Source organism: Chaetodon trifascialis, chromosome 13 (assembly GCF_039877785.1).
Source record: "Chaetodon trifascialis isolate fChaTrf1 chromosome 13, fChaTrf1.hap1, whole genome shotgun sequence".
In the NCBI taxonomy this organism is placed as follows: Eukaryota; Metazoa; Chordata; class Actinopteri; order Chaetodontiformes; family Chaetodontidae; genus Chaetodon; species Chaetodon trifascialis.
This window is the reverse complement of record NC_092068.1, coordinates 18877501-19004460: the sequence shown is the minus strand read 5'-3', so window position 1 is coordinate 19004460 and position 126960 is coordinate 18877501. Positions and strand designations below refer to the sequence as shown.

General features: G+C 43.7%; 6 protein-coding genes across 8 annotated transcripts in view; 3 read left to right on the top strand and 3 right to left on the bottom strand.

Annotated features, from left to right (window-relative positions):
- Positions 1-506: 506 nt before the first annotated feature.
- Positions 507-3539, top strand: LOC139341031 (ubiquitin-conjugating enzyme E2 D4-like). The gene is made up of 7 exons (XM_070977273.1): positions 507-672; positions 1190-1253; positions 1451-1482; positions 1821-1898; positions 2163-2268; positions 3178-3271; positions 3361-3539. Exons 1-7 carry the CDS (start codon positions 649-651, stop codon positions 3404-3406), a joined length of 444 nt encoding a protein of 147 aa, XP_070833374.1. The 5' UTR covers positions 507-648; the 3' UTR covers positions 3407-3539.
- Positions 3540-5372: 1833 nt separating this feature from the next.
- LOC139341030 (protein bicaudal C homolog 1-like) lies at positions 5373-63494 on the top strand. Its single transcript, XM_070977272.1, has 21 exons — positions 5373-5651; positions 23970-24016; positions 32859-32928; positions 36768-36847; positions 37835-37993; positions 39417-39470; positions 43864-44046; positions 46649-46900; positions 48437-48568; positions 50573-50777; positions 52559-52720; positions 53265-53452; positions 53652-53793; positions 55569-55722; positions 56227-56386; positions 56466-56505; positions 57068-57222; positions 57436-57598; positions 58082-58245; positions 59056-59155; positions 60499-63494. The coding sequence occupies exons 1-21, from the start codon at positions 5459-5461 to the stop codon at positions 60624-60626; spliced, it is 2931 nt and encodes a 976-aa protein (XP_070833373.1). The 5' UTR covers positions 5373-5458; the 3' UTR covers positions 60627-63494.
- A 6523-nt stretch (positions 63495-70017) lies between these two features.
- Positions 70018-89092, top strand: LOC139341731 (phytanoyl-CoA hydroxylase-interacting protein-like). Its single transcript, XM_070978388.1, has 5 exons — positions 70018-71508; positions 80244-80440; positions 82024-82198; positions 84032-84149; positions 86224-89092. The coding sequence occupies exons 1-5, from the start codon at positions 71403-71405 to the stop codon at positions 86765-86767; spliced, it is 1140 nt and encodes a 379-aa protein (XP_070834489.1). The 5' UTR covers positions 70018-71402; the 3' UTR covers positions 86768-89092.
- LOC139341729 (protein FAM13A-like) overlaps positions 87710-126960 on the bottom strand; it is a 49942-nt gene continuing 10691 nt past the window's right edge. Inside the window, exons 2-22 of the mRNA XM_070978385.1 lie at positions 108023-108262; positions 107398-107599; positions 107012-107221; positions 105862-106042; positions 103930-104086; positions 101418-101539; positions 97037-97261; positions 96678-96801; positions 96373-96470; positions 95536-95590; positions 94888-94962; positions 93266-93479; positions 92099-92348; positions 91721-91853; positions 91319-91400; positions 90839-91080; positions 90624-90707; positions 90393-90500; positions 89856-90070; positions 89139-89240; positions 87710-88688 (exon numbers count right to left, since the gene is read on the bottom strand). Coding sequence (XP_070834486.1) covers positions 88562-88688; positions 89139-89240; positions 89856-90070; positions 90393-90500; positions 90624-90707; positions 90839-91080; positions 91319-91400; positions 91721-91853; positions 92099-92348; positions 93266-93479; positions 94888-94962; positions 95536-95590; positions 96373-96470; positions 96678-96801; positions 97037-97261; positions 101418-101539; positions 103930-104086; positions 105862-106042; positions 107012-107221; positions 107398-107599; positions 108023-108052 — 3036 coding nt within the window. The 5' untranslated portion in view covers positions 108053-108262 and the 3' untranslated portion in view covers positions 87710-88561. The remainder of the gene's footprint in view (positions 88689-89138; positions 89241-89855; positions 90071-90392; positions 90501-90623; positions 90708-90838; positions 91081-91318; positions 91401-91720; positions 91854-92098; positions 92349-93265; positions 93480-94887; positions 94963-95535; positions 95591-96372; positions 96471-96677; positions 96802-97036; positions 97262-101417; positions 101540-103929; positions 104087-105861; positions 106043-107011; positions 107222-107397; positions 107600-108022; positions 108263-126960) is intronic.
- LOC139341724 (monocarboxylate transporter 9-like) lies at positions 108648-117359 on the bottom strand. 3 transcript variants are annotated; one of them, XM_070978377.1, is made up of 6 exons: positions 117104-117359; positions 115552-115810; positions 113403-113546; positions 112429-112524; positions 110456-111331; positions 108648-110211 (listed from the first exon to the last, which is right to left on the bottom strand). In XM_070978377.1, the coding sequence occupies exons 2-6, from the start codon at positions 115748-115750 to the stop codon at positions 110027-110029; spliced, it is 1500 nt and encodes a 499-aa protein (XP_070834478.1). In that variant the 5' UTR covers positions 115751-115810; positions 117104-117359; the 3' UTR covers positions 108648-110026. The 3 variants fall into 3 exon arrangements, with proteins under 3 accessions (XP_070834478.1, XP_070834476.1, XP_070834477.1); XM_070978375.1 differs by lacking the exon at positions 117104-117359 and adding an exon at positions 116579-117035; XM_070978376.1 differs by lacking the exon at positions 117104-117359 and adding an exon at positions 115914-116022.
- LOC139341730 (coiled-coil domain-containing protein 6-like) overlaps positions 121835-126960 on the bottom strand; it is a 16465-nt gene continuing 11339 nt past the window's right edge. Inside the window, exons 8-9 of the mRNA XM_070978386.1 lie at positions 126403-126524; positions 121835-123448 (exon numbers count right to left, since the gene is read on the bottom strand). Of these exons, the coding sequence (XP_070834487.1) occupies positions 123251-123448; positions 126403-126524 (320 nt within the window). The 3' untranslated portion in view covers positions 121835-123250. The remainder of the gene's footprint in view (positions 123449-126402; positions 126525-126960) is intronic.

Below are 126960 nucleotides of genomic sequence, written 5' to 3'. Positions count from 1 at the left end.
GCCTTGCATGTGTGCATGTGTGTCTATGTGCCTGCTTGTTCACACATGTATAAATACATGACAGAGAGCAAGAAGGCTCCCCCATACTATATGAAAAATATGAAAAAGTTTGTTAGAAAGCTGTTAGAAAGTGTTTGGACTGGTTTCTAGTTTGAATGAGGTTTCTGTGCGAGTGTGTGAATGACTTTAAAGAGGTTGAAAGTGAGTTAGTTTGAAGGATTTCCTTTTTCACTGTAACTAAACTTCAAAGTGGAATATTTTCAAAAAGTATAAATGTAATTCAATAGTTGAATAAACCTCATCCTACATGAAAGATCTGGAATATTTTAAGGTTTGAGTGGGAAACTTAAAGTGTGAAAGGGTGCACAAGGTGAGTTATGAGTTTGAATTATGGCCGGGAGCTAAACTGCATAGCTGATTTAAAGCCAATGTTTCGTTGAACGGCCCCTTTAAGGGGATTGGCTGAAAACTCGCATTCCCATAATGCACCGGTCTGTTCTTCGTCGTCGAACAAAAACGCGGAAACAAAAGAAATAATCAGTTTGTCAAAACAAATAACACCGAGTCGGCAGAAAGTGAGCGCAGTTGTAGCTGACAGCTGTAAAAGTTAACACAGTAGCTTGTCTAACCCCTTCTGAAACATTTGCCATGGCTTTGAAAAGAATACAGAAGGTAAGAGTATTCGCCCTTTCGTAATTTATTTAATGTACAGAAAAGGTTCGTGCGATACGGAAGCGTCGCTATAACGTTAGCTAGTCAGTCATCTAATAGCACTTATTTGATAGCCCAGCGTGGTTGATCACTGTACCAGCGTTTTGCTAATATGTTAACGCTATGAAATTTATTCGCAAGACAGCTGTGACTGCTAGCAAGTCCGTAATTCATACCAGTGGCGATGACACTACACAGAAGCCAGTTAGCTTAGCTAAGCATATAAACTTAAATGCGCTAACTTCGCTGGCAGCTAAAGTTGGCCTAGCAGGCGAGTAATGTGAAAGCACTTCGAGGTGTGTTTCTGGCTTCTTGTCAACGTATTTTCAGTTCCTGGAATTTCAGTCTGTCGTCCACAGACGTTAATTTACGGATTATTAAACTGTAAACTTAGGTAGCATTGTAAAGTACTGTAAGTAACGCTATGTTAAGGCGGAAGCTGTCAAGCGCTTAAATTGTTGTTTGTCGATTTGTACAGGAGTTAAATGAGTTAAGGAGGGACCCTCCAGCTTCATGTTCAGCCGGACCTGTAGGGGACGACTGTAAGTGTGAGAACACCTGACGTGTATATAAACCTGTCACATTCTTACTTTCTATCACTGTATTCCGTCACCCTGTCAGTATGTTAGCAATACCGTTGTGCTTTGGGGACTGTGATGCAGTGTATTTGATTGTGGGTGTAAAACCTTGATATTAAACAATGTTCTCAGAGATTATGTCTTTATCTTTGTTTCCTTAGTGTTTCAGTGGCAGGCAAGCATCATGGGACCGGTGAGCTTTTCTGGATTGGTTTTCCTGTATTTTTTTTTTTAAATCAAGCTGCTTCTGGATCTCTTGACAATAGTGTTTTATGTTGACTTTACAGCCCTTTCTATTATGTATGGAGAGCACGGACTAGCACACTCTATACCAATGTTCCTCTGAAGCCCATAGCCTAGCTGAGACAATAGGAGAAGGGGGAATACCACAATGTCTTAATTTAAGCAAAGGGAATCTTTAATGAAAGAAAGGCAAATAATAATCTAAATGTTTGGTTGCTCTCTCGCATTTTATTGCATATGGATACAGTATTAGGCACAGTTTAACAACCCTTTACCCCTCTGTTTCAGACTGACAGCCCGTATAATGGAGGAGTGTTCTTCCTTTCTGTCCATTTCCCCACTGACTACCCTTTTAAACCACCAAAGGTAAGATTATACATCTTAGCGATGAGTTACCTCAAAAGTGCATCACCTTGTTATAAAAGGCATGTTTCACTATGTTCCTACATTTTATAAAGAACTTTAATGGATAATGAATGGTTGTTTGCCGCCCTGCTCAGAATGAATGGTATATGATTTTATATATATTTTATGAGTGTATTCTTTCACAGAGACCCCCAACCACCTTCAGAATCCACCTTGGAAAACAAGTTATTTGATTTATCGCTGCTTTGTTTGTCATTTTCATAGGTTGCCTTTACAACGAAAATCTATCACCCAAACATAAACAGCAATGGTAGCATCTGCCTTGACATCTTGAGGTCACAGTGGTCACCTGCTCTTACAGTGTCAAAAGGTAACATCTACATTTTACCTGTACAGTGCATTATAGTACATTAAAGCAGCACTCCATAGCATCTGATTTGAACCTAAGATTTAATTTGAAGTCAAAGGGAAATACAGATTTGTTTAAATTACCAAAATGTAGGTTTTCGGAGGGTCTGTTGGCAGAGAATGGAAGGAATTGAATATTCATAATTGTGTTTTCATTAAGTAATAATGATAATAATATAATCGCCTTTAAAAAAGAATTGTGTTTTCATTACCTTAGAAGAGCTCTTTATATCTACAGAGAGCGGGTCTTCTTCTATGGAGTCCTCCATGTTTCTACAGTAGCCCAGAATGGGCAAACCAAGCAATGGATCTAGAAAGTGGATGGGTTGAGGTGTGGGGTATCCAGTTGGTTGCAGTCTACATCCTCACAGTTAGTTGCCACTAAATCCTACACAGTGGTCCTTTCATGTAATTTGATGTACTTGAGGTTAAATTAGGATGTTGAAGCATAAGATAACACAAGGAGGGAATGGCAAAGATGGGTTTGTTAACATCAGTGAAGCTCATTGGGTGACATAATCTGGATTCTTACACATGAATGCTTTTCAGCCTCCATGAACACTGTTAACAGGATTTTCAGGCCTGATTATCCAAAGACGAACCTCTGCACCCTGCGTACTTTTGTCACTTTGAAAATTGTGAAATTTCAGGGCTTGTACTGCATAATTGGAAGAGCAAATGAGGGAATGTTCAAGTATCTGTGATGAAAGTAGTGGCTAATGGAATTTTGATATGAAGGTGTATAAAATCAAAGCTTGTCCATTTGTATTTAAATTGGTATATGGAGAAGAAGCTGAGAAGTTGAAAAGGTCATTTCTTTTTTAATTGAAACCTGTGTGCATACTGATTTTTTGTCTCCTTTTCCCCCCAGTTTTATTATCCATATGCTCTTTGCTATGTGACCCAAATCCAGATGATCCACTCGTGCCGGACATTGCACACATCTACAAATCAGACAGACAACAGTGAGTACAAAAAGCCAAAAAATTTGGAATGTGGAAGAACTTGAATCGGTCTACTACTCTTTAGAAACTTCTTCTTCTTTTCTCTTCAGGTACAACAAAGTAGCCAGAGAATGGACCCAGAAGTTTGCAATGTGAAGAGAGTAAGGCTTCCCTGAACACCTCAAAATATGACAATACTGGTTCAACTGCTCATCCACACTGGTTCTAGTTGAGGTGTTTTGTTCGCTTGAGGCACTTTCTCTACTCGGACTTTACTTGACTTAACTGTTTTTACTGTTTATTTTATTTTTCTCTTAAATTGGCATTATTATTATTATTATTATTATTATTATTATTATTGCTATTATTATTATTATTACTATAACTATTATTACTATTATTAATTTTGAGGTGGCCTGATGGTCTATTTTTCATTTAATAGATTGTAAAAGACTATACTGGATTTATTTTTCATCATTTTTCATTAAAAACATTAATCAAAAAGTGAATTGTAAATTGTTTCTTGGCAATGCACACAAGTAAACTGAAGTTCTGATCTACCTTGCTGTGGCATAACATACTTCCTTGTGTATATTTGTATAACTAGCAAATCAGTTTGCCCCTGATTCTATTATTGACATGGCCACTAGGTGGTAGCCTTTACTTTTTACCGCCCAGCCCTTTTACATCAGGCAGTTTCTCTCCTGGAGGACTTTCTCATGTTTGTGTTACATTTAATTCAGGCCCATTTAGTAAATGGTTATTTGTATGAATAGTGGCTGTTACAGTGTCTTGCTTTAGCAGTGAAATGAAAATGAGAAGAAATGATCTGTCCATTGAAATTAAACCACCCATTATTCTCACCTCTGCTGATTGCAGCACAGTTGCTGGTGAAGCTCGTGTACACACATTTAATTGAGCGGGTCACACATATTTCATCTCTGCAATGCTGTGCTGATGTGAGCTAAGCAGGCTACTGTGTTCAGTGAGGACTAGTCACACACAAAATGTTGGCCCTTTTGACCGGCCAGAAGAAAAACAATGGCTGAAATTAAACATTTTAAGTAATTGGGCAACTGAATGCAGTTTTTCTCAAGATTAAAACCAAATTGTCAGATGCACACTAATCACCTTTAACCACAATGGGAGTTTTCATTCCACATAAGAAATGGACAGTGAGAGCGCCGCAGTACTGCAGCACCACGGTTAACTGGCTCTGTGACAAAAGCTCCAGCTGTCAGATGAAGGTTGTCGGCATGAGGTTATCTGAAGTCCGACATGGCCGGCAAGTGAGACTCTCACATGAGTTCATTTAAATATGAGGAATAACAATAATGGTCCAACATCATTGGCTTGGCAGGTTCCTGTTGTGGAGGGCAGATCGCAAAATACAAAATATTAATAGAAACCATAAAAATGTAGATTTAACATATGGAAAACATCATCAATCATTTCCTGGCCACTAGAATAACCCCAGGACCATATTTTTATAACAGCTTTCAAACTTTCTATTGTGTACATTACTGAGTTACCTGACCTTTATCGTACCTCCTGGCTCTGTATTACTTTATTCAATATCAGCACATAAACAGCATCTTTGTTCTCTGGGTTGTGGCTCCTTTTTCACTCTGTTTGACTTAATGTCAGCTCGCTCTTCATTTGTTTTGCCTTCTCCTTCCTGTATTGCTTCCCTTCACCCACTCTCAGGATGTGTAGTGTTTCCTCTATAAACCAATAAATTGGTTGCATGGGGTGTTATTATAAACTGCTAGCCTGGCTGAAAAGTGGCGATGAAATACTCAAGTCAAGCCTGCCTTTGTGTTCAATCCTTTATAGCGGCTTTATTTTCATATCTAGTTGTGTTAAATTGACTCTGTAATATGATTTTCAGCTCATAATGACTATGATTTTGTTGGCTATAATTGGCTCTAATCCCTCTGCAGTTTCCCATAATAAAAGTCCAGGTCCCACAAAAACACAAATTGAATCCAGTGAACGTCTCACAAACCGTCACTTGTGGAAGCCCTCGCGGCAGCCCAGGGGGAGGTGGATGCTCGGTGTTTGTGGGAGGAGTTCCGCGTTTTTTCCTCCTCGGGATGACACGTGAAACTTTCCCGAGGACTTGGTTGGTACGCCCGCTGTGTGCTGTGCGGCGCTCCGTTAACTCGGCAGACAACCTGGCCACTGGAGAAGTTTGTGCGCAGCGCAATGGCTGCCCAGTGCGACACTTTAAGCGGATACTTGCAGCAGTCGGACCATGGCTCCAACAGCGAGCGCAGCACCGACTCTCCTCTCCCGGGATCGGAGGAGGATTTGAGCGGACCCCATCCGCTGCCAGATCCGGAGTGGACTGAGGAGAGGTTTCGGGTGGACCGTAAGAAGTTGGAAATCATGTTATTAGGTAAAAAAGAAAAGAGGAAAATTTAGTTGGTAACTTAGGAGGAAGTTGGTGCTATGTTGAATTGTTTTCACGTTTTCAGCTTCTGTGCTGTCCACGTTTCATCTCCTCTAACCTTAATTGTAGCCTGTCGTCGATTCCGAGAAGCTGCACGGGGCTGCAGCTCTCCGGCTGCCCTTTGTTTATTTTTGGCGCATAAAATGACACTTTGAGTACATAATTACTACTTCCGGTAACTTAAAAATTTAGCGCTCCTCGTTAGCATTGTTAGGAAACTTTGAGATATCATGCGCGAGATCCGGAACGAATCAATTAGGGCAATTAGCGCGAGTCAGTAAGCTTTGGGCTTTCAGTCAGCGCCACCACGTCACGAACAACTGGATGAGATGCTGAACACTGAAAGAAGTTAAGTTCACAGTCATATAAGCGCCTGAAACTACAGCTTGAACAGCTCAGAAGACGTGAAGGGGCCATGAGTGATGTGGTGCTGTGCTGAAGGATGCAGTGGCACGGCCCGACCACAAGATGTCGTTGCACAAACTCCCATGGTGTGCATTTGTTTTTAGACTAAACTGAAATTGACCTGAACATGCAGTTTTGTGACTTCTCAAAGTGAAAGTCTGCACAAAGAGGCAGCTGATACAAAAGCTTTGGCTGACATTAACAAAAGGGAACTGAAAGTTGTAATTGCAGGAAGAGGCTGTGTACAATACTAACACTTACACGACGGCTGCCGCAATGCCAGACTCCTTAAAAAAAAAAAAAGCTTAATTTAATCAGCAACTATTTTGAGAATCAGTCTGAGTAAAATTTCAGCTTCTTAAATGCAAATGTTTTGTGCTTTCTCCACCCCTCTTTCACAGTAAGCTGAATATATTTGGGTTGCGGACAAAACATTTGACGACGTCATCCTGGGCTTTGGGAACCACTGATGGACGTTTTGCACCATTTTCTGGCATTTTACAACCAGCCGGTGAATCCAGAAAGTAATCGACAGTGAAAATAACCGTTAGTGGCAGACTTGTATTACGGTGTGTTCTGTTGCGATGATTAAATTTATTCCCTGTGTGATCCCGCCTCTAATGACGCGCAAGTGACAGTGAACATTTAAACAAGCGATGACAGGCTCATAAAGACCGGGCCGGCCAGTCTCTGTTGAGAGGTCCCTGGAAGCGCACGGGCTGGGGTTATTTATCACACATTTCAAAACACAACTGTGTGCAGCCTTAGGTGAGAGGGCTGGATTCCCTATAGAAAGCCAGAGCTGAGAAGCAGCCAGACGGGACCTCACGAGGAGGGACGTTATCACTCACAATCAGACTCGGTTTTAAGCGCGTCCACATTGAGCGTTTAAATTTGGAGAAACCCTCAGCGAGCAGCTTGTCTTGATATATTCATCCCACACACTCAGACGTATGCACGCACACACGTCGTCCCCCTTGAGAGTGTCCTGGTTGCTGCCTCGCTGCTCGGTACATTCCTCAAAGCTCCATGTCATCCCCAACTCTTCCAGGAAAACAACTTAACCGGAGGCCGGCCCTAAATCCGAGCGTCCCGGACATACCACGCGCCACGTCTCGCGCGCGCCGTGCCCAAATGCGTCTGCGTGTGCGTCTGTATGTGTTACGTATAATCTATCCAGTCCGCTGGGACTTTACAGTTTGTTAGTTTGGTCTCGTATCACTGCCAACATCTTGTTTCCCAACTGCTGCATCATGACATCATGGCGCACATTGCTCATGTTGACGTTGCAGCTGGTTTGTAGAGCAGAAACGGCTGCTGTGTTCGACTGTCTGTAGGTGCAGGATTAAATGTCCCACTATCTCAACTGTGAAACTGCTTTAACCTTTGACCTCCGGCCCTCTGGAAGAATCCAGGATGCCTGGTTGCGTCATGTGTGGCTTTGCTATCGCTTGGTAGATATCACACAGTCCTGGCATGTGTTGAGTTTTGCACATGATGCATTAATTAGTCCACAAAGCTCCAGTCATGGTTTAGATTTGTTGCAACTCGCTGGATCAGAGGTCCTCGTCTCCTTTTTCTTGTGTCTTAGGTGTAAATTCAAGCCTGAATAAATCTTTCAGTCTCATCCAGTTGGGTGAGAGCTTCAAAACATCTGGCTGTGTTTTCATTGGATAAGATGAGGTGGTACATCGTGTTCTGAGGGCCAGAGGTTGGTCTATCATGAAATAATTTTATGGGAACTCCAGTATATTTTTACTCAGTGTTTTATTGTCTGTGACGGTATCTCTGGCTTCTCTGTCCTGGAAAATTAAGTGCGCTGGACCTTCGGCAAAGCGCCACGGGTCGAATCATGCTGCGATCTCTTCCCAAACACGAGCAGCATCGAGTGTTTTTTGACGGATCCAGGTGATGCGTCTGCGCTCGTTTGCATTCAGTGACCATCTGTTTCAGAATTGCTAAATATCGGAGGTGTTATGACTCCAGATTATATTTCAGAGATGCATAGAAATCACTCTGTTGTGGAAACAGTATTCACAGCCACCTCGTTTAGGCATTGTTATGTCACTGGCTAATTTTTAATTAAGCTGCTGTGATGTACACTTGCTCGAATACAGTGTGGCTAAACATTACTTCGCTGTCAGGCCGTTGCTCTTCAGATACAAGACGGGTTTTGAGTGAATGACGGTGACATTATTTTATATTATAGTATGTTATACTATTTCACAACAGTCAGATTTAAAATTGGGATGCAGCTGACAGTTATTTCCTTGATTATTTGATAAGCTGCTTCATGTTTCAAAGGTCACAAAATAATGAAAAATCAAGAATTTCCAGAGCCCAAGAGGACCTCTGTGAATGTCTTGTTTTGTTTGACAGCAGTTAAAATCCCAAGATATTTCATTTATTGTAATATAAAACAGAAAAACCTGAAACTTCTCACAATGGAGAAGCTGAACCACAGAATATTGGGCATTTTTTCAGCTAATCGATCAATGAACTAAGAGTTGTTACAGCATGAAGATGTTAAATGCATTTTGTCTTGGATGAAGGGATTAAATCTAGTTGCTGCAGTTCAGTTTCATTTGCATCCAATAAATGATAATCAGGCTGTATTGATTAAATCCCTTTATGTGTTGTACGCTGTGCATGATTGGTCGATCAATGCCTGAACACTTGGATCAATTACTTTAGCTTTGCTGCCTATTCATTAGTGTTATGGTGTGATGCAGGGTAACATTAGCTGCAGTGTAATGAGCCCGACACTCTGTCGGATTACATGCTTTTGTCATGTCTTGGCCTTGTTCAGTCAGTTTAAGTGACATTGCTTTGAAATCTAATAGCAGATGACAAAAACCAGAAATGAAAATTTGAGTTATGGATACATTTTAAAAGTACATATAAATGCTATCTGTGCATGTGTATGAAATATTTTCCTGTTTGAAAAAGTTGGAAAGGAAGGAGTAACTTATCGTATACATGTGCATTAATGTTCATTTCATTTCATTTTCCTAAAGATTTTACTAGTTTATTTGTTTTTATCTGTTATTTATTGACTGACTCACACAGCAGACAGACTGCCATAGTTTTTAAGGTGGTCAGAAAAATTTGATCTCCACAATGTGGCTGACCTCCACAATAGGGTTGGGTGATATGTTACAGCTTTTCCAGCATCCTGTGATTGCTGATATAGTTGCACAGGTGTGTGTTTTCTTATTATATAGAGAAGTGCAATTGTGTCATGATTGGGTGTGAAAGTGGCATCCTGGAAAGGCTCAGTCGTTCACATGTGAGGGTGGAGCGAGGTTCACCCCTTTGTGAACACATGTATAAAGGATGTTACTCCATGGGCTCAGGGCACTTTGGTAAATAATTGCGTTCTGTTTCTATTTACGCAGTGTCCCAACTTTTTGGGAATTGGAGTTGTAAGACTGGCTTAATTGCCTTGTTAACTCGTAAAACAGTCTTCATTCAAAGTTGACAGAAACAAAGCAAAACTCACCCAAACAGCCTTGGCTAATGTTTCCACTGCTCCAACAATCATCAGCTCAGCTCAGGTTGAAATAAACCCTTAATTCACAGCGTTAGATGTGAAAATATTCTGCCTCTTTGTGCCACCGGGTTAGCTCCCTGTCAAAGACAGCAGAGGCAGACCGTTAACTTAGCAAAATAAAATGATAAATATCGCCCCAAGAAACAGCATCCATGGGTTCAACCATTAACGGATATATCTGCCTCGTTCTTAACGGTAATAATTATTAGCTTTTAAACAGGTATTTGGGAATGTTTTCCTGATGGTAAATCTTACCCTAACCCACTCCCAGGATACAGGGAAGGGGTCAGAGTGGGACATCAGACTGGAGAAGAGCCATGAAGGCAGGGGTTGCATAAATTCTGGAGGATAAAAATGACCCAGAAGCACTCGGTGCCCATTAAAATACGTGCCAGTGACTCACCAGCATGTCTCCACGCTGAAGCAAAATCCCAGCGTACACACTTAAACTGCCCTTTATTTAGATCAGCTGCATTTTACTCCCCTGTTCTGGCACTGTTTGCATCAGGAGAAAATGGAAATTGTTGCTCAGCAATTACAAATTTACTGTCTCACGCATTGGCAGGGACGGGGTTCCTGGGCTCAGATCAGTAAATAGGGTGTAAAGTGACAACAAAATCTCACCCTGACAGCCATCTGGGTTTAACTGTTGTGCTGTTGGCACCCGAGAATAGAACTCCTGAGTTAATGGCTTGGAGACCTTGACTCAGGCATGAAGGCTTGAAAGATAGTTTTATGTGCACAGGGAGCAGTGTAAGAGGACTTTTTCTTTTTTTCTGCATTCATTATGATGTTAAGAGACTCAGGGCAAGTGTGGGAAAGAGGTAACATTTTCTCCAACCCAGATTATCCAAATTAAGTGTCTGCATGCGTAACAAGGTTTTCCATGAGTGTTGTAAGCGGACGTCGGCGGCGGCGCTCTGTGCCGTGTGTGGGTCAGGTTGAAGAGCTGTGAGTTTCCCTGCTCAGACCAGCCGCGATGAGAGTTTGGTGGTGTCTGTGACTGAGCGTAGCCTCCTGGTGGGCCAGTGTGCGCACACATCGTAACAACATGTTTGCCGAGTAGCTGCAACAACAACCTGCAATTAGGCTAAGTGAATCATTTTCTTCATTGAACTAATTTGTTTTCCTGCTCCTAAACCACAGACTGTTATTGGGTCGCTTTGTGTCTGAGCGGAAAAACAGCTGCACATGGCGACGAGAACGTACACGGTTTTCAGGTATTTTCGGGATGTAGTCATCGTGTCATGTTAGACAGTAGGTGCAGCCATTTTGCTTTATATCCTACGTAGAGGATGCTAATGCTAGGAGCTGTTCTGATCACGTGTTGAAATGTTTCTCACGCGGCTTCATTTGGACACCAGTGGCCCTCTGGTGAGAGCATGATCATTATATTTTAAATATTTTCCCCCTCTATTGTTTCGAGAATATGAATTCGTTTGCTTTTATACCCACATAATGAGGGTGTGTGTGTGTGTGTGAGGGCCTCATCCTCCTCTTCCTCCTGGGTGCTGAGTAAGACTCGCAGACAGGAAGTGAGTGTCTTGTGGGGAATGTGCTGCAGGCTTTCTCTCCTCTCGCTCTTGTTCTCCCCCTCTGTTGCTCCCTTTTGAGCATTCAGACACTGTTCTGTTGTTCCAGCTTCCATCAGATCCACTGTGGAGTTGTTGGACTTTCCCTGGTCTTTATCCTCACACTGCAACACAATCCCCACTCGAAACCCCCCCACCCAAAAAAAAAAACACCCGCTCAGTTTTGAAGTTGATAAGTGGGGCTGCACAATTAATTGTATACAATCATACATCATGAAGTTGTTTTGGCTGCCCCATTACAGTCCATTTAAGTGGTCTAAAGTGAAAGTAAAGATGGAGGAGCTGGGAACTTGGAGACAAACCTAACACAGACCACCACCCTTTGGAAAAAATGCAGCGAAGAGTGGAAAGCGAAGGCTCGAGCCAGCGCCAGAGAGGAAAATCCTTCTCTTGTGTGTAGATGTGAAGATTGTTTATTCCCTCAGATGAGATTGTCATCTGTCATTTGAAGATATTGTGATGTAAAAACCAGATTCTGACCTGGATTCTGTGCAGAGTGTGTGTTTGGACTGCGAATGAGCCAGAGCGGCAACTGTTCTTATTTTGAGGCTGTGCTCCACCATAAGCGCAGCTGCCACTGTCAGAACAAAGAAAAAAAAAATACCGGAGTAGTGATGCATTTGCGTCTGTCGGGAGCAGAGGGTAGAGATCAGTCTGATTGAACTTTGACCTGTGAAATATTGGGACTCTGCAGTTGTCAATTGGTAGTTTTGAGCTGAAGAGTAGGCTTGACCTGTGGTTCAGGAAGTATTGATTGTATATACTGTCATGATGAATGAACACAGGCAGGAGAGACGGAGAGGCATGCAGGGAAAAAAGTGTTGGATTAAAGCGGTGGATCGTTTTCCACTTGAGGAACTCTAAAGTTAGCATGCTAGCCCTGCTCGCACCAGCAGCTTCTGCTTAACAACCCCTCTCATATCGCTTCCAATCCTCTCAATCCGACAAGAACAAGACGGTAACGATTGCTAGGTATAGACAGGATTTCTTACATGTTCCTGCCCAATGAAAACCATTTATTTCCAAAATGCCTGCGTTGCATTCAGCAAGAAGTGTTACAGGAAGTAAAACGTGTCGACAAGACAAATCATGAACACCTACGTTGATCACATGTAGCGCTGTTGTAATTAATCCCAGCTCTGTGGAACACAAACACACATCAGATCCTTCAGTTTGCAGTTGCAGCAGTTCAGTTTAGTCAGTTTTGCTCATTTGCCTCTTCTCCTCTCTTCTCTTCTCTCTCTCGTTCTTGCAGATTTTTCCTGAAACATGCTGATACAATTAAACAATTCTATTCGACTTTGCTTACGCGTTGAATTCCTTCATCCTGGGCATGATGAAGCTTTCAGGAGCTGTAATATAATTGAGCTTCAGCCGGTGGAAAAACCTGTAATTCATTACTCAAGAAAATAAAACCAGGAGTCTTATTTCAACAGTCCAAGTGGAGCTGGAGTGCTGTGACCCATTTCTGTGCTCCTGGAACTGTAAATGGGCTGAAATGAATACCTGTTTTTCTACGTCCCTCAAAGCTCTTTTTCTTCAACCCTTTTCAAAGTGCAGATTTACATTCTGTCTGGTTTGCGGTTGCTATTTTAGAAATGTTTCAGGGGAAGGGGGGGGAGGGAGGGGGGTTCCTGACTTATCCCGCATGCGTGTGCTCTCACCACACACACATAAATGTAGAAACACACATGCACACCACCCAGCCCGTAACCCCCCCCCCAAGAGCTTTCAGTGTTTATCTTTGGAGAACCTCGGGTTTTGGTTTGTTGTTCTCTCTCCACATTCAACATCCAGTACAATCTGCCTTTTCTCCACTTGTCTTGATTGGAGGGAAAGCGTTTTTATACCTTTTTCATGTAGTGCTGGCCGTTTCTGGAATATTCTCCACTTGAGAAGGGGGGTGGGATGTGGGGGGGGGGGGGGGAAGAAAAGGAAAACTCACCCTCTTTAAGTTAGTCCAAGAGCAGGAATTTCTGGATCATATTCATTTCCTTCCAGCTATTCTGTTACGAATCAGCTTCTCTGATTGGACAGAGGTTCAGCAAACGAGGAAGTGACTCCCATCACTAAAATCCTGCACGGATTGGTAAAGTGTTGGTGGATGTCAGTGTCAGCCATTTCCCAATAGTACAATGTAATGTTTACAGTGCACCTCTGGGCCTGAGCGAGACTGACTCCCTATGCTCCGTGGGGGATCGCTCGCAGCAGATACCAGGCACCAGGAATGTACAGCGTTGTGTAATCACTTGGCAGCGTTCACGCAAGGGGAGATAAAAGAGGAGACGATAACCCAAACATGTTACCAACAACAGCTTGATGCTACATGTCCTGTTTCCTGGGCTGGATGATCCCGCTGCAGAGAGGCCTGTGTGTAAATAAATCTGTTAACATGAGGTCAGAACGGACTTGGCGTGCATGGACGTAAGATGAAGCTGTAGTGACATTCTGTGGCATAAATAGTTTTTCAGTGTTTGTAATTATTTGTAGACTTTCCCATCCGCGCGACCTCGGGGTCACTGAGTCTAGTGTCTCCGTCGGGCTCTCATCTTCCTCTGCCAGAAAGCAATGTGTGGCACTTACTGCATGTATTTGAAAGCAGTTAAAGTGTTTCTCAGTTGCTTGGCAACCCTGCAGGAGTTGAGAGGAGAGAGGAGCGCTTTTGAGCGCAGAGGGTGAATTCTGCTCGGCACAGAAACGCGATGACAGGTGTTCAGTTTTGCGGGTATTAACGTTATTTGCTGAAGCTGGAGAAGTGATAGCGGTTAAACTGAAATGGAAGGAATCTCTGTGTTTCTTTTGATTTTCTCAACAACCGTTCATCTGATCGGCTTCACACTTGGCGGGTGTATTTCTGAGGACCCAAGTAAGTGCGGTGTCGAGTGTGAAGTAGTTTGAGTGAGCGGTTCTCGAGAAAGCTGAAACGCATTGCCCTGCAGGGCCCCTGCAGTTCCAGACGCAGCACTTCCAGAGTTCAAGACGTAAGCACACACGAGTTTCAACCGTTAGTGACTACGTCATACACAGAAGGATAGGATTAACCTCTCTCAGCTAATATGAGTTTGAATGTTCATGTGTTCATAACCCCGCACAGTTGACTTATTGTTATTAAGCTAACGTTAGCTAGCTGCTGGCAGTGAATATTGTCAGCCTATCCTTCGTAACGCCCGGGGAAGCAGCTGAAACGTGGGGCAGCTGGCGAGCTTCAGCGTGAACTTTATCAATAGTGACGATGGAGCAGTAAAGATTTCATTCATTCACTGTTCACGTCTGCGTGAAAAACTTCTTCAGGTCAGAGTTTGAGTGACAGGGCTTTTCTTTCAGCATCATTTTAAGTACATAAAACAACTGTGCTTTTTGCTTTTCACAGTGCAGTGTGTCTTTGGCCTACAGTGAGTCAATTCAGTGTCACTAAACAAAGAAGCAGAAATAATTGTTATTATGAAAAATTCAGACACATTGGTACATCTGAAACTGTGGGTCTAGAACTGAGGGGTCTCTCCGGCTCTGCAGGGCATTGATATTGAGAAACCAGCCAGCAGCCAAGCCGTCACCACTGCACTAGTTCCTAAATATTTCAGTTCTGGTTGAGGTGGTGACGCCCGTGGCTGCTACTAATGCTACAGCAAACACTCACTGAGCAGCTGCTTTGTCAGAAATGCAACAGAGGAGTTTTATCAAAGAAGTCAGTCATAAATAATTGCAATTGTGATCTGATGCCCTCCGGATTCATGCACACTGAAAGGTGTTCACAGACAAGTATCAATGAGGTAAAATGAAAAATCACTCGATGCACATGATGCTTGGATGGTGAAAGAGTTTTATCCCAAAAGCAGGATTAATAGAAGGAGGTGTATCTGTCACCAATTATTATAATAATAATAATAATAATTATAATAATAATCTCCCAGTTTTCTTTTCACAGAGGCAAAGAAGTCAGTGCTGAAAGCTGAGGATGCTTCTCTGGCACTGTTGATAGGAAGGATCACATAAAGCAGGCAGCCCGTTCTGCTTTATGTGTATACTTCCCCAAACCTTACTTGGTGATTAGATACCGCCGTTGTCTTGGAAAAGCAGTTAAAGCGTTTCTCAGGCGCTGGGGTCTTTTGTTTAGGCGCCAACTTGTGCAAGGCAGTTCACAGGGGAGCGAGAGTGCTGGCACTGGTCTGTATTCATTTAGATGTCAGCCTAATTACTGGCAGCTCCCTGTCAGCTGCAAGGTGATACACTCGTAGAAACATCCTGTCTTTAAGGTGAAGCGTTTAGGCTTGATTGATGAGAACAGCTTGACTGAATGCTATTGATTGTACTGAATGTTTCCTTATTAGTCTAAAGTAGACAGGAGTAGTTGTAGGTCATATAAAGATACAGCGAGACATGAATTTGTCAGCCGTCAGAGATTGTGCTGCAGCATTTACACAGCTGTAGCTTCCTTTTAATAAGTCTGGTTGTTTCAGGCTTTGTCCAGTAATTTTGTGAGTGAATCATTGAGCCAGTCTGCTTGATGGCAATGCTGGATTTACACAGTTGTTGCAATGCGATTAATTACCTTGATTTGTCATCACCTGATTAGCAAAAATTGGGCATTCCCTATCAGACATTGTTTTTAGCAAAAATTCCAGGAAATGTAGAACCGCGAGTCCAAACAAGTTGTGACGCTTTGCAGAAGAGCAGTTTTACAAAGTGTCTCCATTCATGTGTTCACAAAGCGGTGAATCTCGCTCCATCCTCGCTTGTGAGTGACTGGCCTTTCCAGGACACCTCTTTCATACCCAATCATGATGCTGTTACCAATGAAGCTGTTTACCTGTGGACTGATCCAAACAGGTGTTTTTGGAGCGTTCCACAACGTTCCCACTCTTTAGTTGCTCCTGTCCCAACTTGGTTTAAGCAAATTCAGAATAAGGAGATATTTACAAAAATCAATGAAGCTGATCAGGTCCAACACTAAAGCTATTGTCTTTGTGCTGTTTTCAGTTGAGTTTATGTCCAAAAGGATTAGCAGATTATCCACTTCACATACATTTATCAAAAATCAGATCGCAGATTAATTTGGACACATTTTCCCCGTTTACATTGAAATGAACTCTTGAAACTAATCATAGCAGGAGACTGGACGTTCTTTAGTCTGCCGTCTGTACAATGCACTTAAAATGCATGTGTTAATGTTCTCACCCAGTGAGTTTGTCACTGCGTGTGTGTGTTTGGCTGCAGCTGCCTGAGGCCCTCTCATTAGCTCCATGTTGAATCAGCTGAGAGCGGCTGCACACTGGAGAGGAGGGACACCGGAGAGCTGGTGCGAAAACATCACGCTCTCTTGCTCTTTTCATGAAACATGGGAAATGTAGTTCTTTTATCCGGAGTCGTCGTCCTCCCAGTCGGGGGGGCTCGTGAGTCTGGCTTTAATATTAATCCGTCTCACTTCAGCAAAGGCGTGCGAGCAGACGGTGGACTGAGATCTCAAACTTTCCCCAGATTAAAGCTGTCATTTCTTCTGAAATCCCATCCACAGGAAACCAACGTTGTATAACCTTTTCTCATTTTAATGCTTGCGCAGACTTTTCTGTGAATGTCCCAAGTTTCACCTTAAGCCCTCTTGTGATTATTGCCAGTGCAGAGGATTTTGTCTAAGCAGCTCTGCAGTTTAGAGATTTAGCCGGTGCCTTTAGGGGCTCCCTTTGCTTTTTGTAATCTAAAAAGCTCCTGTCTTCATAGGAATCCTTTGACTTGAGGGATTTTTGCTTGATAATTCTGGCACTGCACAAATATTGAGGTAACCAAGTGTATAAACTCCCCTTTATTATTTGATGGCTATTGAGCGACTGATATAGCATGATCAAAATAAATGGATTTTGGCGTCCAGTTGCACTAAGAGGTATTTGCCCTCTTGTTTTTGGGAGCCATTGTTGATTTGTCCGCTCTCATTTGGCTTTTGTTGAACCGCCTCTCAGCCTTTTCTATCAGGCCTGAGTCGTGTAGGATGTGAGCTATCTCACAGTGAAAATATCCACGTCAGAATGTCTTGATCTGGTTTATTAGGGCTTATGTCGCTATTGTTTTCTTGATTGTTGTGTGTGGATCGAAGCCATAACTGTAGAAATCAACACTGTTTACATTCCTTCAGTGTCCAAACAGCGGAATCTCCCAGAAAGTTAGCTTCTCCACAGAATAATGGATAGCAGACCTCGCTCCATCTGCCAGCGTCGAGTCCTTTTTGCCGTTCACAGCAACTCCTCTCACTCCTTTACATGCGGTGACAGTGATTAGATACATTAAATAATTAGATGGAGAGAATTACAGAGTGGGTATCTGAACTGTAACCACCATGTTTACTTTGTCAAATTAATGGACAGCAGAGATAACTGCCTTAAATTAGTGCCACATTATTAGCTCCACATTTTCAGAAAAACACCAGAGGACAGAATTGATTGCAACATGTGATCTGTGCTCTGGGGTCCTGTGTCGTTTTTCAGCTGTGATGCTTTTCCAGTCTGCTGTGCTGGAAGGGAGGAGCACTGCATTGTCCTCACATAACCTGGACCAACAAAAAACACTATTAGACCATTGGAGCGCTTGAGAAACGAATGAAACAAAACATCTTGGTCATAAATCAGAGCTACTGAATGCTGAAAAATATATGTTAAACTGGGGATGTGCTGTGAAAGTCTTGTCCAACCATTCAGTTGATTTTTGTCTTAAGAAAGGCCTATAATTTAAAATTGGGTTTTTCAGATGGCAGACAAAATAATAGGTTTCTTGGTTATCTAAGTAATGAGGCATAAGCTATGCATTTTTGTGGTAATATCCCTGTCAGTTCTTTGGAAAAATGGGCAAAGACGAAAAAAGATCTGTGCTTCTTCCCTTCTAATCTTGTGTTGCTGGCAAATCAAATATAAAAAGATGGCAAACTTGAATGTTGTGAAGAATGTGAAGTTGTGAACCACCATATTTGAATTTGCATCGAAAAGGTTGCCAGTCAGCAGCTGAAATCTCAGAGCTTGGTGCACCCTTGAATAAATGGTCAGTAGCAATCAAAAAACAGATGCAGCTTGTAGCCAATCATGGCTCTTTTTGAAATGATGTCATAACATTAGTCATATTGTTTTTGCTGAATTATTCCATGTCATCCTGTTCATGTGAGCAGGTTTCTGTTTGGGATGGGTTGTATTTTATGTGAAAACCTGGTGCCTGCATTACCCATAATGCAACTCAACCCCCAGCAGTTCAGTAGGCTATTCAGTGCTAATAGTGTCTAATATGTCTTTGAGCTGCATGCTTCAGAAATCGATGAGTAGCGGTCTACAGAGATCTGGTTTCTTCTCTTTTCATACTTGTAGTCTTCAGTCCCAACCATCACTGCCTCAAGTGACATCACTTGAGGCAATTAGTCAGACTTTATGCAGCTGCCTCTGGAGCCACAAATACAGCTGTACTCCCCAAAACATGTAAACAGACTTTGATATGTTTAGTCGGTGAATTTCCCCTTTTCATGTTTATCATGTCAATCAAAGAAAAACGCTGATTTATTTCTGTAACTGCTCTTACAACGACCCGTGTAGCTGCACTGATCCCATTCATGCATGTCACCGTTGTTCTGGCTCTGGCACAGGATGAGACCTTCCTGTTCTTAATCCCAGCCACAAAGCTCTCATTGGTGCAGTTGTTTTTCCAAGCAGGGACACGGTCATCAGTGAACAGGAAGCTTAACCTTACATTCAGAGGTCTCGAACAGACTTGTGCTCATAGGGTAATGAGAGTTTGTCAGCTCCCCAAATAGCTACAAATGCCTCAATTAGCTATTGCTTGATAACAAATTGCTTTAAGTCGAATTCAAGCCAGAAATTGTCACGCATTTGTTTTTAGAATGCTGAGCCATCACTTTAAAACCTCTAACACAGCACAGATTTGGAATAAGTGGTGCATAGGATGAAATATAGGATCAGCCTCCATATCCTAACATGTTCCAGAGCTCATTGGACGTCCTGCTGTGCTCCTGCTGTCTCTGCTCTGGGTTCTCCCACGGCCGCTTTACACGCCACACATGTGTCACCAGGATGTTTTTGCCTCTGCACATGGCTCATGTTTTCACTCGTGTTTCCATATCGGATTTCTTTCAGCTCCTTGCGCTCAAATGCCGAAGCTGCTGTTGCTGTGTTTGTCTTTGGTTGTTGTGAGGTTAAAAAGCAAGCTGTTCTTGTGAATTTGTGTTTTTTCTTGACTTAGACATCAGAGTTTTGACTTAAATGTTAATAATTGAAAATGTAATACTGCTGACATCGTGCAACAGCAAACATGGTTTAATGGTCTGTGTGTTGTTTTAATTCATCTGTTGGCCTCATAGGCTGATAAAGAGGAAACGACTGCCATTTGTACACGTGTATGCCTCTCCACGAGAGGTTTGCCTCATATGAGACAGAGCTATCAACTCTTTACACTCCATTATTTCCACCTTCAGTCTGACATTCCCTCAATCCAGCTGATTTCTAGCAGAATCTAACGTCACTATAAACGATGATAGCAGCGGTCTGTCTGGTCTGTAGCAGTCGCCATTATTGTTGCTGCTCCTCGTTGGTTGCTCCTTGGAAAATGTTCCCCTTGTGTTAGAGCTGTGCTTCCTGTAGTGCCACCACCGCAGGTGGGTTAGGTGTAGCAGTAAGGAAACTTTGGAATCAGGGTAATGGGAAGTGTGGTTGTGTGTGGTTCTTCTGTATAGGCAGTGCAGATGGCGGTCAGCACACCTCCAGCTTGCAGAAGCAGACATAAGCACTGACACAGAAGCTAAGCAGTGTCACTTTAGGTGCATGCCATATTATGACCATTAAAGGCTGATGCTAAATCTGTATTTATGTGCATGTGTCAATAGCAAATCTAAGCAAATTTTCATGGATAAATGCTGGTAAATTTCAAATCAAATTCCTTCAGGCAGAAATTTGAATTCCCTCGTATTAAAATGCAGTTATCATGCTAATGCTACCTGCACAGGCGTACCCAGCTGGTGGTGTTAGTCATGTGATTACTGGGTGTAATTGCGGTACTTAGTGGCGGAGCAGTAGGTCACATCTGACACTTTGCATGACAGCATCCGCACAGCTCAGGCAGACATACAGCAGAGAGGTTATTTGTCTGTTTCCTTCTCAGCACGTTTCCTCTGTGAAGAATAGGAGACCTCTGTTCCACATCCAGTGAGTTTACAAATCAGCGACATTCAAGTGAAACCTATAATAAGATTAAAAGAATCCAGTTCAGCATCATTATATCATTCCATTATTGTCCTCGTGCCAATGTTTCTAAATTGGCATTTTAAATGGTTGACCATGTAGCCTGTTTTACATCTCATTCATTTTCCACTGACAGAAAATTACCTTCAGGATTTACTTTTGTTTGGATGATTAAAAAAAATGCTGAGACCACAGAGAAAAGGAGCGACTGGCCTGCTCGATCACAGCTGGAAAAAAACAGTCTGTTGGTTGTTGTTGTGCTCCTCTTTGTTTGTCTTAGTTCTTACAGGAAACGCTTGCAGTCACCAGTAACGGGGTCTTTCATAATCTTGGATAACTTCAGGCCACCAAAGAACTGAGCTCTTCACTCTGAGCTGTTTTCTGTCACTGTACCTCAAAGCTGCATGTTCTCTAAACACTTCTGCTTACGATCATCAAATGATCCTAATGTGTTTGCTGTGTGTGTGAATGAGGCACAAATCCCTTCAACAACTCAAATGTTTGCAAAATAAGCTGTTTATATAATTAATTATCAATATTAATCACTTCTCTCTGAACTTGAATCGTCATAGTTCCGACTCTCTAATATAAATGTGGCTTGTGTTACAGTCAGTCCACATCAGTGTTTACGGCTCGCTGCGTTTCCGTTGTATTTACTGTTTCTGCACAGCATTTGGCTGACTGCATCGCAGTGAGCAGCAGCGACTCAGTGAAATTACTGTAACGTTAGCTCCTCTTGAAGCAGCTGAAGAGGCGTCCCGCATTGATTTAGCAACGCTGTTATTTCCCCATCTGTGACCCTTTCCATCTGTTAATGTTACTCCTCCAGTAGACGGCTGGAATTTTCTCGGCCGTGTTTCCAAAGTAGGTCATGTGATTAAAACGCTGGCGTAATTGAATGTGTCGTGGCTCATTGGATTGGCAGCCTGTTTATTTACTTTACTTTGCGGTTGAAGTATTGAACTGGACATTGTCTTGTTTACGTTGAGGTTACGCAGCAGATTAAGGAGGATAAGGGGGGTGGAAGGGTGATAGTTGGTGGGAATATTTCTTTCACTTCTGTGATCGTTTTATGAAAATTGACTCTGAAATGCAGTTAAACTATTGTTACCCTACATTGACAATCAGTTTCTAATCTGCATCCTTCTTAGATTTCCTTTTGTTATGCTTTGTTTTGAACGCTGAGCCAACGAGTAGCCAGACTCCACCGGTTCAGTCACTGTAATGGGGTGATGAGTGCTTGATGTACACAGGTTTTATGTGAAATTGACTTAGCCGTTGAGCCAAGGCACACCAGTCTCCATGTCTTCATAAACTGTGGCCTGGACTTGTTTACTGGGCAGACTGTGTAAGTACAAACACTTGTTAAATGCTTATGATGTTGGCATTACTGCATCGCTGAGGGCCATGATGGCGCGCCTAGATGAAAATGAACCTTGTGTTTTGTAAGGGTTTCAGTTTCTGTGTTTGTGCCTTGAAATGTGGTGCTGATAGAGAAAGTCATAACAATGCCTTTCACACCCAGGTTTCACATGGATGGTGATCACCATATAGTGCTTTTCAGGGGAACAGGTTTTCCTATTGTGGCTCTCGTGCTCTTCACAGTTTCATTGCAGCTGAAATGACGCAGTGTGTGTTGTGCTTACAGCCATTAAACATTTCCAGTCTGGAGGATGTTATCATTTCTTGATACTAAAGTACTGATAAGGAGACTCCCAACTCTCTCCTGTCTCTCCTTTTTCCTGATAATATATAATAATAATCATCATTTTGGAGTAGAGATGTGATACAATGCGACACTTTTCTAATCTTTTTTGACTTATGCTAAATTGAACATTGAAAAATCAGTGCAGAGACAATATATTTAATGTTTGCCCTCATCAGCTTCGTTGATTTTTGTAAACAAATGCTTATTCTGAGTTTGATGTCAGCAATATGTTTCAAACAAGTTGGGACAGGAGCAGCTAAAGACTGGGAAAGATGTGGAACGCTCCAAAAACACCTGTTTGGATCATTCCACAGGTAAACAGGTTGATTGGTAACAGGTGATAGTATCATGATTGGGTATGAAAGGGGCGTCCTGGAAAGGCTCAGTCATTCACAAGTGAGGATGGAGTGAGGTTCACCACTTTGTGAACACATGATTGATTACTACATGAGCTCAGGAACACTTTGTAAGACGCTTGTCAGTACGGTTCACTTGCAGATGATTTATGTTTTACAGAGTTCCAACTTTTTTTGAATTGGGGTTGTATTTTTTTTTTTTTAGTTTAGCAACAAAGTACTGTTTTCATTATCAGTCAATCTACCAATTTACATAATTTCTTTTTAAATTATTTGGTCAATCAGAAATGAGGGACAAATGCCTGTCACAGATTCCTGAAGCCCAAAGAGACGTCTTCAGATTACTTACCGACAGTCCAGAATATGAAGATATTGAGTTTCCTGTCATGAAGACAAAGAAAATCAGCACAGCTGCGAAGCTGGAACAAGGATTCAGAAATTTAAACTCCCCAGTCACTTTGATATTTGAAGTAATTCAGCTATTTATTCTCAAATCGAAGCTTTGTCATCTGCAGATGAAACACAGCAGAACTTCGGTTTTCTTTTAATTGCGGTGTAATTCTTGTCAGTGCACCAGGGTCAGCATTTATGACCGAACTGTATAACCCACATCAACTGTGCTGCTGCTCCTGACCCAGATTTGTACAGACAGCAGCAGATCCATCCCGAGAACGCTGGCTGTAATGCATCATTAAACATTCCCTGTATTCCCAAATGACAGAGGAACATGAGAATTCTCCTTGGAGAGCAGATATGTATTTTGCATCAACAGAGCTGCCACAGTTTGAAGGACTTGCAGATGTGTTGGAGCGACCGCAGGCCTGACTTGCTTCGGTGGTTGGCTCTTCGTCTCTGTCCAGCTTTACTGTACGAGCTGGGGGACTTTCTTGGCATTTTTACCTGCTTGGGAAAACTACTTTAAAACACCAGGGCTTTCCTAAGTGCTTCTTTTGTTTACAGGTGATTTTGGGCTGTTCATTTTTGCAGCTCTTTCATTCAAAGCTGGAAGTGTACAGTATGCTGACAGACGAATTTCTAAAGTGTGAAAGCTTCTTTTAAGAAGTGTGAAAAGGGACACCAAATGTGGTCTGAAATGCTCCATTAACGGCCACTGTAAGATGCCCAAATATTTTCAACGTATCCGTCAATTTGTTACACGGAAGCTGTGTCCAATCTCCAGGATTATAGAAAATGACTTGGAACATTTTCGTCTGTTCCTGCAAATGTGCAGCATCAGTGGCCGTGCCAAACACAATATCCAAAGAAATGGCGATCCACCATAAACACTGCTGTGAGTGAAGGTACCGTAACATTTCACGGAGACCGGATAATCTGCGTGTGATTTGGCCGTGTTAAGGTTACATTGTGTATGTAAAACTGATGGCTCTGTGTGGTTTTAGGAATTTATTTTTCTCTCTCTGTCTCACTGTAGCTGCCTCTGAGGGGAGAGTCAACGGCGGGGAGGATTTCTTTCAGAAGGTGAGTTTGTAGTCTGAACTTGGACCGTGTTTGCTTTGTCTTTGGGTTGCGTTCAAGCCCACTGAGCCAGCGATTCTCTGCTGGTAAAGGAGCAGATGTCAGGTGCTTCCTCAGTCACTTGTAATTACACATCAAAACAAACAAAAACAAGGGAACAACACTGACGTGGAGTCGCTCCAGGGCTCCGATCCTATAACACAGCTGACACAACACTGTGGGCCTTTCTCACTTACATAATATATCAGATCATCTGCAGTCTAACACGAGAGAGAGGCTGAACACAGGCCTGCTCCAGCCAGCTCTGCCTCATTGATTTTTCTTTGTCACTGATTTAATTAATTAATGCTCTGAAACTTCATTACGTGCAATAAAGCAAAGATTTGCCTCAGTGATCTTTAATAGTCTTGAATATTTTTTTTTTTTGTCACAACTCGTTACGCTAGTGCACATTAGTCAGTCAAGTGTGTGACCCTGTCTGGGTTTATTGTCATTTTTAAGTAGTTCTTTCTGTTAATTAATGATTGTCCAACAAATTTTAACTACGAGGATTAGTCTTGTACTGCTAAAGCCTCCGTGTCTCGAACAATGAAATCATTTCCGAACGTTCATTAATGAAGTTACAGTGACTTCCCTCAGGTCTTATGTCTGCAACTCGGACTGAGAGATATAAATGATATAAAGTAAGTGAGTAAAGTTTATTTAGTTTGACACCTTTCACAGAGCAAAGTTACAAAGTGCTTCACAAAATAAAAACCCAAAACACAAAAACAAGAACGGACCTGAAACACACACAGAATTACACTTCAGACAGCGTAAGGTTAGTTTGTATAAATTAGCCTTTAGCTGCCTTTTAAAGGCATCAATAAAAAACTATAGGTAGAGCACTCCACAGTATTGGAGCCACCACCTAAAAACCACAATCACCTTAGTTGATCTAAGTGACCTGCTGGTGATAGGACAGCAGGTCAGGGATGTACACTGATGTCTGTCCATGCAGGTCTATACATGTTAGCGCAAGAACCTTAAAATCAATCCTGAACTTGATGAGAAGCCAATGTAAGGAAGATAAGATGGGTGTGATATGAGTATTCCTCCTGGACCTGGTCAAAAGCCTTGCAGCAGCATTCTGGACTATTTGTAAACACTTCAGAGACGACAGTAGTCAGGATGATAGAAAAGCATGATTTATCGTCTCTAGCTCGGGCTGTGATACAGCAGAGCTGGGTTTGGCATCTTAAATGGAAGAAATGTGTGCAGGTCAACAGTTTGCCTGTTGCCTGATCAAATGTAACACAGAGATTTGTAAGATTTGAATGTACAGCTGAAAAAAGAGGAATCCTGGAGACTATGTTATCCGAGGCAATGAGACCTCAGACTTATCTTCATTTAACTGTAAAAAGATGTTGGTTATCCAGTCCTTAAAGGCAATCAGATCATTTCAGTTTGTTGGTCTCATCAGGCTTAAAAGAGATTACAGTTGGATGCTGTCAGTGATACGTGATACCACTTGAATTTGCTAATAATGTGGCCTAAGGGAAGCAAATACAAGGCGAATAATATAGGACCCAAGACAGAGCCCTGAGGCACACCACAGGAAAGAGCAGCGGTTTCAGACTTGTCAGGACCAAGCAACACAGAAAGGAGGAGAATCAGTCAGGATGCTCTGATCTGCAGTAATGAAAGCTGTGCCAACCAGCAGCACCAAGACAGCATTGACCCACATCAGAAGGCGTCATTGTGTCACTGGAGACTCTGAGAAGAGCTGTGTCAGTGGAACACGTCTAACGAGAACCAGATTGGAATTTATCTAAAATGTTGTGCGCAGTCGAGACAGCAGTGACCTGTTTGGCAACAATGTTCACTAATGTTTTTGACATATAAGTAGAGCTGTGACAAGTCATTGATAAGTTGTCAGCTATTAAATTGGCCGCCAGCTATTTTGATAATCACTTAGTTTGGATAAATTTTTTGAGAAAGAAGAGTTAAAATTTTCTGATCCCAGCTTCTTAAAAATGAATATTTTCTGGTTTCTTCACTCCTTTGTGACCATAAACTGAATATCTTTGGGTTGTGGGCAAAACAAGACATTTGAGGACATCATCTTGGGCTTTGGGACACACTGCTGAACTTCTTTCACCATTTTCTGATGTTTTTATAGACCAAACAACTCATCAATTAATTGAGAGAATAATCAACAATGAAAGGGAAAGCAACCATAAATGTTTGTTGAGACAGTGAACATGTTCATGAACTGACAAAAAGACGATCTGCGATTTGTATAATTTATAAAATGCAAAATCAATATATCAAAAAAAATAAAAACCCCAAGAATGAACGTAGACAGACTTTTCACATGGCACCGAAAATGAAAGCAATCACATCTTCAGCAATCAAAGTTAACCTTTGACACTAATTGAATCTTGACAGCAGTTATTATAAAGGTATCTCTTTAATTGTGTGGTTCTCTGTAAGCATCTCGAGTTGATTCGTTCCTGTTTAAAATCCAGTTTCCTGAATATGTTGAACTCCCTCTATAGTATGTTAATGGGCTGTAATGAAATAAATGATGGGCAGCGGTTTGCTTTAGCATTCCTCTTTTGTCTATTTTCCGTATTTGGTTTTGGAGGTTCGGAAGCTGAGTTAAATGTCAAAGAAGGAGGCAATTTAACCGTCCCTGAAGCAGTTTTCAAAAAACCAAGTAATGCAAACCAGGCGCCTTAAGATTCCCCTCCTTGGAATTTTAACAAGGACTCTAGATATGCTGTAGTTCTGCCTCCACCTCTTTTGGTTTGGATATAACTCTAATGTTTAAGATATGCAGTGGAGGTGTCTGCCTCGCTCTACGGCTGCTGCTGTTTTGACTTCGCCAGCTTTTAAAGTCTCTGGCATGAATATTGTCACAGCTCGTTCAAAGACGTGGTGGTTACCAGAGGTTAAATTGTCGATTAGAAATTAGTGTGCAGCTGTTTGGGTTGGCAGGCTGGCGAAGAGCAGTAAAGGAGGAGAGCGAAAGTCCTGTTTTTATTGTAGGATTTCCATTTGGATACGTCTGTATAGTTCCCCTCTGATAGCGTGATCACCATACATGCTCAATTAAAGCCAGGAAAATAAACACTGAGTGCGACTGTGGAACACTGTTGTTGAAAGAAAATGGATGAGGTGTGTGAAATACCTTGAAGTTGATGAAAATGGAAACTCTTAGTTGGACCGTTTCCTGCCCGTCCACCACCCATCTACCACACACACACACACACACACACACTCAGTGAGAGGGCATAGCAGCTCTCTCCCTCTCGTAAGGCAGCATATGGTCATTTCTGACGCTCATGCTTTTACTCACTCGGCTTTGGGAATGAGATTTCGTAGTTGCCTCAGCAGTGAGACTTAAGTTTGGAGTCGCTGACGAGAGCAGCATAAAATGGTCCACCCCCGCACTTTCTCCCCAGGCCCGCTTGCTGCGGTTGATCAAACCCTCTTACTCACTGTCTGCTGGACTTCCTTTGAGTCCAGAGCAACATTTTGTGACAGAGAGCAAACAGTCCACCCTCTTTGTGCAGTCAATGAAAAAGTAAAAAGGATGGCAGACCACAGGAGGGTGCCACAGCTGGGAAATTAGCCGTGTGCTGTGTGTCCCTGCTGCTCACATGAGGGAATCTCAACAGCTACATGTCCCTCTTTCTTCTTTGTCTTTGTTATGGTCTCTGCCTCGTGTTGTCCCTCCTGCTCATCCCCCGTTCCTCTTCTTCCCGCCTGCTGTTTCAACTCGATTTCATCTTTGCATTTTATGAAACCGCTGCTGTGTCATTGTGAACAGGCTTGTGCAACAAAGGGGATTTTTTTGCAAATGAAGTGCTTGATGGTTTAGCAGAAAGCGCGTGTCGGTGAACAGTCCAGCACGCTGTTGGGCAGTGAAAGTTTTGGACTGTAAACTGTTGGAGTGTCAAATCGTTGGCACAGACCACAAAGCCGTTTGGAGAGCTGTGCAGGCGTTGAGCCGTGGGACAGCAGAGAGCCGAGAAGCTCGCCTGGTCGAGCCGATAGCTGTGTGCCACAGAAGAGCTTGGAGTGGATTTGGGTTGAGAGATGCCTTTGAACCCCTGGCGAGTTCATCTCTGATCCCCCTTCCATCTCCATCCCAGGAGTTGTGGCTCTGTAAATAATGCCAGGCGTGATGTCGAAGTGCCAGTGTGCTCAGATCTCCGGCCAGGCGTAATTCATTTCATTCGCTTTATAGCACTGAGCCATCTTGTATTTCACTGCGCTGACACGGCAAATAGGAAAACTTAAACCTGCGGTGCGGGACTTTTATATATAAATGAACATCCATTACATTCAAGCTCTTGCCAAACGAGTTCACACAATCTGATTAAACCCATCACCACCAGATATGTCGTTACCGGAGTTATTAAATCTGGCACTACGGTAGTGATCCGTTTTACTTCAGCCAGCAAAGATCGGTTTGCCAGAGCTGAAGGTTCAGCAACGTAGCAGCAGAGTAGGCTACAGCAACTCGGAGCATGGCGGAACCTGTGGCTTCATAAGCACGTCGACGGTGTTTGTGTACTTATGCTGACTGCCAGAGGGGGGAGACAGAATTTCCACAGTGCAGGTTTAACACTGTCAGGATGAAATATTTGGTTGGCACAGAATTGAGAGATGTTGACAGAACTGGGTCAGTATGAGTGATATTGAAGCAAAATGTAAATGAACAAGTGTTTGTGTTTATCAAGCGGCTTAAATTAATTTAGAATGACATGTAGTCTTGGTTCATTTTGGGGTTGCACTGGTAGGAGATTCATTGTATGATGGAAAAACCTCAGAGTATATGGTATTACCCAGTTGTTGTTAAAGGAATAAATGAACTTTATTATAACTTCACAAAATATTATGTCCAGACAGATGTGAAACTTGATTATATCAAATTGAAAAAAGTGCTTTTAATGACACAAAAACTGTAGAATTCAATACCGAAGATAAGTAAATGTACATGATATGATAACTGTCGATCTTCATACCACGGTGTGCTGTGAAGCCAGTATACCGCTGCAGCCCTGATTTCAACAGTACAATGTTTTTGCAGAGGTTCCCTCCTTGCAGTGTGTGTTGCTCTTTCATAACTGTGCATATGTCCGTATGAGCCGTGAGGTGTGAGGGGGGCTGTAGCTGCAAGTTAGAGCTTGGATTGTGAACATGAACTCAGATATGACTGTTGAGTCTCGTGGGGAAGATTCAGTCCATGCAGTTCCCTCAGTCAGTCTCTAAACTCCGCTCAAAACCTCTCTACACCCCACAACAGCCCTCCGTGTCCCCCTCCCAAACACACACACACACACACACACACACACACACACACACACACACACACACACACACACACACACACACACACACACACACATTCCAGCTGTATCAACAGCTGCACCATTGCAGTACGGGCCAGGAAACATGCCTCTGCCATGTTGATTGCTGCTGTTTTTATGCGTATACACATAAAGACGCACACACACACAGTCACGTGTGTTGAGCACATGTGGTCTCTCTCAGGACACCGCCTTAATGATATCCTGTTTGATTTCACGTACACCAGCTGCAAACCTCTAAGAACCAATCATCGTGTCAAGGTTGCACCGTGAAACTGATCAGAACCGTGGTCATTTATGTATTTATTCATCCCTGAAAGGGTGGAGTGGCAGAGAAGAAAGGGTGGAACGTTAAATGTGTAGGTAACTTAATTTGTGCAAATATCGTGACCCATTTGAGAGGTATTTGCTAGCCCCTTCAGAAAAATAAACGCCGTCCACCCTTTAAAATGGTGTGTGGTCTGTCAGAAATCAGTCCCATCTGCAGGACGCTGCCAAGAACAGCAACGCTGGACAGGAAACAGGACTCTCTGTACAAGGCCCTTTTAGAGAAAAAGTTGATGAGGCATAAGCCATATAGTTTCATAATTTCAGGAAAGAATAATTAGAGTTGTCTCTGATACAAATGGAAAAACAGGTTTTTGCTTTACTTGGGCTTCTACACTGCTTTGTGTTTAACACGTTACACTTATTTGCTCCCACATTGCGACTGTGCCCCTGAGAGGTGGTGACAGTGTTGTATTTCTTTAATTTGTGGTTTTAAATTGAAAGTCTCCCTGGCCAAATCCAGACGCATCTGTCATTGTCACATGCGCCTGTTTTTCAGAGCAAAAGCCAAAAAAGAAGAAAGTTAAAGGGATTTTCTCTGTCCTTTCATGCTGTTGTGCTACATCCAGCTGTTGTTGTGAGCACGTGCCTTCAGTTGATGGAGAAAAGGTTTGCATTTAGCTGCCGGGAATTAGAGATTTATTACTGTTTCTCACAAACACCAGAGGATGGCAGGAGGGTGTCATGTTGTAGATTAGAGTGGCCTGTGCCGCGGGTTAGTTTGAAACCCAGTAAGGCAGAACTCATCAGATTTTGGTTTCAGGCTCATTTTATTGCGTGTAAAACTATTCTGGGCAAATAGACTGATAATGTTATTGCAGCACTTGTGATATTATTGCAGAGAACAGGGATGGGAAGCTTTCCAGTTGGAGGACATTAGTGGAGGATCATTAGCATGCTGGATGCTAAAGCTGGAACTGTTTTCATCTTCGTCACTTTGATGATGCCACAGAAGAATTCCTTAGAAAAGCAGTCGGGTGAGATCATCTGAGAGGAATTCGGCTTTCTTTTCTTCGCACAAGATGATACGAAAATTCCGTTTGGTTCTGTGATTCATTCAGTAGAACCTAGACGTAAACATAGAGGCACAGGCAGGATAAATCATGGAGGATGTCTGGAAGAGTCTTCCTCTGCCATAAGATGAATAATGATGATGCCCAAAGATATGCAACTTGGGCCAAGAGCTTAAGAGGGAGAAAGAAGAATGCAACAAAACATCAGTAAATAGACTTTTGTTGTGCAAATGTGTTTTGCAATGATTTTATTGGCTTCCAACGATCTGTTTTATGAGTTTTTCTGTGGAATGCCCTAATCCTGTTTTGCTAAAGAATGGACAAACTCGCCTTTGAAGGAGGAGTTCTTCATTTTCTGCTGTGAATTTACAATGCGGAGGCCGAAAGAAATGGCTCCCAGCTTGCTTTGATAAATCGAACGGTGCTTAATAAAGTTTTATCTCGGTCTGCTAGTGGCAGAATAATGGCATCGGCGCCTCATTCCTCGTCTAGCCTCTCCGTGCTTATATGTGATTATATGATGTTGTAGAAAATCGGTGAGGCTTGAAAAGGCTTCCAGTCAACCATCATAGTCTCTGGGGGTATATAGCCCAAAGTAAAGAAAGGCCTTTCAAAGCTGCCTCTCTGTTTTACAGGTGTGTGAGACTGGAAGAGGATAAGCTGTCAGAATTTGTTGTAAAGGATGCCAAACAGACTGTGCTACTTCCAGAAGAGCATATGGAGGAATTTAAGCACTTCCCTTTTCGTTTTGTGCATCAGTCCTCTCAGGAGTACAGGCTGCAGCTCTTTATTTGGCAAGAAAAAATAACCCAGATATAATTTGAAAGTGTTTTTAAAATAATGAAGGCTGTGAGTCGGCGTTGCAGCGCTAATAAGCCAAACATCTAATCTTCATTGGGAGCGCTGATGGCTCTTAATGCACCCTCTGTCCCAGTTACAATACATGGCTCATTGCTTAATGCGCTGGGCCACCGAGGAGCCTAAAGTGCTGCTCGTGTAATGGCTTGAAGCGCTGCTCGATCACGTGGCTGAACACTTTGAAAATTCATATCTCCTCCACCCCGAAAGCACAAACCCCCGGAAAGTAATAAAACAAAGAAAAGACTGCGGGACCTTTGTGAAAACACGGGTAGTGCACATGGAGGACAGGGCTCTGAGGAGAGGGAATGTCAGCTCCTCGTTTTTGGGAAAGTTTGACAGTTTTTCCACTTGCTTTTTTTCCCCCTCGCTAACATCAGCCATGGCTGGCAGCTCTCAAGGGGTTTGTTTGTGGGTTTGTAGCCAGAAAGCCAAGCAAGGTGAGAGCTTCCTCATGGCTGAAAAGAGGAGCAGGCGCTTGGATAATAGATTTTCCCTGACTGGAATGCTGACAGTGTCCTGACCAACTCTTTTTTTGTGCTGCCAGCAGCTTGCTTTTTTCACATCGATACACATGCTCCTGGTTTGCAATGACTAGACTTGTCAAAGGGCTCTCGCATAGATTGTTGTTGGCATTTTTCACATGTACCAAGGCCAAGTGTATTCAGGTTTTCTTCTTCTTCTTCTTTCTGGTGGCGTTCAGTTGGGAGAATTTGGGTGTCGAGCAGAAATGAAGCGATGTCTGGAAACGTCATATAAACTAATATCACCAGACATGTTTGAACTGGACTCACAGCTATTTTGACTTCTCGGTTTCTGTAACCCTTAAAGATTATTTTTGTGAGCCATTGTATTTCATGTAAAGCTTTTTTGTAACTGCTGGCTGCTGATACCTTGTTTCATATGTTCTTTAACATCAGGAAAGTGAATGTTTGTTATTACAGGAGGAGCAGCGAGGAGTCGTGCACGCTTCAAGCTCAGCCAAAACCACATTAAGACACTGAAGTAATTCTACAAACGCCCTATATAATACTGACTGCAGCCCAACCCCCACTAGCTCTCACATGATAAGTATGATCATCATGCATACAGGCTGATAATTTGTTCTTCCTCTGCTTGCTCACGTGTTGCAAACTGATGCGAGCAGCAGAGTTCAGAGGGTGCTGCTGCAAAACTATGTAATCATGATGTCAAGATTGAACATTGTATTTTGTGTTTGTTTGTTTTCGACTGCCAGTGCTAATATCTGCGATCAGCTGATGTCAGACCCTCCCTCTCTTTCAGATTATGGACGAGACCCAGACGCAGATAGCCTGGCCGTCCAAGCTGAAAATCGGAGCCAAATCCAAAAAAGGTGCCTTTTTTTTTCCTTTTTAATCCCATACTCAGGCTATTGTTATATTGGATCTATGTGCTGCTTCCATTACTTTTGTCTTGCGCAACTTTTGGTGAATGATGCACCTACAGAACATGTGATTAGATTTCAAATAAATATTTAACTCGCCATGCATCAAAGTCCATAAGCTCAGTTCGCACACCTGTCCTGAAATGTTTCACTGAAACGCTGTTTAGGTAATTTCTAAGATGTGTAGCAATGAAACTAAAAGCTAACCTTAATGTGTGAATCTTGCGTAACAGCATAGTTGAGAGGTTAATGATTCTGAGTATGTGTTGTTTTGAACTGGAAATATGTTCTCAGGAAAGTCACTGAACTGATCAGAGGGAAGAATTCAAGGTTGCACTGGCATGAATTATTAAAAAGTTAATTGAGAAGGTTGAAAAGACGGAAGTTTGCATGTTTTCCGTTCCTCTCGAGCCAGCACCTTCATCCGCACTGAGGAATTCATGATAGAGCCGAGGAGGCGGAGTGGTGGGAGTCGCTCGTATCAGAGCTCACGCACTTATTGGCTAAGTTGCTGCAGCGCTCTGTTACCAATAAAACATTATCACGGTTATTTAAAGCTCTTCCGGGAGGAGGTGAGACGGGGGTGAGGAGTCGATGTAGCTATGCCCACTTTGTTGTCCTTTGGGGAATTGCTGGTGTGCGTCTTCCAGCCAGATGTGGAATCCAGTGACATTATGTAACTTCCTCACAGAAAACAGTTGACGGGGTTACATCAGAATCTTCCCCCTGGATGCCTAATCAACTGTAAGTCCTGGCAATCCATTCACCTCCAACCATCCATTTCTCCCAAGTATTAGTTCATTCACAAAACCTGCATCCATCACCACCTGGCTCAGACGTTCTTCATACGAAGTGAAGCTATTTGACCCATCGTCTGTCAGATTCTTCGCCCTGTGTTGCGTAAACTGAGAGGAGCGGAGGGGAAGAATGTGGGATTCTCACTTTGTTATCTTATGAGCGAATGCATTTGTGGGAGAAGAGATATGTGCAACTGACCGTGTGAGCTCATGGGAGGGCACCAGGGCTAAATAAAGAATATTCCTCTCAGGCTTACATTCTGCTGTGGATGAGTTAAGGTGCAACACCTGGTAGCTGACGCCTCACAGAAGCCGTCAGGAAAATTGCTTGAAACAATCATCCGCATTCCTTTCGTCCCTCATCACTCGTTCATTGGATATGAGCAACGCAAAACTCACTCGTTTTGCCCTTAAAATAGCCAGTGACGTAGTTGTTTTGCTGGTGCCGGTGGTTTTAATGTAAACTCATGCTCTGTGGGTATTAGTTTGCCTTGTTTTCCTGAACTTATGCGTTCGCTTTCATGCACAGTCTGGAACCAGTTACGCTCGGCTGGATAGCGGCGTACGTGAGGAGATTTGCACGTCGCAACTTCCTCCTATACAGGACGACGCTCCATCAAAATGCCTCTTCTATCTCATTCATCACCTGCAGCTAGCCATCCCCGCCACCTGCATACACGCGATAAAGCCAGTTGTTAGCCTGCGGGGCTAGCCACCATCAGCACCCTGTTAGTGATTTAACACAGCGAGGAGCCATATCACACACTCACATACCAGACAGATCTGCAGCTTCAGAGCTGTGTGACAGAATGCTGTGACATGCTTTATGTTTTACACGTGTTCTTATTTCTAAAACTCATTAAGAGTTTTTGTTTTTGATGCGATAAATGTCTTAATACTGCTCCCTCCTGCCAATTGTCTGTTTCACCATTTCTGCAGATGTTTTGAATGAGAAACGCAGAGCCAAAAGGACTTAATTCCCTTCATTTGTGTGGTATTTTTGAATGTAGTTCTCAGCTGGAAATATGCTCCAGCTTTGCCAGTACGGAGCTGCGGGTCAAAAGGTTTCTTCTCTGTCAAGTGGAGCTGTGTAAAATCTGTGCGACTGAAACACTTTTTGCAGCTGCAAGTCTTCTCTTGTTTTTTGTTTGCTTTTCTAGGTGTTGTGTGTGCCAAATCGAGACTTAAAGTGTTCATTTTTTTATTCCACAATCAATCATCAAAAAAGAGCACACAGCACAGTCCATTTCAAAAATGCGGGGGTGTTCTACATCACAACTGCAACACTCGTTTAGGCTGGCTAATGTTTGCCAGATGTGCTGTGCAGGTTAGACACTGGAAGAACCCTACTCCCTCTACTGGTCATAGTGGGTAGCACAGGAGGAAGTGGAGGGATTTCTTTTGTTCACAGCAGCAGCTGTATGATGGGAAAATTTCCTGGAACCAACGCCGAGGCTGTGATAGGTCTCTGACCGCTCTCTCTGCTCTTTTTCCTTTTGTTTTCCTTGGTTTTGTTTTTCTGTCTCAGCTCGGTTTTTGTTTAGTTCTTACCCCTCGAGCCTTCTGAGAGCTGTTGTGAACTCTCTCATTTGATCTAGTACCTCTTGTAGTGTGTGTTGAGCGTGCCTGACCACTGTGACAATCGGTTTGTTAGCACTGTATGATCCACGCAGTTCCCGTTTCCCATTAAACTGAGAGCTGAACCCTCCGTCAGAACAGAATTCTTCATTCTAGCCAACCCGTGTTCAGCCGCTCTCTGAAGAGAACTGAGATCATGCGCTGTCCTTGCTTTTTGCTGCTCCACAGAGAGCATCTTGGTTTGGCTTTTGTGAGTTGTGACGTAGTAGTACATCATCCAAAGCATTCTATAAATCGGGACCCTTCCCCATTCCCACCACAAAATATGTTCCGACTATCTTTTCTCGAGGTGTCTTTATTTCTGCACCGAAGTCTAAACGTGCATCCGTGAGGCTCTCTGAGGTCCCAGCGACTTTGTGACAGTAAATCTGATTCAGTGAGTCCTGTTTGAAGGCTGTGCTGTAAATCTGAGATGCTGTAAGTTTGCGAATGGGGAGGGGTATTCCTGGAAGGGGCTTAGCCGACTTCCTGCTTCTCAGTACAGTTAACACAGGGCCAATGGACCATGGGTGTGTAGTACATGTGTGTGCACATTTCAATCTGCGTGCGTGCGTTCACGTGTTTTCACATTTGCGTTCTCCAGGGGTCCGGCTTGCGGCAGAGCCAGATGTAGGCTTACCCAACACTACACAGACGCAAGCATTAGCTTTGAATGGTTTTAGGTCTGCAGTGTTTGGTTATTTTAACTGAAGTATTTCATGGCCGAGGAGGTCTTTACTCCGGCTCTGAAGACATTTACATGCATCTTCTCTGTGCAAACTGAGGGTATTTACACTAAAATGAGGATGTCACAGTTTCTCCTGCAGGGTGATAAAGAGCACATGTTGACACACTGCGTCACGTGCAGCAAAATCTCAAAGAAAGACACCGAAAAGCGAGTTCTTGTGTGATTTGCAGTGACTGACTGACAGAATGAGGTTCAGGAAATGAAGCGATAAGCACCACATGACTGTCTCTGTCTTCTATCAAGGCTAAATTGCAGCAGAACAGCTCACTCCAGCTCCAGTGTTTCTGTGGGCTCTTCTGACTGATGGATTGGCTGAATGTAATTCCACAGAGCTGCACCACCCCTCCCCCTCCCCCTCCCCCTCCCCCTCCCCCTCACCGCGCGGTGTGGTCGCTCGCCGGCTTAAATGAGTCTCGGCAGATATCAAAGCAGCAATTACTGTTGCAGAGCTGTTCTCTGACGCGCTGTAATTTGTTGACAAACGCAGACTGCTGTGTCATGTTTGATTAAACGGGTTTCACTTGTGTCCCGCTCTCACGTTCTGTCTCTGCACTCACTCACACCCTTAAAGACACTCGTCCTCTCCCACTTTTAATGTTTCTCTTTTTTTTTTTCCCTTCTTGCAGATCCACACATCAAGGTGTGCGGGAAGAGGGAGAATGTGAGGGAAGCCAAAGACAGAATTATGTCTGTCCTTGACACAAAGGTACAGTAAACGTCTTCATCCCACTGAAGATGGACTTCATGCGTGTCCTCTCCTCTGTCTGTTCTTTGTGTCTCACCCCCTCCTGACGCCCAGTTGGACTGAATGTACGCTCTCCCGCTGTCTAAGTGACAGATTGCGCTCAGCAGCGTGGTACAACTTGGCACTAATCTCGCTAGATACTCGCATCCCGAGCTTCGCCGGGGATTGCAGTGTGTGCATTGCAGGCTTCATTGCCATAGCAACCCAAGAAAATCACATACCTGGGCGACTGCGATGTAGCACCCCCTGGGGGCAGGCAATCATCCATGCACTTTGAACAGCCAGACACAAAAGAGCAACAGATGATTGGCTTAGTTTGTAGCATTTCATATGGTTTTGTCACGAATGCCATTTTATTCTGGTAGAGACTCAGCAGAGGTATTTGATCATTTCAGTCTTTTTTTTTTAAGTGTTGCATGTTTTGTTGCTCATTTGCCACTTTTCTAAATAATTGCAGCATGTGAAAGTGTTTAAACGAGGGGGGGAATTGTACGTTTTTGGTCTTGAAGATGGAGTAAACGGGGACAGCTGCTGCGCTGGCCTTTCAGTGCAGCAGCGTTTCTAATCAGAGGAGCAGGGAGGGAACCAGAGAGTGCAGCTTTTTTTGTTTATGCACTGTAAAACGTCACATAGCCATAAAAACAGACAAATTAGATTTGACAGGGGATGATGGTGAGTTCAGTAAGCTGTCTGTGGTGATATTAGATACGCTATCATGCCTCAAGCACACCATTGACTGCACTGAACTGGCTTCATTACCCAGCAGCCACTGCAGGAAAGACAGTTCCAACTGCAATATTTTTGGCACTGGAAATTTATAGTTTAGTATTTTTTTTGGTCATTTCTATCTTTGTTATTAAGTGCCTTTAAAATGCGTGTATCAAACACATTTGTGCATAGTGCATTCAATCAACATCCCCCCCCGACCCTCTCTTTCCTGCTCATTAGAGTAACAGGGTAACCCTGAAGATGGACGTTTCCCACACAGAGCACTCGCACGTTATTGGCAAAGGTGGCAACAACATCAAGAGGGTGATGGAGGAGACGGGGTGCCACATCCATTTCCCAGACTCCAACAGGAACAACCAGGCAGAGAAAAGCAACCAGGTTTGTTGTGCTACAGCATAGATGTACACGGGCATCGAGTGGGTGGAGCGGGCTGAGTACTGCTGGCCGATCAAAGAGTTTCTCTCATCAGATCGTTCGCTTTAATCTCTTGAACCACAACATTGCACCACGATCATGTTTTGAGTGTAAATATACTGCATTCTGCTGACTTGAGTGCCTGCTGTTGTCGCTCCCTTCACGACTTGTTTTCTCCGGTAGTAGCTTTGGTTGTTGGGTTTAGGGTTCCAAACAGGTTGCAGAGAGTTGATCCAGTTGGCTGTTTTGATTGGCCAACCCGGAGGAAGCCAGTGTGTTTTGTCTGGACTCACTGGAAGAGCAACGGGATCCTGCTGTAATTACCATTACAGTGGAGCGAGGAGTCCTGGAAAGTGCACTGCCGGCATTAGATACTTATCTCTGTGTGGTGCTCCACAGTGCACCTGTGTATCAAAGTCAGTTACTACTCGACTGATTTTCAATGGTCTCTGTGTAGACCATTAAAGCAGTGCTCCGTATCTCAGGCTGTTCAGCCCTCTGCCGTCTTACTCTGATGATGCAAGTATAGGCTGATAAGCCGCAAGCGATTCCTTCAGGCCTGAGACCCCTTAAGCTGTCTCTTTTTTGTCAAAGGCTCACTGACTGCAGTGGAGCCTTTGAGATGTGAACAAGTGTTTTAGTGTCGATAAGCAAATAAGGATAACTGTGAACGTCACTCTCACTGGAGCAGGTAGGATTCAGGAGGGCAGGTATTTGCCAGTTTTATTGCTGCTCACACCCTGCCATACGTGTGTGTGTGTGCAGATATTTTTAATACATGTGTTTTGTTTGTGTGGAAGTAACAGGGGCCAGAGATGAACCAGACTGACCCGCTTCATATTTGCTTACTCATTTCTTTTTTCTTTTTCTTTCTTTTTTTTTTTTTTAGGATTTTGCTCCCAAAATCGGATTTTTATTTGCTCTGGAGCAGCAACACTGCTGATCAGATCTTGGTTTGGGTCACAGTGGTGAGCAGTTGACCATGAAAGAGAGGAAAGAGGAGAGGAGAAATCTAATGAGACTGTTTATCACCTTTTTCATTTCTATGGAAATGAACTTAATCTGGCCTCTCATGTTTGTGGTTGACTTAAAAGGTCAATTACTTTAATTGTTGAGGCCATTTCTAATCACAATGTTGCATTCATGGTGACTGTAATGATGTGGTTCAAGAACATAAAACATGAACTGGAAATATGTCACAAAAAGGGATTAGGTTCCAGTTTAGAGGAGGCCTTTAAACTTTTGCGGTTTGCATCATGATTGTTCTCGATCTTGCTTTCAACATTGAAATTAAGTGCAACTGTATGCAACGATCTGAGCCATTGTTTGTCTTGGATCGGCGTAGAACCGGCCAACTGATTTACATGTAATGTTTTATTGTGAACAGGTGTCCATTGCAGGGCAGCCAGGAGGGGTGGAGGCAGCGCGAGTAAAAATAAGGGTAAGTTGGAACTCGGCCACATTTGTTTTAAAGGAACACTCCGCCCAAACACTCGCTCCCTGCACGCTTGTAAATCTGTAGTTTTGACCTACAAGCAGCACAACGATTGCGGTCGGCTTGAATGTCTGACAGTTTGCGATTGACTGCAGTGCTGACCAATTTTTACAGCGGAAAAAGCATCATCACTTTTTCGCCAAATATATGGCTGCTTCAGTTTTTGCGCACGCGGCCCTGATGACCTCGCCGAGGTCGTGTGCAGCCGTGTTTGTCAGTTTTGCACGTTATGGTGCAGCCATCCGTCTCTGTGTGGAAGAAGGTGAGACGCCTTTGCCTTCAGGTCGCAAAGTGACGCGCCTCTTTCGCTTTGCGCAGAGTTCAGTCACGTCACGTCCACTGCCACTTTGAGAGAGGAGGTGAGATCGGCCTCTCATTCAGGACGTATTGATCGGTTCTGCCTTTGTTTTAAAACTGCAGGACAGAGTAATGCAAGCAGCAGCGAAGGAGGGCTGCAGCGCGGCTGGAACGAGCACAAGGACAGCGGCACAGATTAAATGCAGGAAAGCCTGAAATGTTTGATAAAACCCTGCATAAATAACTCATTTGTGGACTGGTGCTGATAGCCTGCGAGCCACACCAGTCCAGTTGTTTGTTTACAACCCTTCTCATGCTATTTCCTGTTTCCTCCACCACGTGAGTAAATTTCAACCTGACTGCACCCTTGGAGTGCCCGTCTCCTGCTCTTCTATTGGTCAGAACTACTTAAAAAATCTTTAAAAAATCAGCCTAATGTTCCATTAATCTACCTTCATGTCTTTGTGGTGAGCCTCAATGTGTTGCGGCCACACTGCCTCCCTTCTGATAAAGCATTGCACTCGCTGTAATCAAAATGGGGCCAGATATCTAAACCTCGGTTCTTTCTTCTGAGCCCTGTTGTTGTCTTTGTTGACTTAAACCAGCTTTCTGTAAAATAGTTGATGCAAGTTATGTCTAGAGTCCACTCTAGTCTTTTATTTTTTGTTGCTCACAATAACAGTATTGCATGTTGATGTAGTCACAGTGTAATGATGTCAGTGTCGTCTTACTCATGGAAACAAAGGTCGCTGAGGAGCGTATTTAGTCATAGTCTTCGTTAATGAAATTAATTGTAAGCCTGACTAACCCCCTCCAGCTCACGTTTTAGTCAGAAATCCTGGTGTTGTTTTCTCATTGGCTCCCACATGCATCACTCCAAGCCGTTACTTTGTCAATGAACAAAACATCAGACTCGAGCCGGCCAAGTGCTCTACCTAATGTGACCAGTGGAAGAGCTCCAGGCTTACAGTAGGTAATTGTGCACTCCAGGCACAGTTTCAGCACTTCCTCGAAGCCGCAAGCACCATTCCTAACCTACTCCTTCACCACTTCCCAAGAGCAATTGTAAAATACAAGCATGAGCCTCAGCCCCTGTGGAATCTCCAGCCCATTTCTTAGCCTCCTCTCCATCTTCAGTTTCAGCCTGACTGGAAGCCCGACCTCCAGCCTCAGCTCTGTGGGCGGAGGACCTCTGTGGTCGTGTGAAGTGTTACATCCCTGAACTCTTGCTTTATTTCCACACCGCGGCAGTTGTCTGCAGTGAACACGTTCCTTCACTGTGGACTGACCGACGCTGCTGAGCGTGTGTGTGTGTGTGTGTGCATGCGAGGATGACTGAGTGAGTGAGAGAGGAAGGAGAAGGTCACGCTGGATATTTGTGCAGCGTGTGCTGGCAGATGTCGGCATGCATGCATACCCATACCTCTCCATGCTTAATGGTTGTTTTCATAGCAGCCAGCCACAACCCAGTTCAACTTTTTTCCTATGGATGAAAAAAAACGAAGAACCAGACCTAGCCGTAGCAATATAATCTGCAGAGAACCACAAAGAGTGTTCGGGCTTCCCGAGAATATACGGTCAGGGGATGACGAGGGTGGATGAAGACAGGTTTCCCCTGAAGTCACGTTGGCTTCTTTCAGTGGAACCAGACCTTTTGATGCTCACCTCATTTCATTATACCCCAAAACCTTGTATGCTGTTCTATGAAACCCTCAATGCTCACAACAAGACAGTCCTTCCATACGCAGCTTTAAGTTATGTATGAGCTGCATCACTTAGCCTTGAAGCAAATTTCTCATATGCATCGAGGGAAAGCAGCACATATCCCAGAAAAACCATCTCACTCCTCATTCAGTCATAATATACAGTGTATTTCTGCATGAATGCAATACTTGCACACATTTGTCAACAAATACTACCTTGTCCAGAGTCACTGTGATGGCAGGGTTTCATTTTAAAAGATAGGTGTCTAATTTTAGAGCAAACCTGTGTGTTTTACTCCTGAATTACAGATTTATTATGTTTGCACCAGTTTTGCTTTAAATGAATAGTTCAACATCTTTGGACCATTTACTTTCTTGAACGCTTTTTTTTTTTTGTCTGTTCCGTATGAAGCCATGATGCAGGACACAGTTAGCTTAGCTTAGCATAAAGACTGGGCAGCTAGCCCCCTGTCCAAAAGTTGAAAAAACACCCACTAACACCTCTGAAGGTTGCTAATTTGCACCTTGTTGATTTAATTTGCCAATGAAATAGGCTACATATATATACATGAGAGAGAGAATATTTCTAATGATTTTTACATTATTGTTACAATATTACATTATTGTTTTTTATGTTCTTTTAATCTATTGTATAAAGAAGAGTGAGAGGGGATTTTTTCAAGGTTGCATTGTGCTGATATTAAAACACCACACTGTAAAATGCAGAAGATCTTATTCGTCTTTCTTGACCCCCCCCCCCCCCAAAAAAAAAAAAAAAAAAGTGTTCCACTGTTGCCAGTGCACAACAGTATACAGCATGATGTGTGTTTGGTCCCGGGTGGCCTGTAGACCACATCCTCCCCCCAGCCCCCCTGAAACCAGACGTGGCCAGGCTGCGACTTCTCTTTGCATTAGCGATGGACGTGACGTCCCTTTTAACGTTCAGATGTACGACAGTGGACTTGTCTTCTGTGTTCCTGAGGCCTTTCTTGGGCGGAGATCTGTTTGAGTCTGTAGCAATTCGGTTGTTGAGGTGATGGATTCTCTGGAGATTTCTCAGAGCGCTCAGAGGTGGAGCTGACGGGCAGGTGATGAAAGGTCTGGCCAGTTGCTTTACCTCGAAGATATTTTCATTTTTCTTCATGTCTCACGCTGGTGTCGGGAGAACTGAGGCTCTCTAACAGCGCTTTCAGACTGAATACATGTGAAACTCATATCTGCCAGGTAGACGTCTTGAAAAAAGCTGAGGTCAGCTCCACCATAAAAATCAGCCTATTCTTCATTCAGCGCCTGACTCCTGCTGCTCTGCTTGTCCTCTCTTGCATTTCCCTCAGTGCTGACCTAAATTTCTCGAGACCTCTGAGAGCGAGTGCTGAAACGTGATATAAATGTAAGGCCAAGCGCATATGGGACTGATCAGGGTTGCATTTCTTTGGTCAGAGCAATTCATGCTGCTTGCCCTTCACTGGCAGCCAAAACCATAGTGGCCCTCTGCCCAAGAGTCACTGTTTGGATAACACTGTGTGTGTGTGAGAGAGCGTGCATTCATTCTCTGCTTTGTGTGTGTGTGTTTGTACATTCCCTTCAGTTTGTCTCTGTGTGGGTGTGTGCCTCCCATGCATGCATAAATATGTGTATGCATGAAGCGAGGCCTTCCAGTCTGCATGCATTTTGTTTGAATGACTGTTGGGATAGAAACGACGAGGGCCGATGTCCGCAGCAGCTCCTGTGGTTTGATTCAGCGACTTGAAATTAACGTATGATTGAGAATGAACCCGCTTTGCAGCACTTCTAAACTGTAGCTTGCAAGACTGCGAAGCCATAATGTCTAAATCAGTCCTCCCATGTGATACCACCACGACACTGTAGCATACTCACTGTAACAAAGGGCGTCTCTCTTATTGCTGACACTGCTGACCTCATTTTGATTAACGTCTCTGGATTTATTTTAGCTGACAGATTCCATTTTTGCCACCTTCTGCTAAAGGAAGGATTGTTATGTCTGTGTGTCAGTTCACATAAGTCTGCGCTGTATAAATAAATCACCCTTTTACTTCTGTGTTTTCACTTGGGGTCCGAATGGTCTTGATCAATGTGAGCGACAGCTCTATGTGATGTAAGCCGCTATACTGTGCCTGTTATGATTTTGTTAAGGAATCTGGTGCGACATGTTTCATTTCCCGATTTTCTCGCAGCAGCAGTGGGAGCATAATGATGAGCAATCTAACTTTACGTAACTGCAGTGTTTCAGCAGCCATCACGATGTGTCGGTGACGCTATATGTATGATGACGCTTGCTTTTCCCTCCTCTCCTCTCCTTCTGTTCCACCATATTGCAGGAGCTGCTCCCTCTCGTGCTGTCTTTCGAGCTTCCCGCCATCATGCAGTCGGACCCCAGCTCCCCCACCGTGCAGCACATCTCGCAGACGTACAACCTCACAGTCTCCTTCAAGCCCCCGACGCGCCTCTACAGGGCCACCGGCGTGGTTCGCGGCTCACAGAACAACGCCAACGCCGTCAAGGTGAGGGGCGGTCTTGAGTGAATGGGAGGATCAGTGCTTTCTGTTACTTGGTTATTGAATAGAAGTTAAAGATTTACCCCAAAGACATCTAAATGTGAATGCACAACTCTGTATTGCCGAGTCATATAAATCAGTGCAATCAAACTGAGCTGTAAACATTTTTCCATTTGCTGCCTTCAAACTAAAAGCCACCATAAAATGCAAAAATTACAAGTCATGGACTGTGTTTATGTAGTGCTTTCACCCAGAGTACTTTGCATTTTGCCTCTCACACACACACCGCTCTCACACACACTGATGGCAGCAGAGCTGAAACATGAAAGGCAGTTTCTGGAGCAATTTGGTGCTCAGTGTCTTGCTCAAGGACACCGTGTGGACAGGAGGAGTCAGCAATTGAACCACAAATTACTGGATGACCCGCCTTTCTTCACAAGTCAACCTTGAATTTATGAATTTAAGTCTGTCTTAAAGCTGCAAACAGAGTCATCCAAATCTATTTTGTTAAAACAGCTGCAACTAACACTTATTTTAATTGTTATCATTTATACTGATGATTTTTTTTAAATAGTGAAAAAAGCATTTTCCCAGACCTTGAAGTTGCGTGTTTTGTCTGATAAATGATCCAAAATCCAACGACATTCAACTTAGAGACAAATAAAGAAAAGAGGTAAATCTTCATATTTTGCAGCAATTTGGATTTTCCCTTTGAAAATATGAAGAGACAAAGTCTTAAAGATCCAGCCCTCCTTGCAGCCAGTGTGAAAGATGCCCGAACGACCAGCTGAACCCTGGCCCGTGCGCTCGTCGTCAGTCCTGTCAGTGTAACAATATTTGCGTTGATACCCTCACTCTTCTCCACCCGTTTACACAGCGAGCCGCAGACCAAGAAAAGGTTTCCAGAGCTACTGTGTCAAAACCCACCGACACTGTCAGCGTTCCTCACTTTTCTCATGTAAACTGCCTCATTACTTTTAACACCACGGGGGCAAGAGAGTGCTGAGAGATGTTTGGTCGCTTGAACTGGGCGGCTGCTGGGTCAGATCCCCCCCCCCGAAGAGAGAGAGACTGTTCCACAACTGCACCAGGACGTCCAGAAGGCTCTTCTGAGCTCCATTGTTATTGTAGAGTGCTACCACTCTCTACATTTTATACATATATAGATACACAAACATGCACTTCCTCAACTGGCATCTAAAAGGTGGTTCTTCATCTTCTAACAACTTGCTTTTCTCCAATACTGAGACTCTGTTGACAATTCATCTTGCCAGCGACTGCATTTGGTATATATGCATTTAATTATTCATGCATGCCTTCGCAATTCAATTTGAATTTGCGCGCTGGTGTGTATTGCTTTACCTTCCTGCGTTTTGCGCACAGTTGGTACGTGCATATGTACGTATGCCGAGGCATGGCCCCCTCTGAGCGTGTGGTAGGTCTGAAGGGTCAGTCCGGATTGGGAAGCGTGCCAGACTAAGGCGAGAGGATGAGAGGAATATGTGTGCTATGTTATGTGGTGGTGCGAGACCCTTGGAACACCTTCAAGGATTGCCAAAACCGCTGTGGATTGTTGTGTTATGCTGGCCACAGTGTGTGAATTCCTGTTGCACTCTGGAAATTACTTACTTTACTCGGCCAAGTGATGGCTTTGCAGAGACATCGAGGAATGAGAGCAGCCAGCAGGCGCAGTGGAAAATACCATCGTTTCCACTGGTTATATAGAAAACACTGGTGTTTCCTCTGGGCAACATGGCTCTGCTGCTCTCCTCGTTAAACAATTAGTCTGTAACGTGATCTGGCCGTTGCTCTTAATGAAATATTGTTTCATCCGTGTTCTTTGTTCATTAACTCATCTGTCTCATGTTTGATATTTGTGTGAGAAGTCAGTAAACTGTCCATTATATTCTTTCTTCTTACAGTTGCTTGTATTACACTCATTATACTCCGCACTGCTCATACAGAATGAATGTTGGCATTGCTGCTGAAAAGATAAGTTGATTAACTGGTCTAATCAATTAATTGGCAGATGATTTATCTCCAGCAGTTTTGCTAATTATTTATCAAGTACAAATCCCAAACATTTGCTGGTTCCAGCTTCTCAAATCAGAGGATTATCTGATTTTTTCATATCAGAAAATTGAATTTTCTGAGTTTTGATCTGTTGGTTGAACAAAATTAGAAATTTTAAGACATTATGATTAATCACAAAATGATCAGCAGGTGAATTAATTATGAAAATGGTCATCATTTGAAGGCCTGCTAGTGTGAATCTTTGAGTTGTCATGTAAAATGTCTTGAATAGCTCAACAACTGTTGGATAGATGTCCATGAAATGTAATAACTTTTCCCGACTTTTCATCCAGCGCCACCATCAGGCCAAATTTTGTCCAAACACATGCAATCTAATAACATTCTCCTCAGCCTCAGCTAATTGGCTAATGTTAACATGCTAAACTGAGATGTGAATATGTTTAACATGACACCTTTGTTAGCATGTTAGCATGTTGGCAATAGTTTCACAGAGTCACTAGAATTAATGTAGACTCTTGTTTGAATATTAAAATCATCAAATTCATGTATTTTTTCCATTTCCTCGTTCCTCCAGAGGGGTACGGCTCTGCTGTTGGAGCACCTGGCTGGTAGCCTGGCAAGCACCATCTCAGTCACAACCCACCTGGACATCGCACCCCAGCACCACCTCTTCATGAAGGGCCGCAACGGCAGCAACATCAAGCACATCACCCAGAGGACGGGAGCCCAGATCCACTTCCCGGACCCCAACGGCCCCCAGAAGAAATCCACAGTCTACATTCAGGGCACCATTGAATCGGTCTGCCTGGCACGGCAGTACCTCATGGTGTGTACCCTGTGTGTGTTTTGCTTATTGGCATCTGCTGGTTGAAGAGGTCGGCTTTAAACTATTAAGCTTTGTTTTTGTGGTGAAGGGATGGCATTGGCAGCATATCCCTTACATAGACAGATTTGACATGCTGTGTGGTAGCAATAATGGATGTCATTGTTTCACTAACATCATCATGGTATGTGTGAATGATGCGTGGGTTTTGAGATGGGTTTTAAGAACTAAACCATGATTGCCTTTGGGGGTTTTGAATAGCCTTGGGAGAGGTTTGCTTGGCTCTGCTCATGCTGCTGAAATGTCCAGTTATACAACAATCTGAAGCCGACTCAAGGTTGTCCTGCGTGATTTATAGCCACATACCTGCATGTGAGATGGACACACACTTTTGCGTCAGCTTGGCTTGAGTTCTGAATGTCCTGACTGTATGCAGATGATCCTTATTGGTGTTAATGGTACTGGTTTGGCTTGCATGCGCAGTAGGTTTTGGTGGATTTCAATTTCAGCCCTGTCTGTAATTCAGAGGTCGGCACATTACCATTAGCTTTTGGATCAGGAGGAAGCGCCTCACATTTAAATTTCTGTCGGTTAAAAATGCTCTGTGGTCATTCTTGTTGTGTTGCCTGTGACCGCTGAGGCTACCCTTATCTGAATTACTTAGGAATATAATCAGATGTCTGTTTCAAAAATGTGTAAAAGTGATGGCTCTTTAATTACCGTTGGCTAAAAGCTTCTGCTGAGCTGGTGCGTAGAAGACATCTCGGGCGTAAACAGCTTTGGCTCTGTGTGTGGAGATCCATAATGTGGGGCAATAATTCTGCCAGAGCTGCCTTCTCTTTGTCTGCGGTCTCCCATTTGGCCCCGAAGACATTTAGCAAATGCCAGAGTTGTTGCAGTGACTAAACATGACTTTCTCTCGGTGTGGACACACAAGAAGGAGCCTGTCACTGTCTGTCTGAGCGAGAGAGTGAAAAACGACTCATGAGAGAGGAGTTAGAGTTGCAGACGGGAAGCGGGAGAGGAGGTTGAGAAAGAAGGGATGAGGAAAAGAGGACTGGGGTATTCTCTCTGAAAGTGGAAGCCAAGAGTGGGCATACAGGAGTGAGGAGACGACTCCTGCTCTCTGTAGTGTGCTGTGGGATTTGGCCTCTTCCAGCCAGACTGTAGATTACAGCTCCAATCTCAGCCCCTGTCAGAGCCAGCCTGGCTCTATACTCTGCTGCTAATTACACCCACTCACAATAGGAGTGCTGTCCAGCACTCGGCCCAAAATATAGATGTCTGTGGCGCTTGTGGTGGTGATCATGCAAAACAGATTGCTCTTGGCGGAATTTCCCAAGCTCTGTGTGGGATGGATCCAGCAGTGATTCTTCTATTTATTGGTATGGCTAACATGTAGGTCTACAAATGGTGTAGTATAAAGGGAAATTTACTACTGTTTTGAGAGACAGTCTGTAATATAGGGACAGAGATGGCTCTGAGAGATATTCATCTGCAGCTGCATGAGAAAACTTTTATTTTGTGTGTGCTCCGCAGGGCTGCTTGCCGCTGGTATTAATGTTTGACATTAAAGAGGACATTGAGGTGGAGCCCCAGTGTATCACAGCACTCATGGAGCAGCTGGACGTCTTCATCAGCATCAAACCAAAGCCAAAACAGCCCAGCAAGGTATGACACCAGGCTTACACTCTCACAGCACGCAACGTCAGCTGGTTGGGCAGTGGTTTTCATATCTGAACATCTATCAGGTGGATTGCCGTAAGATTTGGCACAGACATTAATGTTCCCCTGAGGATGCATTGGATCTAATTGGTGATCACCTGACGTTTCATCTAGCCTCATCATGCTATTTATTTCATTGAGTTCATGTTTATTTCTGTAGAGACAAGAGCACACCAACGCTACACACGCAGCATTTCTAGCCTGAGTTAGCTTGCCTGTTTCTAGACGGGCCTTTGAAATATACAGAACTCATTAGCAGTGACACAGTCCTTTGGTTTACCTGCAAAACAAATGACATTCCCATCAACCACAACTTTGAATGTAGTGCCAATTAGCAAATGTTAGCATGATAACACAGTACACCAGCAAGTTATCACTGTGAGCATGTTAACATTAGCTTTTAGCTCAAGCCACCAAATGGGCCTATTCTGGTGCTAGTAAGTGCATTTGCACTGCTTTGGCACCTGTATCTGCTGGAGGTAATCTCAGTGTTAAGGGACATTGTTGCAGCACAGAATGGCCCTGCCAATAAACCTAAACCTCCACGAAACCATAAAGTTTAAAAGGAAACATATCAAAGTTTTCACCCTGAGAAAAACGGCCGCTGTCTGACTTGCTCGAATGCTGTGTCAGACTTAGGGGAAAAAAAAAAAGACTACCAAGAAACAGATGAGCCACTGTTCCATTTGAGAGTTACGCTTCGTCAAATGTCACTGCATGAGATTGGAATAAATTATAGATTGCCATGTCACATTTCATCACTATTCCATCAAGTATAAAAAGTGAATCTGGAACCTTCCACCGAGGGGAATCGTGCCATACCAACACTGAGAGGAGTTCTGGCAAATCGACGTCTGCCACAGCGGGCAGGCGCTCTGCACGCAGCCCACCATGCATGTTTCACCTGATGGACAGGAACACTCGGTCTTTTTATTATGCTTCAAATATTCCAGCTAAAGAAGCGACTGGCTTGATTTACACGTGCTTAAAGTAAATTGGTGAATTATGTTGTTTATTTCCATATTATTTTGTGATTTGCAGCCTCTTACAGTAACTGCGGTGCGCACCTGTGTTCTACCCAAAGCCAACCTCTGATGTTACCCATGCTCTACTGTTCTACAACATATAATATTCCTAATCACATTTCACCACTTGGCCCGTTGCTGACTGTCTCTTTGAGGTGCCCACGTCCCACCCCGAGCCAGGGCTCAGTGCCCAACCCAGACAGGCTTGTGGGGACCAGTGCGGTGGTGCCAGTGTAAACAGTGACCCAGCCCAGATCCTCTTAAGAACCCTTCACTTAAACATTTTAACGAGGTGACAGCAGTAATCCAAAAGGCCCGTCCAAATGCTGTGCCTCTGCGTTCCCGGCGCTTTGGCAGACCCATGAAGGAGAGTGTGTGTGTGTGTGTTTCTGCGTGTGCGTGAGACTGATCGTGATTGGAATCCATTTTTCAAAACCTCAACACTGGTAACGACACAAAGAGCCAGGACGTGATTGTTGGTTTCGACAGGCAGGCTTCCTGGTGATGTGGAAAATGTAAAAGTCACTCATTTAAAATCTTTCCTGTTGATGATTCGTGTTGCTTCAGTGCCTCGTGGTGCTGTATAACATTCACTGAGTGATATTGCCTCATATGTTCTTCACTGGTATCAATGAGCGAGATATGGTGTGTTATGCAATTGATTAAGAAACGCTGTTTCTCAGACTTTTTCTCATGTCTCCCTCTCTCTCCCACACTGCCTCAATGTTTATCCTTCTAATCTACCCTTAATTCTCTCTTCCTTCCTCCCTTTTTATGTTCGTCTCCCCCTCATCCTCCCTTTCGTTCCCTATCTCTGGTGCTAACGTTCTCCTCCCCTGCCTTTCCTCCTCTGCCCCTCTCTCATGCCTTCTCCCCTTCTTCTTTTTGCCTTCTCTTCTCTCGTCCTCCTCCCTCAAACTCTCAGTCCGTGATAGTGAAGAGCGTGGAGAGGAACGCAGTGAACATGTACGAAGCTCGAAAATTCCTCTTGGGTCTGGAGAGCAACGGGGTGTCGTCCTCCTCGCCCTCTGTGGGGTTGAATCCCGCAAGCAACGGCCCGTCCCCGTCCCTCATCTGCCCCGTCGGCCTGGACATCCTGGCCTCAGCTGGCCTGGGGCTGAGCAATCTGGGTAATGACACTGGCTGACTTGTTAAGAAAGCGCTACTTGTGTTAGTTGTCTTTTCATTCTCCGTGATGCGAGGGGAACAATAAATTTGCCGGCAAAGATAAGAAGCAACCCTGTTTGTGCCTTGCACGAAATGCATTAGAGATTAAAGTCTTTGTAGAAGAATAAATGTACTCATGCATCAACATCATTCACATCTGTACCAATCACACACAATGAAGATATATCTGACCCAGATCTCCTGAAAGCCTGTTATTACCTGGTTAACTGAATCATTGAGTGCAAGTGTTTTTAAAACCGGATTTAAATGTCCTCTAAACATCCACACAAACAGCCAGTGAGTCATGGCACCATCATCTCTATAGGCACTGTACAGTAGGAGTTGTTTGTCTGCACAGCTGAATCTGCTGCCAAGAAATGGGTCCCGCATGTACAAATCTTTGAGCAGCGAACCATCAGAAAATAACCTCAATACGAATTTAGTCGCGCCGCTTTGAATGGATCGTGAGCTTATGAATCATAGGATGATGAATGGTTAGAATCGTGTAGGAGTTTGTTTTTCTGCAGCGCTGACCTCAACATGGAGGCACAGAGTTCGGCTTGGAACAGATGTCGGGATTTTTTTTTGTCTCCGAGGGTGACTTCTAATTGATTCTAGCGAGAGTAGTATTATGGGATAAATATTTAGGCTCGGTTATCTGCTTTTGCTTATCATTTTTTTTGGGTTCAGACGTTGCAAACGTGGAAATGGGGACGTGAGTAATGCATCAGCGGCAGTAGGAAAAGCAGATAGTGGAATAAGCTGACAGGAAGTGGCTCATGGCTCTGAGCGCATTCTGGCAGTAGATCCATCACAGTTTATCTGTAATATGTGGTCAGATAGAAATGCAGTCTGTTGTGTGTATCGATGTCATAGCATGGTAACCACACCAAATCTATGTTATATTACTTAGACAATGATATTGAGAGAGGAGGAATGTGACCATAGTATAACTATATCCACAATGTGTTTGTTTATTTTCTGCTGCCGTGGAGTTACACAGGACCTATGGGGTAGGTGAGCACTGATATTGGATTGGAAATGAATTGTACATTTTTGATTTTAAATAGTCAAGCACAGAGATTTCAGATGTTTGTCCTTTTTTGATGAAAGCACATGTGTGTCTTTAATTAACAGATGCTTGAGCCCCCACCGAATGAGATTAGAAAATGAGATTTAAAAGATTGGTCACAAAACAAAACAATATGCCTTGAAGTCCCAGTACAGTAGAAATGTTTTCTTGCCGTCTCTTTTAAGCCCAGGGGCCCGGGGGTGAAGCTGTGGACGGCCACATCCTGGCCTTTAGTAATTGCTACATGCTTGTCTTCCTCAGATTACAGGCCAGTCTGCCAGAAGAATCCCTGGCCTTATTCCTGGAGCCAAACTAGCCCCTTGTTAAAGCCACAGACCTGCTTCTTTCTGTTTTCATACACTGTCTTTGGGTTAAGACACCAAGCACCACATTGTTGGTGCTCTCAATAACATGGTTTTATTGGGTATGAGGACACACTAGATATGTACTTTAACATCCGTGACCTTGTAGAAATTTAAGAAATTCTTCCTCTCATTTGCTGCCTGGTTGATGACAGTTTGACAGAATTCCAGTTAAATAGCTGGAAGACCAAGATTTTTTGTGGGGCCTTAGTGTAGCATGTGATTAGCTCGAAAAATGGCCGTGCGCTTTCACAGGACCGCCGCTGACCTGTTCATCTCCTGTCCCCCCCCTCCTTTCCGCTCTGCTCAGGTTTCCTGGGTGCGACGGCACCCCACTCCCTCACCAACTCTGCTGCCCCAAACGCCGTCCTCAACAGCCTAAACTCCTCCATGAGCCCCCTGCAGACCCCGAGCCCCAGCACCCCCACACCCTCCCCCTCCCTCTGGCCCAGTTCACTCACCAGCACCCAAGGTTGGTATAATAGCCAGTGTCTGCTCTCAAAGATCTCTTTCAATTTATGTTTTTGAAGAAAAAAATAAATGTATGCATGGAGCGAGTTTGTGCTCTACGTCATTTACGTTCAAGTTAAACATGAACTGTGCTGATTTTACACATAATAAAGCGTTTACAGGTCTGAAAACTGCAAATATCTGGGGGTGTGGAGCCAAAAAGAAGTGATCCTATCAGACCTCTGTAGCCCACTCCTCATCTCTGCTTGAGGCTAGCTGCTACTAGCATAACACATCCAAATCGGCAACCAAACTATCAGGGGTGAAGTTGCATTGTGGGTGCTGTAGGCACCAGGTTTTGACCAGGAAGAAGACAACATGGACTTAAAAAAAAACAAAAAACAATTTGTCTCGTTCTGCTGCATCAATTTTTATCCTTTTCAAAGGGACAGACAAACAGACAGAAGCCCGCAGGTCTGGAGGATAATTCTCCACATGTTTACTACTGAAACTACTGAAAAGTTCAGAATTGCTGATGCTGCTTTTTACACCGCTTCTGTTTCCAGGCTTCTCATCTCAGCTGATGCTGCACCCGGCCACCCAGGCCACCCTGAGTAGCATCCTGCTGTCCGGCGTGCAGGGTTACACACAGAGTACACCGTCCCCTCCGCCCGGCCTCGCCCCCATAGACAAGCAGCCCAACGGGGTCCCTGACTGCACCAAGGGCCCCTGCACTCTCAATGGACATGTCAAGGTTGGCCCATTTCTGTGCTGTGTGCTGCTTTCCTTTGAGTTCACTCAAACTGTCTTGTTCGGTAAACTTCACTTGTCATGTATGTATTTTGCTGTGTGTGTGTGTGTGTGTGTGTGTGTGTGTGTGTGTGTGTGTGTGTGTGTGTGTGTGTGTGTGTGTGTGTGTGTGTGTGTGTGTGTGTGTGTGTGTGTGTGTACAGCATCCAGGCTCAGTCTATGGAAGGATAGCTACTGCGTCACTTGCAGAAACTGTTCTGAGTCCAGCCCCGTGTGACTCGGTCCAGGAGGCCAGTGGACACAATCCATCAGAACCGCTGTCCAGCAAGTCCAGCCCAGATGAAGGTATTCCTCTTCAATAACTCAAAGAAACTTGTTGTGCAAAACGTCCTTGTCAGCACTAAATGTGCATTTTTCAGTGGCTGAGCAACAGTATTTTCTGCAAAATCATGCATCATTGCGCTTATTTTACAATGAAAAGTAACTTATTCTTTATCAGGCCAGAAAGCTAAAAGGAGGGTTGTGACATTGTCTGTGCTTAAAGGTCAAATTAAAGTCTATCTGGCCACATAGTGGGTTAGCATGATGTAAATTGCATCATCTGCCCATGTTGCGAAGGCCCACATGCAGCCTGAAAATTCTCTCTGCAGGATGTTAAGACTGAAAAACGTGTTAAACATGTTCAATAATGTATGGAGACCATCGTGTGTGCATCTGTTTTCAGTTTATTCAGAGCACATTAAGCTCTGAAGAATGCAAAGATCGGTGGAGGCACCCGCATATCATATCTTATCTGCTAATCACATCCAATTGAAAATATCAAGCCCATGCTGTTCAAATTTACAAGTTATTAGGCCATTAGAGCACCCACCTGCAATGTGTATCTAACCTCGTGACCAGCAGTATATTTCACTCTGTGTTCCCGGCTCTTTGGCGGACCCGTTGACACTTAAAGTAAAGCCTAATCTAAGATTATTTCTTCTTTTCTCAAGTATTTTCTTTGGCCTTGTATTTTTTAAGGAAGTTATAATCAGTGTTTATTTAAAATCTAACTTTCAATTGGCTTTGTGAAGGTCTGCTTATAGCAGGAGTCTTGTCCTCTTGTGGCTTATGTTATGCTAAAGACACATTTAAATTCTTTTCGATTTATGTGTGATTGTAACCTTGGACAGACAGAATTTTTGAGCTGTTAACATTCTCGACGCTGCCGGCGGCTCGGCCTTGCAGACGTAACATAAATGTCCAATTTAAGCTTTTCCACTTGAGATTTATGTAACCCTTAAACGCACGGAAAACGGAAAAAATGCCTTGAATGTACTTATTTCTATTTCTCTATACTATCCTCCTAACCTCATACTCCCTCTCACTGTGTTTATTGTGTTGGAACGGAGACAGATTAACTGCTGGTCTCCTAGCGGTTCAGAAAGGCCCTTATTTCCTCTGTGTCTTACACTCGTGGTTTTTCCCCTCAAACTTTCACTCTCACGCGTCTCGGTTTTCCCCACTGTTTTCTGAGCTGGTCCTCCCCCAACGTGGTGCATCCCAGTAAGGTTTCCTCTTCCTCCCTTACCTCCTCCTGTGTCCCAGAATGTGTTTGGACTGGCTCGCCCAGTCTGACTCAACTCGAAGGTGGGAGAGCAAGGAGTTTGTTCAAACATTAGACCCCAGAGAGTTTCATTAGATTGACTGACATCATATTATTTTACACTTTACAGGACACCATGCACATCCAGATATGCTTGATTATACACATGCATACATACAGTCACACACGTGCGCATCCTTTTACACAGAGCAGGTTCCTGTCAGGCTGAAAGTAGAGTAGCAGGGGGAAAACCGCTCTATAATTGCAGCTGCTGTGATTTTAATTAATCCAGGATTCAGCTGAGGCTTGTCAGACGCTAACACATGCACACATAGTAGACACACACACACCCACCAGCCTGCACACACTGCTTTAGACTGAGTGACCCAGTCAGACAGACTCTGCATGGCACGGATTTAAAAAGAAAGAGCTGGACTATGAAATAATTCAGTTATGGTTTGGGGAATATTGCCTATTTTCCAATTAACTTGAAAGAAATGAAAAGGATATTGATAATATGTGTTTGTTCCTGCAGGCTCTGACACATTTGTGGAAGTGGGCATGCCCAGAAGCCCCTCTCACTCAGCCAATGGGAGCGAGCTGAAACAGATGCTGGCTTCGTGCAAGACGTCATCAGGGAAGCGACAGGCTGTGGAGCTCCTGCAGGGCACCAAGAACTCCCATCTACAGTGAGCGTGAATCTGTTTACAGCTCGCCTCGTTGCTGTTTAGCATCCCTTCTGAGATCATTTACAACTCATGCTGTTAAAGTTTGGCAGCGCTCTTGAAAATCCTTCGCACATGGACAAAGTGACAGCCACAGAAATGCTGGGATGAAGCTGCATTTCATTGAATCGAACCCAAATGTACAGATTTTATTCTTAAAAATTGGACAAGTGGAAAGTGACAGAGATTCTCGTTTTGTCCCATATGGAGATTTAGTGCTGGTGTCTGTTGCCATACGGGCTGGGTTATACATGCTCACCCTGGACAGCATTCTTCTAAGAGTAACCAACTGTTTCTTCACAATAAAAGCTTACTGTACGTATGCAGTCAAACCTGGTGAGCCTGGAACATTAACAGCCTCAGCGATAATGATGAGGTGAAGGTTATGCAATGCCTTGTGGCTCTGTACTTTTTTAAAAGCTTGGTTTCCTTCGCTCACGGCTCTGTATTTCTGTGTAATCCCAACAGCTCTGACTGTCTTCTCTCGGACGCCGAGTCCAGCTCATCAGACAGTCCTGTGGCGGATAAGAGGGCACCGGGTAGCGAGCGGGCGGCTGAGAGGGCGGCGCAGCAGAACGAGAGGGAGAGAATCAGACTGGCACCGCAGACCTCCTTCGCCAACATGCAGGTACACACGCACACACACAGAAGACACAGTTTGGGGCTTTTAAGCAATAAAGGAATAAAACTGTCTGCTCTCCTTTCAGGCATTTGACTACGAACAGAAAAAGCTGCTGGCAACCAAAGGTAAGTGTCAAATACTGCAGTGCCATTAGTAGTGTGGATGTAGCTCATAATTCAGCCTTTCTAAACACATACTGCTACTTCATCTAAAGATCACATCTGCCTGTAAGTTCATCAATAGTTACTGTATGTGTCTTCAAAAGAGGACTCAGTTTCCGTTTTGCAGGCATTTATCGCTGTAGGAAGACGTTTTAGTAATGGCCAAAATACGGAACCCACAGCTCTGAATCTGCCACTGAGTCTGTGGTGGCGCCGTAATTACAAATTCAAGGGAAATTCAAACACGCAAAACTTTATATAGAAATATGTAGCTCAGATTCAGGCTTCCAAAGATGTATATTAAACCCTGCACATGCTGCTGCTATAGAAAGTGCTAAAACAAGTCGACACCGAACATGTAATCAGCATGTAAAACTAGTTTCATCTAACTTTAACTTAAGAGGAACATGAACGACAATCATGTGATTAAAAAAGGAAATTGTATGCAGTTGTAACTAGAAGTGTTATTTTGCATTATCTCCGTTCAGATGTATGTGTGCTTCGCTGTATGTCTGTATCCTCACAGCTATGCTAAAGAAGCCTGTGGTGACCGAGGTGCGGACCCCTACCAACACTTGGAGTGGTCTGGGCTTCTCAAAGTCCATGCCAGCAGAGACCATCAAGGAGCTTCGGAGAGCCAATCATGTTCCATACAAGCCCAGCATGAGCACCACCTACGAGGTCAGACATAGAAGGCGTCAGTGTTTGTTGATACTTCAGCCATGGTGGCATTTGCTGTCATTATGTGCATAATATGGCAGATTTTATTTGTCTCTCCATGTACAATGGTAGGTAGGTAAGTGTTTTTGTACCATGTATTGAGACGTAGTGTTGTCTCTCAGTGCTGAGCCGGCATTCAGAACTCCTTGTTAAATGTTTGTTATTTCCTCTCAGGGTTCCCCGCTGTCCTTGTCTCGATCCAGCAGCCGGGAAGGCGTCGGGAACGGCAGTGACTCAGACAACTGGCGAGAGAGGAACGGTACCGGTAATGGACTGCCGAGTCACGCCGAGTTCCCCTCTGCTGTCAGCAGCCCGAAGAGGAAGCAGAACAAATCTGGTCAGTTGAGCGCAGTTTTGTAATATCTATGCAACGACATATGAACAAACACAACAACAGTTTACTGATGATGGTGAAATAACTTCACAAAAGGACTCCAAAGATCGCAGAGAGGAGGTCACATTTTTCATTTGATTTGGTGTTTAAGAAGCATTAAATGCATACCACACACCATACACTTCAGAAAACACCTTACATTCAAAGGTGTGTGAGCACCCTTAACTCCACACTCACTTCAAAGTTCAGAGATGGAACTTCAGCTATCTTCCATTTAATCTGCCTCTAATGCTGTCCTAGCTAGCTAGCTGAAACAGGAGCTTTATTGGTCTAATTATTTTTAATTGGTAGCACATTAAGTCTTCTGATGTCTGCATTTGTTGCAGCATCTGTGATAGCTGGCAAATGGATTATTATGCTTACTTCAAAATGATCATAATTGTGTGTTTTTCTTTTTTCATTTTCCTGTAATCCTTTAATGGACAGCTGCAGAGCATTACCTCAGCAGCAGCAACTACATGGACTGCATCTCTTCAGTAACTGGCAGCAACGGCTGCAGCCTGAACTCGTCTCTGAAAGGCTCAGACCTGCCTGAGCTGTTCAGCAAGCTGGGCCTGGGGAAGTACACAGACGTCTTCCAGCAACAAGAGGTAGCGTTATGATTTTAACTGTGGGACGGTCGACCTGAGGACACGCATGGACATTTGCGAAAATTGCAAAGTAATTCCACTCTTTATCCACGCCAGCAGCGAGCGTGTCTGTCAGTCTGCCCAGTGTTGAATCGTCGCGTAGTAATTGAACTAGTCAAAAAATTGCCATGAGCTTTGCTGCAGACATTAAAGGACCCTAGAGGTTAAATTCTAATCACTTTGATGCCTTAACTTTTCATTTGTCCCGGTAATTATCATCACTTAAGTTTGTAACCAAACACCTGCAAAACTAATGGCAATGCCATCCACCTCATCTGTACTCAGCAAATGTTTGCAAGCTAACTACGATGATGAGCCTGGTGCATTTTACCTGTTAAATATCCACGTTAGCATGATCGCTGTGAGCATGTTAGCATGCTGATTAGCTCAAACTGTTGAGGCTAGCATGGCTGAAACTAAAGCCATGAGCTGTACATGAAAAAATATTTACTCTTCCTCTGGCCTCCGAAGTATGTTGAAATTAAATTAAGTGAAATGTCCACAGTGCAGTAAGTTGCATTATAGTGTCTTTTTAATGTTTCTTGTATATGCAACAAGGAAGGAAAGTGGGGAAACTGAGGGAAATGTGAGGGAACGGGTTTGCCAACTTTTGTTGCTCCCTTGCTGGTGAAGCGTGTTGGAGGAGGGCATGTAGAGGTCATCAGCTGTAAAAAGTACTTTTTGTCACGTTTATGGTTCAAGATCTCTTATTGGTAGAAGCTGCTGAATTGTGAGGATAGTCGTGTTAAGTGGACTGATTGCTGCTTTCAGATTGACCTCCAGACATTCCTGACTCTCACAGACCAGGACCTGAAGGAGCTGGGCATCACCACCTTTGGAGCCCGCAGGAAAATGCTGCTCGCCATCTCAGGTACGAACGAAGAAGAGCACGCCTTTGTGGCATTGTACTTTTCATGTCGCCCTTCGCCCCGTCTGCCGCAAAAGCAGAACGCCCACATACGGCCGCCTCTGTCCTGGCGAGCTCAGTCCTGCTGCGCCCGCTCGCACAGATTGTCTTCTGTGTTTCATTACTGTTTCCTACTTTGTCTGTCGCTGCAACAAGCCGCCCGAGTGGAGCCCAGCTGTGCAGAAGACAGCTGACAGGTCATCCCCACCGTCAGCCACTGGAAGTGAAAGCTATAGGTGGCTAGTAGAGAAGTCCAGACAGTACAGTTGTAATTTATTTATCTTGTAATGATTAAAAAAAAACAAAAAAAAAACATGTTACAGTAGTTTGCACCAGCAGGAGTAAATGGGTCTAAGACGCATTCCTCTCAGATGAGCGTGTTGGTGCTTCTCCAGTTGCTCCAGCTGCCTCCCTGATGCTGATGTAGACTCTGTCCCGTTGTTGCACTGGATCTAATGTGAATGTTGTGGGTGTCACGCTTCATTACTGATGTCATATTTTGGACATTGTAATAGCTGGAGTTGTTAGGCCGCGCAAGTTATTCATGCTCGTGTTGGGATCGCGAGCTTCCTGCCATGGGTTTTATGACTGAAATGTCAGACCGGAGCCAGGGTTGACAGTGAGAGTAACGAGGGGAAATGGCGAGGCCGGTGCTCTGATTATTAAGGAAGCAGAGGGATCCAAGGCCAGAATTAGCTTTGCTTTCTGACGCCTCAGCCAAGAACAGGTCAGCTTTCATCTCTGCTGATGGACTGTAGAGCTCCAAAAGAGGAACGTGCACACCTCTGTCTGTCTCTTTGTCTTTCTGTGTTTTCGCCGCTCATTATAAGGAGATAGAACACCGGTCAAGGTAATCCAGGTTTTAGCTTCCTGCAAGTCTGCCAGTAAAAAGAGCTGCGCGAGCGAGCCGCCTGTCTCCAGTAATCAGACTGAAGGTTTATGCTGGCAGCGACAGAAGGCGGCTATCATATGAATAACTCAGAGATTCCAGAGCGTGCTTCTGACGTTTTTATGAAGACATTTTGTCCAAACTGCTGTGTAAAACCAGATGGACACAATGAGGACTTTTGTTGATCTGAGAAATCCTGCAGCGATTTGAATCCAATTTTCTTGTCGTCCTCGATGAATGGAGGAGAAAAAGCAATGTTAACGTTCTTCTCTGGTTGTGTTTATTTCTTTTCCTTTGATTCACTGCAGCTCCCAAAACAACACAGGGAGAACGTTAACATCAAAAACCATGTTTGTATCACCTTTGTGACCACCAGTGTTTTGTGGTGCTCTTTTTCTTTTTTCTTTTTTTTAAACAGAACTAAACAAAAACCGGAGGAAGTTATTTGAGCCACCCATCAGATCCTCCTTCCTGGAAGGGGGAGCGAGCGGCCGCCTCTCCCGTCAGTTCCACGCGGACATGGCCAGCATCAGCGGGCGATGGTAGACGCCTCCAGACCTCCAGGCCGTCCCAAAACCGTCCATGATGGAGACCAGTATTTCTCTGTGCCTCAGCAGCCCAGGTTTCAGTGGTCGTTTACCCTCTTTTCAGCTTCAGCTGAATTAAGACTGTTCAAAATGTTCACGTTGCCATATAGTATAAATACATAGTATATTAAAAAAGCCATAGTTTTACCTGAAGTGCCAACAAGAAAAAAAAAGGGATGTCTCAGATACATGAGGTTCAGTGTTCACTCCTGATAGAGCCATTGAGCCTATCTGGAGTATTTATATATGAAGTTTGTTGTTGTGTTCTGAAGAAGGGTACTGTCCAGTATTTCTGTCCGCGTCTTGTTCACGGGAACAGGCAGAATGATTAGTACAATCATTTTACACATTGATACTACCTGCATTTGTGTGATGCTGTTGTGTCAGTGACATGCACTTTAATAATACTAGACTTTTGCCTGTGAGAGCCTAATTCCTTAGATTGAAATAATAATAACTATGCATTTTTTTGTATTGACTAAAAGCACAGATGCATTTTGTACCAAACCAAATGTAAGCACTTAACCAGTGAGATTAGGGCGCCGCCAGATGTAGTGCAAAATATGTCAGCACGCCAAAGTGGTGACGCCGTCGACTTTAACACACGTACCAAAGGAAAGTATCAGTGTGGCCTTTGACCTTTGGCTGCCTTAAGTGTTTTGATTGGTGGACATTCCTCTGAGGTCAGTGTTCGTGTCCAACCGCAGTTCGTTTGTGTGTCAGTGTACTTCTAAACAAAACAAAAAAAATTCAAATATTTTGTACTCATTATGCATTATGATTTTTAGTTTTTATTACCATTTTAGGGGAACGGGTGGGATGTTTAACGGTAATCAGTTTACATATGTATTTTTTATACATTCATGAATGAGTTTCTATGATTTTGTAATTAGATTATTAGTATCTTTTACTTTTTCCCCCCTGCCCTTTAATCTGTGGAGCCGTAATATGGCTGTGCCATTAGACAGCAGCAGAGACGTGAGGCAGTTAGGCTCAGCTTTCTAGGCCTCTCTCTGATTGTGTCAACAGGCATCTTTCTGTGGTTTTCCTTCTGTGTTTGTTTATAGCACATGGTCTTTTGTCTCATCTGTTATTTGTCAGTGTTGGCCTCGCTGTGGCCCCTTCTGTGTGCCTAAAATCTCACAAAGCACTCCTCCATGTATCCGGACCATGAGTTGCTATGCTAGAACTGTGTTGGGTTTTTTTGTTTTTTTTTGTGAGCGTGTGTTTGTCTTCCTACTCACTGGCTGTTCCACTTAGAGCAAGAAAAGAGCTGGTAACAAAGCAAGGCCATGCCTTTGGAGCGAGAAGTGCCAATGTACATAACTAGTTTTTCAGCAGGGAAATATTTCGTTAAGAACACAAATATTTTGCTCTGATTGTGCTCTCCAGATAGGAGGTGCATCACACAAAGAACCAGTTTTCTTACAGCCAAGTCGGTTTCATACGAGCGTCTCTGCAAGACACACAACGAGGGAACCAAAGCCATCAGAAGGACTGAGATTTAAGCCGAAAACAAATACGAATTTGGAATTTTCTAGTATCAGTCTTGCGATCTAATACCCAGAGCAGCTGGTTAAGCAGTGTTTAATGAAGTAGCAGAATTATGCGTGCGGCAGCAGTGTTTATCCTCAAAGCTTGTGTCTTTTCTGGGCTCCTGTATTATGTTCGGTCATGTGTTTTGAAAAGGAAAACATCCTCTTTCACCAGTTCATTAACTTTGGATAACGCAAGTGTTTTCTGTGTGTGATGTTCTTCAGATTCAGCTGAGGATTTAGCCCACAAGTTGGTCCATCTTTCAAGGTCCTGAGCATATTGTGTCAAGTGCAATTAAGTGCCTCTTTGTAAAGTTTTTTTTTTTTTTTCCTGGGAAAATGTGTTTATATTTGCAGTTCAATAAGTATAAAAGCTACGACGGAAGAATTTCTTATCTTGGTTAATTGAGAGGACAGTGTTTAAAATCTATTCGGTTATCACTGCCTGAACATGTCTCAGCAAATTTAACTATGGAAGAAAGTAACAGCAGTCCTCACACCATCTCAAACAGAAGTCGACCGTTTGTCACGATTCCCTTTTAAGGTGACTCCGTCATGTTCTCTTTTAACCACTTTCCTCTCTCCCTCACATCTGATTTGAGCCATTCTCAATGTGGTTGTCAAGTTAAATAACACTATGCTAAATATTATTCTGACACGGTTGCCGACGCCAACCAGGTAATTGTTTATTTTTCCTTCGAAGTCTTAAGAAAAGAGCTGAGGAGGGAGAAAGCTAATATAGAAAGGGATTCTTTATCCTGAGAGAAACCCGGGGCCGCTTCGCCCCCACTCATCATGGTACTGCATTGAAACTGTTGAGCACTGATTCTCCCAGTGCTGTGACTCGTGTTCCTGCCTAGCAGACATTTGTTTTCATGCTTCACCTTGTTCGGATGTGTTTGTTCGGAGGGCAATAGAGGTTCTTATCAAGTGAATGTTGTTTAAAAAAACATATTGATGCATGCGGATTGATTACGGATCAGTGAAGGGACTCATCAAGTCAAACGTTTACTGCCAGCATGGCTAGTCTTTGCCCGTGAGAGAACAGTTTCACAATTATGTCTTTGATTTGTTGTTGTATTAGTCACATTGTTGTCCCCAAAGGGATTTGTTTGAAGGAGTCTTTGTACTGCAATCAAATGGTACATTTATAATAAATGTAAACCACTAAGAAAATGGTGTAATACATAACTTTTGTACAACTTTTTTCATCGTATGCATCATTGTGCTTGTGTGAGACAGATACGGTTCTGCACAAAGTTCCAGAGAAAAGTTGAATAAACATTTCCATGTTGCCAAAGCTCTGTGGCATCTGTTGATGCTTTTCTTACATCCTAAAAAGTTGGGATGCTGCGTAAAATGTGAAAAAAAACAAAATAAAATGCAATGATTTGCAAATCCTGGTTGACCTATATTCAGCTGAATACTGTAGAAAGATATTTAATTATATATAAATATAAATATACACTCATTCTGAGTTTGATGCAACACATTCCAACAAAACGGAGACAGGCATGTTTACCACTGTGTGTTTCATCACTTTGTCTTTGAGCAACACTCAGGAAGCGTTTGGGAACTGAGGACACTCATTGCTGAAGTTTTGAGAGTTAAATTCTTTCCCATTCTTGCTTGATAGACGTTTCATTTTGATCATCAGTCCAAGGGGTCCATTGTTTTTTACGTTGTGCATGATGTCCATGATTTCTATGGACTCGTTACACCACAGCACACTTTTCCATCTCGGGTGAGCTCATCTTATTGATGGTGATTCTGTGTTGTGTTCAAATGTTGTCAGATCTCAACAGAATTTACGCAGACTTAATTATACATTAGAACAGCAGGTGTACCAGTGAACCTGTTTACCTGTGGAATGTTCCAAACTGGTGTTTTTGGAGCATTCCACAAATTTCCCAGTCTTTAGTGGCTCCTCTCCCAACTTGTTTGAAACATATTGCTGCATCAAATTCAGAATCAGCAGATATTTACAAAAATCGATGAAGCTGATGAAGAAAACATTAAATATATTGCGTTTGTGCTGTTTTCTATTGAGTATATGTCAAGAAGAATTTGCAAAGTCTGTTTCATTTATGTTTTACACAGCGTCCCAACTGACTTAAACCTACACACTTAAACTTTGAGGGGAGTTTAATCTATTTTCATCCTTGCTCAGTGAACAACACAGCTATGTATAGATAATGATCAGGACAACTTTTAGAATCAGGATTGAAATCAGTACATTTAAAATATTGATGCAAAAAATACCACTAACAAAGTTAGTACCCACAAAGAATGAGACTTATGAATATGATCTGATTGTGAAGCCGTACATTGCGTTCACTTTATCTTGGTTTCTCTGTTTGAAAGTCTCACAGCTAACCACAATCAGAAACACATCCATAGCCTGCAAGCTGGAAAAACAACTCGGTCCCATGCCATGTGGTTACGGTGCCATGCACGCCTGTATGAGAGCTAATCCGCATAACCAGGATCTGCTTAATCCAACAGAATGAATCTGATGCGACTGATGGAGACTCTGGCAGAGGCAGTAAATATACCGTCATGCATGAGAAGCAATTTAATTTAAGATCCGTCTCAAGTCTGGAGCTCTTAAACTATTGCCCATCTGTCCTGTCCTCCTGGCAACTGGACCGTCAAAGACGTGAGAATTATTTTGAGATATTCTGTCATTTTTTTCATTTTTTTTCTCAGGCATTATCCAGGTCACATAATCCAGTTTTTCCGGTGAGTTCAGATTTGAAAATCATGCTTGAGGTCACAGTAGTCACAAACTCAGCAGTGTGTTGCCTGGCTGAGGCACATTTAATTACATTAAGCCATGACGATGTTTCTTACTTAATGAGCAGTTCAGCAAAAGAGTGAGAGAAAGAGACCACTGACTGCAAAGAATCAACAACTGCTCTGCGTAATGCATCGTTTTCCTGCTAGAATCTATTACAAAAACTCAGGCAGTGTTACTAAAAACCTCAAGGGGGCAGTGTTGTCACTTAAAATGACTCTCCTCTCCAGGACGCCATGGACGATGGTTACTCAGCAACAGATTTTTACATGTTTAGAAATTATTTTAAAAGAAATTACACATTTACAGGTGGTGTATTTATGCTTCAAAAAGAAAATTAACTTATGAGACTAGAGACACATACAGGACAACCCTGAATCTAAAACGTTGGGACACTATGAAATATAAATAAAATCAGAACAGTTTCACAAAGTTTTCCTGAGCCCATGAAGTAACATCCTTTTTGCAATTATGTGTTCACAAAGTGGTGAACCTTGCTCCATCCTCGCTTGTGAATGTCTAATAGACCTGTATATATACAAGATGAAAGTGCTTTTAGTCTAGTTTGTACTTTTGTACGTCAGAATTTAGTTGGTTTAGTCTCTAAAGTACCAACCCGACTCTTTGGGTTTCCAGATCATCAGATGGGAATGAAACTCAACAATCACTTACTGCACCTTTAAGGGCTATCTAGGCGTGTGTATGTGACTGCATGAATATTCAAAAATACAAATCAGCCACTTTTTCAAGCTGCCTGAGCTAAGGAACGGGACTCAATTGTCCATTTTATTTCTGATCATATTAAACTCCTCCAAGCTCATTCACAGGCCTCTTTGTTTATGGCAACAAATTACTGCTCAGATGGCAAACAGAGAGAGAGCGAGAGCGAGCCTCTCATCCAACGCAAATGAGCCTTTAACAGAAACAGGTGGTGCCACTGAACTATGTTTTGTGGCAGCTGCTGACTCACTTGCTTTCTCCTCCTCTGTTATTATTTTCCACAGGAGCTTTGTGAAGTATAGATCACAGAACGCCTTCATGGTAACACCACAACACTGGGACTGGGATGTAAATACTGGTATGTTGTCCTGAGGAGCTCGGGGTCATGTGTAGGAACGATGTGAACAAAAACATTCATTACGGTGTCTGCTGGCAGTTCCTAATGATAAACAGATCAGAGCTATAGCGAAATCTCAGTTCTACCTTGTGCAGAAAATGGTTTCATCTTAAGTAGATTTATCCTCCACAGGAACACACACACTTATATTTTACCCCATGAAACATACATGCATCATAATAGTTCCAGAGAAAAGCTATTAAATCACAATTACGAAAGCCTCTTTTTAGCTCACTTAAGGCAATTACGTGTGCGGCACAGCTGGCAATCATTCTCAGTGCCCAGCATGACTAATTTCAATTTCATGTTCTATTGCGAGAGACAGAGAGTGAGAGATGGCTAAATTGCAGAGAAAGATGGGATCTTTATCACTAACCAACCATGCATTTATTCTGCATCCTGGCGGCCTCCCCACTTGAAGAGCAGCTTGAGTCCACAGTATCACATATTGTTCTCACGGGCAGCTTGCCTCTGCAGGAAAGGTGTAAATGAGAAGAGCTGTGACTTGGTTGCTACCTCACCACACCTGGCTCTTAGCCAATGGACCATATGCTCACAGTGTCTGGTAAGTCTGGCTCATTGTGTGTTTTTTCTCCCGCCTGTTCGGTCTTCTTATGCAAAATGACAAAAATCTCAGTAAGACAGAAAATGATTTTATTGTTTGAGTATCTGCAGCTCTTCAGTGTGAGACTGTGCAGTAATAATGCAACTGATGCTGAAAACTGACTGTTCGCAAATGTTCTGTTTCTACGAAAAAAGCCCTTTCAGATCCAAAACTGTGCATTTCTATTACTTTACTTTGCATCTCTAAAGAGTTTAGAGTTCATAAATATGGATGTAGAGAACATTTTCTTTTTCAGGACAGACTGTTAAAAACAACACTTGTTTTGGTTTCAGCCTCACAGGCATCATTTCTAACAGAGGGGGAAAGCTGGCCCAGGCCCGAATGAAGCTTCAAGAATCTGACTTTTACTTTACTTTTACTCTCTGCATTTTCTTTTCTCACCTCCAACACAATAAGATGGATGAAGGCATTTAACCAATTCATCTCAACCAATCCGATCCAGTCGCCTTGTTGTCAGCTGTCGTTTCACCTGCCACCTCCAGTTTTCATTAGAGCCGGTGTCACAGCTGTGAGTCCATCCATGAGATCTCCATGTATCCCCCTTCAGTTCTCATCCATCCACATCTGTCTGGGCTTCACTGGACTTCATCCTCTGCAGATCATGATAAAAAACAATAATTGCACACAAAGGTTTAATCTGAAAATACTTTTCATGATATCTCTAAAAGGCATAGACATAATAGCTCACTTTGTATAGATGAGAAGATCAAAAACACTCTATGCTAACTATGAAGCTAGAGCGAGAGGCCAGTTAGCTTAACTTAGCATAAAGACTGGAAACAGAGGGACATAGCTAGCTTTGCTCTGCCCAAAGGTAGCAAACCCATCTACCAGCATCTTTAAAGCCCACTAATTAGCACGTTGTGTCTTGTTTGTAAATCTGGACAAAAACCATTATTTCTTGACCCGGTGACCAGAGACGCTAGGATGTTTTTGTTCCCATTCACAGACTGTATAATAATTTGTGGACTAGCATTCTGAAGCCTTAAGTTTGAGATTATGGCAGTCGCCATCTTTGTTTGTTGGATGCAGAAGTGACCATATGAGGATGAGCAGGTGGAGCTGGGAAGGATACGCATTGCTGTGCCTCAATCCTGATTGGATCTGACGGAGAACCTAAGCACACGCCACGGTAGCGACTTGCCAATCACAAGGTAAACACACCCTAAAATATACCCTACTTTACTGTCTGTTTTACTCTAAATGGACCATAAAACATAAAACAAGAAGAAGATGTGAACTAGAGACTGAGACCATAAACTCGTTTGGAAAATGTTTAAATCAAGTGAGAAGTAAGGTCGTTTTCTCATAAGCTTACATACAATCACTTCTTTGGTGCAACCAGTGGAGGCGCCCCCTGCGGGCCATTAGAAAACTACCTCAACTCATACTGTCTATGTATCCCAGCCAAGAAGTCATCCAGCACACAGAAGTAGTCCAACAATGAATTGTTGCTTTTAACCACATATTTCTCATACGCACTGGACAGAGATATTGATCTTCTCCTCTAACTCTGCAACAAAAAATCCAATAAGCATATTTCCCGAAATGTCAAACCGTTCTTAAGCTTTTACGATATTGTGCATCATCTATCCATAAGGCCATTTTATTAATAATCTTTCAGCCCTGCTTTCAATCAGTCTGTCCTGATTAAAACATGTGGGCTTGTTGGTTAACAATGAATTTCATTATTCGCTAGATTTTACTGTTACTATGAGAGAAAATCTCAGATAAACTGGGATTTCTTTTGGAGACCCAGAGACACACATGGACATTATCAATCAAGCTGCAGCAAAGCTAAGGCCAGAGCTCACGCTGCAAATCAATGACACGCTTCACTAGCTTCCCTCAGACAAATGCGTTTGCGGTACGCAGTGACACACACACACGCACACACACACACATCACAGCCTGGAGACTTGGTATTGTTTCCTGCTAATTTAAAATGTTGTGGCCTGCGTGCTCCATATACTGGCTCGTAACTGACCTCTTGGATGAGAAGTGATGTGCAGTGACCGCAGGGTGTGTGTATGTGGGAGTGTGAGAGACAGAAGAAGATGGAGAAGAGAAGAGACATTTGGATTTTGGATCACCTAACCGATTTGGCCTGTTTTCTCCGAGCCTTGCTCAACCTCTCTCCCCACGATTTCTCCATCTGTCACTGTGTGTGTTCATGCGGCCTCTGAGCACAGCAGAGTGAGCAAATCAGAGTGGACTGCCACTACAGGGCACACTATGACAAGTAATATGCACTTAGTGGGAGTAACAGGAGAGAATATGGGAAAAGTGGCAGATAGAAAGAAAGAAAGGAGATAAGACATGTAGAGGAAAAAGGTGAAAGAGGGTGAAGAGGAAAAGAGGAAGCATGTGGGTGAGGGAGGAGAAGGGGGGAGGGGGGTGAACTTGGCTGGGTGTGTGTTTCATGGGACACCGTGTCGCTCTTTTTCATCCTCCTGCAGCTCTGGAAGCACTGACGCTAACACATGATGACTCCTGCTGGAGGGGATATGGGTGGGTGGAGAGAGGGATGGCAAGGAGGACGGATGGAGGTAGGATGAGAAGGAACCCTCCAGAATCGGTCAGCCTCATCCTCCACCTCCTCCTCCTCCTCCTCCTCCTCCTCCTCCTCCTCCTCCTAAGCCACACCAGATAAGCACAGCAGGCTGAGCGGGAAAGAGGGGGGTGGAGGCAGAGCAGCGAAGAGAAATGCATGATGGCATACATAACAATGAGCTTTTTTATCATTTTGGTGTACCTAGGGCCATTAGCTGAGCTCTAGTTCTTTTTCTTTTGTTTGTGTTTTTGATTGCTGCCCGTAGCTTTCTGATGAGCTCACTCACTGGTTTATGGAATTACGGTGGAAACAGAGTCATTTAAGCATATGCTGCGTTAATCTGTGGATATCAGTGCAAAGCTCTTTAGTAATCAAGCCATCTTAGACAGCAGAGGGGGGCAGCTGGTAAGTCACTCTCATATAGTAAACACATAAAAGCATAATTCTGCATTTAACATTCCTGCGCTAATAACTGGTTTCATATTTTAGATCACACTGAATCCAGCAGCATCCTCTCGGACACAGATGGTTTGGTGTGTTTCAGCATGCTGACCTTCACTTTTAATGAGTTGTGTTTCCTGGGCAGGAAATTTGAGCCAGATGCAGCCATGGTCTAATGAAAGCCGAGCATGGAATAAATTCAGCCTTCTGAATCCGAATGCCACTGTGATTATGAGCTTACCAGGATTTTTAATTCGCCTGCCCGCCGTAACCCCATTTTCTAATCCTCAAAATGTGCACGAAAATGCTCAACAGCCACTTTGCTCTATGAAACATGAAGCATGGACAAACTCTTCCTGCTCCACCGGTGATGATGCTGCTGTCAGTAAGCCTCACTCACATGTCAGGGTGGCTTCCCTCCCATAATTCAACAGTGCATCCTGCAGTTCCCCCTCAGCCCTTCTGAGCAGCGTGACTCAGCTGCAGATTCGTTGTCCGCTGAATGGATAAACAGTCTGTCGCCTCTCTTGAGGGCTCCTTGCGTAACGCCGCCAGAGACAAAACAAATAGAAAGTAACGTCGTCTCACTCTGATGCTCACCTACGGAGAATGCAGAGGAGGGGGCACTGCTTTAGGAAATATAAGAATGAAAATGACTCCATGTTGGTGTTATTAGAGGCGCCTGCAGCCTTCAGTGTGTTTGTTAAGCCACTGTTTACGCGTGCACTTGACCTTTATTGCCTTGGCAGTTCTGTTCCTGGGAGCCACTGATAAAGAGGGTGTAGTAGAGCAGAGGAGATAACTGCAAACACACACCCCACAGCCAAGCATGATGGCTTTCTGGTACCCACGGGGTTTAATATTTTATTATGTGCCGTTACAAGGCAAGAAGGATCGTCTATAAGATGGAAGAGCAGGGGCTGTTTGTTCATTATGTCGTGCAATATGTCAAAGTCGTCCCCCAGGTCATTACTGTGTGGTCCACTTGCACCTGCGCTACTGCGAGAGAGGGCTACACCTCACCAAATAAGGACATGTGAGAGACTCTTGTTGGGATGACGTTGAACGTGAAATGGCAAAAGAACGGGAGTGTGTGGACGGTTTAGATGGAGACCTAAACCGGAGGGGGAACACCGGCCTAATCTGGTTACATAAGAGGCCTTTGAATTTGCGGAACGTCTCTGCACTAATCTGCTGAACTATTCATGTTCAACTGTCCCGCGGCGCAATAACGCACAGGACACACGCGCGCGCGCTCACTTGTGGCTCTGAACGCAGAGTAGCACACGAAAGGCGCGTGAAATACGATAAAGGCACGCGCTGATATCGGTGAGGTTCGTATATTCAAACGCGTCTCTGCAGAAGCTGCTATGAATCACGTTGCCAACTCGAACTGGCGGCTTGTGCTGTTCGCGCCCGTGACGATGCCGCTGACGCGCCACTAGCCGCACCACCCAGGAGACAGAGAGGAGAGCTGAGAGCGGCGGAGCGAGCAGGGGACCGACTGACAGACTGACTGACTTACTGGAAAACGCTCTCTCTTTCGCTTTCCTTTCTCCTTCCTTGACGACCGTGGACGGAAGCCCGTCGTCGCGCGAGTCCGGTGCACGATATTGAACGAGCGACAGCAAGTCACCAGTAGCATCATCCAGACTCTTCTGCGGAGATGGAGGTACCAGGCTTGGCGCACAACATCACCAGCCCATTAAGTCCCTGCGAGGGGATGATCAAGGACCTGAGCTTGGACGCCATACAATTGTGCGAACGAGATGGTAAGGAGAGGTTTGTCTGCCTTTCACTGGGAGGTTCAGACATTTGCGCATAATATCGGCGCATTAGGCGCTCATGTCAATGTCAGAGCCGCAGCAGCGCGGACAGCCTGGTTTGTCATTGGCTTTAGCTGCATGTTGTCCCTTTATTGTGTGTCTAAAGGGAGTAGGGGCCGGCCGCTCCGCCGGTTCCGAGGTGGATGGATGGAGGGATGGATGGTGCGCTTGTGCGTGTGTGGAATGGCTGAGTGTCTACGGTGGCGGTTTTGTTCATTGATAAGGAAGGGGTCTCTGCTCAAAGAAATGCATATTTCTGCAAACTGAACATGCACAGGCGAGGATAAGGTGTTGACTGAGTTGAGTGATGATTGGCTTTATTTCAGCACCGCAGACATGGACAGAGCCCGGAGCCACCCCGCCTATAACCGCTGCCTCTCGGCTATGTCTCAGGGCGCTGCCTTCATCAATTTCTCTGAACATAAGGCATGACATCCTGCAAAATGTTTAATATTACAAATGACTTGGGTTTTAATCTTATATCCCATCCTCAATTCGAGAAAACCTCTCCCCTGCCTTTAAAATCATCAAGTCATGCAGCTGCACCCATAGTCTGACTTCTATTCAAAAGTTTGCTGATTATTTACCATCAAACAAAGAAACAAAGAAACTAAGATCTATATCTGATCCTAGGTCAGAAGGCATCAATAAGCTGAATTTATGTCAACGGGATAAGCATTTTGTAGACCAGCAGGCTTCACCCTGACGCGAATTTAATGGTGGGGAGAGAAAAAGCAAGTCATCATCAGGAGAGAATGAGCGGCTCAAACATGGCTGCACCCACGTGTGTGCACAGGCGGTGCAGCCCTACACACCCATCAGTGCAATTACACACAATCGATTCCACATCTGAGTCCAGATCTCAGAGACAGCTTTTTAATCAGGACGGTCAATTAATTCACATCCATGGCAATGAAATGAGATCGCTCATTTTCATCGCTGAATGGATTGAATTGGGTTTTTTTTTTTCTCTCAGCTATAGCAAATGTCTTGATCTCTATTTGGATTGGCCAGTTTTGTGCGCTTGTGGAGTCAATGGCGTGTCTTCATTGAGCCTCCAAACGACCCCCAGCATCTGATCACAGTGCAGCCATTGTAGCACACTGCCTCATTTTGTTATCTGCCTGGGCTTCTTCTCATAATGTAATACAGCAGCACATAGTTTATATCCTCTTAGTGCTTTGCTGGCCTGATTCTGAAGCTGTAATTTTAATAATGGTTTATAGGCTCGGGCTGGACTTCTCTAATGGACCCTGTGCCAGCTTTGTGCTTCCTGTGCTGCAGGTTTATTGGGGAGCTTTTTTTTTTTTTTTGTTTGATAAGCCTGGTCTTTCCAACAAGAGCGCCACTTTCCTATTTATCAAGTAGATTAAGTGTAAATAGTGTCTGTGTCCTTGGGACACCCACATGCTCTCTGTTTATGGAGCAACACAGCTACATTGTCTACCTTCTGTGCAGATTGTGTGGAGCAATTGGTGGTTTTGGTACAGCTGAGTAGTTCCTGGAACTGTTAGTTCAGATAATTCATAAGTGTAGGTGGTTTACTTGAAACACACATCAGTGCAGTTTAGGTATTGTCACTGCACAATGCATGAAATGAGCTCATTATTATGGACAACATGCTGGAGCTTCATGGTGAGGGTTGAGATTTGTGTTATGAAAAGTGAAGCCTGCGATGTTCAGTTTTTTTTGGGGGGGGGGTGGTTTGAAGTGTTGATTGGATTACATTAGTGTTCCCGTTATTTTGACCACCCCTCTGAATTTTGATGTAGCAGTTTCTCACTTTAAAATGACCTCCAGCAAACTGTCTTGTTCACACTTTCCCTGCCACACCCCGTGTAGAAGACTGCAGAGCCCTCTTTTAGCTTTCTTGGAAATTGGCTGTTTCATTATCTGGTCAATACGTGCTTTTTTTCCGAGGACTGTATTAATTTCAGTTCCACGTAGCATTCTAAATTTATCTCCCAAATCCATTAATATTTAATTGGCAGCATGAGAGGCTTATGTGCCTGTGCTGACCCAGCAAATGGAAATGCGTGCACCTTCAGTAGGCCTTCTGTCTGTGGGAAAGAGCTCTCTCACACAAACCGACGACTGTTTGAGCATTTCAATGCACAAAAGAAAGAGTGGGACACAAGTTGTTCTTGTGTGTCCCCTGCATTACAGGGTGTTACAGCCTTAGTGGTTCAGTTTAGTGATGGGGTTGTGACATGAATAAGTGTAGGGAAGGTTTTTGCTGAGAGTGGTGAGTAGTGGGAATATTACAGAACTGTCTCATGTGATTAAGACGTCTCTGCAACTGGTGTGAAAAGGTCTGGGGACACAAAGAACTGCTGCAGAAGAGACCATCATTTTGATTTTATATTCGCAATAAATGCACACTCACAGGGAGTAATGAAATACACTCTACATGTCTTGCAAGGCCTCTGTGCCTTGGCTGCTGACATAATTAAGTTGTCATGATGGATGGCTGCCATTTATGCAACCAAGTACTGTATCTGCACTGTCTGAAACCTCTCAGCCTGAAATACTGCTGCTCAGGCTGTGACATGCTCGGTCTGGCAGTGTGTGTGTGTGTGTGTGTGTGTGTGTGTGTGTGCCCATGGTAGACAGACAGACAGATGAGCAGATAGACCGGTAGATAAATAGTAAATCACCTTCCAAAGATGCGTCAACATCATCAGTAACTGTGTCAAGTTGAAGTAAAGCTCCCTCAGTGTCGAGCCTGCCAATTACTAGTCGACAACGGCATTGTTTCCTCAAGCACGGTGCTGCAACACTTGAACAAAAGGCTTACTTTTCAATCCGTTCGAAACCACAAAGGAGCCGGAGCAATACCCTGAGAAGATTTGCAAGATGAAACAGACAGTGGGAGAAACAATTGTGCTGGGGCAATATTTCTTATCTCACTGTCCCAAATGTGTTGCATATCTGCTCCAGTGTTGTAGTTCTATGGATGGCAGGGATTGGTCCGTCAGTCTGTCCACCACTTTGGTCCAGACTGAAATATCTCAACAGCTGAGCTGGTGTCTTTTCACCGAGCCCCATCATCAGGTCGAATGTTATGACATTACCATTAGCCTTAGCTGTCCTGTGTTTACTGCTAATTAGCAAATGTCAGTGTGCTAACATGCTAAACGCAGATGGTGAGCATGTTAAACACTATCTGCTAATGATGTGTTAGCATGCTAATATTAGCATGCCTAGAAAGCAGAACTCGTGTGTTAATGAGTGGACTTGTGTAGAGTTTATGCTCCAACATGGCACATTAGCAAGCCGCCCTTATGACATACAGCATCATCTGAGTAAGCTGGCATTTTAGTTTGGCTGATGTTCAATGTGAGCAGTTGTGCGCCATGACTGTGCTGGCAAGAGTTACAGGTACACATTATGCAGGCACTTATCGGCCGCATGAAATATTCAGTTGCTATTGACTTCAGCTCAGAACATTCATTGAGACTGAGCGCAGTGCAGTTTCAAGCTGAAAATCTGCTTCATGCTAATTATGATGCTATGAAACACTTTGCACATAAACCTCATTTTAAAATACAACATTATGGACAGAAACTGATGTATTCTGTCACTATCAGGTGCTATTTTGTAAAAAATCTTTATGTGGACGGAAGCTGGATGTCGTTACTTGACTGTCAGTTTGGATGAAAGTAGCACACGGGTGGATCAGAGGTAATTGTTTATATTATATCCTCGTTAATACATAATTTCAAACGTGTGCCTTTGGTTTTTATTTTTAAAAATTAGCCTATTAAAATTAATTTAATCATTTTCAATTTAAATTTTTAGTTTTGTTTCAAAAAATAAACTGCTGGATTTCCACTGGATGGAAGTTGTAGAGAAACTTCCTTTAGGTGCTTATTCTGACCAAACATGTTGGCTAAGTAATGTAAGAAATGCACGTAGAAATGTTAACTATGTATGTTATTGTTAGTTGACCTTTACATCTAAAAATTAAGTTTAATTAAAATAAACTGCTGCTCCATGGATTATTTAGTTAAATACCAAGCTTTTCTTGTTTTTGGGAGATCCACTCTTCACCTTTGCGGATACACTAGAGAGTTACTAAACATCACAAATTTTGAATGGAGTTTGGTGCGAGGTTCTCTTCAAACAGAGAAGCTATGTGAAAGGCTACCACTTATTTCTAAAAATGCGTTTCAGTCTGCACGCTGCGGACGCTCAAATTGGGTTTCGAAGTTTCTTATTTGTCCTTCACAATGCGACACAACAACAACAACAATGTCAAATCCAGAGTGATGGAAGTGCCTCTGCGCGGCTGAGCAGAGTCCACGCTGCTACTAGCAGAGCGAGATGAAGGACAACACAGAGAACGACAACCCGTGGACGGACGCTGAAATAAATTGTCTGCACCGCAACGTGACAGCACGATTGTTTGGAAGGCAAGATGATGGATCTCCGTGTCTCATGCTTCCTTACTGGAAAACCTGACTTGCTTCAATACTGAAAAATGCATGGCAAACTTCAGGATGTGTTAAAGTACTTAATAATCTGTCAAAGGACCATGACTGCAACAAATGAAACAATAAAGTCAGCTTGTCATTAAAAGTAAAAAAATTCAGCAAGTGAATTTACTTATCGTGATCAAGCTCTTGGTCCCATGTTACTTTCATACCAGCTCCACCCTAAATGAAATCCCTAGTTTACAGCAGCCTGTTGTTTGGGAATTCAAATCATGCAAATGAGAAATGATGGTAAAGTTCAGAAAACCGGATCTGTCCTCCCTGAAGGTCCTCTGTATTTAATGAATTTGTAATAAAAGGTCGATTCTGCACTCTGATGAGTCCTCTCCCCCACTTGGTCTTTGTTGGCTGTTCAGGGTCTTACTGATGTGTTAAAGGTGGAGCAGAGACTGTGGAGCCTGGATGAACAGGGCGTTGTTTATGCTCTGTGCACTGAGAGGAACAAAAGGCGTGATTTTCAAAGGCCTGAGAGCAGAGACGCCTCGTCTGTCTGGCGCACAGCTCATGTCTACTGTTCAGTTTTAGACTGAACACAGCAACTTAAACAGTAGGAGGTTCGTCTGTCTGAACTGAGTGCCCACTTGTACAGTCAGAGACAATCAGTGCTCCTATCATCTGCCAGATCTTTTTTTTCTCCACACAAACACACCTGCCAGCAGTACTTGGGATATTGATTTTTAAGCGGTAACCTTGACTGAAAGTTTTGAAATCGAGAAGCGTGCGCCTTCAAATAGCGTCTCACACGGCGGACGCTTTCATCGCCAACCACCACTCAGACAATACATCTCTGTTATGCAGATGGCCTCAATGGAAATCAAATAACTTTCCTCTCGCTGGTAAAGCATGCTAACAAGTCATTTATCAAACCAGGTGTGACTGGAACGAAGCCTGCCACAGAGAGCCATTATGATGGCTCCATGCATGTGTGTTAACAGGATTTTTATTGATCCTTCTGCATCTATTGCAGTCCCACACTGTGGCATTTGACAGCACACTGAGTAAAAGAGCAATACCCAATAAGGTCCATTTAATAGGGTTTAGTAGATGCACTGGAGTAGCCTTCCATCTTCTGTGTGCTACAGTTTGATGCGTTGCTCAAGCATCTTCAGTGCTCTGTGTGTGTCGTTTTGACCCCCTGTACTGTACACGTGTGCTCAGCATGAGTAATCCGCACGCCTGAGCAATTGCTCCAAGAAACAGCTCTCATTTTGCTTGATCATGATGAGGCAAAAATCCCCCACTGTCCGCCTCCTGCATCATAAACAGTGCCGTACATTTTAAGGAAATATGACTCAACAAAATGAACATCAGCAACCCAGGTGCGAATTGAGCCGAGGCACAATACAAGCACGTAAATTCGAGTCAGAACTGAGGGTTTAGGCCTCCCGTGTGAGATTGTAAAAGTGTTTTACTCTCTCCCTCACCGCCTGACCTTCATCCTGCTTGGCTTTCACTCCTCCATCTTTCTTCCCGTGCTCTCGGAGTCCCAGAGGATTCAGAGCACAGCTTAGCCCTGCCTCTCCACAAAGCCAGCGTACTTACCTGCAGGCAGGGCTACTGAGTAAACGCTACATTCACAAATAGTCAGATTGGCATTTAGAGCCAGAAAGTTGGAGTCAATTCTGTGCATTAATTTGGTTCATTCATTTGCCAGCATGCACTGACAGCCTCTGCGTGTTTCTTGAAACATTTCTGTCTGTCTCATGAGCATTTCCTTTGAGTTTTTGCCCAGCAAACTGCAGCCTTCAGAGCTGGTTTTCCCTGATAACATCACTTTCAGTTCGGCTTCGTAGCCTCAAGAGCGTTACGTAGGCGACATCGACTGCGTTTGAAAAGCTTTACTTCGTCTGTGTAGTGTCTTCATTTGCAGGTTAATTAGGAAAGCATTAGAGTAAGCAGGAGCTAAATCAGCGCTGTGGAGTCAAAAGGAGCTGTGAGGACACGGGCCCACATGGGGTCTCCTTTCAGAGTTTTTAAGGAAAACATCAGTGTTGACATTGACGCTTTAAGGAGGAGAGAACAAAGAAGTTACTCCGCTTCAAGGCACAACACAGCAACTCAGCAGGTTTTTCAGCATTAGTGTTTACAGTCACATGCTGATGGTGACCTGAGGTAGTGAGAATGTGGAATAGAAAGAATAACCTGAGAGCTTATGTTTTATTGTTATTGTTAGGAATCTGAAAAAAACGATTGACAGGACACATAGTAGTGATAATAACTCAGATAAAATATGGAATAATGTTCACATCTGCTCTTTAAAGCCTGGATTACTGAGCGTTTCACACTTCAGTTTTTCGCATTTGGAAAACTTGTGAAGGAAATCTTTGGCAGTGTTTCGTCCCTTTGGGCATATTTCAGTCAGAGAATGTCAGCAGGCCTGGTCTTTTTCTTGTTTTTGGTAAAGGTCAGCACCAGTGAGTCTCAGGTGGGACGTTACAGTGCTGACTTCACTGTCTGCTGCGAGCTGACTTGATGGAGCATTTTCTGACAGAGGTCTGCTCCGTCATGACCCTCCCAGTCTGAGCCAAACTTATCAGCTCAGTGGGCTTAAAGTATAATGAGATGGGCTTTAAATGTGGACCAGCAGCAGAACGAGACGTTTTCACAAGCAGAGAGCAAAGCGTGACGCGGTTAGGCTGGGGATGTAACCGCCGTGCATCTTATCAGTGCAGAAGATACACTGAGTTTCAATCAGTATGAGCAGCAGTGTGGTCCAAACATGTAACAACAGGGGGTCTTTCTTTTTAGGTTAAAGATTATTTTTGCTAATCAGCTAGTTGTGATTAGGAACTAGCGATTAGGACAAAAGTAAGTGGGGGGTCTGGCCTGTTCTGGTCTGGTGAGTCATGCTTTGAAAAAAGGGGCCAAGTGAGGATAAAATCGTTGGGCTCGACTGCTTTTATCTGTTTTCAGCTTTTAAGGGAAGACACACAGCGAGTGCAGGAATGACCGTCTGTTTGGCCATTCCCTAAATCTACAAATGCTCCACTGTCAGAGGGTTGTCCGGAGGCGAGACAGGAGAGTCCACACAACCCAATTATGGGACTGCTCTTTCATGTCGCCCTCTCTCAGCTGATGAGCGGAGATGGATGTTCCATGCTCCGCTGCTTCCGCCATTGTTTACTCTCTATAGAGTCCAGTCGTGTTGTGCATTACTCCCAAATTCTGCATTCTTGTGTTTTACTCACTCTCGTGTTTGGACCCCAGAGCGCGCACAGAAAACACATTGTTGTCATGCCAAGTGGGCGACTCGAATGTGACGCAAAGTCTATATTCACCCTAATTCTACAAAGCTCTCATTCACCCGCGTTTAGACGCATTTGCATTGGCCTCAGTGTGCACTTTGGGTCGTACGCCTCTGCTACGTATTGTGTTACTAACAGGGACCTGACTAATGCATGAAATGTGAGATTCACCAACATATTTGATGGAAAACGATGTTGCAGTGCAGCATTTTAGTGACTGTTGCAGGGTCATGTGTATTTCCTGAAGTGTGGTAGCTGAGATTTTTTTTTTCTTACTTCTGATCATAAATGGATCAATCTCTGCCGAGAAGAGGGAAGATTCAATCAGCAGCGTTTGAAATATTTAAGGCCTCGTATGTTCTGGAAAGCAGGTTCGTGTGTGTGTGTGTGCGTGTGTGTGCTGAGGGGCTGATGTGTTTCCATGGCAACATATATGGTCGGCAACACAGGCATTTCTTTGTGTGTGTGTGTGTGTGTGTGTGTGTGTGTGTGTGTGTGTGTGTGTGTGTGTGTGTGTGTGTGTGTGTGTGTGTGTGTGTGTGTGTGTGTGTGTGTGTGGTGGATATACTACTGTTAGTGCTGTCTGGAGTAATTACTGAGAAGCTGCAGTACTATGGAAGGTTTTTAGTAAGAGAGAGAAGAGGAAAGAGGTAATTCTGAGGTCTGAATAAAAGCTGGACGGGATTTAAAGGAGTACACTGATTTAACAGGGTTTTTCAGATAATAAAAATGTGATTTACAATCACCGATCAATGTCTTACAATGCTTAAGTTATTGCGAGCCAAGATTCAGAGCTGATATTGTATTTAAATTAGCAACTCCTGCTGTAAATATCAACCATATAACTTAATTTTAGTATATTTTTATGGCATATTGGTATTGTTATTGTTGTATATATTGGTGCTACATCAACATTACTCACCGCTTTTCAACTACCCAGGAAGTAAATCCCAGGACGGCAGCATCTCCGAGATGGAGGAGCTCCCCGTTCCTCAGAACATCAAGATCAGCAACATCACCTGCGACTCCTTCAAGATCTGCTGGGACATGGAGCCTCGCAGCAAGGAGCGCATCACGCACTACTTCATTGACCTGAACAAGAAGGAGAACAAAAACTCAAACAAGTTCAAACACAAGGTAACGCCTGGAATCAGCACAGATTAATACGTTGAAAGGTAACACTAAGGGGAGATGACTCACCCAAAGGCCTCTGGATGCAGACTCACTGAATCGAATTCACTGCATTTCAGAAATCAGACAGAAATGTGTAGGAGAACGAACTCAGGGCTATAAGAAGAAGCTAAATTATTTCAGAAACACTGTGATGTTTTGATCTAACAGTCAGTGTGGTTGCAGGAGCACACACACACGTGCACACACAGACCCAGTGACCTCTGACCTAAAGGTATGAAGGATGTCAAGACAAAGAACTAAACTAAAAAAACAGCTTCTTCACCAGCCATGAGATGAAAATGGACAAGTTTCACACATGCTTAATAATTATTCCAAGTATAGTAACGTCTGCACAAGAAAAAGAGGTTTTGTGTGAGAAAATTGAAAAATTAAAATGAGCTTTGAAAGCACAAACAAGGCAATGTGCCAGTCTTAATGAAGAAAAAGTCATTCCTGTATTTAACGAGCTAAATGGCTCCTTGAGATTAAAATCTATTTTTCAGCTTGTACCAGGCCAACAGAGCAACAAGTCATTAGAAAATAAATACAAGCGACATCATCAAGCTAACAGTTTCAAAACTATGAAAACAGAGTGAACACAAACTCTACCATCAAAAGTAATCAGACGATTTCAAAGTCCTTCTGCACATTGATCCCAGAGGAAGGGACAGTGTATTTAAAGGCTTCCATTTCCACATACTGTGGAACATACAGTGGACTGCTGTGACTAAAGGTTAGGGTTAGGGTTAGGGGTTAGGGTCAGCTTCAGGGTTAGGTTTGGGTTAGGGTCATGGCCATTACCATCCTCTCACCTCAGATTAGTGATACATTTTGTGATGCTATAAACATCTGCAGCTCTGATAATCCTTGATGTTTGAAAGCTAAAACAACTGATTTGAAGCTGAAGCACGTAACAGAGGAACACCATGATAGATAACCTTTCATGCTTGAGGCGAAAAGACCCATTTCTTGGTGGTTGTGACTCCACAGTGAGCCGTTGCCCCGAGCTCTAATATACTAAAATCACTCACGCGGCCTTCTCTGCCTGAGAGTAATTGTGCCACCAGCTCCTCCAGTGGATCAGTCAGCGATCTGCTTTAGTTATCTTACAGACTTGTTTCATCAGCCTCCTTCCTTTCCTCCTGCAGCACTTCCTGGGTGCTGCGTAGCTGAGTGTTTCTCCTCTTTTGACCCTGTTATAGCTCACAACCTCATACTGGTGTTTAGATTTTGGTGTGCAGCAACAGTGCTGGTGGATTAATGGGCTGACTCTGTTGCTAGGCAGGGGCTCCTGCTCCAATCAATGAGCTGCTAAGGCCCACTGAGACTCAAGGGGGGGAGTGAATAGTGTACAAATAGTGTACATACATAAACGAAAGGGCAGCCACAAGTATAAACTGCAGTTGACGACTTGTATGAAATGTGTGCACGTGTGCGGTTACATGCAATCCCTACATGTGGCTCAAAGAAAGCCATAACCGGAGTGTCTCTTTCTGACTCATTCACCTCCTTTTTCCATCCCTCCTGCACTCCCTCCCTCCATCCAGGATGTTCCTACCAAGCTGGTGGCCAAGGCAGTGCCCCTGCCCATGACGGTTCGGGGCCACTGGTTCCTGAGCCCACGCACAGAGTACACCGTGGCCGTCCAGACCGCATCAAAACAGACCGACGGGGACTACGCCATCTCCGAGTGGAGCGAGATCATCGAGTTCTGCACCGCTGGTGAGTAATATACAGCTTAGCAGTACCATGACTTCGTACATTTTCAGCGTGCGGGACGTCAGCGCTGGCTTTGATCTTTGCCTCTGCTTGACCAACTGAGCTACTGGACAATAGCGTAGGCCGTTAAGAGAGAGGAATACAATGGAGTAAAGGATGGAGCACAACATGCGGGAGAACATTAAAGGGAGGCTAATTTACACTGAGTGCAGGGAAAGATGGGTGGAGGAAGGGAGAAATAAGGATTAAAGCAAGCAGGGGAGCTGTGCTGTATATCTTCAGATGCAGGGGTCAACAAGTTCAACATCGCTGGCTAGAGGCTTAGAGCGGGGGAGGGGAGGAGGGCGGAGGAGATGATGGGGTGGAGACCAGAGGGTAGAATTCATCAGGAGGGGCAGTTGGGAGAGGGATGAGGAGCAGCAGTTGATAACGGGCATGTAAGGCAAGTCTGTGGGATGAAGGCGGGGAGGAATTGATGAAGGCGAGTGCTTGAATGTGATGGTTTGTGTCCATCCATCAAACACCCCCCACTTTTGTGAAATCCTCGTCTGCAGCCGTGCTAGCAGCTCTGTGAGGCTGTGCAGGCTAAATGCTAAGGTCAGCATAACCACTGGCTCACAGCAACAATGCTAACACGCTAATGTAAAGCAGGTGTAATGTTTATCATGCTCATTATCTTAGTTTATCACGTTAGCATGCTAGCATTTGCTGATTAGCACTAAACACAAGGTGCAGCTGAAGCTAATGGGAATGTCTCTAGCTCTTTATATTTATGATACATTTAGTCGAAGTATTGGACAAATATAAATATTGACCAGGTGATGGCGCTAGATGAGGGATCAATAAATGTATTACAGGTTATCCTGAAAGTGACGTGAATCAATGTGCATAATTTCAGAGCAGTCTTTCCAAAAGCTGGTCAGACATTTCACTCAAAATCACCGATGTGAGCCTCGTGGTATCCTACCATCCCGCTAGCTGGTCTAAAAAAATCTAAAATCAGAGAGGGTGGGGCAGCTGTGAGATGGACAAAGAAGAGCCGCTGAGATGGAGAACGGGCAGGAGAAGAGTGTGTGCGACGAAGGTGTAGTAAGAGAGACTGATGTAGGAGAAAGCTTAATGATATCATTGATCTTCTACATCCCGAGCGGGCAAAAGATGCCGCTGCCAAGAGCTTCCACTCCTGCAAAATCCCATTCTCTCAGATGAATTGTTTAACTGACATTTATTCCATTATGTCTCACTGTCGACGGTACATGCCTCGTCTTATAAATTATATGATTTAGTTGAAAAAATAACAGATCTTATGTTTTGACAGCTGCATTGCCGGATGCATTTTTCACACCTTACGGGCAGCCTGTGCTTGAAATTTGCTCGACATTAATAATCCATCAAAATAGCCTCAATGTCTTCTTTCATTTTTGTTCAAGGTGCTTTATCTTTGCATGAAAGAGCAGGGAATTTTCTGCAAATCATCCACATCTGCGAATGTGAGCGCTTGTCGGAAAACTAGAACGGAGTAAAGAGCCTTGATCATGATGATCGTCTTATTATTTGCTTTGGGTAAAATCCACACCCATTTGGCAGAGCTGCTCACATGGTGGTGAGTGAAAGCAGACTGCATTACAGCACTTACTGAAAGTGTGTTTGGCCTAAATGCTGAGTCATTGCAAGCTATGAAGATGAAGAAGTTAAGGATGAGAGCACATATTCCGTCCTGTGCAGTGCACACGGTCACTCTTATTCTTTATAATTAAGAGCTGAATCTTAACAACATTTGTACCTTGGTTTCCAGTGTTCATTTCCACATTGTTGTGTTCTGTGTCTGTTTTCCAGATTATTCCACAGTTCATCTAAACCAGCTGTTGGAAAAGGCAGAGGTCATCGCCGGCCGGATGCTGCGTTTCTCTGTCTTCTACAGGAACCAGAACAAAGAGTACTTTGACCACGCCAGGTACGTAACACGCCTCAGTTATTAATGAGAAGTCTGTGCCTGTGTTGCTTTACTCTACTCTTTCTCTCTAATTTCTTTGATTTTTAAAATGTCACCGCTTTGCTAATGTAGAATTTTGGTCACATTTGAAGCTTCACCACTTTCACCACAGTAGCTTCATCAAGTTTTGAAGATCCATTATCAGTCTAGACCAAGTCTAACTCTTTCAGGATTGTTATTTTCTATTACATGTGACTGGAGCCAATAAACATACTGTGGCTTTCTGGCTTTCAGAGGGTAACTTTTTCCTTAATTTATCAATTAAAAAGAAAGATCTGATTCTCATTTTTGTTGTTAAGGACTTAGCTTGTTGTCCTTGCTTGTTGCTGTTCTTTCTCTTTCATTTCTAATTCAAAAATACTCAATGAAGGGAGAGCATTAATGCATTAATGAAGCTCTGAATCTTTTCTAAAATAATTGCCACAGAGATTAGCTTGTCTTAACATACATTTCTATGAACAAACCCACTCATCTTTCTGGGCTGCAGCAGACTTACTTGCGCATTCTCTCTAGCATCTGGCGCCCTCACAGAGCCTTGTAATGTTACTTTATGCAAACACAACCCTGAAGCTAAGGTTGCACTGCACATAGTGTTAATATACTGCTGTTATATCACTGCTGTGATGATAACAGTATATTTTTGATGACATTAAAAGACATCTCTCCGAAGACTTAGTACTACATGTTTGTGTGCCACAGCAGCACCTTTCCACCTGCAAACAGCATGAAGATCACGTCATTTCGGGCTAATATATTCCCCCTCTATAGAAACCTGCAAAAATGGAGATTCAGCTGAAGGGTGCAGCTGCACTAAGCATGCTAATTAGCTCCATAAATCCAGTGCATCAAAAACACTGTAGCAGCCAGCTCTACTGATCAGAGTCATAGTCTGGTTTTAGCAGTGATGTCCTCTGCACACATACATACGAGTGCAACAGAAAACGGCCATTAATTCTTCTGTCTTGTCATTTCTTTTCAAAGGATCAGATCCTGGCGTAGCTCCGCCAGACAATAGCAGACAGTTGTTAGGGGACGTGGCGGCGGGGAAAAAGCTGCGCAAGTCTGTTTTGATGTTAGAGGAGAGTGTGACAGGCGAAGGAGAGAAAGAATATCTCTGGAGTCGCCTCCTATAGCTGTTTGCTGAAGCATTGAGCAGTTTTCTCTGGTTTGATGTGAGTGCTTTTTTCCCCCCAACTTCCCGTCCAATCCTCCTCCCGTAACGTCGTTGTCTTCTCTCCTCCTGTCTCCTGTCCCTCGGAGGAAATGCTCAGCGCCTAACAAAGCACACAGTTTCCGTCCTAAAGCCACAGCTTGTGAGCACTCTTTGTTGGAGCTGTGCAGCATGACGTCATCTGGATAGACTTCTCCCTTTTGCTGAGTTGCAGCTGCTGGAGTGTACTCAGAGTGCTTCTGTTAAACTGCGCCATCATGTGGGGAGTGACAGTACTGACATTACCATTAGTTCCCCGCTCCCGTGACCTGGGCTGTGGTGAATAATTCCATAATGCCACACAACTAAGCATCAATTACGGATATAATGACAACCTCTGGAGTGATAGCAGTATAATTACAGTCCGTAATTGGAGCTTGGGAGCTCAGATTTACTCTGTGGGGAAGATATGCAGCACTCAGAAGCACCCATCGCTTTGAATGTTCCATGTTAATTTGCTTTCTGAGAGCTGCTTTTGTTTTCCAGCAGTTTGTCACGACAATAAATTGTTTTCCCTCACTAATGGCATTACAGACACTAGATATGTTTTTCCATTCTGAGACTTCACTCTGTTTATTGTCTTGAGCCTCAGGCTGCATCTTACACATTTAATCAGCTTTGTCCCATGTGTCAAACTGTCTGGAACGCTGTTGGGGATATTGGACGCCGCCTTGTGGCATTTCCAAAATCCAACCTTTGATTGGCTGAAGGGGGATCAAAAAGAAAACTTGTTCTGATCAAAGCAGCGTGCAGATTTGTTACTCACTGGGCGTAAAGGGAAAGTGATAACATGCTGGTTGTTTGTTCTCTTTTCCAAAACTCCAGGGAGGTGCAGGAGAACCGGATGCTGCCGTCAGTGAAAGACAACAGCGGCAGCCATGGCTCACCCATCAGTGGCAAGCTGGAGGGCATCTTCTTCAGCTGCAACACAGAGTTCAACACGGGCAAGCCTCCGCAGGACTCCCCTTACGGCCGCCACCGCTTTGAGGTTCGGGCTGACGTGCTCTTCAACCCCGACACCAACCTGTACTTTGGAGACTTCTACTGTATGTACACAGCCTACCACTATGTTATCCTGGTCCTTGCACCAAAGGGCTCCAGGGGTGACGACTTCTGCAAGCAGAGGCTTCCTGCGCTTGACATCACCAACAACCGCTTCCTCACCTGCAAGCAGGAGGAAGAAGGCGACGGGAGTTTGGTGTTTCACCACGCCCAGGATGTCATCCTGGAGGTGATCTACACGGAGCCTTTAGACCTGGCGTTGGGCACGGTGGCTGAGATCAGTGGGCACCAGCTGATGAGTCTGTCCACAGTAAACGCTAAGAAGGACCCCAGCTGCAAGACCTGCAACATCAGTGTGGGGCGCTAAGGAGAGGCAGAATGTAGGAGAGGGAGGGAAGGACTAGAGGTGACTGACCTCTACACCCACACAGGAAGTCCACATGTACTGATGAAGCAGACCAACACATGCATGACGCAGATGATTTAGTAGGCTCCCAGACATGCACACCGACATATCTCTGACACCGTTCTGTACTCTGAAGAGACCATCATTCCCAAAGAAGAGTGGAGAGAAAAGAAGAGGAAGGTACTCACTGACACCTGCACCGCTGTCTCCTCATCTGGAAAGGGTTACTGTAAATGTTGAAGACCTGAAACTGAGCAATCGAAACCTGGGACCCCACAACACAGATCCATCCATCCATCCTGCAAGTCAACACTGGCGCACAGACCAAACCCTTTAACTGTACTAACAAACATGGGCTGCTTCTACTCAAATTCCTGTTGTTTATTTTAATAAGTTGTCACATATTTTGTCAATGACCTTTGCCTTGTTATTATTGATATGCTGTTAATCAAGTGTCCACTGTCTGCGTGGACAAGAAGCATTTTGTTGTTTCCAATTGCTTTGTTTGACATTTTAGAAATGCTTTGTTCTCATTCCACAGGAGACAAATTCAGACTTCATTTTACCTCCGACTAGTGGCACAGACTGGTACTACAATTTTCTAGGGCTGCAGCATCAAGAGTTTTCTTTCTTTATACCAAAGGTATTAAAAACCAGACATGAAACCGCTGTGGAATCTGAACAGCACTAATGCAAAAGCCTCTAAAATGTGCATTCACAAAGTCTTTGATGACCAAGTGTGAACTATTTGTTGACTTGTTAACCTTTAAAAAAAAAAGCATGATGCAGTTCTGTGCAGCATGAGTATGAAAGCTGTCAGTACCTCCACCATAGCAACCTTTTCTGCAACAGTCGCATTATTTTAATGTAGTCAGTGGAAAGAAAGTAGAACCATAAACTGTGTTTAGCAGAATAAATGTGAAAAAATATTTATTTTTATTGATACATTCATATATATATGTCTATATATATATAGAAAATTATATAAACCAGAAGTGCACAATGTCAAAAGCTCTGATCATTGTCAACAACTGCATTTAGGGGGAGTTCACTTCATATAGGCAAAATGGGGGGATAAACGCAAATTTGACAGCAGATACAACTTGCACTACACCGACGTTCACCAAAGTTCACATTTTTTCTGAGGTGAACATGTAAATTGAATAATTTAGCTCAACTATGAAATCCTTAATGCATATCATAGCACAATGTAGGACTAAAAAACGGACATGCACAAACACTACAGGATTGTCTCATTGATTGCATTTAAGCTTACACTGTTTAGTTTTTTTGCCAAGACAGCACTTTTTTTAAATGCAGTTTCCACCTTAACTACGGACAAACATGTCCAGAAATAGTATTTTGGCAAAAAAAAAAAAAAAAAAAGCAAGTAACAAAGTGCCATAATATACAGACAGTAATCTTAAAAATGACTAATATGTAACTAACATCGAGTTGTTAGAGCTCTTCATCCTTGACATAAATTAGTGCTACATAAAATACACTTGCTACATCAGGTTTATTGTAAGATGCGTCATAAATGACCACGGATGTGTTTCTGGGACTAAAAAAACTTTGCAGTCGCCCTGCATTTAATTCAGATTGTCACCAATTTCCATCAGTTTTCTTCTTGTAAAGTGCATCAACATAATGAGCATGACATGAAACAAGGCCAGACCCACCGACTTCACACCCTTGTTTCTGAGGAATGGTCGAGTCCTGCTAAGCTAGATAAAGGTCCCACTGTGAGTTCACTCAGCTGGTCTTGGTTGAGTCCTGTTGTTTACTGAGCAGGGCCTCCAGTAGACGGAGCTTCGCTTTGAGGTTCTTATACTGGCAGTACTCCTCCGCCATTGGTCCACGGTCCTCCTTCTGACAAGCCCTGTTAACGATACATGGAGGAAAAAAGATGCAAACAAAAGGCAAAACTTCAGTAGTTTCAAACAACCTGCAGCAGCTTCCATAACTGGTTGATAGTCCCTATGTTGCCTTACTCAGATAGCTTTGTACAGTGTGTATTGTAATCAAAAACTTACTGTATTTACTTTGGAGGACTAACATGTACAGTACAAAGGATGTGTACAGTTCAGAGCAAACGTCTATCTCTTCGTCTCTTTCCTGAGCTCTCTGTGCTGTATTAACGTTAAGTGAGTGTGCATTACACTGTCGTACCATTACGATGGAATTTCTTTTGTGGGTGTTTTTTCTTTGTTTTTCACAAGGCATTGTTGAAAACCAAAATGTTCCAAGTTTATTAAAAGACAAAATAAAACTCAAAAGCAAAGTAGTTTGGATGTGCACAGTGGGCGTCGTTTGTGTGCGGGACCTTCACCTGCCGGTCTGCATGTAGAAGTGGTCCTCAAACTCGCGGAGCGCTTGGTGAAGCCTCCGCTTCTCTGATCGAGCCATCCTGAGGTGATCCAGTAATTCTGGTCTGTGACGAAAGAATCAAAGAATTTCTTAGATATTTGAAGTAAAGGACAACAGCACAGAGGATCTATACAATCAGCACAGTTTGAAGGTGGACGCCCAAGATGAGTGTCACCAGTTCAGTATCTGACCACATGTGAAGTATGGTCACAATCTCGCCTTCTGCTCCTGAGTTATGGCGTTGAATAATGGTCAGAAAAGTGTTTTTGCAGAACATTAAGATCTCACAGTGAAGTTGACCTTTTGTCAAATGTCATCACCTCATCATTTTATCCTGTGAGACATTTGCGTGAAAGTTCGCAATAATTAGAGTATGAATTCTTGATTTATGGCCAGAAATGTGTTTCGCGTGGTCACAGTGACCTTGAATGCAAGCGGACATTTTTGAAGAAATTCCCTCACGGCATTCCTGAGATATGGTGTTCGTGAGAATGGGACAGACAGACGTACAGACGGACAACCCCAAAACATAATGCCTCAGTGCTCGGCTGCTGTATAAAAATCATTTTCCTAAAAATTGGAAAACACACTCTAAAACTGTTGATAACACACACACACACACACACACACACACACACACACACACACACACACACACACACACACACACAAGCCATACCTGGAAGCTTCATGTAATGTTGCCATGGTCATGATCTGTGGCTGGAGGCTCTTCACCTCCTCCAGCGGGGACACCAGAGGAGTTTCAGACATCTCTGTGGACGGCTGATGCACCGACTCATCTGAAGACACACACCTGGGAGACTTCAGCCGGAACGGCTGCTGCCTGGGGCTTCGCTGTTTGGGATGCTCTTCATCAGAGTCTTCCTCTTCCTCCTGTGTTGAGACACACACACACACACACACACACACACACACACACACACACACACACACACACACACACACACACACACACACACACACACACACACACACTCTTATCATTTATTTTGCTTGAATTAAGTGAAATGTTTCTTGGCAGTCTGATGTAGGTCTTATATCTGGCCACTAGATGGCAGTAGAGTGACACTCTTCTGTACTGGCCTCTGAAGGCATGGTCAGTTTCACCCACATGTGGGTTTGTGTAATTCTAGAGATCTCATCCCTCTCAATCATGTCTTCATCCATCACAATTCAGCATCAGGTGTTCACTCACAATGGTTGTGATGACGGTTGCAGCAGCAGAAGAAGAAAGCAGCAGCTGCTTGAGCAGGCGGTACCGGTCGTAGAAAGGCTTCATCAAAGTTCGCTCCTGCCTGGTACTCTGAAGACACAGAGACAGAGACACAAACGGAGACCACTTTGTTACTGGAAGTAGAAACAGAGGACCTAAGGAGAGGGAGAAGATGAAAAACACGAGGGCTTAACACATCCAGGCTGGTCTCACCGGCCGTCCGTGCACACTCTCAAAGTACAGCAAACACTTCTGCAGGCTCGTCTTCTCCATAGTCATCTGGAAATGGGACATCTCCTGCACACACACAGGCACAGTGAAAACTGTTAACAGCCAATCAGTCCGTGTATCCAGGATCAGTAACACACTGATTGTGGCAGACACTCAGTGTTTGTGTATGTGGTGAAAAGCCTTTCTGCAGCACCAACCTTAATGCCGTCAGGCAGGCCCAGCTCTCGTCGCCTTTCCTTCAGTCTGTTGCTTATCATGTTGACCGTCTCCTCCACATTTGGCTTGCTGTTGCTGTTGCTGTTGTTGTTAAGCTGCTGCAGCTCAGTGCCTGTCAGTGCTGCCTCCCTCTGGTCCATGCTGGTCTTGCATCTTTCAGCTGACGGGTTGGAGCCTCCCTGCCCTCTCAGCCCCCCCTCTTCTGACTGTCTGAGCTTCAGCTCTAAAAGGGGACAGCAGTTCAGAAAAATATGGTGATATGGAAGCAGGGACCATGTCAATCCAAGACTGCAGAATGCTTTTACTTTAGATACTTCAAGTACATTTCGGTAGGATTTTAAATGCAGGTTTTTTTACTTGTAATGGAGTACATTTACAGTGCTTATTTGTACTCAAACATAGATCTGAATATTTCTTGCACCACAGCACTCAATTCCTGTGTTTATGTTTATGTAACCGACCTTTGAGCTGCTTGCGACTCTTGATGAGCTCCTTCATCAGTTTGGCCACCTCTGGATGTGCCGTCTTGTCGTTGTAGGCCGGCTGAGAAACAACAACAAACTCACATCAGTGACAGAGCTCCTTCATTAAGTATCTCGCTTTGTCCCTTGGTCCAGGTCTGGGTGATTTCTAATTTTTCCCAATACTTTTTTTGTTCTCCAACAGCCCCATCAACCAGCTGACCAAGGATCTATTGTGGAGCAAAATACTATTTTTCCAAAGCACCAGTAGAGGGAGTGATTCACTCTAGCATGATTGTGTGGTTAGCATCCACAGCATCACTTTAGAACAAAATAAAACAAAGCCGATAACCAATCATTAATCGAGAATCCAGCTGACCACGCAGCTCAGATTTCCCTCACCTTATAGTGCTTCTCCTGCTCAAAACGCTCCTCAAAGCGCCTGATCCTCTTTCTCAGGGTGTGAATGTGTCTGTTGAGCATTGAGATGGACACAGAGCCCTCGTCCGGCTCTGTGTGGACACTGCTACGAGCCCTGGAGGCAGAAAAGCACACATTAATTCACTTGAACTCAACCTTCTTGGCTCCATGATATAAGGACTCATTCTCATAAGGTGCATTTAACATAGTGTATTTATCACCTGTCGTGGTAGAAATCCTGCAGTATGCATCTGTGTTAGCACTACATTAGCATTGTGACATTTTCAAACCACTTCTGAGGCTATCCCATCTGTGAGTCACTATTCCTGAATAAAGTTAGCGAGGAAACGGTTGTCTTACATGCGTATGTGCTGCGAGCACGGCGGAGAAGGGGCTGCATCAGGGTCGAGGTTGTAGCGCAGGCTGTGACTGAGGCTGGGGCAGCGTGGGGAGGGTACGGGGCAGTCGCTGGTTGCAAAACGAGAGAGGAGTGGGCTGGTGTGAGGGCCTGGTGAGCTCGGCAGGGTGTCATTTCCTGAAATCCCCTCAGAGGGAACGGCAGTGGAGAGGACAGGACTGGATGCTGGTGAATGAGGGGATGGAGTGTTAACTGTGTGAGAGAGAAGAAGGACAAAACATTCACTAACATCTATAGTAACTATGATGATTGATTTACGCGTCTGTTCGAGCAAAACTGTGATTTTTATTCAACTTAATAAAGGAGGGCAGATGGGACAAAATGAAAGATGTGACAGAGGGAGAAAGGATAAAGGGGGGAGTAAGGAAGGCAGAGAACGAGAGGGAGACAAAAAAGAGAATGAAAAAGGACAAATAGCTCTTTCCCATTCAAGCTACTCATATGTAACATCTTTTTGTGGTCTGTCTGTGACGAACACGTGTGAATGGTTTTCATTTTTAGCAGTTATAATCTCTGGGGTTCAAAAAACACTGGCTTGCTGTCATAATGACGACACAGATATAGAAATGAAGGACAACAAGAAAAAATAAAATCTAAATCAGTGTCTGGATATCAAAAATCTTACATATTATTGAAAATATGCACCAATTCACTCCATGATGTCTGGTGACGTAACAGAAGCAGCATCGTATCTTAGCTGAATCGAGGAAAGACACACCCAGCTCTGGGAAATGAAGAAGCTCAGCTCGCTGTCAAGATTTACTGACTGTTATTTAACATGCACCAAAGGAATTACAGCAGCTAGGAAGATACTCTGAACCAAAACGCATGGTGAATCAGATACTATAAATAACAGCTGCGATAGGGTATGAATGAACTGTGGCTCTTGCGCTGACAGGGTTACGGGTTTGATTCCCAATGAGACCCCCCCAAGAAGAACATACTGACAGAACTCCCCAAATTAATGTTGAATTGAAGTCGTAATTATTGGATTTTACAACCTTTACAACTACATCATTTTCTTATTTGCCCCAAATAAATACTTAACATTAGAAGTTCAGAAACTTTAATATGATCAGCATATCAGCACTTCATTGCCTGAGTCTTACCGGGCTGTGATGAGTCGACCGTCTGCTGAGCCAGAGCTGGTGGTGACGGTGACGGTGCCGGGTGCAGGAGCAGCTTGTTGGTCAAATACAGGCTCTGCTCTACAGTAGGAAGAGGCTGTTGCTGGGCAGGTAGGTTATCCTGAGCTTGGGGGTCTATTGGTGGTGCCAGGGGTCCCAAGTCAGCCTCCAGGGCCTGTAGCTTGAGGGATGGGCTCTGGAAACAGAAGCAGAACATGGCTTCAGGGATGCACACAAGCTGAGAGAGGAGTCGTAGTTGGCGTGGAGGAAATCTTCAGTGTTTCACATGCTGCCTGGGAATCCTGAGAAGTCTCGTAAAGCAATTTCAGCCTCTCCTATAAAAAGAGATATCCTGGCGTTGAAGCGTGGTTGGGCAGAGAGTTGTAGGATGTAGTGAGATGAGTGGTTGTCTTGTCCTCCTGAGAAAGGAATGAGTCAAAGGGTAGAATATAGCTCTATGAGCAGGCTGATTTCGGGGGTGGCTGAGGTATGAGGAACTTCTCAGAAAACAAAAGCAAATCTCTGATGGTCAAGGACTCCCAGTCAGTTACAAAAGCAGCGGTCATTACAAGCAGCACATGTGAGGTGGTGCGTATTTTCAGCAACGCACAAACAGACTTTCCTCTCCTCGGGTCTCTGTGCCACTAGAGCCTCGTCGGGAGGGAAGACATTCGACCAGCGAGATAAGAACCCTGCTGCCTTTTATCAGACAGTGAGTCAAATTCCTGACATGCATCAGCGTCCGGCGCGGGATCCCTGATGAGCAACACGCTGTAATTCCATTAGCAGTACCGCTGTGGTTCCCAGATCACCTGATGTGCGCGTTTGTGGGTGTGTGAGTGTATGAGAGCATTGCTTGCCACCGAAGAAAGTCCTTAAATCCACATGGTTTTCCCTCCGACCGGCATTCCCGGTACTTCTGCTGCCAAACTGCCTCCACATGGATTATTCATCATGCGCGGAAGAAGGGGGTGGCAGGAATACCGCTCATGTCGGTGCGTGTGGTGTGGGCGTGTGTGTGCAAGGGAGGAGAGAGGCACTGTCTGTGATGAGGCGTTTCCACAGCAACGTTGTCAGACCGAGCGAAGGAGACGATTTGATGGAGCTGTGGGGAGTCACATAACCGTTTGCCTCTGTATGAGCGTGTGCATGTAGGTGTGTAAGCAGTGAGTTCTGATGGTGTAAAAGAAAAGACCTGTGACCGAGCTGCACCAAAGACACACAGTGGGAAGGACAGAATATTTAGGTGCTCTGACATCACTCTCAGCATCATCACCATCAATAGCAGATAAGGGCTCGGCTTCTCCTCTCTCACCCTCCTCGGCTGTTCATTCATAAAAAAAAAAAAACTGCTTTGTGCGTCACACAGAGGAGGTGGAAGGATGGAGGGGAGGGGAAGGAGTGAGGCTGTTATTACTAAAGCACAACACCCACAGGCAAGGAAGCTCACACGTAGCTACACACACAGGTATGCACTTACCCACACGCACACAAAACACACACAATCACTGGAGGTATCTGCCGTCCTGTTGTCACAGATACCCTCATCCTAAAGAAAGTGCTAATTTGTGTATCTAAAAAGACCGTGGGGAAGGAGAACTTACGTCACGGCTGTTGTTCCTGCCTCTGCAATCACTGTGTCTGTCAGGAGAAGCGCTACACCCTCCCGCTCGTCTCCCCTGGAGGAACAGACGGCATATGCAGTGATGAAGTCTCACTCTCGAAGCCAATTTGCTGACACAAGCCAGCGTGGGCACATGCAAAAATGTAGGTCACAGTGACACATAGAGAGAGACAATGATTGTATTTTTAAATCTTCAACAGACCCAGTTGGTTTTCCAGGTACAGCTGAAAAGACTTTCTTAAACAAAAGTCAATAGATTGTCAAGTTAGCAATTACCTCATTTGCATTATTATCCATCTGTGTGATCCTAAAAACTAAAAAAGGTGCACTGACTGTATTTCTTTTAGCTACTGCTAAACAAAATCATCTTTTCTTATGGAGTAATCTGGTAACCATGTTGTATATCCGTCCTGGTGTAAAGCATCCAAATTGCTGAACTGACTTTCCAGCTCTTTCAGTGGTGTTTTTTTCTTTTTTTAATGTGCATTAGTGCATTACATTTTGCTAGCTCACAAGCCTAAGGCTACAACTCAAAGTCCTGGCTATCACAGACTGACTAGAATTCAAATGGGAGCCTGCGGAAGTGATTTGAAGATGGCAGCCACACGCTTCACAAAGGCCTGTTTACCTTCCACTCAGACACTGTTCTGCCCTCTGTCTGGTGCTCCATGCAGCACAGCACGCTGAAAAACAAAATTCTGTCAGCACCAGCCAAATACAATAAAATCACATTATGTATTAGTGAGAAAAGCAAACACACAATATCTGCCACAACGCTGTTCCTCCTCTGCTTCACAGTCCATGTGACATTGATACACACTGTGCTCTGTCTGTATTCATAATCGATACCGTATAAAATCTGCTCACAGGCAGAACTGCCCGGCGCTGTGTGTAGTTCTGAGGCCAGGCGGTCATCTGACACTGCCATTACGGTTACGGCTTGTTCACGTCTGACACTAATGACGCATAACTGAGATGACCTGTCCTGTGGCTCTGTGAAAGCAGCTCAAGCACAAAAGTCAGCGTGCCACCACGCAAGGTTGGCCTAATCTAGCTAGTGTGCCCCCCGTGGCAAGTCAGTGTTATTTGGACTGGAATCATATCAGAACCACAACTGTGAGCCTCGCACTGCTCCGATAACCTACTTCTCAAATGACTGCAGGGCTGAGGGATGAGCTGAACTGAGCAAGAGTGATGGGGACTAAAACAACTGTAGCAGCAGGAATCAGGTTAAATTAAATCTGATCACTTAAACTGCCCCGAAATTACTAACGAATGAATTCCTTCTCTTTGTCCTGAGACTGCGTTTGAATCTCACTTCAATGCCAATTAGCTGACTGATGAGGGTGTGGGGATTTTTAATCCACTTGGATGTTGTCTGTCAAGATCAGCGAACAAGGGAGGAAAACACAACTGCAACAAAGCGTCATGTTGTGTAGTCTTCATGCTGAAATCTCCCTCTCACCTCTCAGCGTGCTGAGTCTGCGCTCTGGTTTTGCTCTGTGATTCGCTCGCTATGCAGCAGTCTGAAATAGATGAAGTCTGTCCTGCATCTGCGGAAGCCTGAAAAACAATTCAGCCTGTGTAACTGTTCCCTCCAGTCCCACGATGAGCTAAAAGACTGTCCACTTTAAACATCAGCAGCATCGAGAAAGAAATGTGAAAGAGTGAGAAACAGTTGTCGCTGAATAATATTCAGAGCTGATGTGTGAGATGTTGAGTGTCAACAGCTGGAGATAAATAAAATAAGAGAAAATCAAGAATGCACACCGTTGAACAGACGTCTGTGATGGATGAGGAAGGTGTCGTTCTCTTCTCCACCTCGTCTCCTTCTTCCTCCTCTCTCTCCTTTGACACGGAGGTGACTGATGGCATCTTGTACTGTGGAAAGATCCTGTTGATAGGGAAACACTCATTTAACTGCGCAGAATTCCTAAATGTTTGTATGTTTTTTTCATCTACATTTGAGTTTTGAGAAGGGCAGAGAGGAGGAAGCAAAGGCTCCAGTGTTTCCTATCATCTCCAAATGATGCGAGCAGGTGCGATGCCGCTGTCACCTTGTCTAACCATTTAAGCTGAAAACATCATCTGTGCATGAAAAAGGAGGGACAAACTGAAGAAAGACTCACCCCTGTGTGGTACACTCCAACTCCGGTGCCTCTCCCCGCATGCTTTGGGATGGTCTGCTCTGGTGTGGGTGTTGTTCTGACCCTGGGTCAGCAGAGCAGGAGAGCACACAGCCTGTCTCTGTACTTCCACTGCTCTCCTCCAGAGCCTCCTGGTCTGGAATCAGCCTCTGAATGTCAGCGCTGACGTCAGAGCTGGTTTCACAACCCTGCGTCAGTGTGTCAGGACTATGAACAGACACAGATAGAGACAGAGTGAGCTAAACAGGAAGGGTGCACACACAAGAGCGGATTATGTCCTTTATCAGGTCCTTACATGAAGTCATCACATTTTTATGAGCTCATAAAATCTTAATGAATGGACTTTGATCCAGGTGTTCCTTTCATGCAGAAAGGAAGTGGTTCAACAGTCCATTGTGGAGGTGTTCCTGAAGAACAAAAGCTAGCTAAAAAGACGGTAACCAGTGTTTGAAGGCAAAAGTCACAAGGATCAATACCAGGCAAAGGGATTTCTCACAACCTGGCAACCCCAAATTACTTTTTTACTCATGGTTTATTTCTGATCTATAAAGCATTATCACAGTACAACGTGTTTACAATGTATAAACCCTTTAAAAAGGGTGCCTTTATGAGAAAGCGGTACCAAATCAATCAAATCAAATCAAACTTTATTTATATAGCACTTTTCAGACACGATAAAATGCAACACAAAGTGTTTTACAACAGTTTAAAACATTATAAAGGAAAACATAAAAACAGAGAAAACCCATCCCTCCCACCATCCATATGTACATATGCACACCCACGACTACACCCACACACACACGCATGCGCGCGCGCGCACACACACACACACACACACACACACACACACACACACAGTAGTGTACCAAAAAGAAAAAGAGAGAGACAGATATAAAAAAGAGTTAGAAAGAGAAAGGGGGACATCAAGGATAACAAGACCAAAAATACTGATAGATAAAACTGAGGACACTCAAAGAATAAAGAATACAAATTCCAACCAAATGAGCAGAAAATTTCACATATACTGAAAAACAGCACAGGAGTCAAAATGAGATGCATCCTTGTTATATTAGCAGGATGGCAATAAACGGAAAATCTAAAAGGACAGATTTTAAGTGCATCACGAGGCTGACATGAGTGTCCGACAACGAATCCCTGAGAAAACTGCTGTCCTCTGCACCAGGTAGTTTGGAAAACAAACACCCAGCGGCTCATGAATCAGCAGTGCTTAATCTAATGCCTAACTATGACACGTGTCATGAAGCTCTAATGAGCTGCTCCCAGCGAAAACAAGCACGGCTGATTTGTGGCGACGTGAACCAAAAACAGCCCATTGGTCACGTACTCGCTTAAAGCAGTGTATGTCTCCAGAGCTGTAACCGACGGCAGATGGGTCAGCGTAGCGGCAGTGAGAAACTAATGTTAGCCACTTAGGCTAGCAGTCAAAGAATGAGCCAAGCAGACAGCAGCCTGCGTTAGGAGCACAAATTACTTTCCTGCTTCAAGCTTCCCTTTCTCAAACATCCTTCATATTGACAAGGCTTGCTCAGACGGAGCATAAACAAAACAATCTTTGCATCGATAACTAGGAGAGAGAGACAAACAACTCAGACAGCAGTGAATTCATATGCAAGATGCACAAATTAGCCCATGCTTCTAAAACCACAGATCTGTTTGTTGTTATCGATACAGCTTTACACATTAGTGACCCCTGCTGTAAAGCAACCATATTTCTCTCCTGGGCTGAAGACCACCTTGCGCTCTCTCACTCACTTGTAGAGGACTGTAGACCCATGGCTGTCACTGAAGCTGAAGCAGATGAGACAAGAAAACATCCTTTGACAAGACGTCTAAACTCACTGCAGCCTAGAAATACATGTGACAGTGAGGAGCTTGCAGCTTTGCAAGGATGGAGAAAGCCAAAGAGATAAAGGAAAGAGATCACAGACGTTGAGTGCTTGATGGTCAGCGACACGAGTGACACCCGGAGGCAGAGAGCTGACCCAACCCTTTCAATTACCCGTGCTCTCTCCCTCCCTCACACACACTCACAAACACACACACTTGTGAATAAGGGCACATACACAGACACAGATAGAAACTCAGATACAGCAGCACTTAGTCATATCTGGGGTTAACACTGCCAGTTGTAGCACTGTGGTACAGGTGGACGTCGGCCAGAGAGGCTGAGACAAGAAAGCCCACACAAACTGCACACAGAGGCACACATTCGCACTCAAACACATCAGTTAAAATGCTGATATGCACAGTCAGAATGACAGCTGAGAGACAGAAAACAAGCACTTGTTTTGAATCCAACCCCTTTTATAATTAAAGTAGAATCAATATGGAGTGTGACGTTAGCGGGAAGACTAGAGGTCCAGGCATTGCCAGTCCCTAATTTAGTCGAGGAAACGGGGCTTTGGACTAATAAGGAAAGGCGGAAAGCTGTGTGCCTTAGATTTCAGGCAATATATTAGATCTAGAAAGACAGACAGTCGGGATGATGCAGCATCTTATCCCCTCTGAACAGATGAGAGTGGGAAGCTGTTGGATGATAAATTGTTGATATTTGTTTGCTCTGTGAGTGATGAAAAAACAAACAGCGCATGCAGCGAGAAGCATGGGATGAAGCCTGGCACTCAATCTTTACAGCTTAGAATCTAATACATGTAGCTGTGTGTGTAGGAGTGTCCACGCTGTAGGAAGTGACCTGAGATGATGCGCCCACAGAGGGAGCCTAAAGCCTGGATAAGAACTCCACATTCTATACAGATGAAGCTCTTCTTGCTGTGGCTACATGGGGATGTTTCTTCGGTGTCTGGTTTTAGTGGTGTGGGGACGGGGGCATTCAGTTGGGCGGCTGGACTGCCTGTTGTCAACGTGAGCTGTGGAAATAAATAGAGGGCCGTGTCTGCTGGTATGCAAAGAGACGGCCACCAACCCTTCCACACGTCAACAGGGAGAGACGCAGACACACGGTGCACGTTTCATGCCACCTGCTGGACCTGCACAACAACAGCGGCTGACGACTCGTCTTTAAACTGACACGTGTGCTAAGTTTGACCGCGGTCCAGCCGGTCTGACATCTGGCTGCCATGCTGCCTATGAATATCTCTGTGACCTTCATGCTTCGTTTCGGTTTTAGCCCAGAAGGATTTTCATTTTAATACCTCATGCCTGTTTTCAAATCACATCTTCATTAACCTGAATTCCGCGGAGAGATATTTTTCATCGCAAAGTACACAGAATCACGCCTGCTTAGAATAATAAAATGTTTTTATCTCTGTTAGCTTCAAGCAGAACTCCCATCCGCACTCAAACACAAATTAAAACGCCAGACACGCAACTGTACTCGCATACATGGGTGACGGCTACAAAATGAGTCAGCTAGTGCACGTGAATGGAACGTCGCATGCTGACTGGGGTGGACAAAACCACAAAATATATGAATGTAATTAAGCATCTGCATTGTAGCCTCGTGGCAACCAACCTATGTAAAAATAGAAAATAGCACAGTCACCTCCAAGTAGCTAGTGGGAAAAGTTCCCCACAAGCGGACGGCCTTCAGTATATAGATTCTGTCTGGGGGACCAATTTGCCACTGTTCCACTTCTTTGCTCCTTCAAGCAGCAAAACTATGATGCTATTTTTACCCAACATTAGACTGAAAGGCCAGTCACCTGTACAAACGGCAGCGCTTGTCCCTGTTGACTGCAGACTCGGTGTCATTCAGTGTTTCCGTTGGCAGGTGTTCTCCACAACTCCACAACACCTCGTGCTCAGAGTAAGTTTTTTGTTTTTCAGCAACTTGTCACCTGCCCCTACTGACCATGATATTGTTAGCAAATGAAAATCTATCAGCCTTAGGTCACTGAATGAAGGAACAACTGACCTGCAGTCTAACAGTCCTGAATATCTAACTGTCATAAAGTTGGCGTACTTCTTCTGATGAGGCCTGTCGGACGCCTCGTCAAACAAAGATCAAACACAGCGACACAGTTTGACATCTCTGTGACTCCCATGAACAAAGTACAAAGGACCTCCAGAGGTTGGCTCTAATTCCCTGTGAATGATGCCTCAGCCTTATCACCTACGATACAACCATCAGCCTGACAACTGACTAAACAATGCTGTGAACTGTTGCAGGGAAAAAGGTCAAGTCCTAATTATTCCCACAGGGCACGATATATAAAGGGAGATGCTTGTGTGTATTGAAAGCATGTTGTAGCACTGTAGTATCTATCTATCTATCTATCTATCTATCTATCTATCTATCTATCTATCTATCTATCTATCTATCTATCTATCTATCTATCTATTTTGTAAAGTCACAAAGTTAATGATGTGGTGACTGTACCTGTTGAGTTGAGACTGCATCCCTGTTGTTTGGTTAAAAGCACTGGTCGTTGAGACCGAGGCGGTCTCTCCATCCAACTTCTCCAAGCCACTCCACTCTGAGAGACAGCTGCTGGGTCGGACCTATCAGGGACAACAACACTGAATACACACACACGCACCACTACAGAGAGATAACTAAACCATCCATCCATCCATCCATTGTCTATACCCGACTATCCCTTTCGGGGGTTGCAGGGGGGTTGGAGCCTATCCCAGCTGTCAACGGGCGAGAGGCGGGGTACACCCTGAACCGGTCTCTCAGTGTTGCCACACCAGTAGTGCTGTTTAGCCAGGTCTCAACTAAAAACCTAAAATGCTAATTCTTTTATTAATGATAATTCATCAGCCAATGATCTGCCAATAAAAAGAGGTCATTTCAGCTGTACGGATTCTGAAGGAGGAGAGGAGACTGACTGTGGCTGAACGTTGACAAATGTAAGATTACTGAGACAGGCACCAGCTGGTCTGTGATTGCCACAATGTGTTTGACCATGCCACCGGCTGTTTACGATCACCTGTTTGTTTAAGGAAGTGGCACGGTGTCTGTCTCATTTCTGATAAGACACCTGATTGATGATGTCTGTGGCTATTGCTGATTAATAGCTCATCAGTTTGACTACGCTTCAGTGAGGCAGCTTTAACTGACTTCTCGACCGGTGACTGTTGTGGAGGTAGTGTTGTTTTTGGCGGCCTGTTTTAGTTTTAGTCTTAGTCTAGTCTTTGTGTCAAGCTGTCATTTTAGTTTTTATTAGTTTTAGTCATGTTCATACTCTTTTAAGTCTAGTCAAGTTTCAGTCGACTAAAAGTCTGAGCATTTTAGTCTTATCTTAGTCAGAATTTTCCTTGACAACTTTAGTTTTAGTCGATGAAAACTGATGACATTTTTGTCTAGTTTTAGTCAATGAAAATCGTATTTCAGTCTCTTTTTAGTAATGCAATTCTATTTAACCCAGTCAATATAGTATAAGTACCTCGTAGTATTATATTATTGCTACCATATAGACTCAAGAATACATCCATTCCAGACACGAAGACGCTCTGATTTGAATTTACAACATATTTATTTTACCAAGCAAAGCCGGCTGGATGGCCATTGGTCCTGTTCTCTTAGTCAGCTGTCTGTTGAACATTTTGTCTCGTCTCGTTTTAGTCAACGAAAATGAAGAGACATTTTAGCAGAGTTTTTTATTTCATAAACCACATTTAGTCTCGTTTTTATTCGTCAACAATATTGCATTATTTATTTAATTATAGTTATCGTCACATGACGAGCATTTACGTTGCATCTCGTCTCGTTTTTGTCACGTGATAAAGGTTTGTTGGCGACGATATTTAGTCATAATTTTCGTTAACGAAAACAACACTGTGTGGGGGTTGGGTCCCTGGAGGGTGTCTGCGAAGATTCTCATTCATCCCGGTCACAGTACTTCTAAGGGCTTTAAAGGGCAACTGGACTTGCTTGAGGTTATAGAATATGTTTTGCCTCTCATCCATCCACCTAATAACACCCACTGACCCGATGTTGTGACCCGAACGACTCACATGATGGGTACGAGGGTCAATGACCATGCAGGAGGATAAATGTCTGAGACTCCCTACCAGTCTCTTAGAACTGAAGAAGCCTCTTGGATGAGAGATTAAATGTTTTCTAGAACCTCAAGCAAGTCTGGTTGCCTTTGTAAAGCACTTAGATGTCCCTTGAGAATGTGCTGAAAGGGGGGGGGGGGGGGGGGGGGGGGGGGGAGTGCCTTGGGTGATGTGAAGCAGAGGGTTGAGTGAGGCCTTCACTCCGCCTGCATGTACGCGCTGATCTTGGCGCCTGTCTGTGCATATCTTGTTTGGAACAGCATGCAGAGATCATGTGGCAGGTTGTCGCTGAGCTGTCTGTAACCAGTGATGTTTGGATGTACCCCATCAGGTCTAAAGAGGTCTGATATTGATATTGAAATTGTCAATAAACTTTATCCCATGTGTGAGGCATTTCAACATCAGCCATGTTTTCAGGGTAAGGAGTCTGCTGAAAGATTCAGAGCCTTTCCCCAAAGTCAGAACAGAGCCTCATATTAATACGTACTGGACTGAAAGTTGATCAGTCTCTCCAGTAGCAGACAAAAGTCTTTATTCAGAACCAGTTTTCTTTAGCAGAATGTCAAAAGATCCAATTCATTATAATACAAATCCAGACCTATTATAAGTAAAAGTTTAAAATCTTATTTAGGTAAAAGTGTGGAAGGTGGTATAATTATTACAAGTACCCACCGCAGAAAAATAGCTACTGTGACTGATACAGTGTATCATTATATATCATTAGACAATCATTACTCATGTATTAATATGTAAGCAGAATTTTATTGTTGTAGCTGTTTGAGGTATAGGTAGCTTTTGTTTTGTATGGGGATGCAACTACTGAGCACATTTAATGGATTTACGAAACAATTTCTGTCAACGGGAGGAACCAAAACACGGCTTACCTCAAAGTGTGAAAGAGCAGAGAGAGTCGGAGGAGGGGGCGAGGAGGAGGCGATCGAGGCGCTCACTGGAAGCAGAACCTTCTGATGCCTGAGAAGATGGAGCAACAGGGCGTTACACACACTCTGCTCCTCCAGCATCCTGGGTCCAGCTGGAACGCTGCATAAAGAAGAGAGAGGGGAAACAACAATACAGTGTTACATGTACTACACACTGTGTATTTTGAATGGTCCTCATTAGCGTTGGAACAAACATAATGGAAAAAGGCTCCATCTAGTGGAAGGGCATATACACAAACTGAAAAACTGTTCAGAATCTACAAGGTGAATCAAAACCTAACACTCTGGAAAACAGTCGGGCGGTGAAAGCTCATTAATCCTCACTTTGATACTGACAACTTCGAACTTTTACAGACATGAGCAGCTTCTGGTCACAACGCTCACAATACGAATGTAAGCTCCACCTCAGACCAAAATAGTCTTCATGTGTTTACCTGGAAGCAGCTATTTGTTTTCATTTGTTGCCATGCTGCTGACATCATCCATTCTGGGGTTTTTTTTAGGTCTCATCCAACATTTACAAAGGTAACATACAGGATACATAACGGTTAACATGGCATGCACCCAGGAAAGAGAATTTGAATAATTTGAGTATTAATACATGTGTGTTTACATGTCATTCAGGTCAAGTGGAATGACAGGACAGGAGTAGCCTGTCACAGGGATTACATAACAGACAGATAACAAGGGCAACAGGCTGCTTCCAAAGCAGCCTGGATGAGAAATATGTTATTCTGGAGGGGGCAAATACTGCATGCCAGGAGCATGTGCTACACCCTGTGTCACGCTAATCTTATCGATAGCAACATTAAAAAGTATTTAAACATATCTTAAAAGCTCTGTTGAGCTGGACATTTTTTTGCTACACGTGTCTCTCATTCATAATCTATCCTCTCATCGCTTTCATTTAAAGCCTTGTACGTCTCCCCTCTGTTGTGGTTGTAACGTCTGTGGAAGCAGAACCAAAAACCACGGGACAGTCTCTTTCTGCAGCTACTGTAACCCAAACCCGGCCCCATCTTTTTCCAAGCCTCTGCTGCCAAATCCACACCCCCGAGCCAACTCTTCTTCCCCTAGCTATAATCATCTGACATTTCCCCTCAAATGCAGAACTTAACAGCGTGACTAACGCCGCATTCCACTGACAGCTTTGGGAGGAAACAGGGGTGACAGATGAGACTGGGAGATCGAGGGATGGGGGAACAGTTGAAAGCGTGGTGACTGACTATCAGAAGTTCCCACTGTGGCACAAACTGAACCCAAGTCTAACTGTCAGTGCGTCTCCTCAGAGATTGTGTTTGTTTACAGTGATGGCTGACTTCTGTAAACAGGACGGGAGAAGCAACCGACAAAATCCTGATGACCTCTGTTATATCCGTCTGTCTTTTTGTGCGCCACGCTCTGCATTATCAGCTACAATCCAAACCCATTTCCTTGGTGGCAAACCCAACTCCACCCCTGAATTAGTGGTGCAGCTGTGGAAAAATGGAACAGATGCACAACCACTTAGGGTGATGAATTGGGCCAGACACTAAGGAGGCTGCTCTCATGACAAAGAGGGTTTTTTTTTCGACATCTGCATCTGACAAAGACAAGCTTGAAGCGAGAGCATAAGTATTTGCTTCCAGTAACTGTGATGGAACGTTTGCTCTCTCATTTTCTAAACTCTAGTGTTGCTGATTTTAAGTATAGAGAAATCTCTTCAGCTGTAGAACATCTCCCTTGAACCTAAGTGTGAAAAACAACAATGTGAACAGAGCAGAGCAATCAGAAAAAGTTATACAGTGACAATTCATTATAACTGTCTGGAGGAACCTTGTGTCCTCGTACAAGTCTGGAGAAGATTTGAATGTGGCATTCAGAACAGCAACTTACTGGAATATACAAGGCCCAAAGACGGTTGCCAGATTTTCCACAGGCATGTCATTTGACTGGCTCTGTGCAGCCACTCTGGACAGGAAGTGGATGAGGTAAGACAAAATAACACGGTTGTCATCAGGGAGGTGGCAAAGATTTTCCCTCAGAGACTGGTTCACTCCTGCTTCATCCGCATATCCTAAAAACACCCAAAAACATAAAAACAGTCTTTAACATGCACTTTAATCACTACTCTTTGGAATCTATAGATATACAGCATATAACAAGGCTCAGGTTCATATTCGTTGGTATGTTAACAAACTGGACAGAGCACCTTTTGGCCTTAAATACAGCATGAAATTTAAGTATATAAGCAGCCCAGTACAAGAGGACCAAAACCCTTTAGAAACAACCATCATACACACATAAAAATAACACAGTATAAAAATTCACTCTAAATGATTGATTTTAAGTCCCTTCGGACAAGTAAATTGAGATGGGCATTTGTCAGTAATTGCTGCATTTTATTGAGTAAATAATTAACTGGTCACTCAGAGCACAATCATTAGATTAAGTAATACTTGAAGCTCCAGCTGTGTCTACTGTTGATGTCTAAGCAAGGAGTTGTTCTCTATTGTTATAGCACGAGTTCTCATTCTGGCTTCAGTCATTAGACTTTCGATCCTTCATTCATGAAGGGGATAACAAGATAACATGTCTGTCTCCAGAAAGACATGTTCAACATTTCTTTAAGTGTCTGCACCTCAATTAATATTGATTTATTTCAATGACCGTACAGCAGTTACTTTTTACTTAATGACTCATTAATATCTATATACATCATCATAAAGTTCTGTCTATATAAAAGCTTCCTGGCCCTCTAGTGACCTTTGCTGTCATGAATTGCAGCTTTTATCTTATGCTCTCTATATTACCTCGGCCTCATAAAGAAGTTATTCTTTAGGGCGTGCTCGCTTCCAGGCCTAGACTGAACATTGCCATGCTATGTCACTCAGCAGTTTAATACTTGCATTGTAGCTCTTGAATGGGGTGCAGAAGTACAGTAAGACATTGATTGAGCGCAGCTGTGCCTTGCTCAAATCTGAAGAACACCAGTAAAAGCATTACTGCAATCTGATCCCTACAGTGCTACATGATTTCCTAGTACCTGTGAGGCTCAGGACCAGCTGTTTTCGCTGGAGTTCAGGGACTATGGGGGTGGGCAGCTCCCTAAAAAAGAGTTTGAAGAGCGAAGCCACAGTGGGGACATCTTGTTCTTGGTCCAGGTCCACTCTCTCTCCACTGTCCCACCGCTGCCTCAGCTGTCTCGTCCGCACCACTGAGCCACACAGACGGAAAAGACCTCTGTGCTGCATTCCTGTGGTAAGGAAACAAGTAGGTTCAGTCAGCACACACGCAAGCGGTGTCTGAGTACAGTTTGCACTGAGAGAGCTATAGAAAGAGGTACAAAAAACAGGGAAGTAAGGGAGAAGGAAGAAGAGATGTTTAGGATAAAAATGCAGAACAAGCGCTGCAAGGATGTGCCTACATTACCTTTCTTATCCAGGAACTCCACCATGTCTCTCAGCACAAGGGGTACTCCACAGACCATCTGTCCAGCCTCTCTCAGTGTTTCCAAGGCAACGCCAAACACACACCTGGCGGCCAGTTCAGGCTCCGAAACCAGGCTGGGAGGAACGGGCTCCGGGCTGACCTTAGCGCCGGGTCTCAGGATTCTCACTGAAGACGGGTCGTTCTGCATGGAAAGAGGACAAGCAGCAGCTCACTCAAAAACAGAAATCAAATTATTCCATCATTAACTTAATTAACTGTGGACAAGTACTGATTGTTTCAAACCCTTATGTTATAAACTTATATGTGATCTAGAGGTGTCTATTTCATTACATTCACTGAAAAGACTTCACCGAGACCCCAATGATCCATATTATCATGACACTGGATGAAAATTGTATATTTAACTAGTAAAGACAACAACATGTGGCTAACGTTACAGACCCCAGACACTGAATATTTCAACGTTATAACAACAGATCGCTATCTTTTTTCGGGTGGTGTTGCCATTAGTTGATGGTAACACTTTGAAAGGCAGAAAGACTCCATTGGACAGTCGGCTGGAAAACACAGAAGAACGCATTAAAGTAGCAGTTGCTCGACTTACGCAGAGCGATACTGAGGCGCTTGCTCCCATGTTTCAGCTCAGCGGACTGGGATAGCTCTCCATTTCTCAGTCGGAACGAGACGCATTTCTTCCTCCTCCACATGATGCTCCACTCTTCAGAACACACCAATGGTCCGACGCAGGAGGTATATTTACCGCTCTCGACCTCATATCTCAACGTTAGACTTACAATAAGTAAGAAATTGTGTGAAAATCGCGCAGGGTTAGTTTATTTCCTCCCTAGAAGATTGTTTATGTTGCTCGTCACGTGACACGGGTAACCATAGTGACCTGCGGCGGGAGAAGGAGAAGCAGACTGGCTCGGGATGCTAAAGCTAGCTCGACTGACTTTATTTGATCTGAACAGGAAGGAAACTGCTCGTATCCGGAGTCCCCAGGCAGCAGTTTCATGGTTTCCCTATCAGATGAGCTAAAGAGGGGAAGAATATCGTCAGGTCGGCATGTTTTTCGTGGTTTCATGGGAGCTTTGCCAAACGTGTGCCTTGTTCTGCTAACAGATAGGGCTGCATTTAGGGTTTACTTTGGATTCAGATGTTCTTCCAACTTCATGATAAATACGTTACAAACCTAGTCACTCAATATCATTAATTCAAATATATTTTATTGGCACTTTTTAAATAAAATAATAAAACAGGAATATAGACATATATAATACTGGCATAAAAAATAACAGTGGCTAAAATGTGACAGCCAAACATACTTCCTCCTCTACGTAGGTCGGTACTAATTGTACCTCATCTGCACCTTGTAAATATCCTCTACGAACACAGAAAGCAAACACTAACGTCCCAGATTTACCCTTGCGCCTGAAACTGGAACTATCAAAAATATCTGTAGTGGTATATTTAACAACATTCAAGTGTTTCTAAAAGCCTATTGCAATGTATTCATTACAATTATGATCACAATAATCAATTTTCAACTTAACAAAACAGTTTCTTACAGCTCTGTGGCCGTTTGTGCATATAAAAGTCACTAGCACATAGGACTTTACGAACTAGTGCTAATACAAAAGTTTATCAAACAGTGCACACACACGAACCTGGTATGTGAACATGCGTGTGCAGACAGATACACACACAACATAGTGTACACACAAACATACACACACACACATACGATGGAAAAGGACCAGCCTGGTCAAACCGAATGCCAGCAAAGGTCATGATAATCATGCCACAAAGAGAATCAACATGCTGCTATGGTTGGAAATACAGTAAGATCTCTTCAGTGTTTTTACATGTTTTTGAATCAGCATAACTTATTCAAAAAGCCTCTGAGTGATCCATAAATAGGAGGTATGCAGAACTTAATCCATCTTAAAAAAAAAAAAAAAAAAAAAAAGTCACTTGAAAACTGAAAATTATCAACAAAGCAAGGCTTTTGTATTGATCCAACAGGCATTATGTGTTGACAGGCATTGACTATCATTGATGCTTTGGTAAGATACATAGTGATGTAATTAAGATATAAATTAAAACTCCAATATAAAATAAAAATGTGTTGCTAAAATTACCATTATTAAAAAAAAAAAACGGCTTCTTTCTTCATTCCAATCCCTGTATTCTCTGTTCCAGTTTAAGTCCTGGGAGGTTTTTTTTTTTTTTTTGGTGCATATTTAATTTTTTTTATTTTTACATAAACATGATGTAGAATTGGGGAGTTGAACAATATTGTTCAGTTGACCTCGTAAAATGAGGCAATAATGAAAAAATCAACAGAGGCCTCAGAGTCAAACCTTTAAAAAGATCTTTTGGTTTGAACCTGAGAAACGCAGGCAAAGTACAGAGCAAAGGCCTGTATTTCAAATCCTCTGGCAAGTATTTTGGTATATTAGAACCTGGCAGCAAAAATAAGGGGGCAAGCCCTATACAGTTTAGTTACAGAAAGAAAATTCCTCCTAGAGGTCGGTCAGGTACAGTTTGTCAGTGGACAGTTGCTGGGCAGTAGGGGTGAGATTTGCGTCCTGAAAGGCGCTCGTGTTCAGGCTACAGAGGCAACTTTGTCACAGTTGCTGGTGTAATGGACGTCTGGTCTTTCAGTCTCGGAGTGCTTCCTTTTCCAGCAGGGAAGGGTGAGCAGAGTGAGAATGACCGCTCCCAGGAGCACACAGCTCCCACTAAAGAAGAATGCCAAGTCATATGACTGTGTCCAGTCAAAGAACCACCCTGGGAAAGTGATGAGAAAAACAGACATTGTGAGCATGGTCAGCAGGGATTCCTAGCAGACACAGCAGTCAGCGAAATGATGATGGCTGGCTTCAATACTGATTCAATACGGATTTTTAAAATATCTCTGAAGACGTGACCTTGCAACACTTTTATCTCTGCACAAAAGTTAAATGTCTGTACCTCTTCCATTTAACTAATTTAAATATATTTAACAAATTTAAACAAAAACAAGCCTTCCTACCTACTACAGGGGGTCCAAGCATGATCCCAAATCCCCCAAAGAACATGAGGACGCCGTGGGCTTGTGTCAGTTTGTCCAAGCCAACAATCTTAGTGGTAATGTAAGAGGTGAGAGACCAGTTTCCAGAGCTGAAACCCAGGATGATAGACAGGATCTGCAGTCCCGCATAACTCTTAGTGATAGGGATACAAAGCAGTGACACACTCCCTGCGAACATGGTGAAGGTGTACAAGTAGATGCTGTTGATCCACCTGATGTCCACCAGCATACCCAGCACTAATTTACCCACACAAGTGGCAATGGCCCCTATTGATACCAGAGGAATGATACTAACTTCCTCAATGAGTCCTTGACTCTGGGCAACATCCTCTATAAAGAGCACAGGAGGGTACGCCCCCAGGCTGAACAGGAAGATAGCAATACAGAAGGCCACCATGGCTTGGTCTTGCAGGATTTCATATATGGAGTGCATGTACTTTGAGTAAGCCTGCTGCTTCTTCTTAATGACTTTCATGATGGTCAACCCAGACAGAAAGCTTCTCTTCTTTTCTGTCTGATTGGCCAAGTCCTTGGCATCCATTGTGATGAGCAGCTCCTTCACCATTAAAGTTTTCTCTGGAGTGGTTGCAGTAGAACCTGCTGTGATCTTCAGGTCATCCAATGGGGGCTTCTCGAAAAGCTGCTCCTCTGTGTTGCGTTCCAGGGCGGCCTTCTGTTTGAGGTAGTACCCTGGCATGTTAAGGGGTCTCATGAAGCCGGCGCAGGCCATGAGGTTTAATGCTAAAGCTCCAATGATTAGCAGGCAGCCATCCAGGCCGTACAGCACAATCAGTTCATTCTGAGCGGTGGCATAGATGAACGCTCCAACGCTTGTGCCTGGGTGAGCAGAAGGATGCAGAAATTCAGTGTCTGAGTCAGACAGTGACACATCAATCAATATAAATTAAAGCCATTATGTGTAGAATTTCATGTGAGTATGGCACCTTTCAAATTATTCTGATGGCATGTGTTTTTAGTTGATGAGCGATGCATTCGCCATATTTACATCTGAGATTAAAATGGGGTGTGTATCCGGATACATTATCCAGACATAAATGATCCAGTCTTGCCTTAGCGTTTACATCTGATATTTCTAAAGCTTTATTGTTATCCTCACTGAGGTCAGATCATTGAAATCGGATCACTGTCCTCCAGAGGAAAACCAGGTGGCGGCAAATCAGCCAGAGACTTTTGGGAATCTTGTAAGTTTTTGAGACAGGGGAATCTTTACGAACTTTGTAACAAGCTGTCTAAATTCAGCAAACCAACATTTGAAGTTATTCCTTTCTTTGCATGAAAAATATTGTGCCATTTTGTTCCTTCATGTTGCAGTACCAGCATGTAGGCTACTGTGACTAGATAAATGATACCTTGTTCAGCAGATCAGCTGCACAGATAAGTACAACGCACACTCACAGTTACTTCTTACGGTCTATCGTTCTTTTCCCATCTGGCATGCTTTCATTTTTCACATAGTTGACTAACTTATCTTTTGGTGCTGTCATGGCACATGATAGATGAATAATCAGTAAAGAGCCGTGTCTCTTTCAGCCTTCTCGCTTTCTATGTTAGCTAAAAACGTGTGTGTATGTTGTGTGTCCTGTGGATGCCAGTACATTGCTACCCAAGATCTGAACACAATGCAAATCAGACTACCTCCAGATGTGGTCAGGCAGATCTGATCACAGTCCAATCATGATGCATCTGCAACTTGCATGAAGTTGCCCTTGATGTCCTGTCAACCTTCACAAACCATTATCACCGATCTAGTCACTGGTCAACACTCCACGTCCCTACATAAGAGACCACTCTGCCTTTGCTACACTACAGATGTTTACCTCAGCATCCCAAGGCTCCCAGCAGCTCAAACATGAAAGAAGTGAGCATGGAGAACTGGTGTGCACCCAGTGAGCTCAGAGGGTGGGCGGCAGTACCTGTGGTGACAATGCCGAGGGCAAGGCCGCGTCTCTTGTCAAAATATTGACAGGTGATTGTCAACGTGGCTGTGTAGACCAGACCGCAACCCAGGCCTGTAGCAGGAGAGAGGACAAAGACAGACAGAAAACAGATTTGTTTTAACCCGGGGTGACAGACGAGCTAGCTATTCACTTCTAAAAATACACAAGAGGGCAATTCAGTTCACAGTACCTGTCAGCCAAATTTGTTATGTTTAACCTATGATTTACAGTGTATATTAATGCATGAGTTCAGAGGGCGCAGTGCATCGGGTCCTTTGTGCAATACAGTTAGCAAATCACAAAAAGAAGCCTACAATGAGCAGTAAACAAGCTGCACGTGTGTGTACAGCCACAACCAGCATCTGAAGGCCTCTCTAAAAATAAATGACTGTCTTCAAATATGCATGGCCTCCCCTGTCCACAGTCAGCTCTGCCTTTTGCACAGGCATGGTGACTGTGAAGGGTTTACCAGGATTAAGCACGGCTGGGCTGTCAGTTAATGTGCGATAACAGGTGGTGCTGGGCCCATGCGGGCACACCGGTGAGGGTGCTGAGGCAATAAAGGGTTCACATGGGGATCAGGCTGCGTCGTAATGTTATTGTTCTGTCAACATCCCTAATAAATACAAACAGCATTTTGGTGTAATTCCACTTACCTTACGCAGCAGTGGTATTCATTAACTGGTAATTTAGGATATAGTCAGCCTCCAATGTTACATAATAGTTGGACTTGACTGACATGTAGCCCTGCTTGTTTCAAAAGATTATACAATCTGTTACGAGATTCTCTTCTGTTAGATGGATAAGAAGCTTAGTTAACTCCCATGACCACGGCAACATCAAACACATTTTTTTCTCACACTTACAAGACCCAAGCCTCTACACGACTGTCTATTTGATGGCCAGGTGAAGTAAGTCTCCGGCATAGTTATCATCAAGTGTTTCCTTACCGACCACAATTCCATAGGAGAAGATGAGGAACTGGACATTTGGAGCAAAGGCACTGAGCATCAGGCCGCCCGCCACCATCACGCCACTGAAAAAGGTCACGGGACGAGCACCAAAGTTGTCCACACATGCACTGCAGATAGGACCTGAGGGAGAAGAGGTAGAAAGGCATAAAAGAGACAAAGTCAGGTGGCGAAAGGGATACAAAGAGGGAAAAAGGTGACAGAGGAACAAAAATATTCATGCATATATTCACAGATATTCTGCTGCTTAACTCTGGATAAAAAACAGGGACTGTGAGATAATCACACCCCATCTCAGAAAGCACTGCAGCATCTGACACGAATGCCAAATCACATTAGGTTCAAACTGGCAACCTGTCAGAGGTGTGATCACATCACTGAGGAGAACCATGAGAGGTCAGGGTGAATGCCTCCCTCAAACATTTTAAACCAGCTGGGCTGATTTTTTAACCTGTCAACATCCGTCCACTTTAATGAGATCCAAGTTTGGAGAGATCAACTTATTCCTCAACCCGTGACCCCGAAGGGGATAAGCAGCATAGAAAATGGATGGATGGAACTTATTCCTCATTCAAAATTACCTTTACAAAACTATCCTGGCCAAGACAGGCAGCAGCACGATAAACGAAGTCACAGTTACCCAACATATAACAGATAAGGAGATATCAGATCATAGTATGAGTGTACAAAATAAGACTTGAGGTCACTGTGTCCTGGCTCACCCCTGGGCAAATAGCTCAAAGCATCAGCCTGATGAGTGTTTCTCCTTCAATCGACGGCAACTAGCTCCCCCAGAAACAAATCATTCTCGAACAAATTCCAAGCTGCATGAGCAGCATACCTAAAATATATATTTATCAACTTGTTTCACCTCCTCACTGGAGCTACAAGAATGTTTATGGGCTGCTGGCTTAATACTCCTGCGTCCTCGGGTTGCTTGACTCATTCACCATGCGACATTTACTGTTTTCTTCCCCTCTGAGCAGGGGGAAGACCGTGCCGCTGTGCAGCAGGAACTGCAGTGCTGCAGCTGTCTGACAGCTGGGACACGTGTCCAGGTCTTGGCCAAGCCCAAGGCCAGATCTGTCCAGTCATGATTTTCACCTCACCCCTCTGAGGAGGAGGACAGCAAGCAGCCAGAGCAGCGGGTGAGCTCTGCCTTAGATGGAAATGTCAACTCAGAGCACTATCTATCACTGATCCTGTTTGCTCAACACAGGCGTGGAACATACCTTTATAATCATCTTCAGACAATACTGAGAGGGCCCGTGTTTCATTCTTTTCATTTCTCTTTTAACAAGTACATTACATTCAGAGCCTGCTTTTACTTCACTGTCACGCTCTTTGTTTCTGTTTGGGTTCGAGTCAGTTCATATACGCAGACCTGCTCAACAAAGTCTGTGTTTGCTTGAGTCTCTACGTTTCTCTCCCTGTCTGTCTCTCCGTCTGTCTTACTTTTCCTCCCTCTGTGGTTAGATTACAGGCTAAGTGATCCTCCTACATTCATAGCATCGATGACTTGCACTTGTCTTGCTCTCCTAGAAAATCAATAAGAGCGACTCTGCTCAGGGAGCCACAAAGTGCCCATCTTTGTCACAGCATTGCTTCTTCTCGCCATCCCATTGAAGCATTTCAGCATGGGGACCTCTTTAACACCTGTAGCTATAGCAAACAGATTCTCTTGTTGTTTTGCTCCTTTACATGGCAGTCATTTGTCAGACTTCTAACAAGCATTGTGCCTGCTTTGTTATCAGTGGCATCATGTGCTCTGATGATAGAGAAGGAATAAGGAAGATAAGTGTAAAGGTGAGGCTCTTCTGCTCTGCTTCAAGCGCGAGGCACATACTGCGTACTATCTCCCCCTCAATCACACGCATCAGCAAATATATTGCCCAGAATTATATGTAGTGCCAAAACATCAATTTACGGCTCAGCGTAGAATTAGCAGATGCTAAAACAATAATTTGGAAGGCAAAGTGGGGAAAGATTACAGATATTTTTCTCCATTTGCATCTAAAAAGCCACTCTAATATGACTCCAAAGGACCCTCTCCGTTGAATTTGGCTCTTTAACCACGCTGTGGACCCCTGTCAAGGATTATTACATTATTACAGTGTGTGCTACTCACTGGCTATTAGTCCCACTCCAGCCACAAGGGAGCCCACCCAGGCCGTCAAGCCCTTGCCCTCCTGGAAGGCATGCAGCCATTCGGGGTACAGGACGCCCACTGAAGAGGGTGATCCATACGACAGGAGATGGGCCATGAAGGAGGCCACAACAATCATCCACCCCCAGCCTCCGTCCAGCGCTTTGGTAGATGTAGTCATGGTGCTGATTGCTGACTGCTGCCCTCTGGGATCTGCTACAGTTTTGACAGAGGGGGGGTCCTGGGAAGGAACAAACAATAAATATTAAAATATTAGAGCCGAGGCTAGGCAGCAAAATTATTCAAAAGATGACAAGTGGAGCGCAAGAAAGTTATTTCCTTACAGAAGCTTCCAAAATATGCACTCATGCAACACCTTGATGGAGTGAAAGCACCAGCCTGTGCAAACAGGTAGCCGGGTAACCTGTGTGAGGTCCCGAACACTGACTAAAACTTCCCCACAGGCAGCTGCTGCTTTTGTTCCTGTGTCTATAACCACACCTAGGAGGAGGAGAAAGTAAACCGCACTACTTTGCGCCCCCCCCCCCCCCCCCCCCCCCCCCACCTTTAACCTGCCTCTTCCCTGACTCAGCTCTTATTACACACATTAAAGAAACTCATCTCCTGTACTGGCCGCAAGTTTTTCAGACATCTGGTATTAATAATTTGTAGCAACTTCATAACGTCATACCTGCAGCAGCATGAAACCCCCTGCTCACACTTTGTTTACAATTACGCGTCTTTGTGTCTTTGTGGGGGGGTTGGTGCAGAACTCCTCAGATTTAAGATCTCGTTGCTTTCAGCATATTGACGCCTAATGTTTCATTAAAATCTTACACAGTAATATTCCTAGAAAGTCACTAAATGCCCGCATGCTCCTGATTCTGATGACATCACTGTTTTCATCAACAATAACCGTATTTTCTCATCGTATCCTATTTTCAACACTTGGGCGCAAACACAGAAATGCAGTCCTTGTTATTTTGTTAAAAACACATGCAGCACTCACCTCAGCATCTACAAAAACAGCAGGACCCTGCAGAGCTGCGCGTTATACGGGAACTTTCCATGTAGGATGGTTTCCCTGTTAAAATCCCTTCTCACAAAATCACTACATATAACATGAAGATGAACGCCTCGTACATGCACGCCGGTCTGTCTGTGCGGGGATCTGTGATGTCCGTGTGTGAGGAGAGCAGCCTGCATCAACAATGCGCACTCTGCATCCGTTTCATACCGCTTTGTAGCCGGTGACAAAACCGGTTCAAAGCTGTTCTTGCTGGTCCAGCAGCGGCTCCAAAGCAGCCACGGGAGGAAGAGCGCAACTTCCTCTTGAGCGCCTGGAGCGCACAGCAGAGGAGACAGAGGAGCGCTGAACTCGGGGATACACCGGCCGCGGGTTTGTGGTCATCATGCACTTCCCATTTTGTCTGGGCTACGTCTGAAATCTTTAGCAATTGGTAAACTCAACGGGAAGCGCGCGCGCGCACACACACACACACACACGCACATGCACAATCACAACACCGTTTACCTGATGGGTTTCCGGCACGTGCGACACAATTCAAATCAGTTTCTTAAGCACCTCATTAGTCGGCTGAAAAGCGTGAAAATAAGAAGAAATATAATATGAACATATGATATGAATCCAAACGAAATGAACCCTGCTTATCTAAACACACTTCTGTTTAGTCATGCTGGAAGTTGGGGCTCAACAGGGGTGCTGAGTGAATGGGCCGCTTCCTCTCCAGGAACTGTTAATATTGCCATCAGTCCAGTCTGAACCGGTTGACGAATGTTAACAACAAAACCACACTGCACCAGCAGGGTGCACTGCCATGGAGTCCTCCCCGGTGAGCTTTGATTAAAGCAACACATGCACAAAACTCTGGCATCAAATCTTAGCCGACCTTCCCATCATTACTAGAAATTAGGAGGAGTTTGACGAAAATGAGAGTGATACAGGAAGAGGCAGCAGCATGTAGGCAGTCTACCAGGGAGCTACCATGAGTTAAAAATAGCCTGAAGGGAGTCTTGCAGGCGGCGAAATAGGTGACTGTTGATAGTGGTTTAATAATAGACAGTTCATACATGAATATTATTGTTAGTAACTTTAAAGAGGAGGCGTACATTAACATTGAGTGGTAAAATAAAGTAGATGTAGCTAAGGAAACACATACAGGAATATATTTTGAATTAAACATCTAGATATCTACATTTTTATTTTTGTAAGATCTGTGTATCTTGGCTCCAACTTAAAAAGTCCCTTTTCTACCCAGAGCAACACACAGGAACTGGACAAAGTTCTGTATTCATGCTGCGGTGTGGGAGCTGATGAACCAAGTCAGGAGGAGGAAAAAAAGCAGAGGAGTGGAAAGGAGAAAAGAGACGGGGGAAGAGGAACTCAAAGAAAAGTGGCCATGAAAGATGAAAGGCTGGGTAGCAGAGCAAGACTGGGGGAGGGGGGAAGAGGAGACGAGAGGTGAAATGTGGTTTTCACTCTGAATGCTCCTAAAATTCTTCAGAAACTTTGATACTTTTTCCCATAGCTGAGGTCTGCTGCCAAGTAGGGTTTTACAGAAAAGATTTAGACTCCATAATCCCCTTCTGCCTGAAAAATTAAGTGAAAAAAAGAACAAGGGAGGCACAGTTAATTGTGCTCTACACTGGCTTTGCATTGACACGCTGCTCCAGACCAGTTTCAACCAGATGTAGAGCATGTGGGGGACAGTCTGCAGGAATCTGAAGTAGGGTTGGGACTGGATTACAGTCCCACCATGGTTCACTGTAAACAGTATTGACTGATCCTGGAATCAATGTTGGTGCTGAATTTCACTCGCTTACATAAGTCATTCAATACATTTATTGACACATTTTCTATTTCTGTAAATTGACTACTAATTCAGCTGGGTCAGTAAAGTAGCATAGATGCTTAAGTTTTAAGTTTAAGGCTTTGCGATCTTTGGACAGAAAAGTAGAGTCTGGCATTGACTAAAATCCCCTCACTGTTCCCACACTTATTGACAAAAATATATCATTGTGTTATCCTGATGTATCATTGATATTGTTCATTGATTCCTAATGTATGAATACCAAAGCTGACAATTCAACACCTCTAGACTGAGACGACACAGAGTGCTTGAGGACTCGTACAGTGTAAAGTCTGCTGGAGAAAATACTTTAGATCAGTGCCTTCTTTGTCATAGTGACCCTGTAATTACAACATCAGGCGGTTCCACTGCACAGAGGCTGGGACACTGCTGACCTGAATAATTCTTAGCCTATATCTAAGCTGTCTACAATCCCAGACGTACCAGTAAACTCTCAACCCTGTGCCTTCCTGGAGGTCAATAATGTCCTCTAGTCACAGCTACCAGGGTTCAGACCTAATGCTGTCACTGCTGTTGTTGTTTACGACACTGTTAATTTGCTTGATAAAAAAAAACAGCAGTGTTTTGCAGTCCATCTCGTGTTTTTGAGACTGCTGATCAAAAATGTTTGGCTAGAAAAGTTGCACGTTGCTGTTTAACCCAGACACTGCTGGCAGAACACAAAACTGTTGTTGCAGATGTTTGGAAATGAAGCCCCTGAAATGTTGGTGTCCCACAAGGATCCATTGTGGGGCCCTCTAATATTAATATAGTCATTAATATATGGAATGTTTCTTCAAAAAAAACACCTTTATATGAATACCATCTTTTATTGGCTTTATGTGGCTCTACCACAAATCAGTAACATGTATAACCACACGTAGCAACTTTAAAATGGTCTAAGACAGAATATCACATGGAATGTGTGAAGTTTGACATAAGCTTCAACATACATAAAACCCTTGTAAAACAGGTAAGTATAACCCTTTTCAGCCATATTTTTCAAATGTGTGTGCAATTAGTGAGATAGAAACCATGAACATTATCATAGCAAAACATTGTGACTAGGGTTGAGCAACAAGGGTAACCCTGTTAGCAGCTCAAACTCTTAATCATTACACCGTTGCTTTGGTCAGCATGACCCAGGTGAAGCTAAGCTTTTTATGTTGGTGGTTTTCTTGCAACATCAAATAGGAAAACAATGATTTAGCTTTTTTAAAGCTTTTAAGGATTGCAAGCAAACTTGATGTAAAAGCACATGTACCAGCTGTTTGATATTTTCCATAACATGGATTCCAAAATAGTTCATCTTGAAAACTGGAGATAATCTATTTCTACCCAAAACTACTTTGCCCTGGAACAAGGTTTTGTTTCTTTGTTTATGTGCAATATACCTCAAAAATGTATGGTCACTATGAGAATTCAATGAGAAAAATGTTAAAAATCATCCTTTTATGGCCGATTATAACATATGTATCACTTACTTCTGCCCTTGTTGCACAGCTCCTACTCATCTGCAGCCCATTAGTAAACACATGCATGCACATATTTCATGTTTTACACGAGCTGACCTGATATTCAGGCATTTGTAAGAAATATTCTCTTTCTCTCTCGCACTTTTGTGACACCTGAGATGTGGCAGCCTGCTGTTCTTTTCCGTAAGAGGCTTGGCAGGTGTAAACACACAGAGCCACCCTGCAGTCTGGATAAATGTCTGTTGGTTCAGCCATCATGCTCCATAAAGCTGCAGAGGTGAAAGGCCACTTTAGCACTCAGCGTGGCCACCCTGAGCCTCCAGTCCAGATTCCTGCTTGGATTAGTTCAGGTTGCTGGCTTCAGCAGCAAGAGAGAACACTGCAACATGGTAGAAAAACACAGGATACACTTTGGCTGTATCAGAGCTCTCAGCAAGTCTTTGGACAAAGCTATACCCATGTCACTCTAATGATGGGGTGTATATTTTGATTCTGGTCAGTTTGAACCGGCCGTATGTGTGAATGGGCTACAGTTACCTTTGGAAACCCTAAAGGAAGCCTAATGTGTTGCATAGGTTGTCATTCTCGCCCTGCTGTTCTGCCAGCACAGGTTATTGCACCCACTTTACAATCATTTACACTGTCAAATGATCCTGGAGTAATTGATTCATGAAAATGAACACTCCCCCAGGTCACCAGCCAGTTAGAACCAGATAAAACCACTGTAGATCAGGAAATGAGCGTTAGATACTGACACAGAATTAAGAGTCAATAAAGCATTGGTGTTTAAGAGGCTCATTTATAGGCCTGTATTTCAGTGTTTACCTCGACTGTAGGGATGACGTCTGTCTGTTGGTTGATTGTTCTGCCACTTTGGTTCAGACTGAAATAAGTCAATACTACATTGATTCGAACAATTATTGTGTGTTTCCTGTCATTTTTGCTGTGTGTCAGTTTCCTTAAAATCAATATATAAGAAATACATGAAACGTGGTGGCGGTGCTGACGTACTTTACGTAGTCAGCCCTGGCAATAGACTGTGAGGTCAACTTGCTGCAGTCCAAGTTGAGGGGTCAAATGTAACTGGCCTGGAAGTAGCAAATGCAGAGCAAAACATACTCATTTTACTGCAATTTGTATTTCTAAATATGGAATTAACGATGGCATCACAGTTCTTGGTAAATATGGTTATCAGTCCCAAACTCTGCCTGCAGCTTTGAGCTCGTCACTACTCAACTCATTTTGACATTAAGTGGCTAAACAGTATTTGCTGCAGCTCCCTGTGAAAGGCTCTACTTGCCACAGCAGCTCCTACAGCTAAATGGTTACACGAACATGTTAACATGCTGATGTTTAGCGGGCTACGTTTGACAATCCACATGCTAACATTTGCTTACAAGCACTAAGTACAGTCGAGGCTGATTTACAAGTATAAAAAAAGTATTGGACAAAAAGAAATTGACCTGATGATGGCGCTACAGATAAAAGGCCAGGGAAGCAAAGTTGCTTCAATTCATCCTCTGGACCATGACCAAATTTCTCTGCAATCCATTCATTAGTTGTTGAGAGGCAACCTGTTGGCGAAAAAGAAAGAAAAAGTCAGAAGGACGCATCGTATGGGAACCATGAATGTGAAGAACTGAAAACTTAACCTGCTGGTCAACAAAAGTCAGGGGGATCACTTAAGTAATCTTAATTTATCCTCACGAGACCTTGAAAATCTTAAGCAAACTTGATAGCAATCTGTTCAGCCAGACAAGGTCAGTGGAAGTAAGATAATAAAACATCGTCTTACCAGTGCAGAGAAGCCTGACACATCAGTTTACTGTGAGAAACCCAGAAAAGTTTCCTCAGTCGCATCTGCGTGTGTGCAACACATCGCTAAATGTACCGAACATTATTCTCATAAGGAAATTAACATTTCTACTTTCTCAGATAGGGTGTGAGCTTTGATGGTGCGTGTTTATTTAAGGCACAAACATTTTCCATCAACTACTGTAGCGGTTTGGTGGGACGTCATAATTTCCACAAGGAAACATTGCAGTGAAGCTAAATACACAAAAAGATCAATGCAGTTCTGAACCTGCGCACCTGTCAAAGTCAGCGTGTGCATCATATCACAGTCTCCTGTTCGGAAAGAAATGTTCACAAAGAGCAGATTGATTGTTACTTGCAACAGTTCTGAAAGTCTACAATGCTATCAATGTTAAACTCATAGTTGTCACATTACAGATGAGTAGCATATGCTATCCATAAAACTGACAATTAAAAACAGAAGTTGTCATCTCAAGAGCTTTAATCATACATAGAAATTTAGTTCAACAGTACCATTCATTTAGAATGTTTTAGCAGTATGTATATTTAGTGTAAAGAGCATTATGTTTTTTCCTTTTTCTGATGAGGAATATCCACAAGGATGATAGAAGCTTTCAGAAATACACCAGAGAGAGAGAGAGAGAGAGAAGAGCAGAGAAGAGACTGAGTACATGACTAAGTTGTAACACCTCAGACTACATTTTTTAAACACCTCAAAAGGCGACATTTATCTGTGGTTTATGTACCAGTGTCCATCCTCCTTGATGCTTTTTTTACCTTTTCATTTCAACTGAAGAGCAGCAGTGCCTTGATTGCGTTGAGAAACGAAAATAACTGTGGTGCGAGCTCTGTTTGATCAATGCCCTATAACGGAGAAACTCTGAGCAGTTTGCTGTGAAACCTCCTGTTGACCTAATCAAAGCTGGGAATCGCTGACACTGCTTCAGAGACAGAGGGAGTAGGAGCAGGAGTGGAGGACATTACTGCAATCGAGTGTCATATTATAGGCATGAAAAGAATCGACCACATCCATCTATCAATTCAACAATTTCTCTAGCCATACATCCACCCATTGATCCAAACATCCAACCTATCAGAAAACACCACCATGAAACATACTGTATGTGCTGTTTGTGCTATCTTAGAAGCGCCACAACAACAATTCCAACCAGCTAAAGTCCCAAGCAAAGAAAAAAAAAAACATAACATGTACAAGACAGAAGGTGGAACAGATAATTGGCCTACAAATCCCAGAAGCGATTATTTTTCAGTCCATCCATTCCTTTAAGAGTAGTTAAGTAACGCCACGTGTGGATTTGGCAGGCGGCTAGCTTCATTGAGGGTGAGCCGCCGCCTTGTTTCTTTCCCCCTCGAAAACTTTTGAAGCTGCTTCTTTTGTGGAGTTGGTAAAGAGTAAGAAACTTGACTTCCAGAGCTCGTAATGATGGAAGCTGCTGTTGCGGTAGCGTCGTGGCATTCGGTGGGCGCACTCACGCGCAAAGACAGAGACTGTGTGTTGCGTTAAGGCTGGGAGGGAGGCTGCTGTGCTGCTGCGTGCTGCGACATAGCTGCCGGGGAGGACATGGACTGGACCATGGGCTGAGCTGGTGGGGGTAGTGGAGGCTGAGCCTGCTGGGCCCCTGAGTGCGTGTTTGGGGAGGGTGGGGGCGTTGGACGTTTGAATTTGTCGGGGCTGGCGCTTCTTCTTGGGGAGGGCCTCTGTTTAAGAGAGAGAGAGAGAGAGAGAGAGAGAGAGAGAGAGAGAGAGAGAGAGAGAGAGAGAGAGAGTAAATAAATGTGTCTCATCTTGTATAATGGAACTGGATGGTTGCATTCTGCAATCATCACTCCAATCAGCACACAGACAATTTTAAAACATTACATAATATTATTTAAAAGATCAATAGCAGCAGGGATCAGTGAGGTAAACTTAAATCTACTGGTCCTGCACCTTGGCAGATCATATCTGTGACCAGGTGGAAGACACCTGAACTCAGTGAACAAAGGGTGATGAGGGTCAGCAAGGACTGACTGTGCCTTCTTTGTGGCTCTGACTTTACTGTACACCTGGGACAGGTTTGTGCCTGCATTTTTTGCAGTAAGTGTAAGTGACCCAAACCAGCAAACAAAACAAAAGGTGAGAACAGAATCAATAAAACATTCTCGTAATGGTGGTGTCAATATGAAAACATCTCAGCTTCTGCAGTACGCGTGCTGATGACACTTTGCACAAACATCACAATGTTTGTAAATCACAATGAATCAAACACAATCAGATACTTGTACTGAGAACAGCAGCCTGGCCATAAATACGAGCAGGAAGAGCAGGAGAAGGCTTCTTCCTCAAGTCAATTATCATTTCCTTTGTTTGAGACATTTACGTCTAAAAAACCAGCCATTAAATTCATCCACCACTGGACCACAGTCAGTTTCATCGTTACTGAGCAGCGACACAATAACTGAATTATCCGCGAACTCGATATGTCTGCCCTCATAATGACAACAAAAAGAAAAGCAGTGAGAGGACACGCCCGTCGGGGGAGCTGGTGGAAAATAAAAGGCCATTGACTTTCACAGACCTGTCAGTTAAAAAGTCAGCCCACCAACAAATTCACCCGGGGTCAATGTTGTGGATGCTGGTAAATCCATCTGCTAAAATGTGAGAACCAGAGCTCACGAGAACCAGAGACACAGCAAGAGGGTACATTTGAATAACAGAATGTAGAACAGAGGTAAATATGGCAGTATTGTCTCTTGTTTTTTTCTAGAGTTACAAACCACTGAAGGAAAATAAGACTGAGCGGCGAGGCTGCTTGTCTCAGTCAGGTTTCCCCCGCTGAGCTACTGGTCATGACATGACAACTGCAATTCCAGTCAGAGGAATGGAAAAAGAAAAAAAAAGGGATTTCGAGAAAAAATAATCTGTCTGAGGTTCTGATCTCCCAGAGGGACTTATTTCCCTGTTTTAACTCCTGGGTGGGCTGAGTGGTGATGGGAGAGATGTGGTCTGGGCCATCCTAATAATGAGGGAACAGTGGGAGGAACGACCAGTGAATCAGTTATTTCAGCTGTCTGTACAGAGGTATAGCATTATGCTTTGAACATGAACCATATGGATGCTGCTACTGCCAGGGAGTTTAATGAAAAGTTTCAAAACTGGCTATTATAACGCAAATACAGGGATGCTGAGGACACTGAAGTGGTCAGCTAAAACTGGTGCTGCCCTAAACTGGATCACAAAAACGTGCCTTTAAAGCAGTGAGACAGTTTCTAACAGGTCACATATCTTGATGTGATTCAAAGTAAACCTGTAAAGAGAAAAAAGTACTTTGTAGAAGACGAGAGAACTCCACAAGGTCTTACTTGAAGGAAAAAGCTAAGGCGAAAAACAGTTTCAGTCAAGACTTGGATTGCACCAAAGTGGTGATGGACTCAGCACTCGTTTTTATGCACCAATTCATCAAACCATCTTAAAACCGACAGACAGCCACCTGACTAACAGGTCTGCAGCCTGTTCCCTGAAGAACGATGTATCTGGAACAAGTACACAACTATCCAATACAACTGCAATGACAACGTTTGGGCTCATGAACTTGAGCGTTGGTGACAGTTGTGTCTCCTCACTCGGGTGTTCTCTGGACTGAGACAGAGTCGCAGAGCAATTTGAGTAAAATGACACAAATTGCTTGCAAGTATGCAATGTACAAAATCTAAAACCAAACCTACAATTTCATTTACTCTGATCTTTAAAAGTTTGAATACTAAACGTATCACTTTGTTGGCACATTTGCCTTTGATGTTAGTCAGAGCACTCAGGTTCATTAGGTTAGAAGGTATCTTGAAACCAAATAAATTCCCATCAGTTGAGCGTCTTTCATAAAACCATCTAAATTGACAGCAGTATATTTAAAAATCTGACTAATAAGACAAGGCAAAACATGAATGAGAGCAAAAACACACATTCTTTCAGTCCTGCTGACCGACATGACCTAATTGGACACACAGGTAGTCTATTTCTGAAACTAAAACCATATTAGTTGCTTAGGAGAGAGGGTTTAATGACTATAAAAAAATTAAAAAGTTAATAAAAGAAATATATGTGACGCAAATAAGGTGTGTTGACTCAGTTATCACAGTGTTGCTGAGCAGATAAAGGAACTGACTGGACCTTGGGACATTTATGGAGGTATGTTAAGTCCTCCTCGTATCAAAGAGAGTGGGCTATTATATGTGATGTAACAACAATATTTGTGTCAAGATCAAGATCAAACTAGTTTTCTTTGGCAGGTTTAAGGTTTGCTAATGCTCACACCCATGCTGAGTGAGCAGGACCTTATTACTGCTTGTAGATATTGCAGTTCTTTTTGTGTATGTCAACAGAGTTAAAAGAAAAATCACAGCTGAAAGGCTGCATTTAATCTCTGTCATCGCTTTGTTTAAAATCCATTACGCTTAAATCAAACTGTCCCAATATTGACAGAAGAAAACTGGCCTTGACATTCAAACTTACAGGTAGGGTGTAAATTCACCTGAGGAAAAGGCAAGGCATGGGGTCTGGTGGAACGTTCTCATTTATTCTTGGCGGAAAGAGTCTATCACCTCCAAGTAAAAATAAAGCCGTGAGATCCCGAAACAGCACTTCTCTGTTTAAGGTGTGGGTGGATGTTACTTACCGCTACGGCGTGAGAGGAGCTTCCGTGGACGTGCAGGGCTGGGGTGTTGTAGTGGGAGATGGCAGCTCTGGACAGTGTTGCTGGAGGGGTGAAGCCAACTGTGTGGCTGCCATATGAGAGACCTTTGACAGGGACAGGAAGACAGACATGGAGAGATAGTCACACATACTATATGTAATTTTGTTCCAAGTCATTATCTTTAACTAAAAATTCAATTCTGGTTGTTGCGACTCAAAGACCGGCTATTTCTCTACTCTATTTCTTACACCAGTCCCAGGATTACTTGGACCTAGAATGATAGATGAATGTAGTTTGCGGCTGGCTGACAGAACAGAAAAAACTAATCTGATCTGGTGCCTAAAATAAGACTTATTGTGCAAATATTTAGGCTGTAATCTGGTATCTTGCTGAATCACACCTAACAATGTAGGACGCTATATATATTATAATTATAAGCTGTTCTCTATGCAGTGGTCTGCTGGGGCTGGGGCAGCTCTGAGAGGGACAGAAAAAAACTCAGGAGAGCTGGCTCTGTCCTGGACTGCCCTCTGGACACCA

What these genes read in the sequence shown, in the direction of transcription:
- LOC139341031 (XM_070977273.1), top strand. Translation starts at nt 649, where the DNA reads ATGGCTTTGAAAAGAATACAGAAG. An exon ending in ACCCTTTTAAACCACCAAAG is followed by an intron (nt 1,899 to 2,162) that starts GTAAGATTATAC and finishes TCATTTTCATAG; the next exon opens with GTTGCCTTTACAACGAAAAT. An exon ending in TGCTCTTACAGTGTCAAAAG is followed by an intron (nt 2,269 to 3,177) that starts GTAACATCTACA and finishes TTTTCCCCCCAG; the next exon opens with TTTTATTATCCATATGCTCT.
- LOC139341030 (XM_070977272.1), top strand. Translation starts at nt 5,459, where the DNA reads ATGGCTGCCCAGTGCGACACTTTAAGCGGATACTTGCAGCAGTCGGAC. An exon ending in TTCACTCACCAGCACCCAAG is followed by an intron (nt 52,721 to 53,264) that starts GTTGGTATAATA and finishes TTCTGTTTCCAG; the next exon opens with GCTTCTCATCTCAGCTGATG. An exon ending in CTCTCAATGGACATGTCAAG is followed by an intron (nt 53,453 to 53,651) that starts GTTGGCCCATTT and finishes GTGTGTGTACAG; the next exon opens with CATCCAGGCTCAGTCTATGG.
- LOC139341731 (XM_070978388.1), top strand. Translation starts at nt 71,403, where the DNA reads ATGGAGGTACCAGGCTTGGCGCACAACATCACCAGCCCATTAAGTCCC. An exon ending in CAAACAAGTTCAAACACAAG is followed by an intron (nt 80,441 to 82,023) that starts GTAACGCCTGGA and finishes CCCTCCATCCAG; the next exon opens with GATGTTCCTACCAAGCTGGT. An exon ending in CATCGAGTTCTGCACCGCTG is followed by an intron (nt 82,199 to 84,031) that starts GTGAGTAATATA and finishes TCTGTTTTCCAG; the next exon opens with ATTATTCCACAGTTCATCTA.
- LOC139341724 (XM_070978377.1), bottom strand. Translation starts at nt 115,750, where the DNA reads ATGACTACATCTACCAAAGCGCTGGACGGAGGCTGGGGGTGGATGATT. An exon ending in CCTCGGCATTGTCACCACAG is followed by an intron (nt 111,332 to 112,428) that starts GTACTGCCGCCC and finishes CTGCTCACCCAG; the next exon opens with GCACAAGCGTTGGAGCGTTC. An exon ending in GCTTGGACCCCCTGTAGTAG is followed by an intron (nt 110,212 to 110,455) that starts GTAGGAAGGCTT and finishes TCACTTTCCCAG; the next exon opens with GGTGGTTCTTTGACTGGACA.